Source organism: Numenius arquata, chromosome 8 (genome assembly GCF_964106895.1).
Source record: "Numenius arquata chromosome 8, bNumArq3.hap1.1, whole genome shotgun sequence".
Lineage (NCBI taxonomy): Eukaryota > Metazoa > Chordata > Aves > Charadriiformes > Scolopacidae > Numenius > Numenius arquata.
In genome coordinates this window covers 64,783-174,205 of record NC_133583.1, presented here as the reverse complement: position 1 = coordinate 174,205, position 109,423 = coordinate 64,783, and the positions used below count along the sequence as shown (strand labels likewise).

The 109,423-nt window shown below is 43.0% G+C and overlaps 1 protein-coding gene across 1 annotated transcript; it reads right to left on the bottom strand.

The window, feature by feature from the left end:
* Nucleotides 1-2,672: 2,672 nt before the first annotated feature.
* On the bottom strand, nucleotides 2,673-105,899 carry FGD5 (FYVE, RhoGEF and PH domain containing 5). Its single transcript, XM_074152727.1, has 21 exons — nucleotides 105,811-105,899; nucleotides 93,451-96,394; nucleotides 69,304-69,430; nucleotides 60,231-60,289; nucleotides 60,090-60,120; nucleotides 44,962-45,110; nucleotides 42,796-42,952; nucleotides 40,718-40,805; nucleotides 37,528-37,578; nucleotides 35,931-35,989; nucleotides 29,735-29,806; nucleotides 28,154-28,222; nucleotides 20,196-20,279; nucleotides 18,263-18,342; nucleotides 13,345-13,444; nucleotides 11,149-11,286; nucleotides 9,973-10,075; nucleotides 8,128-8,258; nucleotides 6,391-6,519; nucleotides 5,564-5,712; nucleotides 2,673-4,812 (listed from the first exon to the last, which is right to left on the bottom strand). Exons 1-21 carry the CDS (start codon nucleotides 105,821-105,823, stop codon nucleotides 4,776-4,778), a joined length of 4,770 nt encoding a protein of 1,589 aa, XP_074008828.1. The 5' UTR covers nucleotides 105,824-105,899; the 3' UTR covers nucleotides 2,673-4,775.
* Between the last annotated feature and the right edge of the window lie 3,524 nt (nucleotides 105,900-109,423).

The window sequence follows — 109,423 nt, the reverse complement described above, 5'->3', positions numbered from 1 at the left end:
GTATTTCATTCTAATAAATGCACACAACAGATAAAAGATTTCTGAGGCAAAATACAAATTCATAATAATCCAAAATTGGATTAAGGTTTCCTTTAATGTGGTTAAATGCTTTTAGAATGTCTTTCTTACCGCTGTGGCAAAAAATGTATCATTGGGCACTGAAATGGAATGTTAGAAATCTGAACCAAATTCTGTGAAAGCTGATGGATTTAGCAGACTTTATATGGCTTGGATTTTTTTTTTCTGATTTACATCATCTTGTATTAATGACTGGATTTTTTTTTTTTTGAGCTCTTGCTGAGCAGTGAAGTCCCACACTGAGTGCAGCTCCTTTAGGCTTGCCAGCATGCTGCAGCTGATTCTGTATCGGAAGAAAGGCAAAAAATTCTAGAAGGCATTCAGGAATATGGAAAGTATCATGTACTTGACACCTTAGTGTAGTCTGGGAAAGTGACTGGTTCAGATGAAGACCAAGTCTAGTGGCTGTGTAGTCTTGCTGTAGTTACTTTGTTGTTGCACTCTCTGCTGCTCATGGGAATTGTATTTATGATTGTAGGAGATAAAACTTGTTGATCCAAGAAAACATTGTTTATCATGTAGTGGCTGTACTTTGAAGTGAAATTTTGCAGAGAATAAGCTAGAATGAGTTTTTAATTTTATTTATTAAATTTTGTGTAGGGAAATTTGTTTTTTATTCATTCATATTTGTAAAAAGCAGTTTTAAGAACAATATGCAACTGCTATACATTGAAGACTGTGAAAAGCAAGAGCAGTTCAAAATTCTAACCCTGCCCAAAAATTCACCAAATGTGACTTCTCAATAGGACATACTCAATTACTACTGTAGGACCCGACTGCTTTCTAAGAACTGTCAGTATGGATGGAAAGTAATTCCAGTTCCTGTGGTGCTTTCTTTAAGATCATATTTGTCTATTGGCAAGTGCTACAGTTAATAATGCGGCATATAATATGTGAAATGAAAATACAGACAACTACTAGGCAGTTTAAGCTGTCCTCCAGTTTCTTTTAACTTAGAGAAGCAAGGAAAAGACTTAAAAATGTAGTACTACAAGAAAAAAGATGAAAAAAAGCTGAGTATGTTTATGTAATATGTATTCCATGCCTTTCTAAAGCATATAAATTGGAAACAAGCCGCAATGCTTCTCTGGGAAAAAAAAGCTATTAAAATAATCAAAAGAATATAAACCCCTTGTTGTTTAGTAATAAAAATATAAAGAAAGCATGGCAAGGAATGACAATGCTGTTTTATGGGCACTTTAAAGGTCTCCTAATATTTGTTATTATTCTGTGGAAAAGGAAGATAATCAGAATATTTGTGAAAGTTCTTTTAGGAAAGACCAATTAAAAAAAAAAAAATTTACTTGGGTCTGTCTCAAAAGAATTGTAAACCTGCCCTGGAGTCTAGAAACTTTCTTGTAAAAACTTGATCAAAAGTGGTGTCTCAGTGTTATCCAGACTGAAGGATCTCACTGTTTTCAATACATAGAAGTTTGTATGTTATTGTTAGGTCCCAGTTTCTGTCGGTTTCTCACAGTTACGTCCCCAAGTAACTTGTGAAGTTAGACTAGTGTTTTAAGCGTAGCATGTAGGAGGTTCACAAAGTGACAAGGGAATACCTTGTCCCCTCGGTGAGTATTGGCACTTTTTTCACCTTCACAAGCAGCGATACTCAACCTGGTTACAGCCAACATAGTCTCCATTGCTTTTGTACCAAAGTAGCCTGCAAACAGGAAAAGCCTGATTGGTATTCATACCTGTGTGGTTTTCATCAATCTTAAAAGCAACACAGAATCAGCTCAGGAAAGGTAGTAGTCCTAAGGCTAGACCAGCAGTGTTTGTGTAAATGGCATGGCATCTAGTCATGTCTAGACTCTCCAACTCTAAATGACATACTTTGATTTGGAAAAATAATTTAATAACTGTTTAAAAAACATATTTTAACTAGGCATATACCGTAAGATAGATCTAAGTATTAGTTGCAGGTAATGGCTAATAATTTTAATGCTTTTCAATAAGTAGCAAAATAAGCAGAAAAACACTGAAACAACAAATGAGATCAGCTTGCATCTGAGCTATCGACTGAGTAGCTAGTACATTGTGACCCATTACTGATTTCTTTTGAAACATTTGTGAAGGTGTGGAACAAAATCTTTGTTTTGAAGTATTAATACTAGCTACAAGCTAGGAAGAAATAGCTGTTTGTAAGTAAACGGCCTATAGTAAACTGAGTATCTATATACCTCTATTCTAAGATGTTAAAATTTTCTAAAAGGTGATTACTGGATTAACTTTGAAATGAAATTATTTCTGTCTCTGTGCTTAGCTTTGCTCAAATTAGATTAACAGTTGGACTGAAATTATGAGGACGTTTTCATTTTTTTTCTCTTTCTTTGTCCTGTATTGAGACTGTTTATATCTGAAGTAGAGTTGACTGGTTGGTGGGCTGGAGGTAAATGCAGTGTGGACTGAAACACTTCATCATAGCAATTAGGTCTAAATCCTGTTTCTGCCAGAAGGCTTCCACTACCATCTTCTGATTTGATGCTCTTCCTTAGAATTGGTTAATAGGTAAGTGTCTGTTAACAGTAACTGGACTGCAAAGCTGGAATTAAAGAAGGTAAAAACAATGTAAAGGAAAAGCCTGTAGAACTGCAGTTATGTTTTGCTCTTTTATTTTTCCACGTTACTTAAAACAATGTTTAATAGCACTGTATCTTATTTTTTACAACAAAATATTTTCATGTATTCATTTCCTGCTTATAACTGAAAACTTCATACAACAGTCACTAAATGTCAGCACCTAAATCTTCATAATACTGTTGTTCTGTAGTGCAGTTTTGTTTTATTTGGGACCATGGTTAGAGATTTTACTTTGTATTCAAGATTCTCTTATTTTTTTGTCAGTGCAAAATGTTTTTAAGGGGGGATAAACATTTACAGTGTATTGGTAGCAAGGCTATTATTCTAACATGAAACAAAGAGTTAACATTCGTGTTCATCCATTAACTGAAGAATACAAAAGTTTTACTTCTTTCATACTTACTTTCTGTTTGCATATGATACACCTATGCTTTTTGAAACTATCAGACTCAGATGTATCAAAAAAAAAACCCCAAATAATTGTATTTTTATTTAGTGATATGTGTGTATTTGTTTTTTTTAAGCTTTTTTTTTCCAGGCGATGAACTACCTGTATACTTTGGATACATTATCATAGACATTTAAAAATATGGACAATTCTGAAGTTTGTTAGGGTCAAAAATTCAGATATCCATTAAGTTTCTTGAAGAAAGGGAAAAATTAAAGTAATAAAAATCTCCCCCCCAATATATTTTAATGTAAGTAAATTCTTGAACATGGTATTTTTATGCAAAGATATATTTTAATCATAAATGCCATTCTATTCCTCAGTCAAATATGACAAATATAGGACATGAAACCATTTTATTGCAATGATTAGAACACCACTTCTCAACCTTCTTCATAAAAAAACCAACAAAACACTAAAAATGGAAAAAACACACACACCCCCCCAAGCCCCCAAAACAACAAAAAACCCAAACCCCAAACTCCAGAGATCTATATCCTCAGCTGGTGTAAAGCAGCACAGCATCTTTGAAGTTACACAGACACTTTGGCTGCTGAGAATCCAGCCCTGGAGACGTAGTGCAGAACAGCAGTCTGGTGTGAGATACATTGAGCTACAGGAGTTCCAAAGCACTCCAGCAGAGCAGGTTCAGACAAGTGCATTTCAGCCCACCAGCATATTTCAAATGGTGTGCTGCTTATATTGATTAAACTTTTGATGACATTTTTCATAACAAGAACAGCAGAAACAATAGGAGCTTTGAAAATAAAGATAGACTATTTAAATAGATGAGAAAAATCTTAACACTACTAGGTAGGCTAGTGTTAAATAAAAACTGTCTGTAGACTTACAATAAATTAAAAATAACCTTTGGGTTTGAGTCTGATGCAGTATTTAGGGAGAAAATATTCAATGTCTGGATTTGTAGAGCTACTGGAGTGCATTTTACAAGACTGCAGTGGTATGGATTTAAACCCTTTAAAATAAATTATACAGTGATCACTGTAAAATTATAAATTGACAGTAAGTAATTATTCTGGATCATAGCCAGTGAAGTGTTGGTAGACCAGGTAAATTGAATGTGTTGTTTGTTCATCTTCTGTTGAAGCAATTTACCATACATGGGGCATAATTTATGCTGGCACTTGTTAATGGATGAGTAATAAATCAGGCCACAGAACTCCTTAGAAACATGAAAAAATGAAGCTGTAGTTCAATAAAAATAATAAAGTGCTTTAAATGAGCATTTGTTACTTACTACATTGTTTCTCATTTCATGGTAGACATCAAAACCAACCCATTGAAATATGACAGTGCTCTAGAGTAAGTAAAACTGAGCCTGTTACTTACTGTAGTCAGTATTTCCATGTATCTTCTTGCTTTGATGTTAGACTTAGTTTACTGTAGCATCAGAGGAGAAGCTTAAAGTATGGGTTGAACTTGGACAGACATAAAGATCACCATAAATATTCTCTATTTTAAAGTTTCCATTTGCAAAAATGCAGATGTAAGAAGGAAGCAAAAAGAACAATTTGGAAACAGTTCATATCTAGCATATGTAGCCAGTTTGCCTGAAATACACTGTTTAGTTTTGTAAGACAGAAGAGGGTTGCTGGGAATGTGTAGAAATCTGAGAATTTTTTCCAAGTCCATTGAGTGGTAGCTGCTATAATATGGATGCTTCTTCCATGGCTTCAATCCACCTAAAAAGGGCAGGAAAGAAAAAGTGGTACATATAAAATTATGCATTTTAAGAACATACGTCTTTTAAGAAAAATAAGTATTTTAAGAACATAAAGCCTGAAGAGGACTGTATTTCCCGATCCCAGCTGTAATGGGGAACTATAGTTTTGTGGTTAAAGGGAAGTAGGTCCTAGGAGTCGTGTTCTAGTAAAACCTGTACCAGTAATTTACTGTAAAGTCTCAAAGATAGTGTAAGTGCTGTCTTACAATAGAAAAGATGAAACCACTGAAGTGTGTTTAAAAGCAACAAAATCTCACGTAAACACTCATTGCCCTCCCTATGTGTCTTGAGGTGCTGGCATTTTTGTTACTAATTTCATGACTTTTTTATTATGTGGAAGCAGTAGCACTAGAATGGGAAATCTAAACAATTATTTGTTGATGAGGAAACAGAGATGGATAAATAGAACACATAAGTGAGAGAAGTTTCTGTACAGTAGTCACATTTGACAAACTTCAGGCACGACTCTTGAGACTCAGCCTCCTCTTTCCCTATACAAGGGGGCAAATTCTCCTTCCTGAAGGAACTGAAAAGCACCAGGTAGATTTTCAAAGTCACCCAGGCCAATCACATGCTATTGGGCTTAATCAACACTCTGAAAGTTGTTTGTTTCCTCCATTAATTAGGCATTCTGAAGTGAAGGAGAGGGAAAAGCCCTACATAAGCTTTTGGACCTGTGCACTGGCTTCTGTGGAATTCTACCCCGGTACCTCTGTGCTGAATTGTTATCCTCTGCTCGGAAGCTGTAAAAGAGAGTCTGCTTGTGGTAGAGATGGAAAACTGTATCCGTACTTCCCTCCTCCTTTTCTGGGGCAATGGTGAAACCCAACAAAGGCAAGCTTTCCGTGGCAACTTTGTCCTGAAAGCAAACAAGAAGTGAACCAAAATTTAGAGAGAAGGTTTGTAATGCTTTGAGGGCTCTTTCTGAAAACCAAATAATGATATAACCCCTCTCCGACAGGGCTGCAAAAGCAGTAATGTGACTCTTCTGCTGGACCGGTGGCTCTTACCTGAACAGTATCAGTGCCTGTGTACTGCACATGTTTATCTAGTCTTAGTCCTGAATTTGAACACCACCTCTGAAAGTCCAGTTCTTTAAGATCATCCACATGACCATGAAGGTCAAATCAGCCATTACTTTAGTGGCTACCTTTGGACCAGGAGGCGAACTAGAGGTTACTTAGAGTATGGGACCGTACAAAGCAGTTCTAAAAGCCCGAGACCCATTCCCAGTTACATTCCTTTCAGCCATTTTTATTTACTGAGTGCAAGTAGTAGTCTTCTTGGTACCCTGTACTTTCCTTTCATAGCACTAGCGACTTTTTTAGAAATCTGCACTGTCTCAAACAGCTAGGGATGTGGCTGGGCCCCTAAGCTAAGGACACCTCCCTGGGGACTAGTCTGTTAGGACCAGTTCTCAGAAGGCAGGTTGTTGTAAGAACTGCCATTTATACCTTTCACGGTTACTTGTGCTGCCTGTAAGGAATAAAAACGGGAACTCGGATAGGAAACTATTTCGAGTCAGATTGCACAGTACCTCATTTGCTGTGTAGGTGTAGAGGACTTTGCCTTTGATAACAAACCAGCGTTTCTTCCAGTGTCTTTTGCCCCTCTTACATCTGCTGAGGTAACCACTGATGGTAGCTCCCTCTCCTGAGGCTGCCACCTGGAGCAGAGTAAGAGAAATCAGGATTTGTAGCAGCAAATGCTTTTCCCCTCCTGACTATGCATGTTCGCATCACACCAGACCACTAGGTCTATGTCCATGAAAGTGTAAGTAGACTATTAAAAATATCAAGACAGAAAAAATATAAGCATGGTATTATGGTTCTTTTTAACTGTTTGAAGATTTCTGGTTAAACTTAGTTCTCATTAACTCTGATGGAAGGTAAGCAGTTGAGTAGTTATTGAGGTCAGCAAGTTTACAGCTGTGTTCTGAGAAGCCGAACTTGTCTCTTTTCCCTGGTCTCTTTTTTTTGGTATATTAAAAGTACATGCTTCCAAAGGGAGTTACTGTCTTGTGGCTGAACAGTTCTAAGATGTGGGTATATTTAGGGCTTTGCAATCGTTTTATATCAATTTATGTTAATCACTCGGCTATTTCGTGGTTTCATTTGTGAATTAATGTTTCTAAGAGGAATTGCCCCTCTCACAGAAATATTTTGAGATCTAAGTGCTTAATATTCTTAAAGATCCAGATTTTGAGTACATTGAACTGTACGCACACACACATGCAATGCAGTGTACATTATTAGTTGCAGTAGTAAACTGCAATAGTATTAGATTTAGAAACAAAGGGCAGAGATTCAAACACAGCTTTCATAGCACTGACACAAGAGAGGACAGAGCAGTTATATAGCAGTGTTTTGCAGCAGAACAGAAGTGTTCCAGGACCTGGGTAAAGCAAGTTAGAAAAAGTTACGGAGCAATGCTATTGTGAGACAGTTCGTATTAATGAAGATGTGCTGCCTCCTTGTGGATAGCAAGGCAATGCTTTTTCCCGAACGGCTGCAACTTTGCACCCTATTCTCTTTAATACAACCATAAATACCTGCTGATTTCAGTGAAATGGGAGTACCTTACTGTGCTTGAGTTCAGTGGGCAGCTTAGCTACCTGGATTACATCAACATGATTGGCACTTTGTTCCTGGAAAGAAAACTAATAAAGCTGGAGAAATCCTGGCCCCATTGAAATTGGTGAGAATTTTATTTGTTTACATTGGTGGGATCAAGATTTGAACTGTTTGATTTGAAATACTTTGGTTTGTGCTGGAGGGAAGGTGCCTGATTAAACATGTATGCTCCTGAACTGATTACCAAGATCTAGAGTCTATTCCCTAAGTGAGTGGTATTTTATCTGTCTTGAAATCAAAGTAACATTTCAGAAGTAAGGGTCTTGTCAAAAAAGGTAACTGGTCAACGGTGTATCATGCTCTGTTGATACTTGTCATCTGGGATCTGCCTTGTACTATCTAGTACCTTGCAGTTGTCTTAGTTTTCTAAAGACTTCACAGGCTAATGAGCAAATTAAAGTACGCTGCTCTAATTGAGTTTTTCAGTGGGCTCAAGAAGCTTCTGTGGTATCTCCAAAGCCCAGAGTATTTTGTATTTTAAACAATATTGTGAAAAACAGAAAAAAATAATTGGATGATGAAAGTAGACCAGGGCATAGGCTGAGCCCACTGCACATAAAATAAATTATAAACATTGCGGCTGAAGTATGAGCACACAGTTCTCTACAGTTCCTTGCCTTTCTCAGGCAGCTTGGTCCTACCTCTGTAAGAGCTGAAGGGATCTTCTTCTGTTTCTTAAAAGATGAATAATGAATATTGTGGAAGACAGAGGAGAAGGCACTGCTTGAACACCTGGATGAAGTTGGAGGGAAGCTCACGCTTAGTGGCCGCTCTGCAAGATTGAAAAAATTCAGAAAGGGGAGGGGGAAATGGATGAATCCATACATATCAGTCTGGGATTAAGAGACACACAATACATTAGTGCAAATGACTAAGGAAAATGAAATGCCTCCCCCATAGACAGTTTTTATTTTAGCTTTTCTTTCAAATAACCCCTTTAAATCTGATTAGCTAGGTGGATTTCATAGCACCAGAAGTTAATGGTAATAACCTACAGCTGCTTGAAAGAAGCCTGCAAGAAAGCTGACAAAGCAAAAAACACAGCTTGTTTTCTTCTAATTTAAAATCAGCATTTAAGCAAATGGCTTTTCCATCTATCTGCTCTCTGTTCTGTAACACCTTTGCAGGATAGATTCACTAACGGGGGCATTCTTTCTGTATGAACCATTCTCTTTGAGTTCTGCATGGGAGAGAATTATTCTGTGTCTGTCAATCATCTCCATTAACCTCAGTTGTCTCAGTTCATATCTTTATGATCTCACTTCTGGAAACACACGTTATCTGGAAGCTCTTAGTAAAGCACAGCATTGTTATAGCACAAATCTGACTTACCGCTTCTTGGACAAACAGTGGCTTGGGGATACTTTTTTGCCTCTCGTGACAGCGTCCGTTCATGTATTTGCTTGACTAGGCTGAATTTCATTAATCAGGATGGAAAAACTAAACTTCATCTGTCCCAGCCTTTTTATCCTTGACAGTATAACATGCCTACTTTTAGAGACTGTCTACTTGAATAGTTGTGCAAGAACATGATTTCCTGTTCATTCTCTGTTCATATAGATGTAACCCCTGCTCCCCCTTATCTTTGATTTGGATATGTATTTAAATCAGAAAAGAGACTTATATAGTGGGACAATAATACAGACTTCATGCTTTCATCTCTAACCAGATTAACTCCCCATGTAGAAAAGCTCTTAGTGACTCTGCACTTTACCTCAGCATTTCTTGTTTTAAAAAATACAACATGGATGAGAACAGTGAAGAACTGTAAAGCCATTGTTTTGCTTTAATGGATAATTCATTAGAAATGACAGGGAAGAGCTATCACCTATAATTACATCACAGAATAGAATGGTTCAGTTGGAAAGGACCTACAATGATCATCTATTCCAACTGCCTGACCAATTCAGGGCTGCCCAAAAGTTAAAGGGTGTTACTAAGGGCATTGTCCAAATGCCTCTTAAACACTTGGGCATGGGACATTGACCACCTCTCTAGAAAGCCTGTTCCAGGGTTTGACCACCCTCTGGCTAAAGAAACGTTTCCTAATGTCAAGTCTGAACCTCTCTGATGAAGCTTTGAACCATTCCTATGTGACCTGTCCTTGGATCCCAGGGAGAAGAGCTCAGCACCTCCCTCTCCATGTCCCTCCTTAGGAAGCTGCAGAGCGCAATAAGGTCAACCCTCAGCCTCCTGTTCTCCAAACTAGACAGACGCAGTGTCCTCAGCTGCTCCTCACAGGACATAGTTTTTATTGTTATTCTGGTTTATCAACAGGCCGAGGGAGCCCTCAGAGAACCTGGCTTACTGAAACAGGTTTAGCTGCCATACAGCCTGGACTCCTGGGACCTCAATACACATGGCTCATGCTTGAAATGAGAAATCTTCTTTAACAAAACACAACATGGCAGGCAGATCCTAAAGCCTTCCCATTATATAGGCAGGAAATGGATTTGTCAGTTTTGCCAACAATGAAGGAACCTTACCTCTTTTCTTAAGTTCCACATAGCAGCTATCACAGACTTTGGCTGCTTGATCTTTGAGGTACTTCATAGGGTACTTGTTTCTTGAACAATTCCGACACACAATCTATTCCAGCAAGGAGAGATGCACATAAATATAATTTAAATTTATATATTTGCACATACGAAACAAATCTTCTGAGCTGGTTGGGAGAGGAAGACGGATAGTGGATGAGATACGACACTCTCCTAAAAACTGTGGCAGTCAGGGTAAGTCTACTGGCTGAAATGTGATTGCCGTACGTTTACACTGTTGTAAGCCAAGCAGAATTGATCACTGGATTTGTTTACACACTGTTGCTGTGCCCATCTCCCCAGGAACTTACACCTTCCCTACTTGTGAATCACAGAAAGACCACTTTAATATTACTTCTGTTTTCATAGCTTTGTTAGTAACATTGCTTTCTTAAGCAAGCTTGCGTGTTCCCACTATCCCTGTGTAGGTACAGGCTGATTTTCTCTGTGGAATTAGAAAAAAGATTGGGTAAATGCTTTTTCATACTAGCAAAAATTACTGGTAGTTTGATACAAAAAAAAATATCACTGAGGCTAAAAGACAGCCATGGGGTGAAACGGGACTGCAGGTCTATGTGTATAATCAAATCTCTAGAGTCAGTGATAAAGGGACAAAAACAAGAAAGCTTATAGATCCCCTTGGCTTTAGGGCAAAAGGCAGCAACTCTTCAGTGGAGCACAGAGGAAACTTTCCCTTTGGTCACTCACCAAACCATACTCTACTGCTGAGTTTCTTCACTTTTCTTGGAAGATAATTTTACCAGCTGTTATTAGGGACATGACATGGACTAGATGTGCTACTGCTCTCATCCAGAACAGAGCCTATATTTTTAGTGTATTGCTTCATTGTCTCTAGAGCTAGCTGTATATCAGATATAAAGGCTGGATTCAGCAGCAATTATCCTGTAAGCATTCAACTACTAGCCTTTGGGAATTAATTTGACCCTCAAGGGAAGGTTACTGTTGTTCCTACTAGAGTAATTAGAAACCTAATTACTTAATTTAGCAAAGCACTAACAGGTTCTGTGAGAAGTCAAATTCTGGTCTTGATGTTGGAGAGGCAGAGGCAGGAAGTATCCTAGAGGTGTGAATAAAGCCTCCCTGAAAAGCTTGTACAGCTCTTACCTTCCCACAGGCATGGCAATGATGTCGCCTCAAAGTGAGGGTGAAGTCACAGCCACAGTTCATGCACATCATGACATGGGACACAGGTACCAAAGTAGGAGGCCTCTCACCCAAGGGTATTCCAAGCCTTTCCCTTAGCTTAAAATCAAACAAGAACAAATGAAGAAGCATCCACACTTCCAAAGTACACTCAGTCAGCCCTGCTCCATCATGTACAATTCTCCTCTTGTTTCAGTCTACTTTCACCTGCTAAGATCCCCAGATTTTCTGCTTCCAAATGCATATTGTGAGATACAGCTGCTTCAGCGCTGTGGCCAATCAGTACATGGTGCTGCTAAAGCCAGAGTCACAACTGGTAAAAATCCATGTAGATCTGCTATTGGTCAGGCATTGACACTCTTCCGTATCAGACAAGGATCTGAATCATTGCATATGCAAATTGCAGGTAAGGACATGAGTTAAAGCCATCTTTTTATTAACAGCTTTTGAAATAATATCTTCAATATTATCTATCAATGATAGTTTTTGATCAAAAAGGGCCTGAGCTTTTTATGTCATTACACCTTGGGACAGTTCTATGATCGGGAAGAGACAGTACAGAAACCAGTAAAATCAAAGATTAATTTACCCACATACAATCCAAATCTGATCCATGCTTTCCATGGCTGATCTGAATATATGCAAGCAGCTTTAGAAAATTTATTCACTGTGCCTATTTCTGGAAACACACCACATTGCAGCACTGTACAGGTGCTTTTGCTTAAAGCCCAGGGAGCCATGGTCAATTTGGAACTGAACCCAATTTAATAAGCCGTGCTGAGAGGCCATGTTACTTCAGGTCCAGCACCAAAGTCACTCCACTGTCACTTCACAGCAGCTTAGTGTTTGGTTCACGTAGCACAAGCTCTTGTGCCTTTAAAGGACTGTTTGTGTGTCCACACATTAAGGTTTACGTAAGAAGCAGAGCTGCGAAAGAAGTTATTTTTTAATTTGTTGAAAAAGGATTTGGTTTAGGTTGCTATACTAATTAATTTCTAATTTTTTTCTTGTTAAATATTTGGAAGTAGATTAATATCAGGCCAGAAGGAAATTCCTGTTTTGTTTTTTAATTAATTTTTTATTATCTGAAGTCTTCAAAAATTAAATCACAGAATCACAGGCTGGTTGAGGTTGGAAGGAACCTCTGGAAGTCATCTGGTCCAACCCCCTACTCAGGGATGGCCACCTAGAACCAGCTGCCCAGGACCGTGTCCAGGCAACTTTTGAATATCTCCAAGGATGGAGACTCCACAACCTCCCTGGGCACCCTGTGCCAGTTCAGTCACCCCCAGACTGGAAAAAGTGTTTCCTGGTGTTTGAGGGAACCTCTTGTGTTCCAGTTTGTGCCCATTGCCTCTGGTCCTGTCACTGGGCACCACTGAGAGGAGCCTGTCTCCATCTTCTTTGTACCCCCCCTTCAGGTGTTTGTACACATAGATGAGATCCCCCCGAGCCTTCTCTTCTCAGCCCCAGCTCTCTCAGCCTTTTCTCAGATGTGAGGTGCTCCAGTCCCTTCATCATCTCCATGGCCCTTCGTTGGACCCCCTCCAGTATGTCCATGTCTCTCCTCTCCTGGGGAGACGAGGCTGGACACAGCACTCCAGCTGTGGCCTCACCAGTGCTCTGTTATCCCCATTTAGTCTTATTTAGTAAAACTGGGGTTCTACATAACCTAAAATACCATTTTTACTTTTTGTCTGATGCAGTCTTTGCCTTCTTAACTGGGAGTAGTACAACTGAAACGAATGAGATAACAATAATGTACATCAATTAGAATATTGCAGGTGGGGTTTGCACTGGCAGTGACTTTATTGTGTGTATGATATTAGTGTAACTAATGGGTAGTTTTGTTTTCTTAAAATCTACGAAGTTTTTAGCTATTTTTAGTTCATCCAAAATACTCTTCCTTCAGAAGAACTCCTTTTTAAGCAAAGACCACGGAGTATAGAGTGTGATCGACATTTTAGAGGTGTCCCATGAGCTTCATTATTTAAGCTTGGCATACTGGTTTAAATGAAAATAGTGAGAACAACTTACCACTAGGAACTCAGATCCTACAGGAGCTCTGCGCCTAGGAACTATAACCCTTCTCCTCTCCTCTCTTTCTCTCCCTTCCCCTCTCCCCTTTCTAGTATTGAAAACTTGGCCTCCTTTTACCTCCACGCTGCTGTGGAAAGTGGAAGTGTTGTGAGCTTTGTAGTCATCTGGGATGTGTCTGCTGATGCAGCTGTACCAGTCATCCCGTTCTGAGCAAGAGCTGTGGAATGAAATACAGCAGAGCAGTCAATGCCATGCACAGCAGGCTGTTTCTGGATCAGAGGAGAAAAGCTTCACTTTATGAATGTTTGCTTTTCTCCACTACATCATTGAACTGGTAATTTTCCAACCAGGAACAAAACTGACTGTCGGACATATTCAGCAGGATGCTTAGTGTAGATCTATGGTTAGGACTGTGACTGAGAAGGAACTGAATGCACAGAAAATTTTTTGAAGTAGTCTCTGACTTTGCTATAAGCTGCTCAATCCTACAGCACGTATGACAATATGAAATGTCTCTTTTTGTCATGTCTGCCCTAGCTTTTAGGCACTCTAGGGCATGTAGCGTTGGCATGGGTTGCTCAGAGTAAGCATGTTTATGCTTATCTCTACAGTGGGATGCTTAGATGATCTGCATGTTGGGAAATGCAGAAGGCTGTCACCCACAGTAGAGATGTGAATGCTTTCATTTTCCTCTAGCTCCATCACAGACTATGTTCAGTCTCCTGGCAAGAGGCAAAGGCAGCAATTTGGAAAGGACGTTCTGCATTCCCTCTAGTTGCAGTTATGCATGGAGGCCAGTACTTCTCCACATTGGCCCCTAGATGCCTCCTTTGCACAAGGCAAAACAGTGAGCACAGAATCACAGAATCACAGAATGGTTAGAGTTGGAAGGGACCTTAAAGATCATCTAGTTCCAACACCCCTGCCCTGGGCAGGGACACCTCCCACCAGACCAGGTTGCCCAAAGCTCCATCCAGCCTGGTCTTGAACACTTCCAGGGATGGGGCAGCCACTTTGCACTTTGCACTTCTCTGCCAGTCCAGCTATCCCAGAAAAGCAGCAGGGCTCTCAGTGCCTGTTACTTCCCAGATGCATTTGCACTGTTACAACCATAAGCTGCCCTGCCTGTGTTAGCTGGTTTTCCTGCTAACTGTGTGCTTCCTGTCATCTGAAGCTGTGCAGAGCTTTAGCTGTTCCCAGCATCAGTCATGGGAGGGAATGTGACTCAGTGGGGTCTCCCCTCCCCAGGTCGTACCAGCCACTCACATTAAAGCTACCCACTAGACTTTGTTGCAAAAATTAGCAGTGGCATCATTGCCAGCTGCTGTTCAGCTGTGATTTCCTCACACTGTCCTCATGAAGGCCACCGAACAAGACATCTGAGAACAATTTGTCTTTGGCGGTCTTAAAAAAAAACACACTAAAGACCCACAAAAAGAGAGGAAATGCCAGATTTTATTAATGATCTCTGACAGCCTCCCTGTGCACCATGAGCACAAGCCCCTGTCTGAGAAACACCAGCCTCTATAAAATTTGATAAGCCTGGAGCAGAAATCGGAGCAGAAACTCTGAGCCAGTGTATCTACTGCATATAGGCCAACCTCTGCAAGCTAAGGGGCTGTCATAGATCATCCCTGGCAAAAGTCACACTACTAGTCAGTCCCATCAAGTTACACTTTCTAAGAAATATGAGGAATCACAGAATGGTTGGGGTTGGAAGGAACCTCTGGAGATAATCTAGTCCAACCCCCTGCCAAAGCAGGTTTACCCAGAACAGGTTGCACAGGATGCTGTCCAGGTGAGTTTTGAGTATCTCCAGAGAAGCAGACTCCACCACCTCTCTGGGCAACCTGTTCCAGTGCTCTGGCACTGTCAAAGTAACGAAGTTTTTCCTCATATTGAGATGGAATTTCCTGTGTTCCAGTTTGTACCTGTTGCCCCTTGTCCTGTCACTGGGCACCACTGAGAAGATTCTGGCCCGGTCCTCTTGCCACCCGCCCTTTAGATATTGCTCAGCATTGATGAGATCCCCTCTCAGTCTTTTCTCCTCCAGGCTGAATAGACCTGGGTGTCCCAGCCTTTTCTCATCAGAGAGATGCTCCAGTCCCTCATCATCTTTGTAGCCTCTGCTGGACTCTCTGCAGTAGTTCTCTGTCCTTCTTGAACCAGGGAGCCCAAAACTGGACACAGTGCTCCAGAAGTGGCCTCACCAGGGCAGAGTAGAGGGGGAGGATGACATCCCTCGACCTGCTAGCCATGCTCTTCTTAATGCACCCCAGGAGACCATTGGCCTTCTTGGGCTCAAGGGCACATTGCTGCCTCATGGGCAACTTGCTGTCTATGTCTTCCAGACAAATCATGTTCAAAGCCTGCAAAGCACTAAAAGAAGTCCTGGCTTCAACCTTTCTCTTGGAAATTCTTTTAACTTGAGAATTAAGATATGATTTAAAAAACCAAAGGAAATCATAGGTCAAATAGTGATATAAAATAAAGGCACTTTGGGAAAGACAGATAAGAGGGACAATCTGATATTAAAAGCCTGATAGCTAACTGGCCCCTTTAACCTCTTCTCCACTCCATTAAACATCTTTGGAGAGTAATCACAGGTTATTAGTGTCTAAATGTGGGAATAACGCCTGTCTTCTGATGAGTAAGATAAATTATGTCAATTGGCACTGGCCTATTCTTAATTAGCTATTTCATTCGTTGCATGAAAGCTCAGAGGAATTTTTGCTGAACCTCTGAGGCTCGGAGAAGCTCATACCTCAATTCACCATTGCTACATTTGGTTCTTGCGTGATTTTGGGGCTGCAACTTTTGTGCTGAGCTACCAGTTATCCTTGTTGCCTCATATATTTTTCCTTACGCAAACAGAAAGAGAAGGTCACATTGTCACTGCGGTCTCCTGGACAGCAGGAGCATCCATGGAACACAGAAACTAGACTGGGATGGGATTTTGTTGCAGTGCTATCACTGTCACTCTGAATTAGCCTTTTAGGGAGGTAACACTGACTGCGTTCTCCCAGTGCTCTGGTATTTTATATGGGCACCACATGGTTATCCCTGTGTCCATGAAGAACATTTTTGAAATGCAAATAAAGGTATAAGAGCAGTATGAGCCTTCTCCATAATGGCTCTGTGCTCAGATCTGTTACCAGATCACTGCAAGCCAATAACATGGCTCTTTGGTTGAGTGAGACATTTTCAGCAGGAGATGTAAAGACTTTTCAGTGCCATCTGCTCATATAGCCACACTGACTCCTGATCTCTCGTCATCCTTATTCTACTGCCTTTAGTCCCTGGCACTCATGCCTAATTTCCTTTATGCATTCACCTTGTCTCATACAAGTGTGCAGGCACCACGAGCTTTGTCCCTAAAAGTTTAGGGACACTTGAAGCCTTCTGGTACTTTTCTGTCTTTGGTGCTCCTTTTGGCGAGTGTAGCAGGCCAAGGATGTTGTGTGGTGGGGTTAGGAGAGCATGATGTCTCATTGGTGTCTCATCAGCTCTGCCAGCCAGTACAGAAAGGGAGAGAAAAAAGTATTCTTGGGTGACTTATGACAGATTAGTCTCAGAATGAGCAGCATGAGGAAGGGAAAGGGGCTCTGTCCCAGTGCTCTGATAAGAGTCAGTCTCCGTCTGGCTGTTATCAGAAGGGCAACCTTAGTCTCAGACCCTGGTTCTATCTACTGTCAAAGAAACACAGCTTGCAGTGGCCTTACATGCTTTGTTTAGGCTAACTAAGCACAGACTTGATATGAGTACAAAAGGCAAAGAAACAACATAGCAATGTAAGCGGAACATCCCAAGCTTCCTACTAGGGATGCCAACTTCAGTTGCCCTGAATAAAGGGGACATGCAACAGTTATTTCCCCTCTACAATACAGAAGGACTGTACACATCCTGCTTTTGTAACTGGCAGCAGGTAATTCGGAAATACTGTGTGTATATTTTGAGGGCTGTGATGAGTGTGCAGCTCTAAGAAAATCTCAGATATTTTCCCATTTGCTGGTGATAAAAGGAAATAGACAAAAAGGTTTTGACAGTTATCTGAGCACTGCCTACAGATGGCAAGTGCTCTGGGAAGGATGAGAGCTGCAAATTCTGATTCTGTATAAGAAAGTGTCCTCCCTCCCTGTCTTTCTATTGTACTGTGTAATTTCGGTAAGTCTGCTCTGTTTCCAGCCATGCTGTAGCTGGAGACTGATGGTGGAAAAGTCAGTACTTAAAAGCACTGAAGACCTTGTTATTTGGAAGACTTAATTTTAATACCACTGCTAGTGTGCTATGTCTTTTGCAGTAAACTGTATCTGTAAATCAAGGCAGCCACCTTTCTACTGTAGCTCTTGGTAAATTTGCAGGATAATTTTGGGCTAGAAGCATGAAAAAATATAGAACACTGCTATCTTCTGATCAGAAACTGACTTAGAATCTGTTTCTGGCATTAGCTTGTGATCCTAGGACAGACATCCTGACTCCCAGTTGCAATCAGTTCTAGCACTACAAAAACTCATTATTGAAATTCCTTTTATTAGAAAGACCCATGAGGCTGCCAGTAAGGTTTAATTTCGGCTTTGTCATTTAAGCACTATTAAATGCTTTTATATCTATTGCCTTAGGTATTACCTAATCGCTATTTTCTCTGGCAGTTTTGCAACCCTAGTGGTATGAAGGGAGATACAACACACTCCTACTGTCTCAAGGAAAAAGTGTGAAAGATGATGGAAAGAACTCAGGCTTCTTAGTAACAGACTTTCTTCTCTTTCCTTTCTGTTTAAGATGTCATCAAGAGCTGACTTCTAATTGTTACTCAGTATATGAGTTGAATTAGTTACAGTCTATGAGCTTTGCATTTATAATTAATAACTTTGATGTGTAATCAAGCACTCAGCCGTTGTCTGTCACAATAGCACAAACTGCAATTGAGTTAAAAAAAGGATGAGACACCATTTAAGTCTTGGGTATTGGTTAGACTGATCTAGAGATAGAGCTCTAGCATGTAACACCCTCTGCCGTGGCTGTTTGGGGACAGTACCTTGCTGACAGGGTCAGGCAATATTCATCATATTCAATCTTCAGGACGTTTTGGGCTTTTTCTGTCACTGGGCGGCTGACCTAGAAACAAATGCCATGAACATAAATGCAGACATGAGTTAAACTGTCTATAACCAGTACACTGTACAAGTCTCAATGCATATGGATCTGTGACGTCCCAGCCATCTGTTTGATATTTTGATGCAAAGAGATGGGCAGGTAGGGTTTTCTGTCTTTTGTATTGCTGGGGTAATGAAGTTGGTAATTTCAATATGGTGGTGGTGGTGGTGCTAAAGGGAAAGAAATATCATTTAATCCAATTATAAAGGTAAGGATAAAGAATCAATCAGGGTTCAGTTTTAATATGACAAGCTTAGGAGATGTTTAGACTGACAAGTGTCAGAGCATTTTGGGCAAAAGTTTTGGCTATTCTTGGAATGAATGAAAATAACTTTCTTCCTCACATGCAGACATTGTACAGTGAAGCACTGCAGTTCAGCAAATGCCTGTCTGCAGCAAGGCTTTTTAAGAGCAGTAACAATACTAAAAAGCTACAGCTCAGCTAAAACCTTTTTCCTGACATTTATTGTATTACCATAGAATCATAGAATCACAGAACAGTTAGAAATGGAAGGGACCTTAAAGCTCATCTAGTTCCAAACCCCTGCCCTGGGCAGGGACACTTCCCACTAGGTCAGGTTGTTCAAAGCCCCATCCAGCCTGGTCATTAGTTGCCTCCTAATAGTAATGGCCACTCAGGAGAAACATAGCTTTACAGAATCACAGAATCACATGGGGTTGGAAGGGACCTCTGGAGATCATCTAGTCCAACCCCCCTGCCAGAGCAGGTCCACCTAGCTTCACAGTACTGATACATTTTTATTAACAAGCATCTATTATGCCAGTGACTCAGTGTTTCAAATGTGCCACAAGTACCTGCTCTGCAACACCTTTTCAGAGTGTGTTTAGGCAATTCCTACCCCAGCTGGGAACCCATAGATCTTTTTAGACTATCAGATCTCTAGTGTGATCAGCCTGCCACCTTTTCATAACACCTCAACCCGCTGGTGTTATTCTGCTGGAATTAATGATTATTAATTCTCTTCTTGCATATTTTCTAGATCCCCAAACTCCTGACTTGTCACTTCAAGCCCTCTTTCACATAAATAAAACTTGGCATATTAGCTATAAAACAGTTATGAAGGTTCTTGGCAGGAGGTATGTAATGGATAGCTAGGCTTAAGAAGCAAAGACCCCTCCAGTCCAGTATCTCCTGTTGCACAGGTACTGGTGTCAATGGATGCTTAGGGAAAGATTGTAAGAAGAGGACAGTTGTGTCCAGTTTCTGTAATCTGCAATTTAGAAATTTATTGAAGAAGAGACTGTGTTTGTATCATTTCATGTAATAACTCCCAATACACCTTTTACCCATAAAGTTGGCTAATCACTTTTTGAACCCATTAATGCTTTTGATGAAAACGGTTAAAGGGCACATGAAAGCCAGGCAAATGAAAGCTTATGTAAATTTTGAGTGGCAGGAGCTTAAAACCAGGCAGACTAAGCCCTAGTGAATATGTTGTAGGGAACAACCATGTATGGTCTGGAGACATGAAGACAGGACTAGACAAAATGGGATAATATATCTTTTCTGTCTCCAATTTCGTGATCAGATGGTAAAACTGATTTTGGTTTGTATTATATATGTAGCCTCAATAAGGCTGTCGTACTAAGTCACAGCCTTATAGATAATCTTTTATATGTTTGCTTTATATTATTTTTCCTCTGTCTCTTGTAAGAAGCAAGGGAATCCCCTGATAACAGGTCCATCCCCTGTTTCCCCTTGCCTTCAGCTGCATATGACACATAAACCAGCAAAGCACTAACAGCCCACTGTACAACTTTAATTCCAGCCTATAATACAGATGAGGCATTACCTTCATGCCTGACACAGCCAAGGTGTTTTTCAGTCGGTATTTGCCATCCTTCTGGGGATATGTGTACAGCAGAACATCATTCATCTATATGAAGAGAAAGACAAAATCAATAATTTGCAATACGGCTTGCAGGCCTGCCCATTACTCCTGGGGGAATACACAGAACAAGCAGTAACTTGATGAACTGCTTGGACTGTTACTAAAGACAGGCCCAAGCCACACAGCTTACATCAAAGCCTGCATTTCTACAAAAGTCTGGGGTGTCTGTATCCAGGATTTTGATTTCTTCCCATTTTTGACCATTGCTAATGGCTAAGCAAGTAGATAATCAGCTCTGTTTTATTCAGCTGGGGTGTAACAGCTGCTTGTTTTAAGGGCAATGCCATGTTCAAGTTGGGAAGGCAGGTCTGCATGTACTACCTGCAATACCAGCTAACTACCCAGGATGCTGCAGCTCTGACTCTCTCAGCATCCCCTACAATGAAGCTGCAGTGAGGCCAGGGGTAAGGCTGGGCTTCAGGGACTTCCATTTTCTGGGCAAAAAGGAAGTGGAGGTCAGAAGAGGTGCCATGGTCTGGAGGAATGATTCAAGGAGGAATGGTTTGGATATTTGAGAGCAGTAACTACTTCACTGCTAGCAAAACTCGCCTAGACATATAACAGCTTTGCTGAGTTTGTGGCATGCATCAGAGACCATGGAAGGGCAAAAATGGGAAATCTTTTTTTATTTTATGAGGAAAAGAAATCTGTACCTTAACACCCCAAATATTTCCATAGTTCTCGGAGCTTCTTGCACAATGCATGTTTTTCAAACAGCTTCATGCTAAATGGGATCAGATCTTCTCTTTGCCTAACTCAATCATAGACATTATTGCAGCCTTTGTGCCAACAAGCAAATAAATGAAACTGCAGAACTGGACCTTGTAGGTTTTTGCTGGCCTCTCCTTCCCTTGCTACTAGAAGGAATAGCAGTATTGGTGGCCATACCATTGCCACAGTAACGCTTGTGTGTATGCATTCTCTGCTTTTCTTGAATGAGCAGGTCATGTTCTCTTGTTGTCTTTCCCAGGCCTCTCAGTACCAATATGCATAAACTCAGATAGCCCCTTGATTACTGTACTGGGATACCATGAACAAAGATGTGCAAGGCATAGGCAATACTGTGTGATACCAGAGACAAGGAATCTTAAATGGAGAAATTCCCAAGAAATTAAAAAGTAGACAGAAACCAGCTTCACTTGGATTCTGCTGTGACAAAGACATTTCAATATAGCCAATTGGATGGTAATATATATATAAAAATAATATATTTTGAAAGGAAAACTGTGATAGAGACGTAGAGAAAAAGGGAGGAAAATAAAGAGTGATTTGGCAATAAAATAATATACCCTGTATGACTGGAAGTGTTGGGGTTTTGATAGTACTGCCTGACCACCTAAAACTGCTGGTGTAAAATTTTCACTAATTTGCTTGCCTGAAAAAAAACAAAACGGAAAATGCAGTCTTTCTTAAAAGGTCATAGTCCAGCTTTCTTACAGAGCAGGAACAATAGTTAAAGAAAAATGACATAGAATTAATACTCATGGGATTAAATCCTTATCACCTTGGATTTAACAGCAAAACTGTTGTTGCCTTTATTAGGGCCATGAGTTCACTCATGGACACCAGTTCATTAAGTAGCTGTTTGATTCACAGCAAATACGGCTTACGTGCATTAGCTGCCCATCTTTAAAATGCAGATTCCATTAATGTGAAGCAAAAGATACTGAAGACTGACTTTCCCCAAAACTTTTATTTCAAATTTTACTACTTTTAAAAATGGAGTTTACTGAGTAGGATCAGCCAAAATTTTTGTAGAAAATGCTGAAACATTTCATGCTAACATTTTAACAAAAAGACTCCCACGTTCTCCTGCACTGGCCACTCTACTGTGTATTTCTCTGTGTCCTTCCAGTAAGTCTTAACTCACACAGAGTTTAAGGCTCTTTTAATATAACGCTTCTCAGCTGAGGATATAAAAGCATACTATCAAGTCAGAATAGGAGTCTCATGTTCTCTTCTCTGTAGTCTAAAGTGGAGTATTTACTCCTTTTGCAACAACACAATGGAATTTCCTTACAACAAGGTGACAAATGGCTTGTCACAGAGTTTTTCTGTGATTTACTTATTGCTCCATAAATTACCCTTTGTGCTAACATTAATCCAGTCGGCACAGGGACACCTGCACAGTACTGACCACATGATGATTCCCAGTTCAACCAGGGCTATGCATAACCAGAACGTTCATCTGAACCTACAGCACTCTGAGTATGTAGGAGGGAGGGTAAGGGAGAAAAAACGTAGCAAATGTAAACCTTTAAGTGAAGAGCAGATGAAAGCTATTTTCACTTATTTTCACTAGTAGCAACTAGGACTCCAGCAGCGAGGTGGGAAAAAGATAAAAAGGCAGGCAGACTTTATTGCTAACATCAAGAGAATACTTTGCAAAATAAGAGAATACTAGTGAAATCTCATATTTGCCCGGTGATTCTGCTATCTCCTGAATGTTCAAAGGATTATATGAGAAAACAGGACTTCTTCCGGCACTAATCTTAAGGCGTGTTTCCAACCACAAGAAAAGGTAACTAGTTATGGGCACTAAGCCCAAGGAAGTGAACTCCTAAGAGAAATTTTCAGGATTCTGGCATAATGTGCTACTGGGTTTCTTGAACAGCAAACACCATTTATTTTATTTATTTTAAAAGTTATATATTTCTTTAATAAGCAGCCCTTTCTTTTATTACTGATGATTCAGGATGATACCCCAGTGCACACCATTGTCACCACAGCTCTGGTTAATATCCCAAGATTTTATTAAACATTAATGATGACTTTGCTTTATAATTTCCCATTGGATGGTTTTTTCCTCCTTCAGTTTTTCTTCCCCACAGTATATAGTGGTGGGCTATGACTCTGAGGTCCCACCAGCCGCAGCTTGACACAATGAAATTATGACAAATATTTCAAAGCTTCCTAACAAGGCATACATATTCATGAAGAATGAAAGGGTTTGCACTTGCTGCTGTCTCCTTTGCCACTGGAGACCTAAGTGGAGGCTGTGTGAACGGTATGGACAGAACCAGTATCAGTACCAGTGCTTTCATGCATCCTCCTACTTCACGCTGCGCACTGTTCCCTGAAGCAATGAGGACTGGGCCATGGAGCTGATCTTGGAGCCCCTCAGGAATCAGGGATCAACTGCCACAAACCCAAGGGGAGTTCCCAGAAGTCCTAGGACTTCAGACCCACTTCCTGCTTGCCAGAAAACTTTTGAATAGTTGAGATGCCCAAACTGCTCAGATATTGATATGGGAGCACATGTTCCTATTCTGCACTGCTCCGTGCACACACGTAGTCCCCAAAACAACAGTTGATAACACAGAGAAAGGATATGTCCGCTCTTTAATTTCCTTTTTTCTGTTACTACTTTTCTTTTTTTGTCCTTCTTTTTATAATCCTCTCTGTTGTGACAGGAACCCAGTAACATTGGGGTCCACTGCAAGTTTTCTAACCTGCAGTGTCCAAATTTATCGATCCAAACAAGTTTATCTATGTCATGCTGAATTGCTGACACCCATATGTAATGTACTCTCTGTTTAAAAGCTCCTACCATGTGTTTGGTTTTTCTGAATATTTTAAAGGGTAGTTCATTATGAACCCTGTGATGTTCTATTCAAGTCTATTAAACATCCTCCGAGTGTCAGTGGAGCAGCCTGAATGTGTGCTAGGACAGCATTTTCCAACTTCTGACTCCAAAAACTCCTATACTCCAGCCCTGCCAGCTACAGCATTAAACAGTCTCCCATTTGATAGCAGCTTCCCGCACCCTACTTGCAACACAAACAGCCTTTGTAGGGCAATTCTTGGAAGAGTGAGATAAGAGACAGTGTCTAAGTTGCAAAGTCCTGTGGTTGGGGGGGCAGTTAGGGGGCCTGCCAGTGTCAGCAGCCCATACTGTGCTGCAAAGAGGCCCCAACATCCTTGTAAACAGAGACTGGACTCAGGAAACAGGCGCACAGCAAAACTCACCAAACATCCTGCCAGGAAACACCAGATTCAACAATACCATCAGCCTGCACAAAACAGCCAGCTCAAGTAACCTTCTGACACATACAAATACACCGCAGAAACGTGCACATCAAAGGCCCCTAAACTTGTGTCCTGCACACTCATGCTCATATGGGCTGCGCGCAGGCCTGCAACGCTCCTTGTGGATCTATGTTCAGAGCACAAACACCACCAAAGCACACCCAGAATGCACAGGCCGAGTAGGAGTGGCACGCACCCACTTTTTATTGCATATTCTAACTACAACTTTAGTTTGGTGGGCTCATCTCCTGGGATGTGTAGGGGTTAAATTCTCAGGGTTATCCTTCAGATTACACTCTTCCACTGAAATTCTCTCCAGGTCCTGGGCTTGACTTAGCTTCAGTCAGAGTAAGTTCACTACTAAGAACTTCAGAAAATGCTGTTCATGTAAAAATCTGTTTTGGGTAGCTAAGGTAAATACACTTACTTCATCCAAAGCTAAACCAAACTACATCTATACGTTAGCTTCTGGTGATCTTTTTGAGTGGCAGCTGGCATGTGAAGCATCAACAAAAAAGCCAGTTCTGAAAGGTTTTTTTAATTAATACATTAGGACAAATTCTTATCCTAATGGAGTTTTGCCAGTGGCTTCATAGGATTATGATATGGTCCTTAGAAGATAAGGGCTTTAAATAAATGTGGGGTTTAAGAGACAGTGTTTAGGAGATTATTCTAATCTTGAGATTTTGTGTTGGGCTTTATTTCCACACAGTGTCCCCAGGCAGCATGTGGATTGGGCCAGATGCACTGGCAGAGGGAAGGACATGTTCATGCTGGCCTTGACTGTTACAAAAAGGTGTTGGCAGTGATGGCTGGTACGTCCTTAAGACTGATGCAGTAAAGAAACTATATGCCAAGATGAAAATATGTTGCCATTCCTTTGCAGCAGTTGTCTTAATGTACCCACAGGCTAAATAGTCCATTAAGCAATGCATGAGTGGTGGTGGCATGAGCGGTGGTGACACAACAGAGAATCCACAGCATTAACAGTGACAAGCAGATAATGCAAAACCATTCAGGAGTTAATGGAGGAATTACCATATTCCACAGTGACTCACTTTCCTGCAATTTCACCATACATGGCATTGCTCTGCAACCTGAGGAGCTCTCAGGGTAGAGGAGACTGAGTAAAAAAATCACCGAACCCAAAGGCAGATATTTGCCAATAAGTTTCAAACTATTTCCAAGATCCCATCACTCCCACCCCAACAGGAGACATAATACAGGAATCCCGAAGTGGTTGCAACTTTAGTGTGTTAGAACAGGAAAGAAGTCAGTTTTCTGAGTCTCTTGGTTCTTGAAAGTGACTACTATGGTTTAGTTTAGCTCCATCACATACTTTGCATGACAGCACGTTTGGTCACGGTTTGCCTTTCTGACTGAAAGGAAGAAAAAAACGCTGTTTCTGAATACTGAGAGCATCTATTAACAACATGACATTGGCTACTGTAATGTCTCCAGCTGCCAAGAGACAATTCTCTCATTGCAGTTAACATCCGGGTTTGAGCAGCTGAACTCTCCCCAGGAATCAAAAATAGTTCCTAAACTAGAAAGTGCCAGAAACTCATTTCTGGGCTTTCTTTGTTCCAGTAATACTTTCAGCCCCTTGTAACCTTCAAGCTGATACAAACATTTTGGACTACTTGAAATTTATCTCAGTTTATCCCAAATTTAAATTACTTTCCTCTCAATGTTTTTTACATTATACTAGCTAGGTTTGTGACACTTCAGTGTTTGCCATGGTAGTGGATTATGATGGCGGTTATGAACACATTGGAAGATGAAATGGTAACAACTTCTTGGAATTTGATCCCAGCTTTAGCTACAACTTCAAAATGTTTTTGTAATACTAACAAACGTGTTTCAAAAGAGAGATCAGTAAGGAAGCAAGTACCATCTGTTATGAAGTGCTCATCAGTAGGCTTCAGAGTTACTTCTGCTTAGAACACTTTCTTAAGACCAGCTCCTGGAGATTCTGGCATGGCCGTTTTCCCTTGGCTGCAACCAAGTAAAGATTTTGGCATTTATTGCTGTTGCTACAGTCTATTGATGCCGACTCAGTAAAACAGCACTGCAGCAATCTCGTATTTGAAGATTTGGGTGAAATCCTGCAGTTTTAGTACATGAAAGTCTGAATTTTCACAGAAACCAATGAAGCCATCAGAAAAGTGCACTGCCAGCACTGTGTCCCGTCCCATCCGATCTTTGATTATGACTGTAATACATGATTGAGGAGGCAAAGAAGCCTGTACAGCCACTCATGCACAAATAGGAAATATTAATAAGAGGGAGAAATAAGAAGAATTAATGGCAAATCATATGACTTCTGTAATAAGCCATCTCTTCTCCTCAAAATGGTCCCAGGGTGAAAAGCTGTCAGCACTTACAGAGGCCAGAGCAAATACATATTCCAGACATATAAGACATTTATTTTAAAATAAATTCTGCAAACAGTACTTTAATATTAATAGCAGCAGTAATGCTCAGTTCTTTATGGCTTTTTTCTGGGAAGGAGCTCTTAAGAATTTTTCAAACATTAACAGGTAAGCAGGTAACAAACTCCTACTTCAGAACTCTTCTACTTCACAGAATCTTCATGGTTGGAAGGGACCTTTGAGATCATTGAGTCCAACCACCAAAAAAAAAGCCATAAACAGACACAACCCAACAATCTCGGGCACTAGAGCATGCCCTGAAGTGCCATGTCTACACGTTTCTTAAATACCTCCAGGGATGGCGACTCCACCACCACCTCCCTGGGCAGGCTGTTCCAGTGCCTGACCACTCTCTCAGTAAAGTAATTCTTCCTAATATCTAATCTAAACCTCCCCTGCCACAACTTCAGATCATTTCCTCTGGTCCTGTCGCTATTCACTTGGGAGAAGAGGCCAACACCCACCTCTCTACAACCTTCTTTCAGGTAGCTGTAAGAGGGATACAGGCAAGTATTATCTTCCCCTTCATACCGATAAATTCATAAAAACGCCTGTGGTTACACAATAAGCTACCTGAAAAGTTGAGAACAGAGCTCAGGAGCCTGAAGTCTCAGACACTCTACAACGGCTCAGTGTAGTGTGGAATGCAAAACAGAAGGCATGAGTGTTAATAGCCTATCTCCAAAACAGTGGTTTTTAATCTTTTTTGACTTGCAAATACTTGCAATTTTTGCAGTAGGCTTGTGGACCCTTGTGAAGGGTATTCCAGCTAACTGATGAAAGGTTGATTTTTCTTAACTATCGTAGAAGAATTTTGCAAACTGACATTGAAAACTGTTGCTCTAATCAACAGGAAGCTGGAGGTGTGTGTTCAGAGGGACTATACCAAGGCAATGCAGTTACCAGGTAATTTACATAGATCTGGACAGCAGGAACTAAAACCCAGGCCTTGAGCTTCAAGGATACGAATCTCTCCCAAGTGAGTCCAAAGAAAGCTTTCATAAACTTCAGCAGTAGGGTGTGCTCTGTTGTTTCTGATCAGATCTCCTGAGGCCTTAGGCTGGACTTTGAAGTGTGAAGCTTAATTGCTGAAAGTATTCAGGAGTTCACAGCCCCCTGATCACCTTGGAAACTTGCACTCCTTTGCAAATTTATGGCCTAGTCAGGGCTGTACGAAGCTATGGCACAAAGGGAGGGCTCCACAGCCCACATTCCTGTGTCCAGGGCCGATGGGATGTGTGTGAAAAGGGCTACAGCCCTGTCAGCAACAGAAACTGACTCACCTCATCACTGCTGATGGTTAACGACTTGCGGCCTGAAAGTTTCTGTCAGGGTTCAGGGCTGCATAAGTGCAGAAGATACAAGAGAGACAGTAAAATACGAAAGAAATCTTACCAAGAACAAATGCCGAGGGTGCCTGTTTTTGCCAGAGACTTTCATCAGCGTTCCCTCTTTAACAAAGATCTGTAGGAGAAAACAGTAGATTGTAATCTTGAGACTTCACATTCTGAATCTTACTAAGAAAAGAGAGTATTCCTCCTGGGGAAAGAGCTACTCTAACTGCTTTCATCAGCACAGGAAGAGATAGATACCTCCGCACTTGCTTCTAGCCTTACTTCTTATGATCTGGCTTTGCCTGGGTTACCCTTCCTGCTCTTCATGGCTTGCATTTGTATCAGAACCAAATGGGCTGGAAACCCACTTGCCCTTAGCCCACTGCTTCTGCGCCGTGGACTGTGCTCAGAAGTGACTATCCCAGACTGCAAAGTTAACATGTAATGGGCCTCAGAAAAAAACTCTTGTCTTTAAAAATCCTCTAAAATAGACACACCAAAAAGAAAAGCTGAAACCTCAGGTATCAGCGTGCTATGTCCAACTAACTATGCCTGCATATATAATCTGTATGTGTTTGCAAACATAATACTTGGTCGATCCGTATTGTTACTATGTCTGTAAGTGTAGGACTATGTATGTAAGCAGATAAACCAGCATACCATAATTTGATTGCAGTAACATTTGAAAAGGTCTAGAATAACAGAACTACATCAGTGGATTAACTGTCATCTGCTCTTTCTGAATGGAGAACAGAACCTGGTGTAGTTTTCTGCTCTAGAGCACTTTATTTGAAGATACCAGTCCTGCAAATTCTGTATGCTGGGCTTTGCAGAATTTGTTAAAGCATTACCTGGCAAAGGCAAGTGAGAATACTGATGTTAGAGACAAATTAGAGGTTGACTGCAGTATTTGGCTGATGAGGATTCTTATGCTACAAGTACGCATGCCTTGAAAATTGCTTCATTAGTTTTGCTAAAGATATTGGTGGACTAATGGGAAATGGAGAGTTGCAGAACTCAAGAAAGAAATATTTTGAAGTGTAGAGGCAGGTTGGAGCTGAGGAAACCAGACAGGTTTGAAAGCCAGGAGAACAAATTTGCTTTTGATGTGGATGGCAAGACAGAGCTATACACTTTCCCACATTTCTGTTCATGTGTTTCTTAAAAATGATATCTTGCATTAAAAGCACCACTGGGGAATGGTGAGAATAAAAATTTGAAAACAAATAACTTCCCCTGATTTAAGGTTCTTACTTAGCCAAATAAAACTCTGAACCTTCTCAGGCTGCAAGTGATTCCTGCTAGTGTTGCAGCCTTTAAATGGGAGTAAATAGGGATGAAAAAAGCAGCTCCATCAAAACACGCTACACATGGGGTGACTGAGGACAGCTGGAGTGAAAAGTTAAATGGCTGCTCTGTGTAAAAGCAGGGGCAATGTCTTTCCCAGCCTGAGGCTCTCAGCACATCTCTTTGCACACTGCCAGAGTGATAGCTTTTTACACAAACCAGTGCTCCAACTCTTATCACAGTAGCTCAGTAAACACCACCTGTAGGCGTCTGAAATCTGGCCATCCACACAATCAGAGATAAAGCTGGCCGGAAACAATGCCCTTATCAGCACAGGTCTGCCTGCAGCACTCACCCTTCCTGGCTGGAGGAGGCCGCTCTGCCCTCTCACACTGTGCTCAATGTGTACCAGCTTCTGCAAGTTTTCCTGGGGGAGAGAAACAGCTTTTAGGAGACTGCATGATGACAGTTCTTTAGACAAGCAGGGAAACCTTCCTTCACCCCTCCTCACCATTTTATTTCTCTAAAAGTGGTATTTCAGTATTAGGTTTTGGAAGGAACTGAGCCCAGGGATTTTGCACCCAGAAAGTCTTCTTCCAGCCTTACAGATCACCTCATCACCTGCATTCACATTTGCTGTGACCTTCTACACTCTCATTACCTCAGATGCCTCGGTTCACCTTCAAAAGGGCCTGCTAACTCCATACGGTATTTATACATTGGCCTCTGCTGACTTTCTTGCTCTGGGAACTACCAAACTGGAAGCAGAGACAAAGTACAGTATCTGCTTCGAAGGCCTGTGCATTAGTGGCATGCCACAGATAATCCAAAGCATGCTTTGACACTAGACTGTTGCTAGGATTATCTGGAGGTTTATATTCTATGATAATGGATTAATGGCTTTGCAGCAGGAGATTTAGAAGGTTAACTAGTAAGCAGGCAACGAAGCTGCATCTCTCTTTTGATGCTTTGCTAGGATCAGGAAGTTCGTTATCCAACTCTGATACTGTTAACTGCCGACCTGGCCTTAAAGCACAGTCAGTCAGTGGGCACTGGCATGTGGCATGAATTTATCTATGAAGATTGTAAATAGATTAATCTAGCTAAGCCTGTGCTCTCAACATACAAAGGAGGAAGAAGGGATGTCTGTACCTTTGCAATATTGCTAGTCTTTTCAAATCCCCTTGAATTTAGCAGGTGAGGTTGTACATAGGATTCAGCTGTGGTTTTATCTGATTAGAACAGTAAAATGGGCTGCACAGTAGCAATGAGTCATCACTGCAATATGTCTAAAAATTATGAGTCTCTTGTCTAAGTTAGCCATTGTATCCTAAATCCTCAGTTACACACCCAGATAAACTACAAACTAAAGACCATATTTGATATAGCTTCATGACCCGGCAGCCTTTGACTAGTTTTCTGCTATAACAGATTATGGTCTATTTTCCTATGCTCCATTGACTGGCATTAAGATGCCCCTGGGCTTAGACTCGATTAGATTGTACAGTGTATCTGCCTGATACAAATCAGTGCTGTCTACGGAACCAGCTAATTAAGAAAGCTATCACAGATACCAGAAGGAGCATATCCATGTCAACATGATGGGCTGTCAAGGCTAATTTACCCTGGATTTCAGCTAACATAATTAATGTACCTATCTCGGCTTGCTTTTTGAGATAAGCCTGAAATACCTCCATATGTTACTGCCCTAGTGAAATATTACACTTGTTTAGCATGATTCTAAATTTAGTTCTTAATCAGTAACTGCATATCAAACATATGGAAACACCTACAAGCCTTGACCAGCACAGGGCTGTGTTGTGACCATGCAGTGTAACTGGCAGTTGACACATTTTCAAGAATTTCAGCAGTCAAATGTCTCTTCGGCAATGCAGGAAGTAAAAAATGGAGTTTTTCACGTCACTTCTAAAATACTATAGGCCAGCAAAATGGAAACAGAATGTATAAACTAATAGCACAGGAAATACCGGGGAACATGGGACAGCTGACACTTGCAAAAGACATTTGCAAAGGACTTTCCCATCACTAAAGGGTATTTTAGCCCTAGCAAAACTTGTCAAATTGACAGCTTCCACAATGGAAACCTGTTCCTCATGTGCAGAAAAGGCAGTGCCCTCCTGTGAGCACGCACATGGTCAGTGCTAGTGCTACTCATTGGGGTTTCTAGGAGAGTGAGAGAAGTTGCTGCAGCTCAGATACACCTCAGCTTTTCCTAGGGCTGCTGGCAGAGGCACTTCTTGTAATGCTGATGTTTGCAATATGGACACATGTTCACCAGGAAATGGACAGAGATGTATCAAACTCATTTCCTGTAGGAAGTCAAACAGCCATCACATGTGAACAGCAGTGATTTATCTGCAAATGTGGGCAGCTGAGGGGGTATATAGTTTTCTTCATTCTCCTTAAAACTATCCTCATACTCCTTTCAAATACCCTTCACAAGCTATAATTAAAAAACGAAAACAAAACTCCACCCAACTAGTACTGCAGATGTGGGTGGCTGAAATCCTTCTCTGGTCATTTTATTACTGAACTGCAGCTTCCATCATATTATCATTATGTCTGTGCAGGAGGAATGCCTCCCCAAGGAATTCACCAGCTGTTAATAGCAACAATGATTTATAGCCCTTAGCATCTCAGGGCCTCTAACAGATTGTAGAAGCTCAGAGAGCAATACAAACCATGCTTAGTTCAAGTACTGAATGTCTCCTAGAGTTACAGACAGACTTAATGCTATGTGGTGACGGTATGCCTTATGCCTCTACTTGCGCATCTGTGAATTGCGAATAATATTTTCCTGCTCGATTAAAATGCTGTGGAGATAGTATCGTAAAGTGTCTGAAAGTCCTGGGTTAATAGTTCCTAGGGAAAAACTGCTAGAGTGTTACTGTCATAAAAACAAAAAAGCTAGTAATGAATCATTGATATTCTGCAGAAAATGTAGATGCTCCTGTCAGATTTTTGGAGTGTAGTTTGATGAGTTGATAAGTGGCAGCAGAAATCTTCCTCCTTCCAGGTATATGCCAAGTCTAAATTATTGCTTAGAACTTCAACCAGGTACATGAGGCGTTATTAACGCTCTGTCTTGAGTGGCATTTTTCAGTTGGTTCTGTAATTACAGTAAATTCTTAAATTCTTTGCATTATTTAAAATCTGAGAGACAGAAAAGAACCTGTCGGTTGTGGCGTTTGTGAATGGGATATTAATTCAGAAGAACAACCTATGATTTAGCAGAATATTGAACTTGACTCTCATGAACCTGCATCTTCACAAAACCCACAGCATTCACACAGATGGGAAAGAAGGAAATTTTGTTTCATCTCTTCCAGGCCACAGTTTTGAAAAAGAGCAGATGTGCTCTGATGATATGATAAAAAATGAAGGGTAAAAATCTATGTGGAATTTGCAATGAAACTGTTCCAACACAGACATTGTTAATAGCAATTATTATACAGTCTGTGACATCTGTAAAACTCAAGATGATACGGTGATGTTCTTCGAATTAAAGCATGGCTTAGTGGAGATCATGGCATGGTAATGCAACACAACAAATTTGATTTTGGCCAATAATGTATGCTTCTAACTTCAGAAAAGTATTCATACAAATCTCCCATAAATCTGAGTGAAATCTAAGGAAGCACAGGTGCCAGACAAAGATGTGTGACCTTGATCTGCCAGGAGCTGAGCTCTTACAGATATCAACCTCTGATACAGGTATCCTGAAAGCTCAAAGATTACTGTGGAAGCTTTTCCTGAGATCTCAGTTTTATGATGAAATATTCATTATTTTAGTACAAAGAATGCTTTAATAATGGAAAAGTATGATTATAAACTCTTTGCCTGAGGAGAAAGAAAATCAGAATCAAACCTGTTAAAAACTTTGCTCACTAAGCCTGTAGTTTGAGAGTCACTCTGTAGAGTGGCCAGATTACATTTCTTTTTATGACACATTCTAGGCTTGTTAGATTACATTCTTCCTGCAATCTACATCTGTTCTTTTGTCTTGGTAACAGAGTAGTGTTTATGTAGTAATTAACTACTGGTTTTTGCTGTCAATGCTGAACATAATTCAGAATTAGTCTGTATGAACATCATTGCCTGCGTCTTGCTTTTCTGTTATGCTTCTCTCTCCTTTCCTTCTCCTTCTTCACCATTATCTTTGGCTGCAATACAACTACCATTTAATCTACAAAGACTTCCCTTCCAACTTTTGTCCCTGTCCCATTTACTATCATGGCTGATGACAAAATAGTTTGTGCTGATACCCAAAGTATCTTTAAATAAAGATGAGAGTAAGCAAAAAAAGAGATCAGTGTAGCTGATAGTTTACACGCAGCAAAGGTGTTCAGGCTGTCTGCTGACAAGTTCACTGAACTTGGTGCTCTGAAACAGTCCATGAACACACGGGCTCTATCTATGACCCTGGCGCACACATCAGAGACATGGCTTTTCAACCTGAGCAGCAGAGATTTCCAGATGTGAGCAGAGGTTGACATTCTTGGCTCTGGGTTCATTTGCTGCAAGCAGATGCTTCTGCTTCTCTGGACAAAGCATGAAAGCTTCGGTTTTAGAAGACGAAGGGCACCTTGGATTTTGAGACTTTTTCATTCTTACTTCCCAAGCTGTTGCATAAAAACATCCTTCATCTAGTTGACCTACTGCATTTTTACTATGTCACACAGTCTGAATCCACTGCTTCACCCAGAGCTTCCATCCCCCTGCAACCAGAGGGCAAAGGCGTTAAAGGGAATATGCTGACTTAGCAGTGCTGGTGCATAGCTGTAGTGTGCCTTTCCCTAACAATTCCTGTGCATTCATTCCTTCAACCTTGAAATCCTCCCTGAAAACAAGCTCTTACTAACAAGGGTTGACATTTCATTTCTTCCCTTTGTCTGCATTGATGCCCAGGCATCTCTTTGTCTCTTGAATTTCATGTTTTGGTGCCTGAGTGATTATTAACAACCCTCTCTCTGCTCAGTAAATGAAATAATAAAGTGAATTGAATGCCATCTGTAATTAACCAGAGGGGAGGATGTTTGCAATGCCAAAGAGATCTTCAATTTAGCAAAGGCACAGCAAAATCCCAATGCAGGATGTTAAATTCAGCAATGTTCAAATGAGAAATAAAATGTGAAAGATTCCCAAAGGATATGATACATTCCCGATCCCTTGAAATCCCTGTGACCCAATGCAATGATAAAGTATTTCAGATGAGGCACCTTTTGAGAAAGAAGCACTTCAGTGTAACCACTCCCTATTGGATGAAATGCAGGATGCTAGAATGAGGTGCTTTGTTCTCTAACATAGATGCTGTTGAACACAAACCACGTAATAGTCAACATCTTCCTTAGCAACTGCACATACTCTTTGGTAATCTAAATGCCTTGAAAAGAAGTGTGTTAAAATGGCATTTTTTGTCATTTTGTCCTGTATTATCGCTATTTTCTAGGTCTAACAAGCCTAGAGTTGTATCATAAAAAGAAACGTAATGTGGCCTCTCTACAGAGTGACTCTGAAACTATGGACTTACTGAGCAACATTTCATTAGACTGTGAAGACTATAGGTACTTCTTTCTACTTGAGCTGAAAGCTAGGTCTGTGTAGCTAAAGCAAACATGGACCTCAGGAGAAACTTTAGCTGCAGGTGTGGGTGGCTAGTATGACAAAAAGAAAGGCACTGACTTTAGTTATCAAAAGGTCCATCAAGTTGAATTCCTCTGGACCCTGCTGTATCTGATACAGATCCTATATGTGACAGTCTCTCTGCTGCCTCCTGTGCCTCCCAACACTACTTCTTACGCGTGTCAATACAAAACTCCTATCATCTTAGACAAAAATCAGACCTAGAACCTTGGAAACAAATGATGATAAGACCAGCTATCTGCAGTCTATGTTTGCCAGTACCTTAGGATTCTAATATCATGGAAGTGATATTAATAAATCACACTGACCTTACAGAAACTGGTCATTACTTTGGAAAACAATATAACTTATTTAGATACCTAAATCTGAATTCAGACATGAGCTCTAACCTATGAAGGTGTTGGCCAGTCTATTTGGTTGTGTGATCATTTGGAATGCTATAAACTATGGCCTATTCTTCTGAAGTAAAATGGGATTCCAGAATTGTGGAAAAATTATGTAAATGAACTCAGAATTTATCTTTGACAGTACATTTGTGATGTCTTCAACATTTCATATCTAAAAACATCTCAGGCTACAAATAGAACCATGAAAATTCCTGTTTCTCACTTCATTGCTCCACGTAATCATTTCAGCAACCTGAAGAGGGGCAAAAAAAATTGTGCTGCTTGCTACAGTGACTTACATCTTGCACAGCTGCACTAAAGGACATAAGATTTACTTCTTATCTGCAGTACTGTAAACCAGATCTGGATAAACCCCTGAGTCTCACCCTGGAGGAGGCTTCAGGTGTGAGATTTATTTAGCAGAGATATATGCACTCACTTCAGCACATGTGCAGAAAAGACACTGCCGATCAGCAGAGCGTGTGTCAGGGTAGGACTCACCGCTTGGAGCATGCTGTCATTGGCTCGGTCGGTGATTTCAGAAACAATGAATAAGGCAGCTAGGGATGAAGCAAAACAAACACCATAAATCACATAAACGAATTGGAAAATAACCCCAATCCCTTCTGTTTGCAAGGGAATCTTTAAAAAAAAAAGCAAACAACATCCCTAGCAGCAGCAAGTCCTTTAACTTCTTTGACACCTTTAGAATGCAACTGCCCAGCAAATTTAAGACACAGCACAGTGCTCTCAGTTCCCCTTCCCTTCACCATTCTCTTGTGTGAAACTATGCATCATACCTATGCTGACCAAGAGAGCTCATGACATCCCTATTAAGCACCTAGCATGGCACAACATCTTTTTGTGATGTTTTCTAGTTGCAGACTTTTGACAATTGGAGGTTGTGGTAAGGATTGATTAATGTAACCCAGCTTTAGCCATCCAAAAGCATGGGAATCTAAAGTGATCAGTTTCCCCTTCCTGCCGAGGGAGAGGACAGGTCATCCCTTTCTGAAAGAAATGTGTATGAAGTGGTGACATGAATTATCACCTGGATTCTCCACTGGCAAATAACCTGGACCAGGGTATGTTTGCTGGTCCTGAGAGCAGTGGCATAACATGGCTCGGATCCTTATCTCAAATGTCTTCTTCTGTGGCACAGGGATCTGTTTCTGGGCATAATCTGGGAGCATGGTAGCCATCACTGGCCAGAAATGTGACAAGCGTGTACTAACCACAACCAGGAGAGACAATCGTGGCCAGAGGGCTTGAGCATCTGCCCTGGCCTTGTTTAAATTAGTGGTATAGACTGTCAGCGACTAGGGTCCTAAATCTTGCACAAGACTCTACTCTTGGTCAGAATGGACTGACCTTCAATCAGACCTTCTTGCTATGAGTTGGTTTGGATTTACACTCAGTGTAACAGAGAGGTGAACTGGTTTCATTAATGCAAAGTTATTCCTGCATACCCCAGCCTGGAAGCTCCCGCTGAGGCCACAGCTAAACCCGGCTTTGACTTCAGTGGGAGTGAGACACCTGATGTGTTGGAAAGGATGGTGTTAGCAGCTGAACAGCTGGATTGTTCTTGATTGTGCAGAACTGATTTTTATGCAGTGTCTTTCAAATTTACTTAGGCTTAAGGAATCCAGAATACAGATATATGATTCAAACCTCCTGGCTTCTCTGAAGTTCACAGAGCACAGCAGACACACCATAATGCCACACAAACAAGCATGTGGAGCCATCCCAATTGACTTCATAATGACCAGGCCAAATACGGACAGAGCCAAGGAGGACTAGGATTTCCGCAATGGCTGGGGCAGAACTACAGTATCTGCACTCTGCTTGTAGAGATGGTAACTACTTCTTCTGTAAGTTCATCGTGTCAAAACCATAGGGAGCCCACATGTTTCAGTGAAAAAAAGAGAAGGTTCCTGCCCTAAATAATTTGTCTATATTAGTAATCAGTTCTTATAGATCTTACGTCTAACCTATTAACACAAAATCTTAAAAATAATCCTCTTCCATATACTACCAGTATAGATCCTGTACCTCTTCAGAAGCAGAGTTAGCAAAGCAGAATTTCATTTCATTTTACCTTGTGTGGCTTCATACTCTGTAGAATCAGGGCAAAGATTATTCAAGTAATCTGTAGAAAATAATGAAATAAGCACAGATATCCAGTAATCAGAATACAGATCCACATAATTTGTAGCGTTATTAGCTAAAATATGGAATCCTAATCATAGAATGGTTTGGGTTGGATGGGACCTTCAAGATCATCTTGTTCCAACCCTCCTGCAATAGGCAGGGACACCTCCCACCGGACCAGGTTGCTCTAAGACGTGGCCAGCCTGGCCTTGAACACCTCCAGGGATGGGGCATCCACAGTAGTGCCCCATATCACTTTATTCCCAAATAATTAAGTGTATATAGCCTCTTTCCAAAGCAAAACTCATCTTTGACTGCGTTCTGCTTTGAGAATCAATGCAAGAGCATTGATACAGATTTGAACTCATCACGTAACTTGGCAGGTATAAACGAATAAACAGAGTGGGACAAAAATATTTCCTTGTTTCTCAGCCAAGAGAATCACTGAGTAGCACAACTTTACAAATAATTGTTCCCTGAATGAATGCTATTTTCTTATCTGAATGAATGGTGTTGGCTGTAATGATGGACTTTCTATATTTATAGTAAATTAATTATATGAATTTTATAGACACAAGAAGGAGAGTCTGCTTCTGTACATGCAGAGTTCAATTATTACTGAACTCAATCACATTCTGAAAATAAGTTCTGGAAAATACACACAGTATGAGTTACATTTACAGAAATTATATTTGCATTACATACAAACCTTTAAGTTTTATTTGGACTACTTGCCCTGGATCATCTGTCTGCTCTTTGTCTGGGTCTTTATGCTTTTAATGACCGTAGTATGAGTGCCACCATTTCACTGAATTTCACTGAGTTTTTAGAGTTCGAAGGGACCGTAAAGATCATCTAGTCCAACTCCCCTGTCAAAGCAGGATTGCCCAGAGCATGTCAGAGCATGTTACTCAGGACTGCATCCAGGCGGGTCTTGAAAATCTCCAAAGAAGGGGACTCCACAACCTCCCTGGGCAGCCTGTTCCAAAGCCTAATCCTGAAATACTTAATTCTTATCTTTCTGATGAATCCAGGCTCCTAAATTCTGCATCCAAGAACTAGGCCTCTGTGCTGAGAATGGTGCTGTGCAAAGATATCCATTCCCTTGAATGTCCTATCCATATACATTTTTCTTTCCAGTGCTGTGCCCTCTCTGGTGTCCTGAAATCTACCTGGCTTTTACATGCGTTCAGGAAAGCATCTGCCTGTACTCAGGCAGGCAGGAAGGAGCTGTGCAGTGTTATCTGCCAGGCAATATTTAGTGTTCCTTTTCACAGCTGCAAGCTCTGTCCTTGGCTGTGGACATTTAACTGAGTGGGCAACTGCTTTTGGCTGTAGTGCAGTAGTTGGCAACCAATATCCTCATAAAATACCCTTCCTTATCTGGTAGAAACAGCCAGTTAGGAATACACAAGTACACCTGCACAGTTTAATTTTTTTAATGCTGTCTGAAGAATCTGAAGGACTGCACTGTTTCAGACCCACCCTGTCCTAGCAGACAAAGAGGGGCTTGGTTTCTTGAGGTAAAGAACTGAAGCAGTAAACCTATTTTCTGGAGTATCTTAATCCAGCAGATTTTACCTCACTACACACAACAGCTTTCATTTTCCCAGTTAGTGACAGTACCTGGGACAAGGAGGAACTCAAGCTGCTTCAAGCACAGGCAGAATCAAATCACTGGAGCTGCACTGAAACCCTTCCCGTTCTCTCACAAAATACCATGCTTCATGTTTGCAGTTTACATTGTGGGCAGGGAAAATGGAGCACAATGGGGATATTTCTGGCAGGGACATGCCAAGTCCTTTTTCTTAGATGCCGTATTTGTGTGTGTGCACTAAAGCCACTGTAAGGATGAGGTGAGACTACTAAGTACTGCAATCCACAGGTCTGGAAAGTTGCCCTTAGTGTAGACACACCCAGGGAGGGAAGCAAGTCAGACAGAAAAATAGTCCTACTATTGGCACCCGGTGTTCATTTGTATTGCTCGTACTGAAAAAGCAAAACCAGCTGTGAATAATGAGTTGCATCCTTGATCAAAGTGTCTGGAGCAAGATGAAACTGCTGCTAATCTGTGCTGTGAATAAAAATTTCATATGGTCACTTTGTTCTGCTGCATTTATAGGAATCCCTTCTAATATGCTCTGCCCTTCATCGGCTGTTGAGTATAGGCAGGGTTTATGGCTTCCTTTTTACTGTCCCACACGTAACTCATCTTGTGCCCCTCTCCACCCACACATAGACATACTCCCAAAGCATTTCCCCATCTTTATGTCTATGGATCCCTGCTCTTTTGTGTTCTGATCTGACTAAATTACTTGACAACACTGAGATTCGTTGTTACATTTCACCATTTGCTTCACCAGCCAGTTCATTAGTTACAAACCTAAACTTCACAATTCTTTCTAGGGGCCACATGCTGCTCCAGAAAGTTTGCTCCTCTCACGGGCTAGATTTGTCATGGCATACAGAGAATGAGCTACCCCAGGGAACACAACCCTCCTTGGAGAGACTCCAGGTGGGAGTGGTATATATGGTCCTGAATGTAACGGGAAGGTGTTACTTTAAATGTAAATCTGTAAATGTACTGTTAATGTAAATTTGGATCTCTGCCTCCTACAATGCAGAGAAATTGGACTGGGATTTTGACTTAAACTTATTACTAGCCTTGGGTGTACTGTACATAGGGCTTAGGGTGCAATACTGGATACAATTGATTTGTTGATGGAGTAGAAGGAGATGGTGCTGGCCACTGCCATACAGGTTGCAGTGCAGAGTCCCCATGCTGGGGACTACTGTCGCCTACTGTCTCTGATAATTGCCCTTGATATAAATAAAATCAAACCTGTTGGCAGCGAGGCTTAACTCTGCCTCTCCTAATTCACAGAAGGAAAAAGCCAAGAAGGAATGGCTAAAAGCAGCTGACTTTACACTTTTTTGTAACCTTTCAACATGGTTGTGCTGAAGAAGTTCCTGCTGCTTCCCAGGCTCCCTGGTATTTCCTGAATCCTGTACTAAGCACACTGGAGTTCCCAGGAAACTTTATTTTAACTATCTTGGCATCAATGCGTGGCACAGTGGAGGCACAGGACATCATGGGAAGGTTTCCACTGGGTACCTTTGGGAGTGATTTTACTGACCTGTGAGCAGCACACGATACTGGAAGACTCGCTGCACCACTTTCAAAAGCTGGTGTTTCACACTCTGAGGGCTGCCACCAGAGCTCTGCTGTCCTCAATGGAAGGAAAAGGAAACACAAAGATCAGGGATATGCGAGTTCAGCAGCAAACTGTAAGCTCCACCTGATGTGTACAATGAAATTTTGCTACCTGTTGCATGCACAAATTCCATTGAACCATTCCGAATTTACCCAGCTTGCTAGGGGGTATTGCCTTTGTGACTACAAAGAAGTACTGTAAACAGTTTATTTCCTATGGCATCATTCACAAATAGTTTGGTGGTGAATTTGAGTACAAAACACAGGCAGGTGTCGTGGTGTTTCACTGTTCATTAACTGACATTTCTAAAGTGTTTGCCACTTGTGAAGGGACAACAAGAGAACAGGAATGTAACTTGTTTAAAGGAAGGCTGGCAAGAGATGGCATTTTCCAAGGCAGAAGAGATATTTCATGTTACCGTATTACTCCTCTAATTGGCTGACTGCTCTCACCAAATGTGCATTCAGGGTTGTGCTGAGCATTCCCAGTCCTCCATACTCAAGTCAAAGGTGCCAGAAACAAGATGAGGCCCTAAATTATGTGTTTGACTGGAAAGCTAATTGTCATGCTTGAAAAAATTGCAATAGGGAAGCACTGAGAGACACTTCCCCCTCATTTGTGTGCATATGCGTGCATGCAAGAGGGTAAGAAGTTACAAAACTCTGATTCTAGGGCAAAATCCTACTGATCTCATTCTAGGAAAAGCCTCATTTGCTGTTTTAGAAATAAGAGAGCTAATTCTCAGGGTTGACAGTTAAGACAGCGGTGTATAGGCATGTGGCTGGGAAGGATGCAGGGAATACAGGCTCTCAGTAGAAAGCCTCCATTTGCCAAGTTCATGTGCAGAGCACTGTGAGCCATCAGAGCTTCCCTCGGCTGCTAACAGGAAATAATTGTGGTGACTGCAAGGTATCGCTTGTAAGGGCTGAATTCCAAATGTCTTTTGAAATTAATATTCCACATGTGCTGCAGAGAAAAACACAATCCATACCCCATAGAGCTGGCATTCTAAATAACCTTTAAGGTCCCATCACTAATTTATCCGTACAGCCCCTCTGCCACCCAAATAAACATTTTTATTTCTCTTACCAGATAAAGATAATAAGAAACAGGGGTTCTAGACCCACAATAAAGAAGCATAGCTTTTAACCATTTTAGCTCAATAGAGTCAGTGCAGCCCAACTGAACTTTCCCATCCACATACAGGTTTATGCTTTTGAAATTGTGTTAAGTGACCACATTGCCAGTACTTTAAAATGTAATCAGGAATCATGTAATTTCTGTCACATATATTTCGATGGTGTTTTTCAGTTATTCAGCACAGATGACTGAGTTAACACAACTGGAAAATACATATTTCTTACTACAGGGCCAGAGGTTACAGGCCTAGAGGTTACAGAACCCTGTATGTGTCTGGCCAGTGGAGTTTGTGTCTTCCTGTGCAGTTCAGTGCTGCCTGTCACAACATCCTCTGTAAACAGAGGAAGCAGTTAACAGGCATTTAATAACGCAGAGAAATGCAATTGTAAAGATGTTGTGGGTTGATCACTACCAGCAGCTAAGCATCTATTACAGGCTAACCATAACTTCATCCTGGCTGGACTCAGTACAAAAGAAAGGATCGAAAATGCAGTGAAAGAAGAAAAGATATGAAGAGATGGTAATAATAATAATAAACTCTAACACATCCTCAAAGAGCTTGATAAGTTAATATGTAATTGAGAAACTACTCCACTATGAGCATATATTTCAGCAAAATATACTCACAGATCTGTAGATTCACAAACATACATTTTGTGTGCACGCACAGGGATGTGTGGGCAACAGACACAGAAACAGAAACACATCGTGCACATGTGAACATCTTACTTCAGTTTTAGCAACAGGATGTCTGAACCCTGTGTGAGCACTGGTGGAGTTGCAGGAAAAATATCTTTGAGTAAGCCCTGTGGCACAACCATTAGTGCATTAGTGCAGCTAAAAAAACATGGCAGCCTTACCTCAAACTCCTGAATTATGGTAGCCAGTTGGGAATACTTAAGGCAGGTTTCATCTAGCAAAGCCAAATTCCTATCAAACTGCATAATGTATGCTGTGTGGTGATTCAGCCTTGATTTTCTGGAGAGAAAAACATCAGCAACCTTCTGGTGTTCCTCCCTAACGCCACAGAAAGAAAAGAAGCAGCAAATAAATAAATAAATGAAAATGAAAGAAGGGCCATACTTCTTTCTCGTTGTATTAGACCCACAGTGGCTAAGGACATTGTGCAGATAAAGCCCAGGTTAAATCATAGAATCACAGAAGACTTGTCTAGGTTGGAAGGGACCTTTCAGATCATGGAGTCTAACCATCCATGGCAGGAACAAGGGACTGCTTCACTGACATGCTGGGCAACAAACTGAGCTGCTGTAGAATGAGTACCAGGAGGATCTGATCTTCGGATGAGCCTTTGCCATGGCAGCACCGTGTGCCCATGATGGGGAGAATGTCTCCTTTCTGGACACAGCTTCTGCTTCTCTAAACAGACCTTCCAGCTGCTGCAGTGCTTTGAGCACTGGTTGTGGGGGATAATATAACAATCTTCAGTTGTGACATCCTATCTTCAGCTCTCTTTTATTGCCCCCTTCTCAGCAGTGCCCCACCATCATCTGCCTCAGCACCCAGTAGCACAGTACTGAAATACTTATGGAGCATGTACAAGGAAAGAACAGGACAAAATCTGAGATGGCAAAAGAGTAGTCATAGTTAAGAGAGGAATGTAAGTTCCTGGGGACGTTGGAGCAACAGAGTGTCTGGGGGAGTGCAGACACAGGGAAGGACTTACTGGAAGGTTCAAGGGTGGTGGTGACCTGGGAGCCTGTATGAGTGCAGCCCTACGCCAGCATTTGCAGTACAGCCGTCTTTTTTCCCCAGTGCCACAGAGTAGTTCTGCACAGAATCTTAGGGTACTTCCAGTTGTATCCCTGTTGTCTTAGAAAAAAGGCAGCATGCTGCTAGAGTAGGGCTGTGAGGCTGTGACTTCTTTAGGACACAAGAAGTCATTTCAGATCCCAGCTGGAAACAACACTTCTGTTTGTATGATGAGTGTATAAATCATAAATCATTGATGAAATTTTTTAAGTCTTTCTGCCATTTTTAACAGTCCCTTGGTGGACATGAACCAATTTATAGTTCCCTTTAGCCTTTTCTTTTCTTGTTGTGTGCTTTGACTTGAATGTGCAAGAGAACTGTGCTGTGAATTTAGGATTGTTACTGAAAAGTTCTCCTGATCTAATTGACTTCCTTAACTGTTCAGTGGCAGTGCTGGGAGAGGATCAGCCGCTGTCAGTGACCACTGCCTCCTGGAGTCCAGCAGGGCGGAGGTGTGGGGCTGCATGGTCCATCGTAAGCTGTCAGAGACATACTAGTTCAGTCAAGGCCAGGGGCTGGGCGGGCCGCTGGCGGTGTAGTCAGCTTGGGTCTGCAGAGGGAATTTCTCTTGGACATTCTTATTCCAGCAGTCTGATAGATTAGGGCCTGGCAGCCTGGCTTGAGTCAGAGGTCTCCTTAACTGAATGAATTTTGGAGCTTTGTCTGTCCTAGGCATGGTCTTACTCTCTCATGGAAAGACTTCGCCCTGCGAGGATGTTTGGCTTAGGTGGAGTCCCTCAGCAGGCTGGCAGTGTGTGTTTGCCTTGGAAGCCTGGCCTGTGCAAAGCCCTGCCTCAGTGCTGGCAGCCCAGGGGGTTGCTTATCAGAGAGCTATGCAGTTGCTATGTAGATTTCTGTAAGCAGATGAGCTTCTTTAGGATCAATTCCAATGTCTACTGTTCTTGCCTCCCATGGCAAGAGTCTGTGACCTTCAGGCCACGAGTGTGAAGCCGCTTGGTGATGACTCTGAACTGGCATCAGAGGACAATGCATGTGAAGCAGGCCGTCCTCACACTGACTGACGGGCTGCGCACTGTGCGAATGTTTCAGTGTTTGTTTCCTTAGCCTGACAGCCTCTACATTTACCTCCTGCCTGCCTGTATGCAAAATCTGCCAAAGCAGTTCAGATTCTGCTCCTTTCATCTCTGCTGGAATCCCAGCCTCCCTGCTAGTGGGGTCAAGGGAACGCTGATGAGTTAACCCACCTGCTGCGGACAGTATGTTAAGGCCATCAAACCATGCCATTCTATACTTACCATTTAAGGACTCTTTCTTCCAGTTCTCCCAGGATGTCTTGGTGTAATTCATAAATTTCAGGGAGTTCACTTAAACCCTGCTTGAGTTTAACTTCTTCCTGTTCATTTTCATCTTCTCCAAGAACTTTCAAGATGCCTTCATAGAAATCCTGTGAACAACATCACAGAAAATACACAAAACCAGACTTAAGTCTATCTTCTGAAATTATCATTACATTTTCTTGACCCCTAAACTGTGCTTTCTAGGAATTATAGATTATGCCATCAATAGTGATAGAGTGTGCTCAGTATAGCAAGGAAATTGTAGCATATGTTTTCTTCCATCCATTAGTTCATACACCTTTTCAGCTGAATTCCACAATGCTGTCAGCCCAAAATTGAACATTTCACCTGACCAAGCCATCAGACCCTTATGCATACAATGAGTTTGGTATATTTTTATTTACCTTGCATTTTTTTCCTGCTTTTCTGGGTGTAGTTGGTCTCATTTTTATAGTGTTTCTTAACCAGAAACATAATTTTTAAAAATTAAGGGTGAGATTCTCCTGTCACTTCATTGAATCCAACAGCTTGACATGAAAAACATCAATGTCTACATGTCTTGTGCTAAAATTTGCAACACTTGTCTCCAAATCTGAATTTAAAGAGAGGAAGAAGCTACAAATTTAAGCTTTGCAACAATCATTTTCCTTATGAAACCTAACTGAGACCTTTTTTCCTCGTCTTAGAAATAGTTTTGATCCTGAAGTGGTTTATAAATTATGTGGACACAGGAGTAATTTCCTCTATATTAAAGTGTACCCAGGTCTGGTACATAATAGGGCAGCTGTTTAAGAGTGCCTAGCAAAATGTTTCCCCCACTTTGACTTGGAAGGGAAGAATAAGGCCTCCATCTCAAACTGCAGTAATAATTTGTATTGGATGCCTGGGCATTAGAAACATCCTGGGCATCCCAACAGCCCTGGGCATCCCAACAGCAGCCAGCAAATATTTTGTGTGCAAAACATTGCTTAAAGTCTCCATCCAGAGGTCTGGATGCTGAAATGTTTTCAGGTCAAAGCCTGATTCCTATAGAATCCACCTTCTCTGCTTCAGATTTGTAAAGGAGCCTTTGCAGGCACCTGGATGCACTCAAGAGACTTTGGCCCCTGTGGTGCCCTGGCCCTTTCCAGGTCTTTGCCAGCCACTGCTGCCTCCCCTGCCTGCTGCCACCAGCCACAGCGCCTCTTCATGGGCAGGGGCCAGAGAGGCTCAGGCATCTAAAGCTGCTGGGCTTTGTGAAGGTCTGAACACAAACCGTGGCAATGGGGTACAAGGCAATGCCCAACACAACATGGCAGGAACGCTGATGCTGTGCAGAGGTACAACTACCGCTTTGCTGCTGAGTGGCGCCAGGTGGGCTCCTGACCCAGGGATTCTGGCTGCCTCTGCCAGGGCATTGCAACTGGATGGTTTGTCTTCATAGCAGTATCCGGTGTTCAAAAGCAGCAGCCTTCATTCAATAAAATTAAAAGGCTGTGGTTTCAGCACCTGCTTCTTCAGTGTTGCTAAAAGTACAAGTAACTGAAAAGTGTTAGTATAGTATTTGGTGTTTGCCCAAGTATGGTCCTGCAGAACTGTTACAGGTTTAATTCTCCTCTGTATTCCCTGTAAGGAGATGACTCTGTTTCTCCATCAGGGTCAGGTTGGGCTCTTACTGCTGAATTTCCCATTTCTGCTAGTCAGGTCTTCAGGGGCAAAGTATCTGAATCTCATTTTTTTCTGTGAAAATAAGTGAAAAATTAGAAACCTAAGTGCATCCCAGTTTGTGATGAGAGCAGAAACTGGGCATTCCTATACAACTGCTTAGAAACAAATTCTGTGAGTGCCTTTTCCAGTCTTTTTCTGCATCCCAGTAAGCCTTGAAATGCATGGAGTTTTTATTACATAAAATGAGGAAAAAAAGGGTGAGAGTGAAAAACAGAGTAAATAATCAAAACAACAGCTCAGTAGAGAAGCCACATTAAGTGTGAGGTTTGAAAGCTCCTGGTGACTTGTTCTGGTGCAGCAGCTGCAGACTAGGAGATTGCAAAGCTTCCCTCCTTATAAAAATACTATCTGTCCTTATCTGACCTTCCTTTCTTTTTTTTGTGTGTGAAGGTAAGGGTAGGGGATTGCGGTATTCCCTCTTATTGCTAGCCAGCCTACAATGCTGTTTTTTCCACTAAGTGCCTCAAATCAGGTATTGTTTTTAAATTCAGCATTAAAAATACTTGAACAGAGGCTTTGTTGCTGAATATACTTAGATTCACTGACTTTGAAGCCAGGAGGGACCATATTGATATGATATGATATGATATGGTATGGTATGGTATGATATGATATGATATGATGTAGTGTGGTGTGGTCAGTAGTCCAGACCACAAGACTCACTAGAATATTGCATTATTAGGAAAACAACCAACTTTGATTTAAGACAGAATCTACCACATGTTATGGACACACTAGCACTGCATCCTGAGAAAAAAAAAAAAGTCCCAAAAGGGACTTTTGGTGATCTCACAAAGGGTCAGGTAGCTCATAACCACATGCAAAGCCCAAGCATCTGGTCACAGCAGAGCTGGTGTTAAAGCCCTGCTTTTATCCTGTCAGACTAAGGCCATCACACCAGGAGTTGGTCCTCCGGCAGGTTCACACTAAGCTCCGCTTCAGCCCAAGATCTAGCGTGAAGGAAAGCGTTAGCATCTGACCAGTCGGCCACATCCATGCTGTGAACGTATTTTTTCACATGCTACTCTGCAAATAGTGAGTTATTATTAAAACCAATGTTTTTTTAAAAATATGTATAAAAAACATTCTCTCTCTGCCCATAGAAGCCAATTCGTCAGAAAAAAATAATGCAGCTGCTTTAACAATTGCTGAGAATGTGATTCTGCTGGATGAGTTAATAGAAATGGCAGCTAGATTTTTCCACTCAGAGACCATTTCCTGGCCTCCTACCCCTCTGCGTGTTATGTGGCCAAATGTGCTGTGAAAGGAAGCAGGGGCTTGATGAAAAGAAACCTCTGAGGTCGCCCAGCTCATTGAAAGATGCCAAGCTGTTTCTATGCAGCCCTGAACCAGGATGGGATAGGTTGAGTACCTTCCTCTGTCAGGATCTAGTGATCATGAAACCTATTGCCAAAACATCGAATTTTATTCCTTGAACTTTTAGGGACAATATTCTGAACTTCCCTGGGCTGTATTTACCACAGTATTTCTCATGAATCTGGCTTCTGTCTAGTTAAGTTTTATAAGTACATGCAGTAATTAAGTAATGGAATAATTAAGTACATGGAGCAATTAAGGACGAGTCTGAAAGAACTGATTTCCATGAAACTTGCTAATGGCCAAGTACGAGCAACTCAACAGAGTATGTTTCACAGGGGATCCATATTTTACTTTAGGTAGTCCATGTTTGTTTGATTAAATCAAGGTAGCTGTACTGATGTCAGCGTGCTGGGGATCTGGTTGCTATGACTGGTTCTGCTGAAAGGTCCTATAAGGAGCAGGAAAGACCCTGAGCAAAGAGCTTCAAAATTCCTCTCTTCTCACCAGAAGGAACTGACTCCAGGCAAGAGCAGTTTTTAGTCTCCTCAGATTCGTTCCTGGTTTTTCTTGTAACACTGTCAGCTGCAATGTACACACTGGCTCACCATGAACTGGGATGACTGGAATATCTAATAGATACTAGCCAAAAGGAAAGTCACACATACACTATGGTTTTTTAGCAACTATGACAGATGAAGCATTTGGTTTCTGAAAAGCCGCTAGAACTAGACTAAAAAAAAAGATCATGATGACAATTTTCTTTTTGACTAACTATGTCCTGGATAAAACAAGATCATAAAAAGGTCTGAAGGAGTATTATTTTGTTTCCTAATTATCTGGGTCTGATTTCCACAATGTGTCCTGCCCCAGTACCACAAATAACCCCAGTGTTGTGCTATTCCAGCTCCCGTTTTCTCTGGTGTGTGAGTGAGCCTATCTAACTACGTATGTCAGCCAGCGTACACTCCAGAGGCTTTCCAACCAGCTAGGCCAGTCAATCCATCTTCTGGATGCTTTTCCTAACTCAAAGGAATCTGCAGCCTTTCAAAGTCCTCAGTCATCGTAATTAATCCAGACTGGGGAAAAGAATCCAAAGGGTTCTTTCAGTTTATTGTGCCTGGGGAAGTGAATAGCTGTAGTAAGTTCACTACTGATGTGCTTAAGTAACCTATTATGTTACAGAAATGTCATCTCTTCCAAATTAACATTGAACAGCTCTGTATCTGTCCACTTTCCACCATAGCTGAGCTACAAGATTAACACTCCTTTCCCACAGCATCTCAGTGGATTTAATTAGTCATTAATTGCCTGCCCCTTTGATTATAATGAATTCTCAGACAAATTATTTAATTCCAGTTGCCTGGATAGCCAGCTTCCTAATGATTAATAAAAAACTTGCAGTGTAACAGTAATCACTATAAACATCCATGAAAAAAAAATTCTGTCACTGTTGAAAACGCTGATTGCCTAGGAAGCCGTTAATCAAGTGCAAAGTGCTTTTGCAGTCTCACTAACTCCAATCACGGCACCTGAAGGTCTCCAAGTTCTGTCACCCAAGCCCCACGACTGAACACAGAAGGTATCAAACACTGAGTCCATATAATTCCCTGCTGTCAAAACTTTCTTAGAACAGAAGCTTGAACGTTCAGTTCAGGGCTCTGACGTGAAAGCTCAGTCTCATCCAGGGGTGTATGAGCCCACAGATCTCACTCCTCCCTTATGCCTATACCTGCACCAGCATTTGTGTGTGTGTGTGAAAGCCTGGCCCAATCTGGATAGGTGACAGAGAAGGTTAGCAACTGTGCTATAAAAAGACATTTCTGAAACATGAATTTTCATTACATTTTGGGCACCCATAAATAAGCCCTTTGCGGCCATCCAGTGGCCAAATCCCTAAGATCACTGAAATAAACTCTACAAATAATTAAGTGAAACAAAGAGGATCAAAAACCAGAGCCACAAAGGTTGATTGGAGTTTTTTCTCTTCTTTTGTTTGTGCTCATCACTAACACACACAAGTTACATTTTTTCCCCCAAGAATGCCTCTGAAGAACTTGCGTTCTCTGCTGGAAAAGGGGACTGTAATCTGGAGCCTATTATAAGGGCATGAGACAAGGAGGAACACAGGGTTAGTTTCAGTAAGATCTTAGGGTTTACGTGGAGCACTGCCTGACTGTCACATGCCTGGGCTCTTGGAGTAGAATACCCTCTGCGAGGTGATGAGGCTCACTGTAGGGTGCTGGGATATGGGATGCTCTAGAGATGTGCCTGTCAGTGCCAAGAGGAAACAGTAGTTACAAGAGAGTTCTAGGGAAAAAAAAAAGATTTAGGTACCTGGCTCAGGACTACAGAAAGGGAGCGCAATTTACTTGGGATCAGCGACCTGGAAACCTTTGTAGCAGGTAATTATCTCCAGAGGCTCCTTCAAAGGAGTCAGCAACGCCAGCAGCCAGAGGTTTATGGTAGAGCACTTAGCAAGAAAGTTCTCTGCAGGATTCAACATCTACGTGAAATGTGATATTCTAATCCAAAGGCAAAAGGGGTAGTTAATAGGACAAGAGTTAGTTCTGGGTTTTGCTTCCAGGATTTTGTGAACAGATGCAGAAATGATGAGGTTGTGTATTAAATCTCTTCAATATGGGGCTGACTATGCTTTGGAATATGGCTGCAAAAATCAATTGTAGCCATCCTGTACACGTATCAACAGCCAGTTGCAAGATAGATACATCCCATACATAGCGTGGTCCTTTCTGCATTTCAGCCCTGCTGCCAGTTAGCCTTTATTAGCCTGAGAACATTTAACCTTGCAGGACCCTAGTGAAAGAAAGGAAAACCAATCTCATCAGCTAAACCACTGCTTCAGGCAAGCAGTTTACCCGGGAGAAACCACTGCCTGTATATATATATATTTGCTATGTTGAGTGATTTCTCTGCTTTAAATTCTACTTGAAAATACTCCAGGTTACAGTAATTCCGGCTGGACCCAGAATATCTGTTTGCTTTTTCTGTGTCTAACAGAATAGGCCAAGTTAGATCAGTTCATCCAATGGCCTGAGGATCCCTGGGGAACCAGGCACACTGCAACCAGTCTAGTAGGGCTAGTTAGGGAACGGTCGTGCTAAAATCGGTCTCTACCTTCACTCTAAAAAACTGACAGTTCTGCCACCTGCAGTAAACTGAAAGCAACTATGTAGATTAGAAAGGTGAGCAGACTGGAGGAGAGAAAGTCAAGATTTTGACTTAAAGGTGTAGCTGAACAGATAGCTCTATTTGAAAGAAAACCTTTTCAAATTGGTCAAGAAATGCTGATCGGTTGCTAGATCTCCTTCTTGGGTTTCTGTTGTTCTTCGTTCATCTTCTAAAGCAGCAGTGTATAAAATGCTAATCCAATCGTAATGAAAATCCTAATTCTTGCATATTGACTAAAACAGCACAAGAACAGAAGGAGAAGGGAGCACAACACCATTATATTGGATTAGTGGCACAGAGTCTCGTTGGAGGTCCGTAACAAGTGGTGTCGCCCAGGGGTCAGTACTGGGTCCAGTCCTGTTCAATATATTCATCAACGACCTGGATGAGGGGACAGAGTGTCCCCACAGGAAGTTTGCTGATGATACAAAACTGGGAGGGGTGGCTGACGCACCAGAAGGCTGTGCCTCATACAGCGAGACCTGGACAGGCTGGAGAGCTGGGCGGAGAGAAACCTGATGAAATTCAACAAGGGAAAGTGTAGGGTCCTGCACCTGGGGAGGAACAGGTTGGGGCCTGACCTGCTGGAGAGCAGCTCTATAGAAAGAGACCCGGGAGTCCTGGTGGACAACAGGATGACCATGAACCAGCAATGTGCCCTTGTGGCCAAGAAGGCCAGTGGCATCCTGGGGGGCACCAAGAAGGGTGTGGCCAGCAGGTCAAGGGAGGTTATCCTCCCCCTCTGCTCTGCCCTGGGGAGGCCCCATCTGGAGCACTGGGTCCAGTTCTGGGCTCCCCAGTTCAAGAAGGACAGGGAACTGCTGGAGAGGGTACAGCAAAGGGCTATGAAGATGATGAGGGGACTAGAACATCTCTCTTACAAGGAAAGGCTGAGGGACTTGGGTCTTTTTAGTCTGGAGAAGAGAAGACTGAGGGGGATCTCATCAATGTTTATAAATACTTAAAAGGTGGGTGTCAGGAGGAAGGAGCCAGTCTTTTTTCAGTGGTGCCCAGTGACAGGACAAGAGATAATGGGCACAAACTTGAACATAGGAAGTTCCATCTAAACATGAGGTGGAACTTCTTTACTTTGAGGGTGGCAGAGAGGTGGTAAAGTCTCCTTCTCTGGAGACATTCAAAACCCACCTGGACACCATCCTGTGCAACCTGGGTGAACCTGCTTTGGCAGGGAGTTGGACTAGATGATCTCCAGAGGTCCCTTCCAACCCCTATCATTCTGTGATTCTGTGATATTGGCTTTGTCAGTAGTAATTCATGTTCCTACAGTTTGACCAGCAGTTGCTCTGCAGGTAGGAATGGAGGTTTGTTCTCACTGGCTCTCAGTGTTCCCAGCATCACGCCTGCATTTGAGCCAGAAATTGTGGATTTCTAGTAGAAGATGGTGGCCACACTTTAACAGTCCAAGAGAAATATCTGAAAGGAAAAGTATTTCTGTGACCAAAAATTGCACATTTTACTAGAAGGACCAGATTGCTAGACTCTGTGGCTGGATTAGAAAAGCTCTGAACGCCTGCAGTCTAAGTAGTACGTTACAGATCTTGGGTGCTGAAGCAAAGTCTCTACCTGCTCTTTGTTGCATCATCTCACTGGAAGAAGCTAATCATCTGCTGTCCTTGCGGTCACCTGCCAGAGAAAAACTATATAAATCTATACCAGCCAAAGGTCTCACCTCTAATCCTGTCATGACTGAATTGGCTTCCGTGCTTATACCTTTACTCTGTGTTAAAGAACAGGAGAGGACTGATGGGTGAATAAATTCATCTAGGATATTTCTGCAAGTTTCAAGGAGAATTCTGGTTGGGGAGATGTGTGAGTTTCCATCAGGGAACAGAGCTGAGAAAAGAAAAAACTACAAAGGAGTGTACAGAGCAGATTCATTAGTGGCAAACCATGGCCATTTTTCTGGGATACTGGCACTTCAGCTGCCGAAATCATGCCTGCGCGCAGCATACTTACCTTGCTCATGCCACAACTCCTACCTGGCATCCGGACTCCTATACTTTTCAATAAATAATGAAACATACCTGGATCCAAAAATAATTTTGCCTGTATATCTAGAATTTTAATTGCTTCCTAAGTCAAGGTGCTATTTTAGTGAACTGATAATATTGGGAAGTAAGCATATTTGACCCTTTGTGAGTGGGCCAGGGAGGACAGCAGGAAATCTTACTGCAGCCCAAACTTCATAAAACTGCAGTCTACACTGATTGCATAAAATGGTGCAGGCTTTTACAACCACTTTCACTGCTAAAATGAAGGTGGAGTCAACAGATACTGCACATTGCAGGAGCCAGTGCTCTTTTAGACATCTAGACATTACATCTGAGGGGTGGGTGAAGAGTTCAAAGGGGGAGAAGAGAGTCTCTGTATCAAAGCCAAATGCAGGCATGTGATGCCCTACCATATGCCCTGAGCCAAGTCTGACTCATGGGTGGTTCTTGGAGGTGTCTTGATGACAGCCAGCAGCCTCTCTCCTAATGATGAAAGTGAAAGTGGCACCCTTGAATTAAAAAGTGGCACATCTCCTGTAGCAGAGTGGGTGACCCTTGAGCTGCACTGAGCAGTGATCTTCCCAAATTTCTCATTACTGAGCTCAGCAGAAACAATGCCAGATGAACAGCAGAAAATACTATCACAGCAGACACAATTAGTCTCTTCTACTGCCATTGCAGGGTACAATCTAGGTCAGGAACCCTGACCTCAGCACACACTCACATGCAGTCAAACACACACATTCATCTAAAACACTGAAAATGAGTTTCAGGACTGGCAAGCTGTAGAGCATGTGTAGCAAATGCTGTATTGATGGGGCTTGTTACCAGGGAATTGTCCTGGCGCCAAATGTGCTAGTGTGACTTCCCTCTCCTTTTAAGAGATATACAGATTATCTGAAAGCTATTTTGGCTCAACATTCCCACTGCAGAAGCTCCCTGGCTGACTCATAGCTATTTTCCCACTGCCAATGAAGACAACAATGAATAAATAAATGGGAAAAAAAACAGGCTACTGTAAGTGAGGGCAGGCTATTCTTTTGTGCCAGTGCATCTTTAGGCTTTTATAAGAGCTTCAGGGGGTCTAACAGCCAGCGAGCTCTTCATTTAGCCAGCACGCTCCATTCACTAAAGTATTTAATTAGGAAAGTAATGACTTGATTGGTCCAGCAGAACTTTGAACATCATCCAAGAAATTCACAGTAGTAAAAAAGGCTCAGCCAATCATTCACTGGAAGTGTAAGTAATTAGAAAGATGGAGTTCTGTTTTATCTAACATGCAATAGTGGCTCCTAAACCAGATGTTTATTCTTTGCTCTTGAGAACGTGCTGCCCACAAGAATTCTGAAAGCAGAATTTAACCAGTGAGCCAGACTTCATGATAAACTACATTTAGGTACCTTTCAATTAGTGACTTGAGCACTAAGGTAATTTTGTTCTTTTTTATTTCCTAAGATTCATTTTGGAGTCAGAAGCCTTGGGATGCCCAGTGCAGGGCTGAATCCCAAACTGCTCCAAAGGCTGGAGAACCAGCACGTTATTCATATCATATTCATATCCATATCCATATCTTCAAATGCCGAGGAAGCCTAAATATGGGTCTCGGTGTTTCTAAGTATTGTGGCCCATTGTTTTGATGAAAATGCAAACCAGGAAACAGGATCAACTTTCTGTGAATGGGGAGGTGTTTGCGCTGGTGTTTTTTCAGTGCAGAGCTGTCCTTTTAGATACCTGGTGAGGAGTCTAGAGAACAAGTCATACGAGGAGAGGCTGAGGGAACTGGGCATGTTTAGTTTGGAGAAGAGGAGGCTGAGGGGGGACCTCATTGCCCTCTACAACTCCCTGAAAGGAGGTTGTAGAGGGGTGGGTGTTGGCCTCTTCTCCCAAGGGAGTAATGACAGGACCAGAGGAAATGGTCTGAAGTTGCGGCAGGGGAGGTTTAGATTAGGTATTAGGAAGAATTACTTTACTGAGAGAGTGGTCAGGCACTGGAACAGCCTGCCCAGGGAGGTGGTGGAGTCGCCATCCCTGGAGGTATTTAAGAAACGTGTAGACATGGCACTTCAGGGCATGCTCTAGTGCCCGAGATTGTTGGGTTGTGTCTGTTTGTGGGTGTGCGTGGTTGGACCCGATGATCTCAAAGGTCCCTTCCAACCATGAAGATTCTGTGATTCTGTCATTAATTCAGTAAACGCCTCGGAGGGAATTAATAATTACCTCAAAGGGTTTTATAAAAAAGGTGATTTTATATACAAAAGCCAAAGACAAAATAAATATGAACATGGTACACTATCAAGCAAATGCTTGATCCCCTACAGGCTGGGACCCTGAGGCAGTCTGAGTCCCACAAAGTTTCATTTGTGTACATTTAGTACAGTCATTTGAAACTAACTGGCTGAAGGGAAGCAAATAAACCAGAATCTTGGTCCTCAAAGGTGATGTGTGAAACATTAGGCAGAGAAAGCACAACCTGCAGCATTTTTGTTCAGGAGCAAGCACTAAGAAAAAGATGACAAGTGCAGCCTGCATTACTGGGGAAGAAAAATGGGAGAAAAGAATGACAAAGTTTGGGGATTAAATGATCCTGAAGGAAATGCAAAGACTAATCAGCTTCGGAAAACTAAATCGTGAGTACCAAGAGATCAGGAACTTGGGCTGCAAGGCCCTGCTAGTCCCATCTGCTCAGTCCAGAAGGAGTTCTTAACTCCATGCTCCAGAGAATTGCATTACCTTTGAGTAGGGCAAATAACAGCTAAGGCTTTAGATTATTATCACTACTACAGCACCAGCTGATACCGAGTTTGTGAGCTAACACAATGTTTCCACTCTTTCAGTTCAATAGCTGAGTGGGTGTATGGAAATGTCATCATTTTGGCAATCAATCAATTTATTAAAGTCTCCGCTGAAAGACCAAACAGATTCTGTTATGCTGAATGAATAGCAGCTCCAGCCAAGCCTGGAAATGAGATGGGAAACTGCTCCTGCTGCAGGCTTAAGAAAAGCCTTTTTTTCCTTTCTGAAAGCAGCTAGGGTGTGGTGTAGTTTCTTGCCTTTCTTACCGACATGTGGGTTTACATAAGAAAATGAGACTTGAAGATGAGCATTTAGAAACTGTTTTCTTGAGGAAGTTGGTGATGGGGAACAGGGAGAAATGTTTTCCTGAGCTGAGATATGCTGTTGAGGAAGCCTTTGGTCCTGCCTGGCCATGAATTGACTCTGTGGTGGTTGCTTGTGACATCTGCCAGTGGGACCTGTGTCAACAGCGAGCGGACAGCGAAGCACAGTTTTTTACTGATGTGACTATTCCCAATGCTATTCAAATATGCAAAAAGGAATATTTAGTTCATTCTAACTTTTTGCACTATGACAGTATTGAAAGGCCTCAGTTAGGCAGTAATACCCCTGTAGTCTGATGGACTTACATGTTGTAAAATTGGTAATGTTTTCTTTAAATTTCCAGAATAATACACTGGGCAACAGGTCAATATAAAGATCCAACAGTAGTTGGGGTAGAAAACGTAACAGTGCTGGGGCTGTGGCTTTCTAGATTGAACATGACTGCAACAGAGAAACCTGCAGATTATTTCTGAATGCCACTGCAGGAGGTAGCCATCATGCAGACATCAGCCTATAGCAGTAATGACAAGGTATGTTAGGGCTATAGGCACCCAATAAAACACAAAAATGAACCCTCTGATCCTGTTGCCATAAAGATTTTTGATCTCTTCTATATTAAGGAGTGCCTCAACTGGCAGTCAAGTGAAAACAGACTGGCTTTCCTCTCTTCTCCCTCAGTCTCCGATCCAGGCGCTATTCATACATCCTCACTAATTAGAAAGCCTACTTATAGAAACAATTAAATCTTATTTGAGAAACTTGCTTGTTGACTCTGCTGAAAAAAGCCTCCAGTAGCCCCTACAGGAGTGAATGCATTTGGTCACAGGGCAAGAAGGATAATTTTCCACTGTGGAAGAAAATAATTTATTAAAATTGTGCACCCAAAATCTCATCCTAAAATTGATGCAGATCTTTCTGAACTTTCTAACTTGAGACAATGGAAACTGGTCAGAGAAAATGAAGAGGCGTGGTTCCAATGATTCTGACATTTCATAACCTGTAAGTGGCTTAACTTTGCAAACCAATGTGTTCATTCAAGGGTTTACTCTAGGCCCATCTCTTATTTTAGTTTGAAAATTTTACCTCCTCTCTTGTTGCTCTTTCATAATTAAGGAAATAATGAGCATATGCAAAACACTCATAAGAACCCTCTATTCCAGTGGATTGGGCAAGAAGGGAAACAAAATCCTGGCAAAATAGGATTCAGTAGAATATTTTGTTACAGGACTGAGACATATTTGAAAACCAGACAAATGCTTCCAGTTAAAATTGATGACTGACAGAAATAGAAGAACTTGCCCAGTCATAGGTGTGCTATTACCGGTATCTTTTCCGTGGTAAATCAACCTGCTGATCCAAACCTAATGGTTAAGTATGATTAAAATAGACCCAGTTTCCCTTATGCCTTAAGACCTTAATTCCAGGACTGGCAGGCCAAGCTCCAGGTAATGGTACTGATTTTCTGTAATACACATTTCTGCTTAGAAAGCATCTGAGTTTCCCAACGGGAAAGCAGGGAGTAGTTAAGCCCTTGAATCAAGACAGGAAAACTCTCTTTTTTCATTCACTAATATCTTTGAGCCAACTCTGGAGCACTGCAGCAGATAAAATTAGCAGTCAAGCTAACTAACCTTTGAACTGCAATTTTATGAAGATTCTTTTTATTAGGGACTATCAACAGTTTGGAGTCCATCCAGCTGGAGGGGAGCAGCATGCACTTGCATCCATAAGTGTTTTTAAACTAAAAAAATATAGCAAAGATATAAAACAGATTCCCTGTCCTATGTTAAAGTTGTCAACTCGGAAAAGAGATCAAAAATTACATTTCCTGTTCCTTCCAAATTATTTCTCCAGGCAAAAAATAGGATTATTGTGAAAACGCATAAATCACTTGTTTACACACACAGGCTCAGAGCCTAATTCACCCCACATGGATTTACCAGAAGAAGGAGAAAAGGGCCAGGCAAGTCCTGAAGGGACTGGGAAAGTCCTGAGGCAGCCCTTTCCTGGCCCAGCAACAGCACAGGCAGGGCAGCCTGACAGGAGCACAGTGCTGTGGCAGCCGTGACGGTGTGCAGCCATCCATGCTGCGGATGAAGGCACTGAAGGCCCTTGCAAGATTTATGTATTGGAGATATATATTGAAGATTTTCCAGGCCATGTTAGTGAGCCATTTTTATCTCCTAGAGGTATATGGAAAACACTAGGATATAATGCAAAGGGGAGCCCTCTCCTAGACACCTCCACTAAATACAGTGCACTGTACACGCACTCTAGTTCAGCCCTGCGTTTACATGCTGTCCATAATGAACCAAAGTACTTGGAAATGGAAAGTTAAATAAAGAATCTTTTACTTGGAGGCATCTAATGAAGATGCAGAGTGTCTAATATTCTCTGTGCATGGTAATTTTCTGTGCATATATTTCTCTTCTATTTTGATTTTGAAGCTGGCAGAGACTTTTCTCTTTTTTTTTTCTTGATGATGCTTTTGGAAATCTTAATTTCAGTAAGGAGTTCTGTGGGTATTCTTAATGACCAGAAGCCCAGTTGTCCACAGGTAAAGAAACCAGCTTGGCTTCCTCAGCAGACAATGGACCACTACAACTGTGTCTCACTAGTGTAAAATAATGTGTTTGACTGTGCAGAAATCTGAGGAAAGCCAGGATAGATGAGACAAATGGCTAGGCAGGTTATCACCCAGTTATCAAAATACTGGTAGCCTCCAGCTAAGCAGCTCAGTCCCTTTAAGTGTTTGGTTCCCAGCTGACCAGCTTGGCAGCTTCTGATCTGTTGAAATGCAATCCTCTGCAAGGTGTCTGTCACATTCAAGGCTGCTCTCCTGCCTCCGCTGCCCGAGCCTGAGAAGGCCCTTAGGCTTTGGCCGTGGCTTGAGAGGCACAGTGAGCCAGCAGCAATACAACCCTGATCTCATCAACTTTCTCTCCATCAGAGTTCCTGTCCGCTGCCAGGGCTTGGGGTGTCATCCAAGGACAACCTGGGGCTACTTTTTGCCTTCTCAGGGAATTCCTTTCCAAGCAGCAGTGGGCTTTGTGTGGTGGCTGTTATTCCCTACTGCCTTGCAACGAACAGCTAAGAAAGATGTTGAGAGTGAAGCTACCTAAGCTGCATACCAGCCTCCAACAAGGTAGTGGCAGCTCTGCTAAAGGGGACACGTCTTCTGGGGCAAAGCCAATAATGGGTTTATACCATGCAAGAGTTCTGTGATTCTTTGTGTGTGTTCCCTCATGAGCTTCTGATACCAGAATCTGTGTTTTTCCCATGGTGACTACCTGTGTCACAGTGTGGACATCCAGGTCACGCTGGATATTACTGATACTGCGTTATCAGAAAAAAGAAACTTAAAAGGAAGCAGAGTGAATCCATTCGAAACAAATCCCCATACTTCATAGCTCTGGTCCTGTCTGTCTCTCTTCGAAGAGAGAGGCTTCACCCCTGTTTTATCACCATCGCCTTCTCTGCACTAGGCTTATTCTGCATCTTACACCAGTCTCAGAGCCCCAGCAAGCACTGCTGGCCACCGCTTTTCCCTGGCAATGACAAATGCTAGATTTGAGGATCGGTGGCAAGAGCAGATTAGTGGCAGACTTATTCCCTTGCAACGGTTCACAGTAAGCCATTCCTCCTCAAATTCTCCTCAGTCCCTTCAATGCTTTTATGTCTTCTAAATTGCAGCTATGTAAATGGGGAATTAGGTGTCAATGATTAAAATGATTTACTTACCATACATAACAGCTGGAGCATCTCCACGTATCTGGGGAAAGAGACAAACTTTTATTAATTGCTGTCAAACCAAAGCTGAAGGGTGGATTGCGTAGCTTCAGTTTTAGGGGAGCAACGGGTAGGTTGTAACATTGAACTCACACTTTTTCTGAAGACATCAGCTCCTGGGCAATGAGGTAAGCTCTGGACTGGCCTTCTTTCTGTCAACAGCAAAAAACAGAGACAATTAAGAGGTGTGTCATTCCAAGAGGTAAAGCAGTGTTACAGAGCACTTTGAACTGACATATTCCTTCAGTAAAAGTAGTGACCAGGCTTTTATTCTTTGTTGTTAACTGTCTGGCATCCTGGAGTCCTTTCCATGACAGGGTTTCCACAATTCACATACTAGTAATATAGTAAATATAATAGCTGCTAAGGCAGATACCAAGTTTGAAAAGAATGTTCTTATTGAAGAAAGAGAGAACTTTTCTGTTCATTTTTACAAGTCCAAAATCTGTCAGAGAAGCAGAAAGTGCTTGGCTTTGAATAGGCTATCTTGATGGCTGTTGAGGCTCATATCACGTATTTAGTACTCTTAATTACATGGAAAAGGGAGTTCTTCATCAAAACGGTCATATTCCAAACTCTGCTGACTGCTGAGACCTGTGGAAGCAAATTGGGCAAAGGGCTTTATTTCATGCTAAACAAAATGTCTAAGCTAAATGGCCATAAATATGTCCAGCAAGCAAACAGCTCAGTACTTCAGCAGACAATATTGTTTGAAATCTCGGTGGTATCTACCTAACTGGTAGGCATCTCGGTAGGCACAGAAAACTGTGAAAGAAGCAAAGTGTATGGCTCTGAGGTGCAAGTGGCTAATTACGGTATTTTGCTCCTATTTCATGACTTGTCCTTCCAGTAAGAAATGAGCAAATCATGGAAATATTTACTGAAAGGAATCTACTGGGAAAAGTTTGACTTATTTAGCAGCGGTAAAGTAGGGACCTAAATCAGTAGTCTAGCAAAGTAAAGGAAACCAGGCCTCAGGGACCTAAGGTGGACTCAGGGGAGATGAGTTCAGCAGCAAGACTTGGTGACGTTGTTTGCTCAACCAGGTATGCTGGAAACCCGTTGCTGACAGATCCTGCTTCTGACAGCTACTGAGCTGAGACAGGGGCTTGCTGAGATGTGATGCAGTCCTTGGGTGTAAGATGGGAAGTTTGTGGCTATACGTCCTCCACAGAAAATGAACAGTGTCACAGTCACGATTTTTTTCATCTCTAGTTTATTTCTGTGTACTTTTACTAGGAGGCAACTTTTGCAAGAGCCAAAGGAAATACAGAAAGTGAACTATTCCTCAGTCTCAGATGTCTAATCCATCCCTCCTTTAGCACCAGAAGTCTGAGGGTATTTCCCCTAGTGCTTTGTTCCTTTTAGCTGATGAGTGCCGAAGAGCATGCTTTGAATTGCTCACTCTTGGAGAACTACACTACAGTTTAATAGAGTGCACTGGAAAGGTCTTACAATTTTTCCTTAGTTCCACTTTCCTTCTGGGAGCAAATATTTGATTGCCCCTTTCCCCCCGGTCCACTTTGTGAACAGCTCTTGAAGACCATGATGTGCCTCTCCCGGTTGCCCCAACTGCTGTAGGAACACACTTGAGGCACTGAGTTTTCTATTCTCTCTCATTTTCTGTACACGGGCCTAGAAAAGCAAATGAAAGGGGGGATGTTTCTTTCTGGGTCTCCTGGCCCAGTGCCGGCTGCCCAACACATCCTCTGCGGGCAAGCGGCAAGCCCAGCTCCCCGGTGCCACGAAGCAGGGTGCGTTTCCCCCGTAGGCCAGGCCCACCTTCCCTTTGCATACACCCACTGTCACACTCTGTAATTCCTCTTATGATGAATATGTCTTAGTCGAGAGACAAAACACGGGGACCCCACTGTCACATGGCCTGTCTAGGGCGAGTTTGAGACAGTGTTTCTAGGCGTTGCCTGTCTTGTGTTATTTAATTGCTGTTTGTTTAACCAGGAAATGAACTCTGATTGACGACAGTGTCCGGAGACAGACTTCTGGGAATAGGGGACAGAGCGGGTGCGGGTCCCTCAAGCATCAAGCTTCATAAGCTGCACTCCGGGCTCAGTCCATGCCTCTGCTTAGCAGATGGAGGCCATGCAGCCATCTGGGGACCCCTGGCTTTCTGCTTCACTGAGTCATATTGTCTCATAGCCTCATCACCCCATCCTCCCCAAACCCAAATGCTTAATAGAATGCTTGCAATACGCAATATAACATTGCAATATATAACTGAAATAACTCCCTGTTCTCTCCACTCTGAAAAACATGCTGGTGCCAGGAAGGTCACAAACACAAAAGCATTTTAGCCAGGCCAGGAGCTTGTGCAGTTGCTACAGCTCAGCTGATCAGCATAACTTGCAATAGAAAGGTGATACTGTGCAAACATCTCTTCATTGGCAAAGTAAGCCCTGCAGCCCTCCTCCAAATGGATACTAAGTTTAGTGATGGAAAACTAAGACCTAGAGATCACTTGTGACTTGCTCAGAGTTCCTTCTCCAACAGCCGATGTTTCCCAATGTATAATGAAGCACACCACCACCAGAAAGCTTTTGTTTAGAACAATGAGGACCGAAGTCTGCAGTTCTTTACCGAACACATGTGTGAGCACAGATGAATTTAATTGGTAGTTCAAACTGAGAAACTTTAGGGGTTTTGTCCCTTTTGTGCTTTCTGATAGAACAAACTTTTGGGCTGAGAAGTGGCAGGTTATGAACAGCTGAGAAAGGTGGCTAATGGCCCGTGCTGAGTGTGGTAATGTGGCAAATAACCATTGCAGGATTCCCTCCTCTGTGTGGTAGGGATCCCATTAATGTAGGGATGAAGTCTCCACACTGAGTCATTTATATGCTCTGGCTGAGCAATGCCAAGGTATCTGCCATGGGCCCTAACAGGCCATGCTTTGATTAGATGGTACTTTGGCGACAGTGCCATTCGCTCCCTCTGAGCCCAGTGCCAGCTCTCACTTGTGCTGACCCAGCTTTTTGCAGGACCTTGATCACAACCAGATTGGTCTCCTGATCCATCTTAAAAAATTGTGGGGCTGGGGGCAAATCTGTCTCCATGGGGCCGGAACGGGGTTGTATGTCCCAAGAGCAGCACAAGTAAATCACAGAATGGTTCACTAGAACTGAAGCGTTAGTACTGTGCACGCACTCATCTGGAGTACCCGGGGAGTAACCTTGGCATTCAAAAGCGTAACTAGTCAAGACACAGAAGCAGCAGCTCCATTCTTTTGTGTGCCACTGCCTTGCCATGCTGACATGGACAAACTGCATCCCTTTGTGGGTTTTCCTATGTGTTTGTCATATTTCACAGACTCCTCTGGGAAGGTACATTGCAGCTGGATGGCACCCGGCACAAGAGCGCTACTGTCACAGCCAGAGGCTGACAGCCGTTTGTCAGCTTCAGCCACTGAGCTCAGTGACTTCATAATGCCCCCTTTGTAATTATTATGAACTACGTAGCAGTTCACAGTGATGCCACAGTGGTGCCAACTGTAAACTGAGACATTACAAGAACAAATGACTTTTTCGGGCTGGCTCTGTGAATCAGTGAGAGAGAAGGAAAAGGAGTCCACATCTCCTGTCTCCCTGTCTTCAGATCGCTTCCTTGAAGAGCGAGATTGTAGCTCTCCTGGGGAATCTGTGTCATTATATAAATCAGGAGCCGTCCCTTGAAAGGCGTCTGAGTTAGGTGTTTCCTCAAGGCACACAAATCTGTCATTCCCAACTCCAGCACACATTTGAGTTTTGTGTGTGTGCGTTTTAGTATGTGAAGGGTAAAGGTTTGCAAAACAGAATGATTAATAGAGTCTGGAAACCAAACCCACAAAGTGGAAATGGGTAGGGAGCAGCAAAGGCAGTTAATGTACTGCTGCCATGAGATGGTAGCTGCCCTGCCCATTGCAGGACCTTTGTGGCTAAGCTTAGTGTTCCTTGTTCGTGGGGGGCACGGGTCCCCTCCCTCTGCCATACTGGGGGGGTTGCTGCCCCCCTTTTCCTCCACTGCCTTTTATTTGATACCTGCGAGAAGGGTGGAGCATCTTGCCTCTAGTGCCGCCTTCTCACCAGTACAGCATTAGGGATCCTCTCTGTATGGAGTTCCCCTTCATGCCCTGCCCCTCATATACCACCATATAATGGTAATGAGTACCCCTCCAGCCTGGCTAGGATTAGATATATTAAACTTAAAGTACCAAACGACTAGCCAGAATGCTTTGGGTTTTCATTGGCATAAAACCCAGCCACATCTGGTCTGAATTCCCTTTCTTTTATACCATTTTGTTCTGGTTACATGCAATTCACCTCACTACAAACTTTCACATTTTGCCACCACAGTAACATCACATCTCATGTATGCTGGCTGCATACAGTTCCTTGTAACATATTGCCGGTTTTAGACTAAACTCAACAGTATTTGTGTACAGATTGGTTTACTTTTAGATTTCCCATACAGTTAACTGGCAGGCAGATCTGTGTTCTGGATAAAAGAAATGTCTTTGTGTTCCAGCTATGTCCAGACTGCTCTGGGTGACCCTGCTTTAGCAGGGGGGTGGACTAGATGATCCCCAGAGGTCCCTGCCAACCCGTGATTCTGTGATTTCCCCTTTAATTCATACTCATTAGCTGGGTAGGTCCAAGATGGATTTATCTGGTTTTAGCAGTGAAAAAACAATCACAAATTGTTTGAATCCAGCTCAATGATGAGAGGAAAAATTTGGGGTTCTGCATCCTGGACTTTGAATATTTGTCTAGTGAGTGAATCTTCAGAGGTATGAGATAAAGTCCTTAGTTTATTTGAGACAAGTTTTTTGTTCCTAACTGAAATCCCTAATGGCAAATTTTTTTTTGCTGTAGGCAGCTTAGATGCCGTCATATAACCTTGAGAGCCCAGCACAGAAAAGCCACATGTCACCTTCTGATAAATTGGGAAGGATTTAATTAAATGAACATATATAAAAGACATATGAATAAGAGATGGCCAGGAGTTCTTCTAAATTAGCTTAGCAAGAGGGGAAAAAAACAGTGAATCTCCATCAGTAGTGTAGGTGAAGGGCATCACTTTTTATAACATAACCAAGCAGAATTACAAAGGCTAAGAAAACGTACAGCATTCCCTGCCCCTGAGTTCTCTAGGTAGTTATCCTATGCCAGCACACTGAAGATAAGGAAATAAAGTGCTTATTTAACCAGAAAGAATGAATTTTCACAGATAGTCTTATACAGAAGAATCAAAACCACCAGGTGACTTCTGATGACAAATCTCTGCTTCTCAGGCTCTGAGGAACCTCACAGTGGAATAACGGCAAAAACCCACCTCCTGTTTTACATTTTTCTACCTGCCCCATTCCAAATAGGTTTTTAGTAATAAAAATTCCGGTAACACAATAGAGATGAAAGACCCTCTTTGTTTGCTCTTTAAAATAAAGCTGATAACGTAAAAAATACCTCAATATTTTATATTAATCGCTATGATTCAAATTGTTTACAGAGCAGGGGTTCCAGTAGGACCTAAAAATTTCTTCACACTTGTGTGAATCTGATCTCCAGGAGAGCAGGGATTCAAAGGAGACAAGCTGTTGAAACAATACCAGGAAATGATGTACAAAGCTAATTTTTAAAATTATATCTACTTATAAAAATGAGCCTTACAAAGAAACATCAGAGGAAAAAATTATGATGCAAACTGGAAGTCTTGCGATTTTCCAGCAAGACTGGGAGAAAGCAGGTTAGAAAAACCAAAGTGTGATGCTTGCATTTTGATACAGGAATTCATTCATGACAGTGAAAGGCAGCAGGCAGAATCCAGCTCAAGGCGAATGAAAAGCATATATCTGAACAGAGGGAGGAGATTTTTATCATCTAGGCTGTTTCATGCCTTTATTTAAATTAAGGTTCCCTTGAGGAGGAGAAAAACAGAAATCAGACCAACAAACCACAGAAGGTTCTCTGTGTGTGTGTGTGTATGTGTTGTTTAAAATCCATATTCAGCTCTTAGTAGGCCAGCCCCAAACAGTTGTTTTAACAAGATTAGTTTATTTCAAAATCCATGGTACTATTTTTGGCTTCCAGACTAACATGTCTCTGCCAATTGTCCCCAAGTGACAGTGCTTCTGAACTCTGTCATGTTGTACAGCCACCCTGGGTTGTCCTGAGGATTTTGCTCCAAGGGATACATCACTTTGTCAGGGAGCTGGACGAGTTCTTTGCACTTTGTCATTACAAAGACAGGTTTTGACAGGGCAGCTAATGTTCCCTTGGCACCCTGAAGATTTGCGTGAGAAGACAATAAAAGGAGGCGGGAGCAGTAGGGTAGGAAAAACAGTCCTGTGTCAGTCCTCTGTAAAGACACCGGTTCTTTCTGGGACAAGAGCTGTGGACAGATGGAATCTACCCTGTTGACTCTTAATTACAGTGAACTGGCAGCCCTTGTCTCTGACAGAGAATCTGCAGCATGGGCTCATGAGAGCTTGGAAGATTCCCGTATTGCTATTATTCTGTGTCTGGCATGGGTGAAAGACAACAGTTAAATAGATCACATCCTTCATGTCAGAGCCCTGCACTGACTGTTTTCCCTAGGAAATTGGGTCTTCCCTGGCCATCTTTTGATGGCCACACAGCCTTCACACAGCCTGCGGCAGTGATGCTGAGGCCCTTGCAGAGCGGCAAGAGAGTCCTGATGCAAGGTAGGCTCTGACTGCCCAGATCAGGTGTCTCCTATAACGGATTGGGTCCTGGGGACAGCTGGGACACACAGGGTTTGACAGGATAGTTCCCAGGACCCCCTTAGTCTGTCCAAAGTGATACCTGCCCTAGGGAGGCTACAAGAACACAGACGCTCAAAGGTATCTTGGTGTCACTTCTTATCTCTAAATCTTTTCTTGGTCCCACAAACAAGCACAGCCCCCTGACTTGGCTTACTAAGCAAGTGGCTTATCCAAGGATGAAATTACTGCTGCTCCAACCTCTTTTTAGAGGTTATGGGGTCTAGAGGGTTTAGAGGTTTAGAGGCCTAGAGCCCGGTAGGTTGCAGAGTGGCTGATCTTCCTACAGCCAGAATCGTAACAGGCAGATCAGGTTATGTCTACTTCCCTGGCCTGCTTCTTGGCAGGGTAAGTAGCCACACGCACTAATTCATTGGCCAGCTTGGAAATACAGTCTGTATTCAGATGGAGCTGTTTTAAGACAGCTCCCCAGGAGTTGGTGGCAGTCTGTGATCTTTGCTGACAGTTAGCTTGGGAAGCAGAGGCCAACCAACCAGCCAGCCCTGCTCCGACGGTCTCTGTCAGGCGTGTGCAGACACCGAGTTTGTGTTCGCCTGAAGAGCCGGGGGGATACCTCCAGTCAGACTCTGAAGCACATGCTTGCTCTCTATGTGCTGCCTTCTGTGACAGCTACACAGTGTGGTCACCCCAGCACAACAGAACAATTAAAATGCATGAGATACAATAAAGGAGACATTTAGAAAACCATCATTTCCTAGTGTCTTGAGTAAAACCCTGCAAAAGGGCAATAAAATTGGTTTTAGCAGCTTTGAATTTGCTTCCAAGTGCATAGTGATTACATGCATTTCCCTAGTGAACTCAAGTCACAATTTTGTTGTCACTTCTCTACTGGCATCGCAACTAAGAGATGCTGAGAAACCCGACCAGCTTAGATAACACACTAGTGTATGCTCTATAAATGCTACTGGTTTGTCAGCTAACTCATAGAACTGAAAGGAAAAATATTTTTCGTTTAACAGGTGACAGAAATTTAAAGGCTTTCCCCTTTCTAAAACAGTGTGAAAACAAACAACAAAAAAAATTCATGAATCTCAGAGGAAAAAAGATAAGGTTGCTTGCAACTGTTTCTTGTGTTTTGGTGTCAGCAAGGAGATCAAACCACAGTGTTTTGTGGTAGCAGAGGCAGCTCAGCACCCTGCAGGGTAGACCTAAAAGTGATTCAGCATACAGGGAAATCAAAGGAAGCTGTGCTTCCTTAGAGATTAGAGCAACAGCAATTTCATTTGCTCTTCACTGTCATTTTGCTTTTTCTGTTTCTTAAGAACTGGTGTCTGGGTAAGGGGAAAATTCTTCTCCAGTGTCTCTACACCAGTCCCTAAATAAAGCTTCACATTCTGGAAATGCCCAAAGAGATCTGATCTTCTTAGAACCAATATACTTATGCTTCTCCTTGACAGAGGTGAGCCCTTACTCAGCCATCATTTGGTTTTAGAGGGGCATCTGCACAGACTTTTGCAGGCTTAGACACATACCTGTGACCAGACACAAGCCATCTACAATCAGGAAGCTACACAGCTGTGCTGACGCGGAGAGACCAGGGCAAAATGAATGGCAGAGAGATGTGTAGGAAATCAGAATTTGCTATTTTCTTCTGCAGCCTTAGTTACTGGGGCTCAAATTGGAAGACTTCAGAAGAACATGCCCATTTGTTGCATGCGTACCAAATGGGCTATGCAGTGGGTGCTTGTACTCAAGAGCCACAACATTAGATTGTTAGGCTCATATTAGGTTTTAAGAACACACACACAAAGAAATTCTGTGAAAAACAAAGATAAATTTGTGCCTAAAGCAGCTCAATGCAATTTCTTTAACAACTGCACTGTTAATCAGCTGGAGGTTAAAACAGCCTTGTATGGTTTTAAATTGTGATCACACTTCCATGGTCATCTTCATAATTTAAGAACTGTTTTATTCATCAGAAATCAGTAAAATAAACTCAAACATGAGTGTATTTTCCCATGATGAGAGAATTTTGAGATGGCACAGACCATTAGAGAATCTACTCCATCTCCCAGCCAATGCAAAACTAGTCACAATAATGTATTTGTCATTGTTTTATTCAATGCATTTTTAAAATTAGCAAGATCGCAGCTAAATCCTTCTTCTAAGTGAGACATTTTTCCTGACGGTCAAGCCAGCCCGTTCCTGCTGGCTATGTTGCCTGCACAGTCCATCTTAGGACTGCTGTTCTTTGGCTTTGCCACATGCTATAGGGGTAAATTGTTGCTGGTGCACTGGGGGAGTGGAGGATTGATGGCTCTGACATTTCTAAATGAGCACCAGGCAAAGAGCAGAGAGAGCTGAGAAGCCAGGTTCTTCTGCAAATTGTTTCTCCCTCTCTGGGTTTCCCGCATTCCCCGTTTTCAGCTCTTTTACCTTGTTAATGAGGCTGGGATCACCCAGACTGCTCTCGTCTTCTGAACTCTTCTGTTCCTCATCTGATGTGATGACCTCCGTTGGTATCACAGAGACCGGGCACACCTTGTAGGGCTCGGTGTAGGCACTGCAGGGAGAGAGAACAGACGAGTTCAGGGGTGTTATCCCAGGCACTCGCTATTGCTCAGACATAGCAAACCCGCACGCTGCCCAGAGATCACCAGCCAGGGGCAGGGAATCCCTGCGGACCTGTGGGGCTTGGAAAGCAAGATTTCTCAAGCTTTGTTTTTTTGCTGCCAGGTTCAAACAGGACCGTTTAAGCAAGCAGAAGGATCTGAAAGGAGCAGTGGGAAGTTAACTGAACTTGTTCAAGCTTCCCCAAAGGATCAATGTTTTGGCTCAGTTTTGAGCAAAAGGTTAATACTTAGTTGCACCCAGAACTGCTTTGTTTCTCCCTAGTCAACCCCTCAAAATGGATATAATAAGATCATACTAACATCTCAACGCTCATTAAGCGGAAGTTAGATATTGTAACAGTGAGGTTTCTGGGAAAACATCAAAAGGATGAGAGAAGTTTAAGTGTGATACCAATGGCATCAGTTAAAGCACAAGGTACTCGGATCCCAGAACCCTTGAGTTGTTTCAAGGGAATCTGAATTCAGCTCCAGAAACCCAGAGAAAGCCATGCAATAAGAGTATTGGACCTGGTGTATAATACAGGCCAGTGGCTTCCCAGCATTTCCTTTTAGAAAAACACCCTTTTTTACAATTAAAATTGCCAGTGATTTCAAAACCTCCACAAAGCATGACTAGAGGTAGGTTCTCCAGATAATGCTTGCCCTTTGCCTTAGAAAGATGTCTTCTACTGCTGATCCAAATATGCCTAGCTCCAAATTCCAGATACTGTATCTTGTTAAACCTTTGTCTGCTGAATTGCAGGTAGTCTTGCAATTTTTGTTACTATGTGGCTACTCACAGGCTGTATTCAGGTTTCCCCTTCTTTTTGTCTTTTATATGAAATAGGTGAAGATCTTACTGTCATGCCTCTTACCATTTAATCATTCTAAAATCTCTGAACTTTATCCAATTACCCATTAACATTATCCAATTTTCCAACTAACCATTTTAGCACCAGTTTTTACTACCAGCCAGTTTTAGTGGTACTGCAACACAAAACTCAATATTCCAGCGCTGGCAAAAGAAGTGCCAAGTATACCAGTGGTAACACCCATCTATTCCTACCTGACTTTACTGTGTTTTTACATTCAAGGATCAGATTAGTATTTTTGGCCATAGTATCATTCTGGGAGCTTGTACACCATGTGGCCCCAAGCCTTTTATATTTCCAGGGGTAGGTTCCAGTGTTCAGCCAACAGGGCAAGTTTGTTGTTTTGAGAAACATCTGACATCTCTGTGTGTTCCAGTAGACATCTTAGCCAGCCAGGCCAGTCTGTAATGTGGGCCTGGCTTACTCAGTGTATATCATTTCTTTAGTTCTCATTTCCTCTGAAACATTATTAATTTGCTTTCAGAGCTCTGCCTCATGTCTTTATCTTTCTTTGATCTCCTACTGGGGGATCCCAGATGTGAGCAAATCCAAAGCTTCAGTGCCAGTGCTGGAGTGACAGGAGGCTGGGCAAAGGCAAAGGTAAGCAGGAGGCCAATAAAGAAAGAGACTCCCAAGGCCACTGAACAGACTCCGATTTCCTTTTGGAAAGGAAACTCCCTACATATCTGCATTCACTTCCAAGCTGCAAACAGGGCTCTGTCTCCCATGCAGGTGCAGCTGCCAGCCTTTCTCTTATGCCACTCAAAGAGCTCTCACAGGCTGCCCGGTGTATTTGCCATGGCTGGGCAAAGGGCCAAGCAGCACCACTCTTCCTCACCATTGTCTGCTCTTGTTTATTATTAGTGTCTGCAGTTTTTCAGTGCCGCAGCATCATGGCACTTCTGAAACCCTGCCTAATTACAACAGCAAAGGAGCCTCAGCACAAGAGAAAGCAAGAGCAAGGTACAGGAGCAGCTCAGGATAAACGGTTAGTAGTTTAGCCAGTCTCTCCCCTTACTTGCAAAGCCTTTCTTCAATTTGCAGTTGTTTGCCCCAGCAGACATGAAATTAAGTCCCTCCCTCTTTTCTCTCTGTCTCTCATAAATGACTGCATTATGTTAATGTAAGAATACATTATAATTTGGGAAGAATGCCTCAGTATATTAGCCTGGTAATCATTATGAATGGCATTATTAAAGGCTCATACAGTAGCAAAACTTGCAGTATTGCTGAACTGTTGCATGGGCTTTGCTTATAGTAGGCCTGCAGTGTACTGGCACCGGCTTGTGTTTAAAGAAAAGTCCCAAAATGTTATGGGCCTCATTTGCACATGGGATGGGCACAGGCATGTTTGTGCCACCTTCTTCATCCTGCCCTTCTCCAGCTTCTCCAGCAGCACTCAGATCTTCACTTCTGAGACTGTTCTATATTGTAATCGAGCTCCTGGGCAGTAGACCTTTCCTGATACCCAGCACATGTACTCCAGTGAATTCACATCTTTTCATCCGTTTTCTGTATCTACGCTTTTGTGGTCTCCTAGAAATCCTAGCTCCTGAAGACTTGAACTGTGCCCAGGAACTGGTCCCCAGGTGAAGGTGCCCTGGGCAGCTTGGTCTTCACTGATCCCACTGCCAGGTGCAAGTCAGAAAACACCAAGGATACAGGGATAGGTGGCAGATGACTTCTGAGGCACAACAGGGTGTGGGAAATTTTACAAAAGAACAAATGGAGAGTAATTTTAATGCAGGGCAAGGTCTTACCCACAGAGCAAACTCTTCAGGTATGCCCAAACAATTACCATAGCTGCATATTAAGTCTTTTATCTTAGTAGAAGCTGTTGGGCATCCTGTGAAAATCACCTGGACATGTTTTAGCACTGTCCAAGAGACTATGTAGATTGCTTTTGATGTTGGTAAACTGCCACTATTGGAGAAATCTTCCAACTCAATATTTGAGAACAAAAAATAAACTGCTTTATTAAGCAGTCACCAAGTCTTCGTGTCACCAAGTCACCAAGATTAATAAGATGTAACCACTGATCATGAAAAGAATCCACCTCTAATAATAGGGAAATAGTCACAGCCAACTTCATGAACCACAGTTCTTCTAAGGTAGTTTCATCTCCATTGATCACAGAATCACAGGCTGGTTGAGGTTGGAAGGAACCTCTGGAAGTCATCTGGTCCAACCCCCTACTCAGGGATGGCCACCTAGAACCAGCTGCCCAGGACCGTGTCCAGGCAACTTTTGAATATCTCCAAGGATGGAGACTCCACAACCTCCCTGGGCACCCTGTGCCAGTTCAGTCACCCCCAGACTGGAAAAAGTGTTTCCTGGTGTTTGGGGGAACCTCTTGTGTTCCAGTTTGTGCCCATTGCCTCTGGTCCTGTCACTGGGCACCACTGAGAGGAGCCTGTCTCCATCTTCTTTGTACCCCCCCTTCAGGTGTTTGTACACATGGATGAGATCCCCCCTGAGCCTTCTCTTCTCCAGGCTGAACAGCCCCAGCTCTCTCAGCCTTTTCTCAGATGTGAGGTGCTCCAGTCCCTTCATCATCTCCACGGCCCTTCGTTGGACCCCCTCCAGTATGTCCATGTCTCTCCTCTTCTGGGGAGACGAGGCTGGACACAGCACCCCAGCTGTGACCTCAGCAGTGGCAAGTAGAGGGGAAGGATCCCCTCCTTCGACTCGCTGGCCACGCTTTACCCAGTGCAGCCCAGGAGACCGTGAGCCTTCAAGCCACATGCCCAGCCTTCCCTCCGTGGTAGCTGATGAGGAACTCCCTTCTGTCTTTTCTCAAACAGCCTGTTCAGAACTGATACTGGCTGCTGCACTGAACCGTAGCCTGAGCTCTCTGTGCTGCAGAGTTCCTCAGCTCAGCTCCACCTGGCTGTTCCCTAGTGTGCAAATAAGAAAGGCAAAATGTCTTGGTGTTGCCGTCCCCACAGCACTGGCATGTAGGGTTTGCCTGTGAATCCATCATGTCTAGAAACCCAGTGTCCCAAGAAATCCTCGTACTTTTGAGTGCAGCAAAAATACACACAGTGCAGAAAAAAGCCCTTCCTGATCATTGTGGATAATCAGCATGAATTGGACAAAAGTCAACAAGACTGTTTTTTGGCAGCAACTATTTTGTTGTGCTGAATTGCAAGGAAAAAACCCACAACAACCTACAGCAGAGTTTTACTTGTTCTTTCACTAAGTTTATTGTCAGACTCCTGCAAAGAAAATGTCCTTCTAATGGGTCTGAGAATGTGGTTGTTCATCAGCTACAGCAGTTTTCTTTTCCGCCCTCAGAGTTCAAATGGATCCTGGCACTTTGTGTGACTTAGAGGGTATATCTAAGTGCATGTAAGATGTCACCATGCCAAATTCATTACCTTAAACTACGCTTGCAACAAGGCAAAGATTTTCTATAAAATTAACCGTTATATAGAATACAATTTATAATGAAATAATTATGCACATATAATCTATAATTATATATATATAGTAATATATATGTCAAAAGTATTCAAACCCTTGTGTTTCTTTATTCTGCTAAATGATATTTTTCTTTAGCTCATTAAAAGCACTGCTAAATAAACTTACTGCAAACAATAAACTCTAATGCAACGGAAGATGCTAATAAAAGTGTGGGTGAGTCCCAGAGTTGGTAGTATCTCAATAGACATGGTAATCCCCAATTAATTCTCTTCCTTGTAGCAATGATATGGCTGAATGAGAGCAGATTGCAGACACATTATCTGCTGCTCCTCCAGCAGTTGTCTGTAATCATTCCAAGAGTCAGCCAGCACAACAAAGGAGCAATGAGCCTTCTGGGACAGTCTAACCTTAAATTGACTGAATAAATGCAGGAGGAGGCAGTGCAACGAAAGTCTTTTATTTAGCACCACTTACATTATAATTAGCAGAGCTGCTGATAGGTACGGAGTAGGGAGAAGCTGGATCGATGCACTCTACTAGTTATCTGTGTACCTTCACCTGTGAATGCATATTGGTGCATCTGAAAAAAGGTGCTCTGGAGTCTGCGGACTCTCTGGTTCTCCTGCCCCTGCAGTGATGTTTACATTTGACCTCAAAGGAAAAGGATCTGTGGGCTGAGCGGAGGATGAAGCTATCAAGGAGAGGGAAGCTGAATTCATCATTGTCGTAGTACTGGCTCCCCTGTTAATGAAGTCAAGACACAAGTCTCTCCTAACTATGATCCCTCCACAGCATGGGTTGGGACAAGTCTGAGCACAGATGGCATGTGCATGGGATGTGAGGAGCACTGTGGAGATACACAACGGGTCTGAGAGCTCATGGAACATGATTCACGGACTGATAAATACTGTATTTTGTCTAGCTTGGATATGCAATTCTGAAAGAGATACTTGCCCTTCATTTAATTCCACACCTATCCTTCAAATGACCTTGCAAATTCTACCTCATTCCTCAGCAATGATCACATCAATTCTTTAGGATTTTTAGAAGTCAGTCAGCATTAGTGAGATATAAGAATTTAAGTGGGGGATTTAACAGTGGCAAAAATACCCAGCCAAGGTTATTATAATAAAGGCCTAGGAAGACCATGTACTTTTGTTTGCATAACAACACAAATGCCCTTGGCTATATGCTCATCTCCTGGCCACACACACGGGTGATGTCTTGTTTCCTCCTTTAGAGTCACCAACTGCCTCAAAAAAAAGGGGAAAGGTGAGTTGGTGGAAATCTCAACTTAAGGCCTGTCTCTTCCACTAGGTGATTTAAGTCCTCTGTACCAGTAAGGATCAGATTGCCTGCCGTTTGCTTTCAACAAATCTGTACATCAAGTGATGCATCCTAAAGAAAGGCTCGTAAATCTCACTTGCCTTCTGCTTCATGGTCTGTGCTCCACCAGTGGTCATGAAGGGAGAAGGGGAGTGCTCTGTCCTGTAAGGTATTTATATTAACGTATCCCTGGAGCTCTCAGTTAATGCTTTATACCTGTGGAGTTTCCATCCTTTCCATCCAGGGGCCCTTTATAAATCTGAAATGCAGCTGGTTGGGCTGTTAAGATGTGCTGGCAACGTCCGTCATAGCATCTGTAAGGTATGATTCTGTGTGTTTACTTACAAATTATTTCTGCCCTGCAGCTGAACCTGCTACGACAGTGTAAATGTGCTAGAAATTTGTTGGTCAGTCAAGAGCAATTCAGCATCTCCCTGAAGCAGTGAGCATTTGTGTAGGGTTCAGATGTTGTGCAGTTCTAGTGCCACAGTGATCCCCCCATGTGAATCATACGGGAGGAAGCAGGCCAGTGGGAGCCATCTCCAGGGCAAAGGAAGTGTCACGTGGCCAGTAAGGACATCCAGATTCCCCCATCTCAGCTCCTGAGCACCTCCTTCATTCTCAGGTGTCCCTTCAGGGACAGGGAACTTCTTCTAAAATTGGATTTCAGTATTGTAAAATGCAGTTTCTGGAGAAGGAGACTGGGTGGCTTATCATTAATCACAGGAGTGTAACACACAGTCACCAGCCAGCGTGTGTTAGCTTCCTTGGAGTAAACTGGTTTATTTGGGAAGTAGGTTTCAACATACTATCAGTCTAAAGAATAGTATGAACAAGTGCAGCACTTAAGGAACCTCTGCTGTGTTCATATTTGAACCGAATTTGTAATTTGTCTCCATAAGGTATATGCAGTGTAAAGGATGATCCAGGTCATCCAGGACAAGGATACCTTGCTTAATGATTTCCAGAAACAGAGTCCTGGGTCCAGAGCTCAGGTTTTAACCATTGTGGCAGCATTCAGTTAATGACAACTGGGTTACCTCCCTGCTGCATCTCTCTCACTCTACATTCCTAGTCAATGCCAGAACAGAGAAAGAAAGAAGAATATTTGACACTATCCTTAATAGGATTTAAAAAAAGGACTGAATCTTTTTTCCTAGAGATCATGCTAATTTCTTTGCTTTGCATCTGTTGCAAACAGCAGATTAGATGATGCAACTTAATTACTGCCAACATACTTGAAGGGCCAAAGAACCCTGATTTATTTCCTGAAAATTTCTTATGGTTTCAAAAGTGCCTGCAAGTAAAGATCAAAGCAGTATTTGGTCTAAAATGTCACCACAAGATGAAGAAAACAGTAGGAGAGACTAGAAACCACATCCTTGGTCCCTTTCCTACAGTGGAACAACTGCTATTAAAAGCTGATTTTGCCAGTAATTATCAACATATGGCTCACCATATTCACTGTTTTCACATAGTGGGAATAGGAAGTAAGTGAACTTCAGTTTCTGGGGTAAATGCTGACTTCTGCTCTACCTTTTGTGTGGGACATAATGTTTTTTTGTCTAAAATGTTTCATCCATTCATTAGCAAAACCACGGTTCTGGGCTGCTAAAAGACAATTATTTCAGTTTTTTGCTTTAGCAGTGATGTTGAGTTCAGTTAGGCCTAGATCCACTAAAGCTCTGAAATGAATGTCTGTTATGACCCTAAACATTTTTCTGTGTGTATTGGTGATTGCACTGGCAATTTTTTCACCCGAGTCAGCAAAGCAAGTTTGTAGGAACTACCTGTGAAGGTACAGACAGTTTTTCTCTGTTTGTGGGGTATGTCCTCTACAAGTACAACCTCCCTGAAGCCAACTGAGTGGTGACGAGCTCGACATGCCAAGTCAGAATCAGATATGCTCAAATGACTAGTGAATTGCTGCCATAACCTTCCCATCAACAGATCCCAGCCTGTGCCCTTTCTGACTCCCCTGGCACAGGGATCTTAGCTTATAACTAGATATAATGTACTGGATGCAAGAGGGAGACCAGAATCTCACCTGGACACAGGTGGTTTATGCAAAGCCCACATATATAAAACCCCCTCGATCCAGTGGCGAGGAGAAAAAAAAACCCAAACAAAAAACCCCCAAACCCCTCTATTATTGGACCAAATGGATTGAATGCAACTTTTTTTCTACATTCAGTATCCCTGTCCCTGGCTTTATTTCAAGTCACATGCCCAGTAGTTACTAGTTCAAACTCTGTCTTTCTCAGACAGTCATGTCCTTATTGAAAAAAATTAAAATCGTATGAACTCAAGGCAGTGATGGCAATTGGGAGAGGCAGTGGGGTACTGAATGACCCTGTTTTATTAAAACTGATGATTTATTTTCTTGTATCTATTTGTAAATTATTTTTTTAATTCATTCTGCGAAAGGAAGGCTCATTACTGAAGGAAATTAAAGTCCAAATGCATTTAAAGCCAATAAAAGGAAATGCTTATTAGTGGAGCATGTGTTTAGCCAGTCAGTTCCCTGTTATGGCAGATCATCAAGGCAAATATTGCAGCTGAAGACTGAAAAGGGCAGGAAAGACATGATGTCTGCTAATAATATACGCAGCCTGACAAGGCAAGGGAATGCGGGGGTAATAACATTTCACACTCTGAGGCATAAGCTGTTTGCCCACCAAGGCCAGAAAGGAATTCTTCCTCATGCCACAAATGTTTCAATTTGAATTTTGCTCTTTCTCGCAAAAAAAAAAAAAAAAAAAAAAAAAAAAATTGGCGTGGTGCGGGATATAGGAGAGGGGAAGAGGATTTTTGGTCAGGTGCATAAGGCATTTGCTCTGTTCTGAAGAACTTCAGGGACAAACTATCCCACCTTCAACAGCTGCTGCTGGAGGTGCAGGTCTGGCTCCGGAGGGGAGAGCAGGCTCCATCTCCGGGCATGTCTTGGACCCAACCTGGAGCAGTGCAAGCAGAGGAGGATAAGAGAAAGCCCGACAGTGAGGTTTCACTAGCCGTGTCCCTGGTGGGCTGGGATGGATGGGCTGCTCTTGCTTTGAGGCACCTGCACAAACCTGCAGAGCTGATCCATGTTTCACTCCGGGGTGCTCCGCTGTGTGAGAGCACCGTTCCCCTCCCCGACCCTGCGGCTTTAAACAGCTAGAAAAAGCAAAGCAACAGTAAAAGCTGGACATACCTGGAAACAAAACACTGCGTCCTTGGGCCTGGGACAAGTGGCACACCCCCTCCCCGCGCTCCCAGGCGGTACGCAGTGGCTTGTGCTCAGCCTGGCCCTCCGGCCCTTGTCCTGCATTTCCTGTAAACAGGGAGCACTTCCTCCCCAGAGATGACCTGGCAATGAACTAGCGAGGGCTGACGCTCGGCCGCACCGCACCCAGCGCCCCGCCATGCCAGAAGGTACAATGGGGCGGCTGATAATACATAATAGGTTATTAAAGGCAGCTCTGCCCTTTATAGACTCCTTTGAGCACATTATTTACATCGCATGTCAGCCACCACAGAGCTTTTACTTTCATTAAATCATTAGCTTCACAGGCACCCAGAACTCTTCTATCCAACAGCACCAGAAAAGGTCTTCTTTAAGGCATCAGCAGAGCTCTTCTTATGCTTCTCTTTTTCTTCTTTCCCTTGCTAAATCACAGCCCTGTTTTTCCGCAGCACCCCATTGTTCCCCATCTCTGGTAACCTTTGCTATGTTGAATCCTTGCAATGCTTGGAAATCTGAACTGAGAGAGGCAAAATGAAGACCTGAGTGCTTGGCAGTCACAAAAGTCTCCATTTTGTGCTGTGAAATTCTTCTTTCTTCCCAGACCAGGCAGGCCATACATCTGCATCATGTTTCCATACTACACATCTGTCAAGGGACAGAAGATAACAAGGAAAACATCCACTAATTATCAGGATGGGTTTCATGTGATTTGCTGAGCAACCCCTAGTCACAGCACAAATGGTCTCTGTCAACGAAACCACTTGGCACTTTTGCCCTGTTCTCCTCTATAAAATGACTGATCTTAGTGACAGTCTGACTTTGGATACAGTGGTGTAAAACTGGGAGGAATTCACCCTGACTTTAGTGGAGTCACTTTATATTTATACTTGTGATCTTTGAGCAGAATAAGACCCTCTGATTTCACTCTGAACCCTTAATAAGTCTGCGGGACTTATTCCTTTCATAAATCAGTGACAGAATAAGCCAACTACCTAGAACTGCATTAATAAGGAGAAGGAAAAGATATCTCCTGTAAGAAGTGACCTTTAGGTAGTCACCTGTTGCATGAGAAGAAGCAGAGAAGAGAGCATGAGAAGAAGTACACCTCTGGGGGGAGACCACTATATGGGAAGCAAAGATGAAACCCCTGCCCTACTATAAATTCTTTGTTCTTAATCTCTGGCATGTTTCTTAACTTCTTTGTGCTTTGGCTGTTATTTGTGTAAAGTGGTTAATCCCGGAGCAATGTCATGTTTAAAATGCAGGTAAGACTGAAGGCTTTGAACACTGTAGGTTCCTACCAGCGTCTAAAACAGAACCGCTCTGCCCATCTCCCTTGGGGCAGTTTTCCTTCTGTTCTTCTTGTTGACTGCAAACTAACAGGGATTTCACTGTTCAGGTCCAGCCCTTAAGTCAAAGAGGGATGGATATCCCCAGGATCATGCCGATGCTTAATTAAGTCAAGGCAGGGACTAATGTTTACATTCTTGTAGCCAAGCTGAGATACAGAAATCTGCCTGGAACCATTTAACAGCCGTGTTTCTACTGGGGAAGGGGGGTGCTCTTGAGTTATAGGCTCTCAGTTGCTTTCAAGCAGCCACGCTGGTGTGATCTCTGCACAAAGGCACACACTGGAGAACACCAACAATGGAAGATTTAGGCAGTGCAACTTGCCCATGGAATTGCAATTTATAAAAAAATGGCAGATAGACACTTCAGAAAAAGGTCTGCATAAATTGTTCTGTGGGAGATTGCAAATGGAGCTAGGCAGAACAGGGGCATGTCTGTAACGCACAGTGGGCTCTCCTGGAGATGCTCAGTGCTGGTGGACTGGTTCTGCTGTCTTACAAGCATAATGAAGAGTTTTAAAGTTTTAAATAGGTAAAAATCTGGGTTTAGATGTATTTTGTGGCTGCACAACAAGGTTATTGACCACACTGAGATACACAGAACTAGAATATCTTTACAAGTCCTGTTCGTTAGTGCCTTTAGGTTTGTACAGCTGTTCTGTACTTTTGCATATATAGTCTGAAACTCAGAGTATAGCTGGGACTACGCTGTTGACTCTGGAACCTAGCCTGGACTGCAATGTGATTAGGTGTCAGTTAGGCAAATGTGATCATTACAGCAGTGAACGGATCCAACTCATTATAATCCTTTTAGAAGATCCTGCTTAGCGTAATCTTAAGTGATAAGTGAAACCTCAAAGGAGGATGCCAGCTTGGAAATGGTGTCAGTGAAGCACAAAACTTAACATGAAGCAATCATCATTTGCTGCAGCCAGAATTTGTAGTGATCTACTTATTGACAGAAATCCGAATTCTTGGCACCTGATTCCAAAAGACAGCAGAACTGGTGGAAGACAGGGCTTGGTTTTGTGGTGGGAAACATTCTTGAGAGTGTGCCTCTGTCCCCCCCAGCCCAAAGGCCCCTGTGCTTACCCCTCCCATGTAGGCTAACCCAGCACTGGTTCTTGCCATCACTCAGGTGGCACCTCAGTGACTTGGCTGATGCGTCAGAGAGCTCGGCAAACACCAGTGTGGAGGGTGCAGCCCAGCTCTCTGCTCCTGGGCCAGCAGCAGCCGCCAGTGCTATCAGTGGCACCAGAACTGTCAGCCCAGGGACCTCCTGTAGTGACGTGGCCAGAAGCCATGGTCCAGTTATGACAGCTTGAAGCAGGAATACAAGAGACAAGAGCTGGCCCTCATCAGGCAATTTTCTGTGGCTTAATCTTGCTTCAATCTCTGTAATAAAGTGTTCTGTGTGCAGGCAGATTTGGGATTTGCTCCACATTTATTGGTTCACTTTCCAGGGGGCAAACTCCTTCTCTTTGTATGTGTGTATGGCAGTCAGAGATCTGGCAGCACAGCTGTAGAGTGGAGGGTCAGGCTGACCAATAAAGCCAGTGTGCATAGCCTGGTCCTCAGCCTGGAACTAGCTCAGCACCAGGAAGGAGAATAGGTTTTGCCCGTTCAGCTGTCTGAATGGGGTCAAACAAGCCCCTGGAACAATATAGAGGACGAGGACAATGCCAAGGTCAAGGAGAAGGATGGGACTAGGCAGCAGTAGAACAGATCAGCTTAAACTATTTTAACACCACAGTCTGGGCTTTAATGTGGCCTGCACAAGGCCATTGGGGGTACACACCAGTGAGTCCTGGTGTGCGCACAGCCCTGCTTATCTCCACAGTGTATTCTGCAACCACTTTGTGCTGTTTACTTCTCAGAGGGAACCGTGAACAGGAAGACCAGTGTATCGTACAGTGGATCAGAAAGGAGACCAGTGCAAGGAAAGGCAGTATCCATACAAGCCATGAAAAATGCAGTGAAGCTGCCTACTTGTCTTTACAGATTTGAAAGTATCCAGGTATGCCCTGTTACCATCTTGTGTTGTGATTCTCTGCTGCATCAAAGCATGGCTGTTAGCTCTCTCCCTACTCTGAGAAAGAATGTACACAAGTAGAATAGGAGCTGTGGCAACCCGAGTGACTCCCACACTCCCAGCAGGTTGGCTACATGACTGACATGGGGAAATTGCTGATACGCTCGACAGCCTCTCCGCAGACAGGCAGAGCTTTACAAACTGTGATGTTGAAGCCATTGTCAAAAAAGGTTGTGAAAGGTCAAGAGGTAACTCTAAGCACTCTGAAAAGATCTCATCTGGCCTATACCATATGGTGTAGCACAATGTTTTGCAGCAGATACAGTGTTCTCTGCTCTAAACAATCTCTTCACTTATCACTGAAATGAATATCAGTATCTTTAAGTAGGGAATCCTCCAACTTTCCAACAAATCTTCCCAAATTCCCATCATGGTTCCATTCTCTGAAGGCCCTGGCCTGTCACACAGATGTCATGGTTCAAGGGATGCCATGTTTATCTATGTGAAAAGTCCTCAGATGATACGTTTTAAAATAGCATCCTGCTATAGTCTTGCTCTTTTTTATGCCCTGAAGCTTTTTGGTTGAATTGTCATCCCATTCACCCAGCTTTTCATCTGAGACAGACTCTGAAAGTCAAACACTCTGAGCTCCTTCACAGCTTGAAGCTGTGATGAAAAAGGTATTTTATCTGCTACGTGTAGAATGGAAAACACTGATTACTGCAGAATCTGGACTGTTAGTTCAGTTTGTAGAGGACTTTACCAGGAGACAACTGTTTTTCTTTGCGGCAACATCTGAAGCTTGGAAATTTATTTTTGTGCCTCAGAAACCTGAAAATAAATTACTTAAGATGTTCTAGAAATGAAGCAGAACTGTGTCCATTTTTAGGTGCCCTGAGACCAAAACCTGTGGGTATTTCTTTCTCCCTATGGCTGGTGTTTTAGGCACTGGGTTGTGAGAAACTCAAAATCTAACTCCCAGTGCTGACTGATTCAAAGTGATCTGGGACGAAAACCAGACCCAGGAGAAGCAGAGACTGTGTTTTCTGTATCTTAGGCTACAGCATATAGGAGTTTCCCTTAAAATTTGTCAAAACAGATATATTGTTTACATAGAATGCTTTTGTGAATTTTTCCCATTTTGAAAATATTTCAGCTCGCTCCGTTTTCAGGTGATGGCGTGAATTATCGGGGCAGTCAGATCATAAATAGCTGTTCAGCTCCTCAGAGGTACAAATCAACAGAGCACACCAATGTACCCCAAATGAGCATCTGGCATGGTACTGTTTTCTCGTCCAGATTCCACTTACATAGTCACTTTTCTGACTATAACATATTTACCAATGTTTTTCTGACTTTGAGTTCTGGATCCAGTTAGAAAAAGATGATGCATTTCACAAACTGTCTGATGACATGGCACATATCAGAGATCGGAGATCAGGGGTATGTTCCTGATTATTCTTTCTTTGTTTATTTTTGGCAGAGTAACCTAGTCACTAAAACTTGGAACCAGAGTCTTTATGTTCTATTTTCGTTTTATTGCCAGTTTGTTATTCCATACTTTCCATGGAAAATACCCACAGTAAGTTCAACATAATGAACACCATGCTGCCCTGCAGGGCTCTTAAGATGGAAGGGGAGTTGTCATTTCCCTGTACTAGCAGGACCAGCTGCTTTATCAACACCATGCAGCCAGGTCTGGGAACAAACCAGGGGGAAAATGCAGTGAAGCTAGGATCAGAATGAGGAGGAGGAACTTGAGTAAATGGCTGGATTAATTGGATGCTATCCTTCAAAGGCCTCAAAGGAGGGAGAACATGAGGAGGAACTTCTTTACTTTGAGGGTGGCAGAGCCCTGGAACAGGCTGCCCAGAGAGGTGGTGGAGTCTCCATCTCTGGAGACATTTAAAACCCACCTGGACATGTTCCTGTGGGACCTGCTCTGGGTGGACCTGCTCTGGCAGGTGGGTTGGACTAGATGATCTCCAGAGGTCCCTTCCAACCCCATATCATTCTGTAATTCTGTGAGAAGGAAACCTGTCTAGATGACAATAGTAATATTCTCTATTAAAAAAAAAAAACACCACCAAAAACCAGAACAAAGTATTTTTGACTGGAGTGAGACTTAACAAACTCCTCTCTTTCCACCGTTAGCATTACTCAAGCTATCTGTTGCTAGAGCCACAAAGGAATTTATACGGGTTATACAACCTTTTTTTGTTATCGACCAAAATGTTTTTCACTCTTGAGGGCCAATTTCATTGATGGTCAGCCCTGGCCTAAATCTCTCCAACAGAGACTTTCTGAAGCAGTGGTAGTCTGTGCTAAGTGTGCCTTTAGTCTCATGCTAAGGTCCCCAACATCATTTCGCTATGAGAAAAGAGTTGGGGAGTTTTAGATAGCAGAGCCCTCGAAACACGAGCTGAGAACTGAGCTGTCTGTTGCTGTCAGGCCAGCATATGCTTGTCCTGTCATTTGGTCATGGGGTAGGAAAACACCGAAAAATGCAATCACCTTTTTCCTGCATGGTTGTAACTGTGCTTGCGTCATGCTGATGCTGCCAGGCTCAGTGACCCCAGGCAGCGAGAGGGAGACTGTGTCCAGAATGCTCTCCCCCTTACAGAGGCAAGGCTCAAACAAAGCAGTGCCCAGACTCTTGGGTTTTACAGTTCCCGAGTCCCTGCCGGCTGGGCGTGCATAAATACCTCCCTATCAGAAGGGCAGGGAGGTTTGGCAGCTTTTCCTATCAGTTGTGAGGGAGATCTGGGGACATACGAAAGGAACTGACCCTACTAAGAAACCTCTTATCTTCATGGTTGCTCTTCCAGCAGGGATTCCCTTTGGACTTGAAAGGACATATCAGATTTGAGGCTGCAGGCTTACCAGGAGAACAAACGGAGCCCCTGGAATTCTGAACTAACCAAGACCTTGTATCTGGCTTTTCTTTCCTGACGTTTGGGGGAGACATCAAGTGAGCTGAATGTTCTTGTGTTTCAGAGATTTACCCAGTTGTTAAATCAGAGTATTTCCAGAAGGAGAGAAACAGTTTAACTGCTAATACGTTGGGCTGAATGAAAGTGTTCAGTGGCTTCTCCTCTGGCTCCTAAAATGTCAGTTTCAGTTCCCAGATTAAAATTAGAGCTGGCTGCACTTTTGCATGGCTGAGGCTTTTTTACTTGAAAAATCAGGCTTGGCATGATTAAAACCTGCTGATATTTGTGACATTTGGCTGGGATTAATCTATTAATTAATTCTATTTCACTTCTTCCTCCCAATAATTCTGGAAAATCAAAACCATCTTAATACTGCAATTCAAATATATGTTTTAGTTCAGAATTTACTTCAGTATCTATATATTTTATTTTTTTTACTTGCAAATGAAACAATCAGAAAAAACTTTGGGAATTACAGAGTTCTTTTATTTTGTTTGGGTTTTTTTTCTTGGACTTTTCAGTTAGGCACACATACTTTATTTCTCGAGGCCCCTGAAGCAATGCTTTTCCTTAGAACTGCAATCAAATGGCAAGATAAAATGTTTGTCCAGCGCAGTTTAAAATATGTTTTTACATTTTTGTCATCTTACTATCTGTCACTCTCACTCTTTACCCAGTGTGTTCACTGGAAGGTGTTTTTATTTCACTGCCATTGTCCGGATTTTTTAAACCCGACAATCTGAAAGCAGAAGATTTTGAGGTGCTCAGTTTTAGCTCACATATTGTCCTTATCTATTTAAGGACTAGAAGATTTGACTTCAAAGAGGTATTGTACTGTCTGCAGTCCATTATTTCTGAAGGCATGTGTGCTAAGGAGACCTTTCTGAGCTCTTGCAGCCAACTCTCAGATCTAAGAATGCCATCTGACACCTGAAGGTCAACAATCCTCCCTGTGAAACTTCCATCAGAAACACCACACTAGCTTGTCTTGAATAGGTCCACCTGCCTAGAGGGCCCAACAGGGAGAGTAATGGGTTAATATCTGAGGTTTTGGCCCAAATGTACTAAATGTATTCAAGACATAAGAACAAACTGCCAACAGACCGAAGAGGTATTTAATTTGAGACATCTGAGAATGGCTGGACACAGATTCCAGCAACTATCGCTTGTCTCAGTTCATCAGTACCTAGCTGTATTTCCTGTGAGAAAAAGAAGTCTGGGGACATCCCTGCGATATTGATAAAGCTGGTGTAGCACGAGTCAGACAGAGCACCAAAAGGTGTTCCCTGATGACAGGTCTAAATCTGCTTGCTCGAGGCCTTTGAAGGATAGCATCTAATTAATCCAGCCATTTACTCAAGTGAAAGGATCCTTTAATAAGGTTTTTAAGAAGGGTCTTGGCAAAACAGACAGCACCTCTTAAATATGTTCTTCCAACCATTAACTCTAATTGGTCGATTAAGATAAAATTAATTGTTGTATGCCACTGAACAGCAAATCTTTAAGGCAGTTCTTACATTAACGCCCCTTGGATCCTGTAAAAGAAGAATTCTTGCAGGATAATTAAAAATGTGCTGTATGTTATAAGTAACTTTGTTGGGTGGCACAACAAACCATAAACTACTAGATTAGATTTGCATTTAAAATGCAATAGCATTCTGTTGGTTTTGTTACAAATCTAATCTGGAGATATACCCCACATCATTGAGCAGTGGATTCTGGAAAGGCTGCAGAATTGTAATGTGCCATCTCTCATTCAATAAACTCAGTAAGGCTTGGGGTCGGGGCTGGAGAGGAGAATGGCGTTCACAGAACACTCATCAACAGCAAAAGACCTGACCATTTCAAACAGGCTGCATCTTGCCCATCTGCAGTCTCATCACCCTGTCTGCAGTACATGCTTTTTCTGTGTGGTGTTAGGAATGCTTAAATCACACCGATAGCACTGCTGTGCCCCATACGCATCATCCAGAGCAAATCTGCAATACACAGCAGACTCTCTCCTCTGTGGTAACCCCAATGAAATATATTTGTGGTTCACGTAACGGAAACAGAGAAGACAAAGAAGTGTACCCTCAGGACATGAAGATGGCCATGTGTACACACTCCTCCTTCTCTGCACTGTAATTTGATCAGAAAAGTAGCCATCAGAGTAGAGTCCAGCTGCTAATAAACTCAGCATCTACCGAGGACTTGGGACCATTTCCTGGGAGGTAGATGGGACTCTGATTCCTCATACACAAAGCCAGGGCTGGACGCTGAGCAGTGGCAGCCTCTGAGGCCGTACTGTGTGTGCAGGACGGTGAGGTGCAATGCGAAGCTGTGCTGGGGAGCACACTGCTGTCCTGTCCCCCCCACCCGCATCCCCAGCATGAACCAGGACAAACAGCTCCATGGGCATGAGGAAACAGGAGAGCTGCCATGGAGCTGCTGTAAGATTGATACCTAAATCTGGACAATGGATTAATATCTCTCCTTCTTCAGTATCAACGTGACATTACTGATACTGTCCAGAGACATTCTCAAAGGTGCTTGTTTGAAAAGCTCTGACATCAAATAGCATTTAATAGCTGCCTTTCTGTCCTGGCTGTCTTGGAAAGACAATTTCCCACCCCTCTAGCACCTGACAATACATGAAGCATGCCCTGTGCCCAGACCTGAGCAGCAAGAGGTTATCTCTGCAGACTGCTCCCTGTCTCTGAGCATCTGGAAGTCCTGCATTAACCGCTATCACCTTCTAACTCCCTGCGGCAATTCAGACAATAGTAAAGTAAACAGAAATAAAGACATGACTCATGTCAGAGCTGGCTGTGGCTATTGTCAAGAATTTCAATAGGCTGTGCAGAGCCTGAAGTCAGGGTGTAGTACTGGGATCCCTTGCTCTGCAATCAACTAGAGGGGAGGAAAGTTTTGCCTAATTATCCTCTTATGAGAGAGTAAAAGTTTTTAAAGGAAAAGAATGGTAATGACATTTTTTATAAAAAAAAGTGCTTTCTGCTTACAAGCAATAGAGATCCGCAGGGCCAAACTCTAATCTTGGCCATCTCCTGTAGAATCCTTTAAAGACTTTGTTGATTGTCCGATTAATAGTTGAATGAAAGGGATCTCTAAACAATTGCGAAGAAACTTCCTAAACTTTTCTAATATCCTTTACAGAAACCTTTCCAGCTCTCTCATACTCTTGGAATGGGTTTAAGAGTGTGAATCTGAAGTAGCAGTAAAACAGACCGCCCTTTTAGAAACAGTTCTGGTTTCTTTTCTAATGGGAGAACAGAGTTGGTTTATGAACCACAACTATAGCTATATTTTCTTGAATGACAGATTGAATCTGACAGCTACAACCTTCCAAAATACTTATCTCCAGAAGTTTTTGGCAATAAGGAAAGTATACAAAGGCTACGATCTATGGCAGGCATTTGAAGACAGACATTCATAGGCTTCGGTCATTATCATGCTTGGGGATTAACTCTGTGGGTATTATTTGACCTACTTTAGAAGTTAAATTAAGCTGTTTCAAATGTCTTCACCACCTGGAGGCAGCACTGGGGAGGAGTCTCCCCAGAGCGGAGCAGAGGGGCAGAATCCTCCCCCCTCGCCCCGCTGGCCACGCCGCTGGGGACACAGCCCAGGACGCGGGTGGTTTCTGGGCTGCCAGCGCACATTGCCAGTGAATGTTGAGCTTCTCATCCACCAACACCCCCAAGTCCTTCTCCTCAGGGCTGCTCTCCAGCCAATCTCTGCCCAGCCTGGGTTTGTGCTTGGGATTGCCCTAACCCAGGTGCAGGACCCTGCACTTGGCCTGGTTGAACTTCATGAGGTTGGCACGGGCCCACCTCTCAAGCCTGTCCAGGTCCCTCTGGATGCCATCCCTTCCCTCCAGCGTGTCGACCGCACCACACACCTTGCTGTTGTCAGCAAACTTGCTGAGGGTGCACTCAATCCCACTGTCCACGTCACCAACATATTTGTTTCACTATTTCAAATATGAAAACACTGATTGTCCTTTCTTGGTCATTGCTGTTTTGGTCTGTGAACTATTTATACTGAAGCTTGCATTACATAATTATCTGTAGACTTTCAACTTACCCTTCATATGCCGTGCTTAGATACCATGCTGTGCCTCTCCAAGAGCTGGGGATCTAATCTTGTATAACACACGTGCTTCTCATTTGAAGTAGCAGAGAAAGCCAGGAATATGACATCTTGATTTTACTGGTTAGAAACACTTGCTATGTTGGAGGAAATTCACTCTAACGGTTTAAATTTCACCTTAAACTTAAGGGCATATGAAGGTCTGAGTAGCATGTTATTCAGACCATTTTTAGGCAGAGAATTCATGTTCTAAGATGTTTATTATGCTTAGCTTCTGTTAGGCTTTTTTTTTGGGTGTACATTACAGAAGGGTAGGGAATAGGCCATCAAACAGACTGTCCCTGGCTGCAGTGCTGGACCTGCAGGGAGCAGAGAGGATATAATCACTTAAGTGGCATAATTTGGTAGAACATAGGTTGATGACTCCAGTGGTGAGGCGAGGGGACAGCTCATCGGAGGGGGAAGTAACTGCTCATCCACTGGATTTTTCTCTTTTTAAAGGAGCAGGATTTGCATTCTGTATGGCTGATCAACCATAGGCAGCGGTTCTATTGCTGCCTAACTATAATATGATTTTGACATACATTTTGGAATTGGTCTGTGCTGACATAGTCCTTGTAATGTTGTGCACGGTCCTGGCAGAAGCCCAGACTGACTATGGCTATGCGCAGAGAGGATCGCTGACAAAGCTTTTACTGTAGCTGCTTACACGTGAAGCATCCTCTCCAATGCTTGCACTTCAGATGCTATCACTGTTGTTCCTGCTTCAGTCTAGCCAAATTAAGGGAAAGGTATCACTTAAACCATGTGTTTTTCCTGACTTTCTACTAAAGACAATTTTTTCTCCATCTTCTTCTTGAAGAAGCACATCCCTTGGGAATAAAACACATCTGCAGTAGAATTGGATACTGAAGAGGTGATCAGCTTTCTTGATTGTACTAAAGCTGAGAAGAATCAGATGGGTGCCGTACGTCTTGAAAAGTCAGAGCCTCGGGAGTAATTTACAGGCATAAGACTGCAATTCTAGAGACTTATTAGGAATTATCATGAGCCTTGGTGTAATTGCACAGAGCACTGGAATCCCCACACTGGCCCCCAAGAATTCACTCTGAGCAAGTCCTGCTGTTGCTTAAGTACAGTAATCAGACTGAGGTTCTTCTAGTATGTATCGATGTCCATTTTATGTAGAAGGATATAGGAATGTACAATTAACAGCAACATGGGCTTTTAGCTAATTTCTTATGAATATTCAACACCATAGTGGGATTAACTGTGGAACTGCTGGTATGCTCCTTTTATTCCTCTCTTCTCCCTGTCTTCTTTCCTCTCTGAATTTTGAGCATCTTAATAGATAGAAAGATTGAAACTTGGCAAACCTGGTAAATCCAAATTAAGGACTCTAAGTAGAAAGCAAAAAGGGGAAATGAAATTCTGAAAACACCCAACCTATGCCATCTTCCTGACATTATCTAAACCCTGATAAAAGACTCTCTCCATCTCTCCTAAAAGCACTGGAAGTGATACTGCAGTAGACTATGAAATGAGCATTTGAGATATCTCTTTCCCATCCTCTTGATGTTTATCACACTGCCGTATGCGTGGCTGATGCTCTGAAGGTCAAGCTGCGTTAGTGAAGCTATTCTTTAAGACGCGTGCCAGAATACTTTAATTCTAACTGAGAGTTTAGCCAGTAACTCCAGTGAAATTGCTCTGACTTATGGTTGTTGAGGGTTGAGGCAACGCTGTGGGTTACAGTGTCTGTCCCAGAGGTGGGACACCGCTGTCTTTTGCTTTCAGCCTGAACAATTGGTTTGTGTTGCTTTGCTTTTTGTAGTGCAACTCTGCAGAGAAAAAGGAGCTAGAAAGTGACTTTTCAAAAGCAAATGAAAATTCAGTCTGATTCAGGCTATGTGGACTGGGAAAAGATATGGAGAATTTTGTCCAATTCCACTTATGTCCCATTATTTCTACACTGTACAGAAGGCTAATGATGATCTATATTGTCATATACCCGAATCAGAGTTTAATTATTAATACCAGATAGCTAAATTTTGGGGATACACAATAACTGCCCTTCAGGGGGCAATATTCCCAGTTCTATTCTGGCAATGGTAATTCTAAGTTAAGATATATTTCTAGAACACTTTCATTATTGGACTTTTTCTATAAACGTGATTGCTTCTAATTAGAAATTATTGTTTTAAATCTACTCCACATGGTCTTTCCTTTTAAGCAAGAAAATTAAACAGTGAATCTTCTCATCTGTCAATTTCTGTAAGCCCCCCTCCCGCCCTGCTTTTCCCCAATCACACACAGTAGTGGAGGTTCCCGGATTATTATAATCTTTTATAGCACTCTCACACTCTGTTCTCTGAAATGTAATAAAAGAGTTGTACTTGGCCATTCATCAAAAATGTAGCAATTCCATAAGGTATCAGCAGATGCTAAATACCAGTGCTCTGCAGGTGAATGCACCAAAGGGAAGCTCACGGGCTCAAGTCTCATGTATTGCAAGCGTTTAATCCAACACACTTGTACTCTCAAATGATTGAAATCAGCCTCAGGATACGAGCAGGCTGGAGTTCAGAGTCATTTTTATCCCTGCGTGGTTGTGGTAGAGCTGCATTTGATAGGCATTCATATTAGAAAGCTTAAATCCATTGAGAGATATTTTAGGCAGAACTGCTTTAGCAGGAAATAAAACATCCATGCCCATACATCGTGTATGCATGGGTAAATAGGTTCATGTACATGCACTTGTACAATTCGCTTTGCGTTACGATTAGACCATACACTGTTTCTCCAAGTATATTATGCCACTATATGTGTATTACCCATTTACGTTTCATCAAAGCTTTTGAGGCATGTCTTTGTCCAAAACATCCTGACAAATATAGCAAATAATAGCTATATCTCAGCAGCAATATATGTACGTTGCTGTCTGCCTGATGCTCTTCCCCTCCACCCCGGTTATCTTGATAAAGGGCTTGTTCAGGATCCCAGCCTTCATTTCTCCCCCAACAGCAAAAACTCCATGCACAACAAGCAGCAGACTGAAAAATTATGTTCACGCCTTGACCTTGAGACTTCCTGAACCAGTTTGGATTGGCTCTCCCCTTGAAACAACAGGCTTCCACAGGAAGTTCATAAATGGGCCCAAGTCACAGCAATTGACGTCGTTTTAATATTTTTAACTCGGTTCTTCAAGAGCTACCTAAAATGGGCGGCGTTTCGTGGACACAAAGAACTGGCCAGCTTTTCCAAAAGTGAGCGTCAGTGTGCCGGGCACAACGCAAATGGCTGACAGCGGCGTGACTAACGGGCCATCGGGTCAGGCTAACGCGGCTCTGGCTGAGCCCTGCCCAGGGACGCGGCCGTGTACGCCATGAAGCCGCGCTGTTCTCCACCACCTCCCAGCCTCAGCACCACTGGGACTCCCAGCACAGAGGGCAGCCAATGTCTCCAAAGAGCCAAACCACAGCCCGTGTCCCAGACCCTGCAGCTCCGGGCCCATTGGGATCCACAGCCTCAGCACTGATGCAATCTCTTTCCCCGTGTCACACCCACCTCTGCCAGTTCCTGCCCCTCTCAGAAAGGCAAAGCACTGTACATCATTCTTGTCTTAGAAACAGTTTGCAAGACTCATTCAGAGGTGTTAAAGAAAAGTTCTTTTACTCCCCAAGTCTGAATATCAAAAGAGGGATGTGTGAAAAGCTCATGGTTTGTTCCACTCATAATGACAGGGGAGAGGACCAGAAAAATCAATGTTGCAAAGAAACAGGAGTATTAAATCTTTAGAAGGAGAATGATGGATGAAAATGGACATGCTTTTAAGATGTTTATCATTTTCACACAGCTCTAACAAAATGCAACTGTATTAAAGACATTCCTTTTCGTTCATTTGCTTTGCACCCTGCTTTCTCATTACCTGTTTAACACTCTTATTTACATCTCTGCACTCCACTGATTGTATGCTATAATCTGACGACAGATTCAGATTCAAAGGTCTTGAGTGCATTGCTCCTATGTAACTATGAAAAGGACATTTTCTTGTTTGCAAATAATCTAATGGAATGGGATGAAAGATTTTTATTAATGTTAGCAATGCCTATGATTTCAGAGCTACTTAATTAATTTATAAGTCAGCAGCTCTGTCAAAAGCCCATAATGATAGGCTTTACAGCTACTTTTAAAATTAATTGTCTAGTCTGATTAGTTCATGATTTGGGATTTTCTGATCTATACTTAACTGATATACTTTGAAAGATAAATTACATATATATATAGTTGCTTTGAGAAATTGACAGCAATGAAATAATGAAGCAGTACCCCTTCCAGCAAATAGGCTCTTTTCATTCAGTCAAGAAGTCAGAAACCTCTCTTACTGAAGAACAAAGCAGGATCTTCCCAACCCCCAAGCCACAAAATTGGATAAATCAAATATTTTTAAATTTTCTCTGGTTTGTATCTGTAAACCATAGGATCCAGATCCACTAGACTTGCTAGTATACATTTACAGGGTAAAGAGTTAATTTGGTGTCTTGTTTTTTTCACTGATAAAGGCTTATCTTGTATTCTTCCAATCTTTCTTGTAAGCATTTCCTGAGGGGGTATAAGCCAAGGAACATGGCGGATCTGCCTACAGTACCTAGCAAGGGAGGCCTTGCCTGTTTGGCCAAGGCTAGCAGGTCTTATACAATAATTTATTACAGTACCTTTCTGTTTCCTGGTCTGTGGTTTGCTGCTTGTTCTCGAAGCCAGTGAAGCTGCTCATATCCACATAGCCGTCATTCTCGTTGGCAGCAGATAATGCCCTGCTGGGATCTTCAAAAAACTCAGTAAAAGTTCCTGCTCTGGTAGATCTTCGAGGAGGAATTTGTATGTTTTCATAGTCAGAGCTCATAGCAGGAATGTTCTCATAGTCAGACGTGTCGGCGTTGGGAAAAGAAATGGACCTGGGTTTTGTTAATGGGAGTGGCATGAAAGGAGGTCTGGAGCGGTCCTCGAAGGATTCCACCCTTGACACACTCCTGCTGAAGGACTTGGGTGTTCCTTTTCTTTTACCATCCTTATAGAAGAGAACAGCTGAGGGAGACTCGGACACACGGAGCTTCCCCACGTGTGATTTTAGTTGAGGTGAGCTACTTAGGCTCCTCCTGTCCAGCTCCATCAGCCTCGGGGGCCCATGATAGCTAGACTCTGATGAGGACCTTGAAGAGGAAACATTAACATCTACATGGACTTTGCTTTCAGTTTTCTTCTTGAATTTTAGAGTGAGGAACCTCTTAAAGGAAGATTTCTTTTTCTTGGAATACTTATCAGGTGAGTCATTCTCTATCAAAAGTGAAGGGGAACTTTTAGTGATTGGTTTTTTGGTGATGTAGGCAAGTTCAAAAGGAGGTGGTATATCAACAACTGAGGATGGAGTAGATATGCCACATGATGAAAGATGATTTCTCTGGGAAAAGCTACCTGAGGAACCATTGACACAGGGCAAAGACAAATTGTCTTCTGTCCTTCTTATTCTACCATCATCCAATACGCAGCCATCACTTTCTCTGTAAACAGAGACAGGCATCTCTCTCCCTTCAACAGAGTAAGATCGAGGATATAAAATGAAACATCTTGACTTGGTTGGTAATGTCCTGTTGGCTTCCACTGGTTTTCCTTCCACTGAAAATAAATTTTTGCTTAAATCTTCTGTCCCAGAGCCATTGCGGGAAGATGGCATATCAGTTTCAGGTCCAGTTTCTTCTGGAACTGTTTCTGGGACACAGCCTGGCATCTTCCCAGAGAGTGACCGTGTTCTGGTGACAATGCTTTTACGATCAACGGGCAGCAAGTTGTTTTCACCATCCATGGCTAATTCATCCCTTTTACTGTGATCAGCTCCTAAATCAGTCTGCCCATCATGAGCAATTTCATTTTCTGCGGGAAGCACATATGGGTCATCTAGGGAATCACTGCTTGTTTCTCTTTCCTCTGATTCTTCAGGCACAATGACCACTTCAGGGACTGATAGATTTTCATGCAAGACATGTTTGATCCCACATTCTACATTCATTTTGCCATGCTTATATGCTTCTAACTCTTCCTCAAGTGGGACCTGTTGACTTGGGACACTTCTGCTGAAGCTGTTTGCTTCCACCTCATTGTCTTCAAGTTGCAGCTCATCTGACTTAGAGGTTTCCCCAGTGCTTTCCCTACGCTCTTCAACAGTCACATCTTCCAGCTCTGGCTCCATCCCTGGACTACTAGGTAGACTATCAGAAATGACACAATCTTCATTCAGAGAAGTCCCTTCTGTTTGAAGATTCTCATCTGAATGTTCCATGGGTATTTCCTCACCACATTCATTCTCACAAGGAGCAATTTGACAGCCATCATCCACATTCTCTGTGTTCACAGTTTCTTCCTCCCCTTTCCCAGACTCTTTGCTTGTTTCATAGGTTAACTCTGATGCCTTCTCCTCACCTCTTCTCTCAGGGATCTCGAAGCCATCACTGGCATTTCCTGTGTTTGTATTACTATGCTCATCTGGGTTGGCTTCCTCTTCTTCAGCTGCTGCTTGATGGATGGACTCTCCTAAACCATTTTCAGCATTGGGTTCATCTTCACACGGTTCTAAGCCAGGAGCTGTTCCTTCACTGGCCTCATCGGGCAGCACATCAGGGCTTGCACAGTCATTATTTTCTAAATCCCCTTCCGTGTTCAAATCAAGCTCTGAATGCGCACTGTGGTCACCATCATGTGCTAGACACCCATCTCCCGTTTCTAACATCTCGGGCAGTTCCTCCTCCTCCTGCCCTGCCTTCTCACTACCTGGGATTGATTCATCTCCAGGTAGTGGCATTACAATGGTATCTTTACAGATATCACCGACTAGTTCCTCATCTCTATTCAAAATGTTATCACTGTCTGTCTTCCAATCACTCTTGTCCTTAACCAGTTCCAGGCTGTTAGAAGTTTCCTCCTTGTTTTTGGTTTCACTGAAGTCACTTACGACATCCTCAACTTCATCTATATTCTTGGAAGCATCATTATCCCTATCAGGGGCATCTGAGGACTCCTCACAAAATGCTTCAGAGTGCTGGTCACAGTCTCTGACTGACTCTTCCGAGTCTGGTTCCATTGGTTCAACAATATCTGAAGAGTTATGGTGCTCATCTTCAGTGACTTCTCGATTGCTGGTATCCTCATCATTAGTAATGTTATCCTCTTCCTCCTCTACCTCTTCTGGAGTTTCTGAGACTTCATTTTCCACAGAGGAATCTAGGTTCTGATCATGCTCATGTTCCAAGTCATTACAGTCTTTGCTGGTCAGCTGAGCTTCAGGAACTACAATGTATTCATTATCTGCCTCAGGTTCTGGGCAATCAGCATTGCATTGGTTTCCTTCATACAGCTCTCCGTCCAGACATACCAGTTTCCCATTTGAGCACTTATTTAAGTTATTGTTGGTATAAACACTGGACTTGCCCTCAGTGTCAGCTGAGAATTTTGGCTTGGGAGCAATAGGTGGTTTGGGACCCCTAGACATAGAGTTCGGGTTATGAAGAATATCAGCCCTTGGCAGTGAAGGAGAAAATTTGGAGACAGCTACTGGAGAAAGATGACCAATAATCTTTGGTTTCGGTGCTAGTGGTGGCTTTGTGATTTCTGGAGAAAAGAGAGAAAAGCCATGTTAGTCATCTTGGTTTCTTACTAAAGCCTGCAGAATATATCCTACAGTAGACTTTATCTTATACCAGTGACTCCTAATGCAGGAGGAGTCCGGCCAATAAAAGGCTCAGCTCTGACGAGAACTGAAGGAGCAAAACACACGCACTGTGCTCCCATGTGGCACTGGAGCCACTCCAGGGAACACGGTTTGAGGTCAAAACTGAACTGAACTGAAACAGATGCAGCCCTTGCGCACCTGGGGAGAGACAGACGTATGGCTCAGAGTCACGGGTATGTCCTACAGACACCCACGGATGGGTTCCACCTCCCGCACTCAGAAGTACTAATGACATTAGAGACCTTTTGATTCTGCCCAGAAATCTGTTTGCCCTGAGATTAAGTGTGAACACTTTGATTCAATGATGATGAAGTGTTTCACTGCAATGAAAGAAATGCCTTTCAGCCACAGTAGCCGTTCTTATAACAGTACAAACACTTTGTAGCAATGATTTTAATTTCAATACGTAGTTTGCAGAATTTCAGCACTGAACAAAATTAGTTCTGCCAACAGACCAAGGCTTAACTCAACCCAGCGAAGCTGAGGTGAACGCTTGGTGCCCAGACACAGTCATCCCATCTGCCATTACCATGGTAACAGAATATGGAGTTACATTTTGTTTGTCATACAACACGTCAACAACATAATCATGAGAGATAAGATGGTTTGCTAAAAGCTTGGGTAATACTTTACATTGACTATGCAGCTGAGCTATACTGCACTAAATGAAATACTTCAACCCAAAACATGAAGAGTTGCTGGTATTAACTTAAGTTGGGTTTTCAGTGTACAGCTTCTTCAGTCCTTTCTTTAGTCAAAAGATCCTCCAAATGCCAGGACCCCTTGCAGGTACAATCTTCTCTGAAAGTCAAAATACACTTTAGAAAAGTGAATTATCTTGCAAAATAAGGCCGGCCAGAGTCTCTAAACTATTTCCAATGGAAGTGCTGACACACATGTAGGGGAATTGAAGCATAAGCTCAGTTGAAGCTAGATGAATTAAGTCATATATGGCCATTTTACTCACAGTACAGTTCACATGCCACAGCCATTTCCAGCTGCCTTAGTCCTGAAATTAATATTCTTTAAATAACTAAATGAAATGCTGAAAGGCTGCATAAATAGACAACAATAGGGATTCTCCCTCATGAGATTTTAGATGAGATGAAACATGTGGAGTGAAGAAGCCAGCACACCAAATGGTTGCAGATGGTAATAAGTAAAGAGAAGGGTTTTACTCTTACTAATGTTTCCTAGCCATCAATAGGTAATTACACGGTTAATCAATCAGAAATCTCTTTTAATAATTTTAATTAACACATTTTTAGCTCTCTATTATAAGAAAAAGCACAGAACAGACGATTTCACCGTGAGAGAGACAGGAACAATTATTTGTGCACAATCTTCGTGCCCTATACACAGGAAATAAGAGAACAGCATCTCAAGAGACAACATTTGGGATACAGTTCCTATGTGAAATCCTATCCTAAATCATGGCATAAGTTTCAGGAAGTGTAGCTACTGTGCTGTTATATTTTGAGTATTTTGGAATGCAGACTTTTGACACCTGGAAGTGAAGACAATTAAAATTCAGCTGTGCACTGTACTGAGAACAAAGTAATATTGAATGCAAACTGCTTAAAAATGATTCTCTGATCGTTCTGATATGTGGTGTCATGGTACTTTTCTTATTGTTATCTTAATCCAACTGGAGTAATTTGTATTGAACTAATACTGGCATATTTGTTTGGTTAGACTCTGTAGGGTATAAGAGGCTGTTTCTTCTCATCTTCTTAACCTTGCTGAAATTTCTTCCAGTATTCAGAAAGATGCTGACAATTTGGCATTCTGATGTAGTCAGAAAACAATCTTTCTAGAATTATGAGACACCAGAAAGATTTCATCTGAGTTAAAAACTGAGTAAGTGATCTCGGCTCAGCCCAGGAGTGAAAAGTCTGTTCTAATCAGGTGCCTTATCGCATATACCGATTAAGAATTATTCTGTTTCTGGTGTTTTATCTGATCCAGCTTCGTGTGTGGGAGGCTTAAAACAACTTGTAGAAAAGGAGGGAGAGAGAAGTGCATATTCACCGTCTCCAGTACTGCAGCGCGCGCTCTTCTTTCACAGTATCCACTGCTGCTTCCAGCTGCAGGGCATTTGTCTAATTACTGAAATCACAGATTGGGTAACTAATCTTTCCCTCCCGATTATTTCAGAAACATTATTACCAAACACTTCACCATTGCTGAAGCACCATTGCTTCTGTTGTAGCAGCAGCAAGTCTGCAGCCGCTGAAAACTGCTGCCTGTTAAAAACAGGGAGAGAATAGGAGTCGGTTGAGTATCTTGTAAGCCTGGCTCCCCAGCCAGATCTGCATTTTTAAATCAGTTATTGCAACAACTGAACATCCTAAACTAACTTTCTGGTAGTAAAATGCATGAATTTTTTATTAGCTAAAACCAAGTTCTTACACCTTTTCCACCAGAAATCAGCAACGCAATAGTTACTCTCCCTCCAGTGATATATTTCTACAGCAAAAGGAATCAAGTAATCTTGCGTTTTTCCTTCTGCTACCTTCAGTAACATTGCTAGTGGAACTGAACTTATGGTAATGGTAAACTCTTGTTTATAGTGCGGCAGTCATAAGCATTGTGATGTCCTTCTCTTACCCACTTGTGCCAGCTACTGGTCACTACTGATTCCTTCTATAGTGTTTTCCTAACTGTTCTGTGTGTTGATCTTGCCTTTCACAAGGCTCCTTAAAAAATTTTCCTTTTTTTTTTTTTTCTTTGGAGGGGGGAAAGGCTATAGGAGGAGTAAAAATGTTTGTTTAAAAAGTAACCCAAACAATTACTGAAAAGTTGCCTTTTATCAGGACAATTTCATTCTGCTTCAATTTCTGCTTCCTTTGCTGCCTGAGCCACTTGAAAGGTTCTGGCTATAACTTCTAAATGGACACAAAACACCACTGCACCATAAGGAATGTGTATGTTCACAAATAATTGTGCATGTTTATTTTAGGATGTGTTTTATGTTGGAGGGAGACACACCCACCTTGCGCTTAAAGGAAACTCTAGGGGAATAGGAATTTCTTTAGCCTGCTCCTCCCCTTATTGTTCAGTGCTTCCTTGTACTGACAAGGACCACTTCCTCTCCTTACCCACCTTCCTTCAGGCAAGCCTGCATCTCACCATGGTTTCACTCCTGCCATGGCCCAAATGAAATGACATTACTCTCCTCCCCTCCAGGTTTCTAAGCAGTGAACAGTAGCCTGGAATAGCAATCAGCCCATACAGCTTTCACTGTTCCAGTGTTTCTTTGGAGCATTTTGTAGTGTGGTATTGCCTGACACTGCAACGACCCACTTTAAAGTGTTCTCCAGATTTAGGAATTAGCCTAGAATTTAATTATGGCTTATAAGGGACTATATGTACCCCCTCCACCCCCCATCAAGCAGCTGGTTTTGACGTGAAGACCTAATTAAACAATGAGGTTTCACATTTGCAGGGATATTTGTAGACATGTCTCAGGCCCATGGTCTTTCATGGTGGCCCAATAAAGGACAGCTCCATGGTGCAGATACTAGTTCCAGCCTCGGCTGGTGCCACAATCCAGTTCAGGTGTCTCTTCAGATGCTGAAAGTAGATTTTTCTGACCAATGAACTTCTGTGGACCTGTGTTTTCTTCATACCTTTGGCATTAATTCAACTCAGACGTTAAAATGGGAGAGAACTGAGAACAGAGGACAGAAAGGCACTGCATAGTTCAGGGATGTGCAGAGCTTTTAGATGGAAGTGACAATGCAGGTGGAGAGACCACATTGCAACAGTGGGATGAGAATGCTCCAAACCTAGAATCCCAGTGGAAACCAAGGCACACAAGTCCTGTCTGTCACTCCTTCTGCCCAGGAAGAAGGGATTGAAATCCACAGATGGAAAGTGCCTGAGAAACAGGAGGTAGAGGGAAAATATCCAGACAAGGGCATCAGAAAGTCTCCTTCAGCTCCAACCAGGAGCTGTATAATTTCACTCAGCTATATCAGAATAAAGTTAAAACTTGTCTTCTAGAAGGCTTTGGTCTGAAGTCAGCAAAAGGTCAAGTATATACCTTAGTATCATCTTTATCTTATTCCTGTAATGAATTGTTAATTTTTAAAATAAAGAAGCCCTTATTTCCAGTTAGCGCTGCCTTGCTTCTATCTCCAGCATTTGTTACTGTTTCTTCCACTTGGTTAAAGACCCTTTTATTATTCAGTATTTCTCTAGGGAAGACATACACTTCCCTACAGCTATGTCGTGGTACATTCTTCTTTTTGGTAAACTGAACAAATGAACTCATTAAATCTTCGCAGTTGGACAACTTCACCTTTCCTGAAGTCTTTTCTTTTGGATTTTTTCGGAACCTTTTCCAATTTGCCAACAGCTCCTATAAAACACATGGGGCAGACCTACGGGAAGAACTCCACAGTGGGTACTGATGATGCTGTCTACGGAGTTCAGTTCTTTCTTAGACTCAATTCTCGCTATTCTCCATTAGCCTGTTACTGTATCAGGTTGACTTCCTTGTCCACTATGACCTCTAAATTGTTCCCAAGGCTGTGTTGCCTGTTCATTGTCTCTAAACTGATAGCTTTATAATATGCATTAAGTGTCATTTGTTTGAGTGGATCCACTTAATGATCCATATCTGTTCATATAACCACCCTGCCTACTTTGTTAGTTGCTCTTTCAACAATCTTTACAGCGTAAAGTGAACTTTGTCATCTGATGCTTTTCTATTTGCTTTCCTGCCGAGGACAGTTTTGCACAGTATCAACATAATCCTGGTCCCAGCACTATGTACACCACCATCTGATAACGCAACTACTACAGAGATTCGCTACTGCCAGTTAGCCAGTCATCAGTCTAATTAACCCAGACTTTTTTTCTGTTCTATAAATGCTTTTCTCTTAAATCAGAATGTGCTACTAAAATACTACACAGGTATCAATGTATGTCTTCACATCTATACAGTTGACTTTATCATGCAAATCTGTAATTTCTTCCAAAGACTGGGATCAAATTCCCTATTTGAAGCAAGCAAAGTCCCACTATTGAGGAAATGAGAATAGACAACCTTAAGATTAGCACTAAATATAAAAATTCATTTACATGTCACTTGCTGAAACACTATCATAGACATAAAAAATACTTGGACCAGGAAGCATAGATGTTATTTCATGGTAGCATTTCTATTTTATGAACTAGGCAATGACATGAAACAACAAAGAACCTGTCCTATACTAGCAGCCATCATGCTCACACTCCCTCTCACATCGGTGTGACAGTGCTAAGAACTCATACCGTTGGCAAAAGCCACATGTGCCAAGTGCTGCACAAACCCAGAAACTCATGACAAAAGTGTGACTGCACTGTACAGCCAGAGGTGCAAGTTTCCACACTTCAGCTACCAAAACACCACCAAGTTCTTACAAAGCAGGACAGAGTCGAAATTCCGTACCTGTGTCTATTTCAGCTTGTGTAATACATGGGTTTATATTTTGACCATGGTGCTTACTCCTTAAAGAAATTGTTCTGAGAGAACGGTAGGCAGAGCTTCCTATCAAAGTAATACATGGAGCTTCACTGTAAGTGAAACAGACAGCTCTTCTTTGCAGATGAAGAGCTGGTTTTGGACCTGGCCAGAATATGGTAACCAACCACTACAGTAATGCTGCCAGGAATGTAAGGCAAGCCAAGCACAGAGTCTCCTAAAACTCATTTATTACACTTCCAGTACAGGAAGCTGTAGGTCCCAACCTGTAATTACAATTCTGCCAGCTGTCCAAGTCAGACAGTGAGGGTGTGTTTAAGCTGCCTATGTAGATAAACCATTTTAACGTCATTCTGAATTAAGTACCCAGCATAAACTGTGTAATCTGCTTCAATATGTTGGAGATTAAATAGAAGAGGTAGCATGATTTACAAGGAAAGTATAAGCCCTTTGAGGGGTTCAACTCAAAACACCAGTGCTGTCACTGGTAGGACCCCAGAATGTACTGTAAATAACTGAGATGTCATTAATGTTGCAACATTCTCTGCAAAAGTAGTTTTCTTGATTTTACAGCATGTAAACGCGTCACATATCACACTCTCAGAGAACGTTTGAAGTGACAAAAGTTACATAAGAAATGACAACAGTTGCATGGCAGTCACTTGAAATGGAAAAGGTATTTAGACTAGGATCTTCTAACGATGAAGGAGTGCAAGTCTTCCTTTCAAATGGGACCTCAGTCCAGATTCAGGTATCAGCTCCCACTTTGACTTGAACAGGAATTAGATACTTCAGTGTCTTCTGAGAATTGAGTCTTTAGGCACTTGCAATCTGAGGTTCTGTTCGAGGCCAGCGGGTCATTGGCTCCTAAATGCCTCAGACATTTATGAAAATGGTATTTCAGCTTCTGCATAAGTCTGATACTTCTGAAAAACATCTATCCTCTCTTATCACTGTATGTTCTTCAAATGTGTGATCAAAACTACCCTGTATATAGCAAGGCTCCACTAGTGTAAGGGAATTTTGTCTTCTTACAAATCTGAATTGAAATATTAACAGCTGGGCTGTCAGAGCACATACTGCTCTGCAGAAATACAATGCTGTTCTGTACAGTTAGTGGAATCCATCCTCTATGATTAGATCAATGCATTATGACTCTGGCATATCATGTCAATAGCTTACAAATTTCTCTTACTATGTAACTTTATTGCAGCCATCTGTAAATATAATACAACGGCATAACATCCCACAGAGAAACACTGCTGGGGAAAGGGAAAAATCAACAAAGGATGAATTTCAACACCAAAAAATCTTGATCCTGAAAATTCTCCAGCCTTTTCACTGTCTCTAGCAGACTGTACATACAAGTCTTGGTAGGGCTGGGGGGGCCTGACTATCAAAAACCACCTGTACATGACAATTAAATAATCTTGGTTCTAAACTACTGGCATGTATTTCTTTTTAATGTGTTTGTGATGTTTCCAATTTGGCTGTGATTTCACAACAGGAAGTTCACACTGCAGCAGACAGCTTATATTCACCTGTCGTTTCATATATTGCCTCCTAGGAGCCAAAGAAGATGTTGGTTAAAATTCTCTGACAGGTACATATGGCAGCTTTTCCTATATCACTTTCAGTAGCAGCTGAAAGAATACATGGTCTGCTTACACCTCCGACCAATCTGCAGCCTAACATCTGGCCATTCTTCCTACGGGCAGTACTTAGCGGTTGGAAGGCTCTGTGTATGGGGCTGGGAGATGGGGGTCTCTCTTGTCTCTTACCACAGATTTCCTGTGACCTTGGGTGGATTGCTTCATCCTTCTGCTCATATCAGTTCCGCATCTCTGAGGATAATCCGTATCTCCCTTCCTGTTTTCTGTCTGTCGTTATTTTAACTTCTGTGGGATCAAGGCTGCCATACGTGCCTGCACATACAACTGTTTACTCTGCTATGTATTGCTCACTGTAACACAAAGGTGGCTAGTGCTGGCCCCTGACTTGTGCCAGTTCATAAATGCCCCTCTCCTTCAGATTCAGTAGGAAGTTCTGCTTTGCACTGATGGGAGAGACATTCCTTGCATTGTGTGAATGTACAAAACAAAGGCTGAGAAGGGATATGAGCGCTCTATAAATACAACCTGGAGGTAAACACCAGAGGAGGAAAAGAACTATTTTTAAGCAAAAGGACAATGCAATCACAAGAATAAATGGCGATTAATCTGGTCTGGAAACTAGAAGAACTAGCAATGGTAAAAGGTTCTCAGTTTTGTGAGGCAGCAGGAGAGCTACCTAAAAAGTTTTGGTTCAAGACGTAATTTGATGAATTAATAAAATGAGTAATATGACATTGTGTTCTGTAATAACAGGCACTGCTTTTGGTAATGAAGGTACTCACGTTCAGTCCTACATTCCTGCTAATAAATTTAAGTCTTTACAAATGGATACATCTGATATTCCTTACACTGCACTTCCACTGGCAACAGGATCAGATTAGAGCCAGTATGTTTTAAATAATGGAGAGATGAAGAAAGAGAGGTTGGAGCATCATGGCTAAAGCAGTTTTTGACTGGCTCACTTAACTTTCAAGTGAGCTTGTCTCCTGGGAGGGACGGAGTCCACTCCAGACTGGATGAGAAAATAGCATGGAAACGTTACCACTTTTTGGGTAGGAGAGTGTCTCATTCCCCATATCCAGGGGAAGAGAACCTATTGCTTTAAACTCAGAGTGATATTACATGCTGATAGAAGAGCAGAGGGCTGGGTTTGACCTAAAAGATCCTTTCCAATCCTATGTTCCTGTGCTTGGCAAACAATGATTCACAGTTTCCCAACACATGACAGTAGTAGGGCAAGGTATCTAGCCGTGAAGTCTCTGGGCTTCAGGATGTACCCACATGCAAGTGAGGTGCCCAGCAACATTCACTTTCTGGAACAAGAAAACACAGTGGAAAATCTTAGGGCTAACACAAAGGGACTGTTTCTCTTCCTCTTTAATTCTAGATGCAGCATTAGATTTTTCTAAGTAACTCCAGAATTAGTAATAATTATTTGCTGGATCGTTGTGTTTTTTACATGCATGCCTCGCCCCTGAAAATCAGAAAATGTTGGTGGAGAATTTAAAGCTTGCCCCAATTTTCCAGCGACTTCTTTTAATGTTTAACTTTTGAAGGTCTTATCTTTAATATCTCATCTCTTCTCATCCTATCGCTTTCACCTTCCCAGTTTCCATCAAGGAAAATTTCTGGGAAGTTAACAGAAGGAAGAAGGAAAGGTTTGGGTTTGCCTTGGAGAGAAAATTCTGCAAAAAACCTTACCTCCCCAAAAAGCAGACTTTTGGAAAGAAAGTCACAGCTAATTTCCCAGGGGCTTTGTGAAGGGTTGAGGGAGGAGTGGGCGCAGCCCTCCTGACCTGGTTATCCCTGGAACACCCCGCCTCGCCCGGGCTCGCCGCTCGTCCCGTCCCGGCGGGGCCAGCGGTGGGGCAGGCACAGCTCCGGGGTGCGCTCCTCCGGGGCGGGGGAAAGAGCGGGGGCAGCCCCAGGCGAAGGGTGCCTGCAAGAGAGGGGCCAGCCCCGGTGGCACGGCCCAGAGCCGCCGGCCCCGAAGGAGGGACCCCGGGACGGGGGTGGGTGCGAGCCCCGGAGGAGCAGTGCCCGGGCCGGGGGATGCCGTCCCGGTGGTGTTGGCCCCGGAGGCGGGGTGTGCCGGCCCAAGGGAAGGAGGGTGCCGGTACCGGAGGAAGGAAGCCCGCCCGGCGTTCGCCGGCCCCGGGGAAAAGATGTCCGGAGGCGGAGAGCAGCCCCGGCGGACCCGCGCACTTACCGGCGTTGTTCATCTTCCACCGCAACTTCGCTCCCTGGCTGCCCCGGGCGCTCAGCGCATGGTCCCGGGGGGGCCGCCGCCGCCGCCTTCGCCCCTCGCGGAGGCGCCCGGCCCTAGAGCCCCCGCGGGGCAGGGGAGCGCAGGCGGGCGGCGGGGCCGGAGCGGCGGGGCCGGGCGGGCGGCGGCGGCTCGGGGGCGGTCAGCGCCGCGCGCGCCTCCGCCCTGCCCCGCGCGCGGCCCGTCGGGGGCGGTGGCGGCGGCCGGCGGCGCGCGGGGCCGGGCCGGGCGGGGCAGGGCGGGGCCGGGCCGGGCGCCCCCCGCCGCGGGTGCCCCGGGGCGCGAACATCGCGAGGCGCGGCGGGCTGCCCTCTCCTTCGGGCCCCGGTCGCCTGCCCCCCGCCCCTGTTCCCGCTGCCTTTCCACCGCCCTGGGTCCTTCTTCGCGCCCTCCTCGGTCCCCCGTCTCCATCCCCCCTCCCGCCTTTTCCCCTCCCTCCATGTCTCCTCCATCCCCTCCCCCCCTTTCGCCCTTCATCATTTCCCCTTCCATCCCTTTCCCCCTCTTCATCCTTTTCCTACCGTCCTTCTTTCCCTTCCTCTCCATCCTTCCCCCCCACCCCCCTCCACCCATCTTCCTCAGTCCGGCCCCATCCCCACCCGCCCGCCCGCTTCATTCCCTCCGCGGGACACGACCGCCCCCGCCCAGGAACCCCCAGGGAACGCGGCTCCCCCCAGCCCGGGCGTTTCCCCCGCCCGGAGCATCCCCGCGGAGCCGGCAGCACCTGCTGCTGGCAGCGGTGCCTGAGCGCGGGGCGCCGCGGACGGTCCCTCGCCTCCAAACCGCGCTTGCTCGGAGCGGGTTCAGACAGCCCCAGGCTGCGGGCTTCTCCCCCCTACCATCAACCAGCCCCTGGCTCAGTGAAGTTAACGCCGACATCCCGCGGCTGGGCCTTTCTCCCTGGTTTCGGGCCGGCAGCAGCACTAACCCCCAGGCAAGGTTGGATCGCCCCCTTCCTCTCAATGGAGGCATATATATAGCCCTGCTACCTTTCCCACCGGTCTCGCTCACGCAAGAAAGTGCGACTTAGCAAATTTCCCGTGGCAAAGAAACCGCAGGAGGTCTGAGCTGGCCCCGAGGGTCGCATCTCTAGTCCGGGAGGTGCCACTCCTCTCCAGGGCAGGACGGTTGCTCAGAGCCCTGCACGCCAGCAGGCTGGGGCGGGTGGGGAAGCAGCCCAGTGTCCAGGCCGGGGTGTGTGTGGAAGAGTCAGGTCCTGCTTTGACGTTTTGAATCCCACAGAAATCGGGACTATTGCTAACATCATCCAGAGCAACTTCATTTTAGATGCTGTTAGTTCTGCTTTTTCAAAGTACCTAATAATTAACATCATCCTGCTGGCAGATGCTCTGTAGTGTAGTCAAAGCTCTTTTTCCTGACCTTTCAATGCTGTCTCACAGTGACTGATGGGTGCAGACTGCCTTGCACATTAGTGTGCAAACCTCTGAAGGGAAAAAGCAAGCAGTGAGGGAAATGGGAATTAAACCCTTCTTACTGTGGGCTTGAGTCTCTCCCACTGAGGCTGGTATCTGGGAATGCTGGGTTCTCGTTCTGTAGGGGACCCTAGCTACACCTCTAAGCAAGCATTTGCAATCCTGTGTGGGTTTGGAGTCACATAAATTCACAGTAGCAGCTCTTTCGTTACTACTCTGACTGACACAGATGAGGAGGTGGAAAGACCTGTATATTCCCTCATAGCATAACATGTCTGGTGTGTGCCCTGGTGCATGGAATGAGATGGGTTTCCCCATTTCCTGCTGGGGCCAGCAGTCATCTGGCCTTCTCCTGTCTTCATGTACTGCTCCCTGATTCATTCTTGCCACCGGCAGCCTTGACATCTGTGTCAATCAACACAAATAACATGTCAATAGAAAGCATCATCTGAAGCACTTTCAGAAATACAGATCTAGGAGCTTGCAAAGTGTGGGAAAAAGTTTGCATGGCACAATGGAAAAGAAAGCACGAGAAAAAAAAATCAAGCACAGTACAGGTGATTTGGAAAAACGTTCTTTAATGTGTTTGCCAGGAGAACAACTTTTTGGTTAAACAGCTGCAAAATACTAATGCGCTAGAGGAGGGGGCAGCAGGAAGGAAAGAAACATGGTTTCATCAAAGAACTGAGAATGTGGTCTGCAGAATCTGGGGATTTTTCCTAATAACATGAAAAACATAGTCTAGGTAGCAAAGTTTTCTCATACCTAGATACATAATGGAAAAATGTTGGGTTTTGTTGGTGCAAAGCCTTTGTGAGAGATTCTGCAAATAGGCCAGGTGGTCTTGTAGTTGCTGTGCTATTTCTAATGTCCACTCAAATTCCTTTTTGGTCTGCTGTAGGGCAAAGAACTATGATACTTCATAGGGTTTGGTTCAAACAACCAAGTTGTGAAAAATTTCATGGAGCAAAGAATGACTCCTTTCTCTCCCCTGTTTTCTGTGGAAGGAGCTAAACGCTTGAGCAGAACCCTGCACTTAACGACAAGGGGACAACTCCTGCTCCTAGTATGATGCTGGTAGCCCAGGGTCTGGCTGAGGGCAGCATCCCCCATATGTTGTTTTGTGACCTGGCTCTGGAAAGGGTGAGCGCTTCTCCCAGGTTCCTGTCTGCCTGTTCCCCAGCCTCTTCGTGCCACAAAGGGCAGGTGACAGGGTACCTCCTGGAGTCCCCAACTCCTCTCCTGCATCAGATTGGATGGGTTTGAACTTGGAACTGGTTTGTGTTGGTTAAAAGTGCAACACTTGCACTGCTACCAGATACTGCACGATTCACAAATGAATGGATGGAGATGGAGATGGAGATGGAGAGCAGTGACAAGTGGTGTCCCTCAAGGGTCCGTGCTGGGACCAGTACTGTTTAACATTTTTATCAAAGACATAGACAGAGGGATTGAGAGCACCATCAGCAAGTTTGCAGATGACACCAAGCTGTGTGGTGTTGTCGATACACCAGAGGGATGGGATGTCATTCAGAGGGACCTGGACAGGCTGGAGAGGTGGGCCCAGTTGAACCTCACGAGGTTCAACAAAAGCAAGTGCAGGATTCTGCACCTGGGAAGAAACAATCCTCAGTATAAATACAGCCTGGGGGATGAGGTATTAGAAAGCAGCCCTGAGGAAAGGGACTTGGGGGTGCTGATGGACGAGAAGCTGGACATGAGCAGGCAATGTGCTCTCGCAGCCCAGAAGGCCAATCACATGCTGGGCTGCATCAAAAGAAGTGTTGCCAGCAGATCCAGAGAGGTGATTCTGCCACTTTACTCTGCTCTGGTGAGACCTCACCTGGAGCACTGTGTGCAGGTCTGGAGCCCTCAATATAGAAAGGACATGGACCTGATGGAGCGGGTCCAGAGGAGGGCCACCAAAATGATCAGGGGGCTGGAGCACCTCTGCTATGAGGACAGACTGAGGGAGCTGGGGTTGTTCAGCCTGGAGAAAAGGAGGCTCCGGGGAGACCTCATAGCGGCCTTCCAGTACCTGAGGGGGGCTACAGGAAGGCTGGGGAGGGTCTGTTTACAAAGGCCTGCAGTGACAGGACGAGGGGCAATGGTTTTAAGTTGGA

What these genes read in the sequence shown, in the direction of transcription:
- FGD5 (XM_074152727.1), bottom strand. An exon ending in ACCCTCGGCATTTGTTCTTG is followed by an intron (nt 20,280 to 28,153) that starts GTAAGATTTCTT and finishes CTCTTCATATAG; the next exon opens with ATGAATGATGTTCTGCTGTA. An exon ending in CTTTCCACAGCAGCGTGGAG is followed by an intron (nt 11,287 to 13,344) that starts GTAAAAGGAGGC and finishes TTTGATTTTAAG; the next exon opens with CTAAGGGAAAGGCTTGGAAT.